The following is a 144,179-nucleotide window of genomic DNA, read 5'->3' as shown; positions in this document are numbered from 1 at the left end:
CAACTGTACGATCATGACATTTTGGCACATTGTATTGTGAACATTATTATTAGCACGGACGATGTTGAAGAATGAAAGGAAAGCGTGCCGCGAAATTTCCCGATCATATCGCGAGAAAGGACGGAGAGAGAGACTTACACTGTTTTACCTAAGCCACGTGGTTAGCAGTAAAACGTCATAGCGTGTACATGACGTGCAGTTATTATGTTCGCACACACCTATTTGCGGCTTTTAGGAATCCGCGTGGGCGAACGTCAATGGACACTTCCAAGTTCAAAGTAAATAATTGTACATTTTAATAGCTCGAGATTTATTACCAATCAAAACTATCAGCGTGGTCACGTTGCAATATACAAGATATTATTATTATCATATTGTTTTTGTATCTGTTTGTTATCGTTCGGTTTTCCAAATACTCGACTGTCTTTTTTACATAATTTAATTGTTGTACTGGTCTTCCGGACGTTTCACTGAAACACTTCACCTCCCAACCTTGCATTTAGCAAGCAAACCCCGTTTTTTATTTAATAATCGAGTTATTTTAAACTTTTAAAAATAATTAAAAATCATATTTTCAAATTCTTGAGATTACTGATTAGTAACCTTTTAAAATACAAACTTCTATTTTTAAAATAAAAACCTCCACCTGTTTCTACTATAAATTATTTATGGAATAATTATTTTTTTTTAAATACAATATACCAAAATAAAAAGTAGTTTTTGAGTTATTCAATTTTGTGTATTAATTATAACAAGTCAATAATAGATGATAAATCCATGATAACAGGTCTAAACTTTAAAGATAAGAGGGCTAAGTAATTTAAAAATTTTATCAATTAGGTAATATTAATCTATAAAATTGATATCAATATTATATGTATAAATATTTCATTTATAAATATAATTTGTACAAATTATTCAAATATAATAAATACTAAATCTAGTATTTTATTTTTTAATTTTTGAAAACAATTTTTAATGACTATTATCCTATTATTATTACATGAAAATATTGAAGTTTATTTCGCTACAGAAAATTCAAATGAGTATTACAGAATACATCATGAAAATGAAAATATGATCTTAATAATGTATTCAAAATTTAAAAGTTCAAAATTTGAATAAACATGTTATTTAAAAAAAAAAAAATAGGGATAGCATGCTTGACGAATCACTATGTAAATATGTGTATAATATTTGGATAATAAATCACAAAGGTGATCTCTTTGCGATGTTATATAGTTTCGTCGGTACAATGATTCGACAAAACAAATCCTTCGCATGTACCGTATAGATTTAGACGGTGGTGAAAAAAAAATTAAATTAAAAATGAGGTTTTCTTTACTTGACTTTCAAATGTGGCTTTGAATCTAAACAAAGATTATATATATAATATATATATATATAATGTATTATATTCGTGTGATATCTCGGGCGCTCGTAATTAACTGCTCGTAAACGTCAAAATTGAAAACGTTCAGATAATTATTGTGGTCTTGCGGCGGGTGGACTCCATAGGTTAAAATGAAGTTTCCGCCGTTGCTCGCGATGTTAGACTTTTGTATAGCGATTTGGCAACTGCACCCCTTTTCGCGAACCGTCACCACCGGACGGGAAAACAATGCTTTTGTCACGAACACTGATAAACGATATGGTCGAGCGGCGGGGTTCGGATTAAAAACACGGTATATCTGGGCAAAAAGAAACGGAGAAGAGAAAAAATTAAATTTTAAACGTTCGTTGGACTCTGGCCGGACAAGTACAGCCAACCACAAAATATGTATTGTCTTTTCGTCGTCCGTTGAAACGTATAATACGCGCGTTATTCTCTATTAGCCAATATGTATAATAGGTATATATTATAGTTCATGACAACCACACATCGAATACGTCTCAAAGTTTAAATTACATAGAGTCGAATTCGTCAACCACAAACTTATATTATTATGACGTGTTGTTCGAGTCGTATACAAATCGACAGAACGACGCAAATTCGATTTTATCTTAACTAACGTGATTCAACTGTACGTCAATTTTCAACACGGTTATAACAATTTTCACATTACGGACACTATTACTATTATACACCTTGTCGTCACCAACTTCTCATAGAAACACGTGTTTTAATATTCTCATCATATTCGCATGAAAAGTACATTATTGAATATTGATAAATGTGAATATATATTACATATTATACAGTCCATATACGGTGAATGTCGTTCTGCCAAATACATATTTAAATTCATGACATTTGTATAAACTACAAGTTATGTATCTTATGTTATATTTTGTATAATTTGTACTTTTAATTTATTTTATTTTAAAAATCTCCGTGAATTTCCTCATAGAAATTTTTCAAATTACACAAGACTATACAGTACTAACATATAATATGAACATCATATTGTATCTGATTCACGATTAGTTTTTAATTTTCTATTCGATATAAACATCATAAACACAATGGCCAGTGATCGGTTTAGACCAATAAATTGTTCTGCTATACACCTGTAACAAACATAATATATATATATATATAAGTAATTTATTGGCGTTTTTATAAATTATTACCATTTATATATACGTTTAAAAAGAAAAAACATTAAAAAATAAATCGCGGGTGAATAATGTTTGCGTGCGTGTATTAATATTATTATTATCATAAATAGTTTGTCAATTAAATTTAAATCTTTTTGTATAATATATATATACGTGGATATTGTTTATTACGTGGCTGATTCAGTATAATATTATAGATATATTGACGTTCAATGCGACTATCGAAACAAATAAACGTCCATATTATTTTGATATATTTCGCGATCAATAGTTGTAAAATATGCTTTACGGTTTTGAAAAAAATCAAAAAAAAAAAAAAAACGATAATTTATTATGCTCGTAAACGCTCGGACGATTGGATACAGCGTTTTACGACCAAGGCCCATATTTGTATATCACTGTTGGTGAAGTTTACAACGGTTGATTTCAAAATTTGACATGTATATTACACATGTTTCCTCCGATAACTTAACGTCACCCAACTCCTATAATATGATATTCATGCGATTTATGTGCTGGGTCGTGTCAAAAACTCTACATTTAATATTTTTTCGATCGATCTTCTAAAGCTACGTTGTTGAAATAACAAAACTGTTCTGTTGAATTTTCTATAGTACCTTTACCGTTCACTGGGCAGTGTAATCGGTTTGAAACGTTTAATCGTTTCTCTATTTAGAATTGAGTGAACCTCTCTTGCATATATTTTATATTATACACTAACATAAATATTTAAATAATAAATACTCGGCAAAAATCAATAATAATTTTAATTTTAAATATTTACATAGATAAGATGTATTACATTGGCTATTTTTTAACTAACGCGATAATATCCATTTAATCCTTTTTTCATTTCAATTTGAGGCACAAATCACAGAAATACTATAAGTTACAAAGAAGACTGTATAATACATTAATATATATATAATTTTATTATAATAAATTATATAAATCCCTTAAAAATACTCTATTTTCACAAATATATTAGTTTACCATATATGACTTTCAGAAGGCTTTTTTATAGAGTAGACCATATTTTATTATATTATAAATTGAAATCGTTTAGATGGATATTTTCTTGAATGGTTACAGGTACTTTACTAATAGAACTCAAGCCGTAAGAATCTCATTTCGCCCATCACATAATTCTAGTCTTCCTGGGGTTCCTCTAGGTTCTCATTTAGGTCCTTAATAGTTTTTGATTTTTATTGATAATTTACTACGTTTTGTTTTAGAAAATTCTATCATTGCTCATATTTGATTATTTTCTGATGATACAATTTTCAGCAAAATTTTACTATAACCAATCAAATTATTTTACAATCGATCCCATTTTATATACATTTGTTTTATATAGAATAAATTAATGTGTTGTTATAGTTTTCATGAATAGAAATACAAAGGAATTTAGAAATCCTCTATGCTTAAAAACACTTAATATTTTATTAGTTAAATCTAACCTTGAATTTAGCTCACTTATTTGTTCTCAACATTTATCTACTTATTACTCTGAACTTGATAATGTTTAAAATAAGTTGTTTAAAGTATATCAAATAAATTAAATATTCCCTTTTCTAGAGACTCCATTATTCAAATACAGGAAACTTTAGATCGGCATTGTCTCTTCTTAAGACGTAATTTGGCTGATATAATGTTTATTTTTGATATACTCAATGGGTATATGTTCTATGTCCAGAATTATTAGGGATAATAGGACTCCAGTTTATACACACTATATAGATTTATTTGTTATTCACAATAATATAGGACAAATAGTAGCCAATTAGCCAATAAAATCTCCTATTCACTCGATTTTTTTTAAATTCTACACATGATAATTTTAAAATTAATACTTTATTTTATCTAAAAAATCCTGATTAGTTGAATCATCATTTGTTCTTATTTTTAGTCTTATACATTTATATAATTAAAATATTATTGAAATGTTGTGTTATTATTATTATTATTATTATTTATTATTGGTGGTTGTCTTTTCTGTATTCTTATATTTTATAAAGGGCTATTGTTCGTCGATCACACAATAAATAAATAATTGCTGCCTAATGCAATAATATATATATATATATATATATTATATTATAGTTGCTTTAAGCCAAATATCACAGATATTAAGTATAATACGATCCTTGGTTCTGGTAAAATTTCTATCTATATCAGTATAGTATTATTATCATTTTATATAATATGTTAGAAATATTATAATGAATTTAATACACAATTCGCATACTCTTTTCTACCACCAGGATTTTATTAGAAATAAAAGCTACACATCAACTAACTAAAAATCAATAATCTTATTAAAATATGACGTTATATTGAAATTTACTAAGTTAATGGACGTGTGCAACTCATAATTTACATTTCGTAATTATTGGTATATTCACTCTTAAAGTCTTAACTTACGATTGAAAACTGGTTCTATTGAACGCAAATTCACTATGTTATACTACGTTTATTAGAAGAAGGAAACACATTCCGTTATGGCGACGCGAGGTCCTCTTAGAGATAATTTAATCAAAATGTATGATGAACAGTTTTTTGTGGCCTTTCAAAGTCTATAAGTGTCTATTATAGATTATAGTGAATGACTACAGAAGCGTGTGAATCAATATTCCATATAATATAACAATAAGTGTGTGTGTATGTTTTACACTGTGTGAGCTCATTAGGTAAATACTATTGAATCGTTAATGATTTTCGTATTTTATATTTTTAATTTTTTTGTATCGTTTGTTTGAGTTGCGAACATTCTATTTGCTGAAATGTATTTATTCTACGTTTTAGTTCTCAAAAGGTTTCTTCAGTTGCCTCTGTAGAAATGTATTTATTTTATTTGTGGTATATCGTTTGTCGTTAATGTAGTTGTGTGCTTATTATTTTTACTACTTAACAGTCTTAACTTATAAAAATTAAATACGTGATATGTATTATTACAAGTATTAATATAGTCACATTGAAACGTGAAACTAGTATAATTGATACTATTTTAATTAATCGTATTATGCAGTCTTAACGTGGTATTTTAATTTAAAAAAAAAGGTTTTGTGGTTATTATTGCAATTTCAAAAGTTAACCTGGAGTAGTCTACCCGAACCATATTTTGATTATAAATGATTAATTGTATACTGAAAATTAATTAGAATATATTATTTGAAAGTTGTAATAAATAATATTTTAAAGGTTTTTTGAAGTTCGATTGATTATGGCAAGTTGTTTTTACAATGAAATCGTTCATGTGTCATATTTGGGACTGGTAAGTTTAGTTTATTTTTTATAAAATACTAATTTTAAAATTTAAATTACAATTACAATTTAAAAAAAAATTAGTTAAATTTCAAACCATACAAAAGCGAGTAAACAAATATTACGTTTTTTAAAAATCCCAATAGATACAAAAAAAAATATTATACTTTTGAATGTAGTTTGACCAACTTATATGTGATAGGACATAGGTGGTATTGCCTATTATCCGGCAATATTATAATATAATATTATGTGTACATATTATAACAGCTATAATGGCGCAGCTGTACATATAATAACATTAGATATATACTACAAAGCTGCTATAGTCGAATTGCAAATCATGTCGAGTGATATATATGCCGACTAGTCGTAAAGTTTATAAACACGTTTTTTTGAAGTCGTCTCTGCTGTTTTAATCAAGTCTCGGCGGCGGCGGCGGAGGGGGGCTGTTGGTTGGCAATTGAATAACGCGTATTTTTCCACGCTACGTCGTAAGGAGTATACGTTTTCGCGCGCGCAACACAAAGTAAGAAATAAATAAAAGAACAAAAAAAAGAAAGAAAAAACGGATAGGAAAGGAAAAGTAACGTAAAACGTTGTGAACAGCGGCGGAGTGGAGAAAAACATTACGTATTTATGTATTTTAAAGGCATCATAAAAAATAATGAAACAAACTTCCTTGCCTGCAGAATTATCGGTTTCGTCGCGCTAATATTTCTCTTTTTCTCTTGTCGGTGTTTGTGTGCGTGTATGCGCGTGTGCGCGACTCAGCTCCAACACAACGCGCCCGCCGCGCCGCTCACTCTCCGCATTGATGTAATAGCCAAATCCAGCTTTCCCTTGTCGGGATTTTTCATCGTATTTATACATTTTTCCTCCCCCCATCCCGTTTTGCCGCCGCCCGGCCATCACCCGCCGGCCGTCGACCCGAGAGAACGCGCAGCTATTTCTTTTTATGCTCGACGCCCGGGATATCACTCCGGCATTATTGCCACTAATAAAATCGTCAAATTTAGACAGATTTATGCGGTACATTATTTTTTATTGTTATGTCCTTCGAGGCTTTAGGACCTGGGCCGCGTGCACCTCACCCTCATCCTTCAGACTTTCCATCGCGATACTCACACACACCCGCACGCACGCGCACGTGTTATACTTGGGTCTCTTTCGCTCTGAACGCGTGAATATAAATATATATATATATACACTTACCCTCGATACGGCCGTCCCCTCAACCACCGCCTACCCGCCACACCGGTGTTTTAGGAGGATGTTTCCCGCCCGAGTACCTTTTTTTCTCCTGCTCATTCTTATCTCGCGCTCCGGCCGCACAAAAATTGTGTAACCCGTATCGTAAATATACCGCGGATGTCACTTCCTCTATATGCAGCGCGATGCGTACAAGCTCGCAAAATGCGAAGCGTTCTGACGAGAGAATTCGTCAGCCGATTCACAGAAACGCCAAAAATATCTTATAGAAATGAACTGAGAAACAGACTGCAGAAACACCGGAAACTATATATGAGAAATTCCAAAAACCGTAGCTATTTTCGGGTCTACGTAATACGATTATCATTTTATATTGAACTCGACATATCGCATCTCACGTTTCATCCTTGTAAATGACGTTCAACTCAATTCCACGGTAGTTTGTTCCTTCCCGTACTCCGAATTTGAGTGTCAACGCATATAATTGTGAGATTGTGTATAGGGTACGTCCATCTTTCGTAGCAGTATCATCGTCAGTAGAAGAAACATCATAACCCCCTTGAATGTCGAACAAAAAAAAAAAAAAAACGAGAGATCTATCAAAAATCAAAACGAATCATTATTTTGTTTAGTCATATAATCAAATCCGTTGTTTCCTACGATTATGAGCGGAAAAATAGTAAGTAATCGTGAAAATCGTGAACATCGAAAAGTATAAAATATTAATTATAGGTTTGTACTATACTAAATATTATACTAGTTCTACTACAAGAGATAAATACAAGTATTCAATTCCGATATCGGTGAACTGTCCTAGATGATTATTATATGAAGAGATTCATCTGAATAGTTTCCAGTCGCAAAATACTGTTTTCGATTTTAAATATTAAGTTTATATTAATAAAGGAGTTGTATGGTTATATCAATTGGTAAGTAATGATGAAATGAGAGCAGATATCCATATTATATTTTAACGTTGAATCGGACGAATCAGTAGTCTCATTCTACGCTTTTTCTTATATTAAAGTTTGCCTTGTACCATAAACATTTATACTTATATAATCTTCTAAAACATTTCACTCGTTGTTGTTGCATTTTCAAAAGCCACGTAGGTACAGTTTTATTTTCAATAGATTTTTTAGAGGACTTTCAAAAAAACTTGATTTTCAACAATTCGTTAGACATATTTTTAATGTAAGTAAATATGCCGTTATTTTCCTTCAATCCTAATTAATTATAATTAATAGTCACGTAACGATGCTGGTATGTATTAATTAAACATGAGAATAAATTATGTTTTTTGTAGTCAATCATTAATAATAATAGATTAATAGATAATTGATCAATTTTTTTTTTATACAGTAAGGTCCTTTTAGTATAGCGACGTATGTATGTGCTTATACTCGTAATTGTTCTGGCGTAGTGGTTTGTCTTTATTTCGATTTGTTGTTAAATAAATGCCAACAACTATTTGCGAACATTTGTCAATATCATTATTTATTGTATTTTCGTAAAATTGTTATAATTTACAATTACAATTATAATTATTGATTGATTTAGACCATTGAATCATGATTATAACAATGTGCTATTTTAAGTTAATATTTTTTAATACATTTATGCTGCTTAAAAATATTTATAACTTTCAATGATAAAAAATATAGTCGCTCGTGGTTAGAGGTAGTAAAAAAAAAATCACCTATGGGGGCGGAAATCTTATAAATCCGTTTCTGCGTGTACTCGCTATGCATAATATATTATGTGTATGTCACATGGTAGAAATCGGCTTATATATTATTACATACGATGAAAACAAATATACACAAAAAAGGCATATGTGATTTTTTGTTGAAATTCGTTCAATTTGTTGTTGGTTCGGTACGACATTTTCTGAAGAATGGACAAGTTTTCCAGTAATTTAGTGACGGTTGCAAATGTAATATCGGGAGCGGAATAGTAGGCTATGGTTAAGAAGAGGGAAAAAAAGTTTTAACGAACGAAAGTTGACGAAATAAAGCCGACAATTTATGGCGACGTTTCAACTTTGAAACGACCAATACGTACGTCGTTTCTTGCTACGCGCGTCTCCGCCAACTTTTCGGACACGGAACAAGGAATTAATTATACGACCGAGGAAATAAAAACGTTACTCGCCCCACCCCTCGCGATTGTCACTTCCCTTCCAACCCACAGACTTCTAAAATCCACCTTTATTTTTAATTTTTTTTATACAAAAATGTCTCATTTCCTTCACAAAAAAAAAACAAATTAAACAAACAAAAAAATTATGGGATTTTAGTGTTTAACTGGGGTTTTGAGGGCGAAACAGCGAACACTCGGCCACAGAAACTCATTAGCTTCACAATCTTCAGTAACGCAAAAACAAGTATAATATTATAATATTAAAAGATCTTATGCCAGATAATTAAATTTATTAAAAAAAAACCTAGTATACGAGTATATAACGTGCATTTTGTTTAGTGTATGTTTTGCATAAAAATTATATTATATTATACAAGATTTTCAAGAGGGAAAAAATTAGGTTACTGATCGTTACTATTTTGTTTTGTGTTTTTTTTTTTTAATTTCAAATCACTAATATTCTACTTATAAATAAATATTGACGGACTGAATTGTATACATGATTTATCGTATCGTATAAATATTATATTTATTAAACAATAACTGTAGCAATCGTAAAACTGCATGTTATATTACAAACAAAATAAATGTTTGCTTAAAAAGATTGTAAATATAATGTTAAAAATCTTTATAAAAAATATAATCACTAGTATTACGTAGTGAATTCGCTTGCTTAAGTTACATTAATACATCATCGATAATATGATTTTCGTTCATCTATTTATCGAAAATAATGATAGCGGTAATACATAATAATATAGTCATGAAAACTCCTTGAATTAGGTTTGGGTTTCAGTGTGTGGTGTGTAAGTTAAGTGATATACATCATATTTTTTCAAATAAAATTTTAGATTTCCACAAATTTACTAACGTTCGATATTATATATATAACATATAATATATATATAATTATTATTTATTATTATATACCGTATTATAGGTAGACAAGTGTATAATCGATATCTTTGTAAAGTTATCTCAGCAATCATGACGATAGTTCTTTACTGGCCACTTAGTGGTTGACGTTGAGCCCCAAAATTACAGAAATCCAATAGATATATGTCAAAATATATATATAGAAACCATCAGGTTTATACATCAGTATTTATAACTTCTGGATTAACTTGCTTTTGTAGAGCAAATATAATAAAAATGTATTATACTCGTTTATCGCTCGAATAAATAATGTACTTTATAATAACGTATTATCATAATACTTGGTTTTATTGGTAAAATTCAAACAAGGTTTACACAGAATTTTTCAATGAAAAGCGCTTTACTATACTCAAAAAAAAAATCGTAAATATAAAACAGTGAAAATATTCGAAATATCATTGTATTATGACGATCAAACACAAATTTGGTTAAACATTAAAATATATAAATATAAAATAATTTCAATAATATTATACATATAACATATATGTTTTAAAGTTTGTTGATATGTAAAAAATGTACGGAAAAATATCTTATAGTAATGTGAACGTGTGATCTTATTTTTAAATCGATGAAAATAATATTTAGAGTAATTCATTTTGTGTCATATGTTCATTCATTGGAAACTGTTTGAAATGATTATATTATACGATAATAATGACACAAGACAAATTTTAATTAAAAACTTTTATCTTTGTACATTTTATTCGTTGATGTAATTTTACTTATTTTTTCTTTGTAAATAAAAAAACTATTTTATGTTTATAATTTAATAAAAACAATACAAACCGACTCATGTTCCAAGTAACGACTATTCGACGTTCTCAGTTTGTCCGAAAACTTTCAATTACGTAACCGTCGAACTTCGTTCCGGACAATCGTTTCGGACGTCATTCACATCACCCCCAATACATTCAGGAATGTTTAATTAAAATTCACCTAATTACAAAACGAATTCAGTCTTTGTTCAAGTTTTCCATCAGTGTTCCCATAATGTCCACCGTTATCGACAACTTAACGGAATTTTAAAACTTGACGCAAAATGTAATCACGTAAAAGACTTTTTCCTTGAATGACACCGATAATATTATATTTTTGAAACTTAAAATATTTTTGAAACTTTAAAACACCATCTACTAATTACCAAATAATTTTGTAGCTCCCTACGTATCTAATAAGAACAAGTCAGGTACTCAATTTGTATATCATTTTCTACACCAAACATAACGTGCAAAGGTTGTAAGAAATTTAAATGCATCATACAACTATACAAGATATAGCAAAAGTGTTTAGAATTTCAACAGAATACAATTGAATGTACACACGTATAACTAAAATGTGTTCACATTGAAATTTTTGCAGACTTCTAAATAGATAATATTTGTTTATTTTTTATTCGGTTTAATCCTCTACAAACTTTATAAATTGTTTATGAAAACAAGCTAAACGCTAGGCAAAAATATTAAAATATTAATTGTAGTTAGATTTTATAATTGTATATGAATTTATTGATAGATTCACTTTATATTGGTTTTTTATTTAAATTTAATATTAACATGTTTACTTTTTAATATTATCAAAATCAAAAAGTTTCAAGCAATATACAGGATGAGTGCAAAATATTGAAACTTTTGAATGTGATTTTGAGGAAGAGAAATGTGAAAATCATCTTCGTAAAGTACTATTCAAAACTTAAATGTTTCTTTAAGAGGACGCTCTACCCGCATATGTTGTCTCTGTCTTATACACGCGTAACATAGTTAAAAACTGTTTTGCGCGGGACAATTTTACTCCCTCAATATTTATATCAAAATTAACAACATTTTAAATCGCATTGGGAAGAACTTTACATGTTTTGTAGTGTTTAAATTTTTTTGATAGTGGGAACCAATAGTTTTTAATAATTAAATGAAAAAAACCTAAAGTTCTCAAACCGATAACTTTAATTGGATTCATGTTATCAAAAAAATTAAAACGCTACGACACAGGTAAAGTTCTTCTCAATGCAATTTAAAATTTTGGTAATTTTGATATAAATATCGAGGGGGTAAAATTGTCCAGCGCAAAACAGTTTTTAACTATGTTACGCGTGTATAAGACAGAGACAACACATGCGGGTATAGCGTCATCTTAATTTCCAATGTTGAAGCGTATATTGGTCAGCTTGAATAAATTTCAAAACATTTTCTTCTATCTTCAAAAGCCCCCATATTTTTGCGTCATCTTTTACTTGTTGATAACTAACAAACCTTTAGTTAAAAAAACTACACAGACTAATGCAAATTAAACTTGTTTATAAATATAAGAATATAATATTAAATCACTGTTAATACAAAATTATTAATGAGTTATGTATAGGCAGTACTATCGTTATTTAATGGCATTGATTGTGTTTTTATGTTTAGTAAATGATTACAGAAGTGTACTTAAATAATGTAAATAAATTTATGAATTTAAATTATTTTCTATATGACAGCAATTCGTCTTTCGGCGGTTTATTATTTTCATATATATATATTAGTATATTAGGGTATAAAGACGAAGTATATTACATCGTCGCACCTATGACATACGCAAGGACGGGTCTAGATACTTGGTTTGTGAGTAGGGGCTAAGTCATAATATTTACAGTAAAATCAAACCATAGAATATTTTATATTATTATAGTTTATTTATACTCCATAGTATCTATATATAATACACTACTCCTATGCACACACTTGTACATGTTTATAATATTCGACGATATAATATGTTTTTCTCGTCATTTTGTTTTTAACAATATACAATTTTTTATAAATACGGGCTTGGGGAAGGCCGCGACCTCGTAGACTCCTCCCACCGATTAAGCTACTACTGGACATACGTTACATGTTACAGTGTCGGTATATCTGTTGTACCCAAAGCTTGTTACGAGGTAACGCGCGTTTTCGGTACATTTCGGGGTCGTGAAACTTAAGCTACATATATAATCTTAGAGCGGTCTACTATTATATAGTCTGTGGGTATTGTAATAATAATAATAATAATAATAATAATAGTGTTTATTTTATCCTCCTCGATCGGATTAAAATCTTAATATGACGCATCGTGAACAATTTTAATCGAATCATAAATACGCTAAACGAACGATCGAGAACGTATAGGTGTTTATAGTTTACAGCTGTATGGTATAAACACATAATAATATTATATATACCTAATACTGTTTACTGCTGCGGAGTAAGGGATGGAAGTTTCTTTCGAGTGTTTACATCAACAACCCCTACCCTCCGTCCCACACGCAGGCCCCAACACGGCGCACCCGTCGCGGCCGCGTCATCGGACACGGTATTAAACACGGTAGTTAAGTAGACAACATTAACGTACTAGTGAACCATAAATAAACGCATTCGTTTTTATTATTTCTTTTTTTCGTTCGTTGTTTTTCGAGAATTTTCTGGCAAAGTACACCACCGCGGCATGGCCTAAAGAACAGTTATATGTATTTAATGCGCCATTTAACAACCGCTAGCGGTAATTAACGATTGTGGTCTTATACGTGTGTATATATATAAATACATAAAGACTAAGGAGTTAGCTTTCTGTTGTTCCTCTTCGGAGATTATCGGCGCATAATAATTATAACAATCATTTCACGGGTGATGGTCGGGAGTGGAGGAAATTGGCGATGGGAATTGTGGACAGCGAGACGGGGGTGTTGGATGACGGGGTATATGGTGGTGTAAACTTTTTGCCTCGGCTATTATCTTAATCAGCCCAGTGCCTGCGGTCGTTACAATTATTTTTGCTCGAAAAACGAGCCCAACCAAGCTCATCCGAAGCGCTAAACCCGCGAATTTTTATTATAGTCATATCTTTAAAAAGTGTTGCCTACGCCGGGGGACTCGTTTGCCAGTGATGCAATTAAACAATAGCATATACACTTATATATATATATTTCTTCTCTTTGTTAAACACAGATACAATGTATACGTGTACCCCTCGCAACGTATATTATTGTATTATATTATAGTCCTCTTCCCGTTCGGCTGTTGTGTAACGACGAGCTCGAGGAGCTGGCTTTTCTCTTCTTCCCGCCGTAGCTGCCGTCTAGTAATATTTTTTTTTCGTCTGTCTCTCGTATACGCGTGGTTGTGGTGCATACACTCGCCCGACGGCTCCGCTCCAATAACAGTAAACTAAACGCAAGCTCCCGAAACTGCAATATCAATAAATTGTCTACAATCTTCCAGAGGAATTAAAAAATACAACTAAACCCTTTCACTGCTACTCCTGAGAAAAACTGGAATCCCCCGCGCAAAGTCTTTTTACAAAGTTTATGTCTCCTATACACATACATATATATATATATATATATATAATAATTATATACTTTGAATCAGATAACATTACGGAATTGGTTAACTTAATCCATTGGCCGATGTATGGGTGTGTAAGTGCATCTGCAGTGTGTATATGTACGTACATATTATTAATCTCTAAGTATCAATGATAACGTCAGTCTGGACGACTGTCTGGCGGCGCACTTTATGAACGCGTCTAGTACGATAATAATTATTATATTGTGTTTCGGTTGAAACGACCGTCAAATCGCGGTTATTTGATATTTCTATTAGTGCAGTTATGCGACGATCGACAGAGCGATGACATCTAACACGACAAATTCGAGGAACGATTTATGTCGGCTTATTTCCGAAAACCATCATATTATTATTGTAACACGTCTGTGGCACCGCAATATAGCTCTGGTTATTAGGTTGTATAATATAGGTCAGGTTAGAAGGTATTATAGCAGGTCGTAACGGAGGAAATTCATTGGCTCGATTAAAACAGTCAAACAGCAAGTTTCGCTTATTATTTATATCACACACACACACACACACACACACACACACACACACACACACACACACATAGGTACATATACATTCATATGTACTATATATATATATTATATGCGTGTATATATGTTATATGTATACGGTTACGACAGAAGACGTCGGGTTCATACGAACGACAGTATTATACGCGAAGAGATGTAGTCGTAATAATACGCACACACTAGCGAGTATACGCCGGTGATAAGAATGTATAATATAAAAGGGAACGAGACGTGTTTGCGTATTATTATATATTATACATATCGCGTGCGTGTAGTTGCACATGTTGCGTGTATATATAATATAATATATAATAATAATAGCAGGTGTATATATGTGTGTGTGTGTGTGTGTGTGTGTGTGTATGTGTAATGTACACGTACATCAGTCGCCCGAACGAGAGCGGCAGTGGTGGCAGAGCATAGAGAATGAGAGAGAGAGAGAAAGCTCAATTAAAGTTTAATCCAAAATTATTACATCCTTTCGGCGTGCTAGCAACGCCGGAGTGGGTGAAGGGTTTATCCTCAACTCTCCCTCTCCCATTCGTCTGATGTGCCGTTTACGTTGGAAACGTGTATATATATATAAACATAAACTGTTCCGGGTGCTCGCGATAGTCGTCCCGAGTTGCATATATATATACATATTATATGCGTATACATAGTTATAGTCACCGGGTGTGTCGTATATATATATATATATATATATATTATACTGCAGGGAAGCAGGACCCGTATAGACGACAACGACAACGACGACGACGACGACGACGACGACGACGACGGTGACTTGCTTAGGAATCGTCTTGATTTGCCGCCGACTGCAACCGTTGTTGCCCGCGTCACGTCCCTAAAACACACCCTGCCGCTGCGCCGACCCTCGTCGCGATATAATAGCTACGACCGGCGACAACGCTTCTCTCTCTGTATATCTATATATCCCACGCTATCTCTCTCTCTTTCACAATCCTCAACCATAACTTTCAGATACGCCGCCAATAAATGTCACCCCCTCCACCGTCCGATCACCGGCCGCCTGAAATTCGTATTATTATACTCGTAAGTCCCTCTGCTACTCCTCCCCCAAGTGCCGAATTTATTAGTACATTACAACGGCCCAAGATCGGCGGCCGCCACCTCTGACGCACCGGTGGTAGGACGGTACGCAAGGAGAGGGTTTTGTATAATATAAAAACGGCCACGCGTGCAACCTAACGCGCTCACCAGATCACGTCGCGCCAGAAAAACTATGATAAAGTTAGAATATGAAAATACACGTTTTCGACGGTCGTGCAGACGATATTTACCATAGTCATACTATTAAACTAGATTCTGGTCGCAAAGCTGGATTGAATCGAGTGTACGGGTATTCGGGTATAATGATCAGTATTGGTTTGAAATGTTTGAATTCAAATAAGCTCTAAAAGCGAATTGGTGGTAAAATTTCGATCGCAACAATACAAGTGGCAACCAAAATAAAGGCCTGGAAAATAGGTCAAAAGTCTGTATAATATATATATCACAAGCAGTATTTGATCATCAAATTGTGGTAAAATAGTGCTTAGGGTACTATGTATAAAGAAATTGTTTTATAAATAATTTTGCCATAAAACATTTAAACGATGCAATAATAACTTCAATCTCAGTAACCTAAAACTTTATTAAGTCATTTTAAACGTACACGCTATACTTATATATACTTACTTACACTTAAACTTACTTATATCGTACTTTGATTTAGTGCGTAATAAATCATATACTTTTAAAAATACCATAAAAAAATGCACTCACCACAGCGTCGTAGCTAAAATGCCTATCCGATGCGCCGTGTCATCATTATTATTATGTATTTAACCAAATAATATTATTATTAAATATATTATAATACATCTTAATTAATAATATTATAAGGTCTGGAATCATTTGCACTCTATTGAATGTTAGTTAAATATCTACCGTTTGATAATAGTTATATTGATGAAATGTATAAATATTTATAAAGATAATATCACGGCGTCTATATTATATAATATTTTATACATGTGTGTATGTGGGTACCTATAATGGAAAAATGTTTAAAAAATCTTGAGGTTATCTAGTAAAACCGTTTGCGAATATTATGTTTGATGATACTTATTTAATTTAAGTTTTCCGTTTAATTAAAAAACCATATAATTAAATTTAATATTAATATGATAATTTTCCATACAAAATACAATTTTCAAAATATTTTGACTTGTTTGAACTATTTATAGAAATTTGAAGTTTTACATTTTTTAAATTTATTTATTAGAAAAAATGAAGATAAAAATTTATTTGCTGGTAAAAATGATTGAAAATTTAATAAAAATCACTTCATTAGCCGTCTACCATAGTTTAAATTAATTTTTAGAGCGTTTGAAGTTCAAATTTTTACAATATTGAATATTGAATATTCACTCGTAAAATAATTATTTTTCTTCTCAAACGATTTTTGATATTTTTATATAATTAAAATTAATCACTGTAAATAGCTGAAAAATTGTATTATATATTTATGTGATCATTTTTTATACATAGTAATTTTTTTAAATTATTTGGATTCTTTTTTAAACTATTTATAAACATTTGAAATTAGAACTATATTTTAAGTTTTATTTATTTCTATAAATGACAATAAAAATGTTTTCCCTCAGTCAAAAACACATAGGTTTTCCTTATACTACAATTTTTATTACTAAGGTTTGAAAATGTAATACAAAGTTTTACATTTAGTTCACACCAATACTAAAAAAACTAAAAAAAAATGTATGCATTTGTTTTTAGACATATTTTAATGTTCAAATTTTGATGAAATTACGTTTTTCAATTATTTATAATAATATTTATCATTTTTTTATAGTTAAAAAATATTACTCATGTGGACATACAACTTTTGCGTATTTTATTATATTTTATCTATACGATGATATTTTAAAACGCAATATTTTTGGTAAAAATGTTTTCAACCTACCGTATTATTTATAGTAAAATAAATTGTTTTATTAGTAATATCTAAAAACATATCATGAAATATACTTAGTGTTATTAGTATAATATAAGCTGCTAAATTGTATCTTAAAATCGTTTTTCGTATAGTTACAATTACGACAGATTATAATCTAAAGTGGTTATAATGATATAGGTATATCATTGAATTCAAATTTAACACGTGTATTACAGTGACTCACACGAAACCTACTTCACAGCAAACGGTACCCACTTGTCCGCCTTTTTTTGCCTAAATACATTTCATCAAACATTTGTCGTTTAAAAAAATTGATTAATATTAATGTCATAAGTAAATTATAAAATTAATCAAAAACTCTATAAAATAGCACAAAGAACGCATTAAATAATATCTAATAATAATATGAACATACTATATTGTAATAAGATATTTAAGAACACTCTTGTTTATCTCGTACAAGTGCACTACTTGTTTAATTTTAATTTTTGGTTTTAATGTCCTCGAACAATATTTTTTTTGAACAAATAAAAAAATAAATAATTACACGACATTTGAAACGTTATATTTGAGTTTTACTTAGTAAGCTATATTTACTTCAATCAACATAATTGATTATTTTTTTCGTTCGCTCAACTTAATAAACTTGAGTTGATTAAACTTTGATTCAAATAAAAAAACACACACACATACCTATTAAAATGTTTATATAAATAAAATTATGAACAATTAAAACTCTGTTACTATATTTTATTATTGCAAAACGTACATAATATTATATCAACCGCTTTTTGGTTTGGAAATATTAACGATAGTACGATTCTACGATACTATAATAACAGTTGGATCTAAAGTTTTGTTTTTCGTTTTCAGCTATAGCTCCTTCCTGACCAATAAACAACGCGTAATCTACTGTTGGAAACGTTTGGATAGCTTTTTGGCTGATCGCACGATGACTGAGGCAAACACCAACAGATGGCGACGCCTTAATGTGTCCACTGCTTTGGCCGAAAACCTATGATACCGCATCGTATGACTGAAGTCCGAGGTTACGCGATAACGCGACGGATCACCGCCGCCGCGAATCAAGTAATTCAATACGTCTGTTTGTTTTTTTAACATAAATCACAAAGTTTTTCAGGTGTTTGAACATGGATAGGAATTTGTAGATAAACGCAGTAGGTAGAAGATGAAATGTGCCATAATGAAGTGCATATATATGAAGTGTACGCGTAGACATTATAATAATATTTTTGTAATAAATATGACCAAAATATGTATATGAAAACGATAACGATAGACGAAAACAAATTACATAATGTAGATTGTACTTATACTATCGTCAGTTTTCACAGCAGCCAGGGAAAAATCATAAACCACTAACCAGTATGGCCCCGATAGCCAAATCCTGTGGAAAATTTGTAATATTTTGTTTGTGTCGAGCGATTCCACTCTGGTTCTAATGCTAAACAAATTGTTGTTAATTTTACACTTAAAACAAAAGAAAACTATTTAATGGCGCGTTATTTTTTATTTAAACGTATTAATATAATAAAAAAGTGATTTTTGAATGTGCAGTTCATTGTTTTAACTTATTTCAATTATGAATAGTGTTTTTTGTTTCATTACAGACATCAAAAAACAAAAATAATACTTTGTCAATTATTCTTTTTACAGTGAAAATTTAGCTCTTATTGTTTTAAACTGACAAGTGTATATTACTGACTTCTCTGGTCTATATATCCCACGTGAAACCGTCTCTATATAATTTTATAATTTTGCAACAACTAACAATAGTACTGACGTGAAACCACTGATCCATAACTTTGAAATAATATTTATATTTTTTTTTAATTTTATTTATTTAAAATCACTCATTATTAAGTATATCAAATTACTAAAAAATTAAGAGTATATTATCGTCAACTTCTTAATTGTAATTTTTAAGGTGAAACTCGCATATATAAAATATATCGGTATAAGTACATTTGGGTCCACCAAAGTTTTATTTAAGTTATATGAGGAGCGTGGAAAACGGAAGCTATACGATGCAGAGCCATACTATATAACACGCGGACTAATTTTTCCCTCCAAGTCGGTAGTGATCTAATTATACCCATCGGCCATCATAATATGATGTGCTTAACGTTTTTCGGCCGTTCTCCTGTACATACTACACACGATATACAATAAACATATATATTATTATTTATTAAGAGTTTATAACCTAATCATCAATCACCATATTATATAGTAAGCCAGGTTTACGCGTGACGATAGTACAATATATTTAAATTTAATGTACACTGGATGAGATAGCTACTACCAAGTACTATATATCGCGTTCGAGCCTTTTAGATTATATCCATGGTTCGCACGACGACACCCGTGGTATGTAATTTAGCCACGACTCTATTATATTATAACCGTCTATAACATTTTTAACTTTTTTTTTTTTGTTCGCTCTCTTATCGGTTCGCATTTGCCAACAGCGGCGTTTAGGGTCTGTGGCGGCGGTCACATTTCACAGGCTGAAACCGACGTTTTTATTATTCAATTCGACGTATAGCGGCTATTATACATTGGTACACCAAACACACCGACGCCACCAACGGCACCAACTGCACTTAAAAGGACCCTGACCGTGTACCCGCATTATACGGTTGTCGAGAATACACGTATTATTATTATTATATAGGTACTGTGTTATTTTGATGATTTCGAAAACATTTCTTAAAATAAAACAGTATAACACGTCGTGCTGTGACTCCCGTGCTACGTGGTGGCGAGAGATGCTCCTTGGAGCGCTTTATAATATTATAATATATTTAAAACGAGTCAACGCTATAATATTATGATGGTATATTGTATTATAATATTATTGTATATTTGATTTTAAACATGGAATTTTTCAGGCATGAATCGACAAAAACCGCGAACGTCGTAAGCGCACGGTACTTGGCGGTTTTGGATTGTTTGAAACGAACGAATTTAGTATTTAATTCCTATGTATTGTTTTGCGGCTCAGGTCAGGGTCATATAACATATCATTATTTTATAGGTGAAGCATCATAATAAGTGCACAAAGATGCCGCAATTTTGTTTTTCGTACGCATTTTTACAATTAAAAATGTCCATTTCACTAATAAAATACTCGTCACGCGTCCTTAGATGCCAATTAAAAAAACATTTCAATAATACGTATTAAAGGTATAAACTATTCAAACTGTTCTCGGAATCAAATACTATTATACTTATAATATTCATTATACATATGATACGTAACATGTGATTATTTGTTTTAATTTTATAACACAATTTCACACAAAAAAAATATATACGTACAACCATTTTTTATTAACATTTTAATTTAAACGTCTGTTTCTTTCAACAAAAATTATGATATAGAATTCCGACAGTATTAAGAGATTGATATACAGCATATATATATACCTACATATGAGAACAATGGAGTACCTATGTACATATAATAAGTTAATAACGTTTACATAAACAATAAATATAATAATTATAACATACATTTTATATTTTCTTTTTTTCCTTTTTTTTTTTTATGAAAGAACATTCCGAATAAAATTAATGACTAATGAGTAATCATGTTGCTATATAAACGTATTTACGTTAATTCATTACCAGATTCTATCAATGTTTTTAATTTAAAAAAAAAAGTGTCGTTAAATTTAAATCTGTAAATGTAGTTTATTTTAAAAATATCAACTATATATCACATTCCTTTATTATAGCAAATTGCGTAGGAATATCAAAATATAACTTATATACACAATTAAAATAATATTATAATAAAATATTGAAATCTTAAATTCTTTAAATTTTTTTTTCACATGTAAATATTAATTGATGCTTATAATATTTTACTTTAACAATTATACAGATAGTAATATTTTACTCATTATTATAAATTTATGCTGGCGTTACGGACTTGTTATTTTAATCGAGATAAACAAAATTCAGATTATTTATCGATTAATTATAAATCTATGTGTAATAGTATTTTATACTAAAACTAAATGCATAATTAATAAGTATGATATTAATTAACTATAATAATAATATTATTATATAATTATACATATACTGTGTTTTAACTAATAAAATAAATTGGAAATCAATCGTTCGCCTGTGTATGTTTCATTGGTTTTAAAACATACGGAATTTTTTTAAATATGTAGAAATAAAATGTATTAATAGCCAGGAATGTATGATTTCAGCATAAAATGAAATATAAATCTACTGTACGACATTTAATGAATATTAAATATTTGAATTAAGCAAAATATTTTTATTTTACAATTGATACGACAAAATCAATATACTCAATCCATCCATACATACCCATCATATATTATTATGTACGAAAAAATTGTATTAAAAAATGACTAACATTTAAAATATAGAGATCGTCTAAAATATGCTGAGATCGATAAACTCATGTACCTAAATAATTTATATTCAATAAACATATATAATATAAAGAATGATTCACCAAGCATGCTCAGCTATATTATTTTCTTTAACTATACATTCATTATGAAATTCTGATTTTAAAAAATAAATAAATTTCTGTTACCCCACAAGTTACTCCTTAATTTGTATAAAATATATAAATAGTTTTGAAAATATTTTTAACTAAAACTTTAATGATTAGACATTGAATAAATGCATTATTAAAGGATAAAAGTAGTGTACGACCTAATACATGAACCAACCGACTAACTTCTATCTATTACCTATATACTTCTCGTATTTGTCCGATAAAGTATGTAGGTATTTGTGGTACTTATTATTAATTGAAATGTTTAAGGAAATTCTTAAACTGATATATAACATTCTCTGTGAACTAATATATTAAATCTGATGTTATTTTTTAATATATTTTATTGTTATTTATTTATTTTATTTAAATATAGCAAAGATAACAATATAAATTTTGTAGTGAACAATGTAGTAGAAAATGTAACTATAGTTATCGCATTCATGTGTATTTAATATAAATTATATGAATTATAAATATAATAACAATCGTTTTAATGTTATAGCAGGTACGAATACGATTAAATAAACTATGACCTTTTAGTAAATTAGAAAGTATCAATATATAGAATAAAAAATAAAATAATACCCAACGAAATATAAAATTCTTTAATGTACCTATCTATTTATCGTTGTATTAATATATAATTTTTCAACGGAATTTTTTGTGAAGAAAATAATCTTCCATAACATTATATTTTGTCTCTTTAAGTCCCTGTTTGTAAATCTAAAATAAAAACTATGATATGTATACCAAAAATTACCTATTTTCGTATCTAATATACGAATAACATTCATCGAACTACAGTGCCGTATAGATTAATAGTGAATGTAATTTGCAAGACAATTTGCACTGCCATTTTTGAAATGTCCATTATAATATATTATACAATGCTATTATATGAAATAACGTCGAGTATATTAATAGATAAAAGAGGTACCTATGTTGAGTTATGAATATTTTATGACAAATTTGTTCTAATTAGGTTATTCACTCAGTTACTAATTAATTATTAATACCGCATTATGATATGGTATTATGGTTGTTACTACAATTAGTTATAATAACGTACAATACTGTAACAAGTTAAGTATTTTCATTATGATGAATAGGTATGCTGTTAGTTTACGTCAAATATTCAAATATTAATACATACATAGACAAAGTTGAAACACTTGGAACAGATTAAAATATCTAAACGAATATTTCAAACACACAAATAACCATCTGAGAAATTGAGTCATGATTTCCTTTTGCATATATAATTTTGTTATCCAAAATTAAATACTTACACTACTTACAGTCTCTACTCTCTATTCCTTTATGTTGTACCTATTTCATATTTGTAATTATATAATATTATGCTTGTACGATCAGATGAATCATTTTGCTGTTCATTATTTAATAATAATTAATTATTATACCTACAATAAAGTATGTTGGAAAAATTTTAACGAGTCGCGAAAATATTTTTATTTTATTGTTCAATTTTGTATTTAATTAAAAAAAATGATGAAAACAAATCTTTATTATTCCTAAATAATTTAGTTATCTACAGATTATGAACAATTGAAACTCACTGGATCCAGGCATAATATTTTATATTTTGAAAAAAGTAGATAAATATAAAGTTTACAACTGATATTGAAATCCCAATCACCCTAAGAAAAAATTGTAAATAATTATACAAGTACCCATTATAAACATATTATTCTACAGTTAAGGATTTTTTTTAACTTTGATTACAAAATATTGGTACCTGACTCAAATAACGTTGCCACCCCTATTATACATACTTTATATTGACATATTGTTTGTTTTATACATTTTAAACAATAAAAAAAAATATATTACCAATGACCCTATAATATATGAAATATTACAATTAGTTATGAACATATAATTTAAATTTTTGCTCTCTATAATATATTGTACATATATTAGATCATATATGTATTGAATATTCGAGTACTAATGCCAGCTGTATGCTTGTATCAGTTAAACAGGAAATCAAATTTATCGGTAAAAATATTTCTATAATATCATCAAGAATTCAAAAACTGAGTATTATTTTATTATTAAAATACATTTTTAGTAGAAAAACCTATAAAAAATACTATTGTGAAATTGTGATTATATTTTTTAGACATTCTTGTCAAATAACTAATAGAAATAATTGTGTATTATTTATTATAGTTGTAATTTTAAATCACTGAAAAAATGCATTAAATGCAATATAAGGATAATAAATAAGTATAAAAATAAAGTATAATAGTTACTGACGCTTACTGTAGGGTCGAATATAATATTTATAATAAATTTTATACTGTTATGCTCTAATATTTACCAAAATATACTCTAAAAATACGCTGCAAATGATTTAAACTATTGATAAAAAAGGGAGTAAATTTCGTTCTTTTGAATTTCGATAAACATACGATAACAACTTATGAGTGAAAAAAATTATTATTTTATTTAAAAACATGATGAGTATACCTAATATATTATCAGCTCCCTTTCTGCATTCTACAACATTGAAAAATTTATTATTTTGAAAAAATTCTCAATGCATTAAGTTAAAAATGTCTTAAAAATTTACAAAATCCTAAATATGCTCTTAAAATACACAAAATCATAAAATATGCCCTAAAAATGCAAAAACTCCGAAATATGCATAAATATGCAAAATAAAATTGTGTATACAAAATTGTTAGACCATGAAACAGATTTTGATGCGAACTATCTATTTTTGGACCAACTTGCACTAACAATGAGCAAACGCATACAAATGTCGGCCCTAATTATTAATAATAGGAATAAAGGACAATATTGTATATGCGTAGGTACCTAATATTTGTATACCGATACGTGTAAATGGACACAACTATTGTATATAAGAATATAACAGTAAATTTAAATATTAATTTAATCATAAATCGTAGTAGAACATATTTCAGTAATAGTTTAAGAATATAGTCATAAAATGTAAATAATTATTGCAAGGTTATTTAATACGTCAATAATACGTCCATAATATAAACATTGCTATTTATAGGACTATATGGAACAATAATTATATTTTTTAATGAACTATACCCAATACAATGTTGAAACAATTAAATTTAACTGCGTTATTGCCGTATAATTTGTCTTATATATTAACAAGAAAAATACCTACGAATTAATAATTATTAAAACATTTAAAACGTATCAATGTAGTTTTAGTTTTATAAATAAACATGCAATGATACATGATTGTATGACATAATTTAAATATCTATTAATTATATGTACCTGTGTGTTGTGTTTTATATTTGCATCTATTCAATTATTTTAGATTTTTAAATACTATTAATTCAAATTTTAAATTCATTACTTTAATGTAATATTATATCTAGATTTATGTTTACTCAAGTTGGTAAAATTAATATTGTATGATGTTCAAAATACAAATGTTCGACAAATCTCATATATATTTTTTATTATTTATGGTAGTTTAATAATATTTACTATTTAGGTATATATTGTGAACATAATATTATATGTTTACAAAGGTAAAATATATATTTGTTGGTTTAAAACAATACATTGCCAACATTGTCAAATATATAATAGATGTGTGATTTAACAATATTCATGTATATATATATTTTTATTTATGACAGCTTAATAATATTATAAAAATTGTGAACATATATGTTTAGTGTTTACAAAAGTAAAACTATCTGTTGGCTTAAAACAATGCATAGTAAATATTTTCCAATATATAATATTTTATCAAACCAAAATTATTTTAATCATCGTAAAAATATTAAATTTATTTCATAACTGTAAATTTGCGATTACCCATTACAACACTCACGAATCTCTGTGCGTCGTGCTCTTTTGAGTTCCGATTACTAGGTATATTATATCAACTTGTATTACCACATAGATATATACGTATATTATATAAACCTAAATATTAATTTATGAACTGAGTGCCGACTAATTACAGTAGATTTAAAACGACACGATACACATTATTACAAGAATAATATCTGAAAATAAACATTATAAAAATAATCAGTGCAAGCAGTATACCTAATAAAATATATGGTTTTCGTTGTAAAATGTATTATTCTTAAGCTTTTGTGATAGTAACTTGATGTTCAAACATAATATCAGCACTACTTAGTTTATCTTTTCTTAAGTGAATACTGATTAAATATAATAGTAGAGTAGGCCACTAGAGGCTGTCTTTAAATTTAATGCAATACCTGACGGTAAAGCCGTATAAAAGTATTCAATAAAATATATTAAACTATGTTTAAGTATAAAATATAAATATATTTACTTTTTAAACTTAATAATTTTTCCAAATTTCTGAGAAATTTCTGAGAAATTCTAAAAATGTGTGTCAAAATAATCAATTGGATGAGATTTTACTATTTTTAATTGGTATTGTGTATCATATAGTACATTATTATAGTGCCTACCACATCTTATTAGTACTTACTACATTATAGTATTTTATTTATTATAACATTTTATATTGCTAGACACCAGTGTTAATATAATAATAACTTAAGATTTGAGTAATCAATTTTATAAATATTTTATTTTTATAAAGTTCAAAAGACTAAATTAATTTAATTATAATCTGTAGAATTTCGCATTTTATAGCTTATAGATATCGATTACACAAATCCAATACTTTCGGACATCTGTTAATAATTAATTATAAATTATATCATAGTAATATTAACTTTATTATAAACATCATGATTCGTGATAAAAATAATATGATTTGTTAACATATTACACAAATTAAAAAAATAGATAAATAAATATAATTAATAAATTCAAAATAAACAAAACAATATATTTTGTTTAAATCACTTAACGAAGTTTTAAATGAATTGTTAAATTGGCTCCCAATAATAATAAACATAAAATATGAAGATACCCACATAGGCTCGTTCGTGGAAAACATTTACGAGCTAATGCATTTTAGATGTTATTGCATTATCTATTAAGATTTAAGATTAATTTAATACAATACTACGCAACATGTAAGAGAATAATTCATTTTATTTATTCCATACAATCTGGTGTAGTGGTGTAATGTATAAAAATGATAACATTTTAAACTGACGATGCATTTTTTTAACTAATGACTAAATTATAAAAACTATGCAACGAGTAGGTATACGTGTCACGTATCCACCGAATGAAATAAATATACTTTTATGATGTAAATTATGATATATTATATTAATTATATTAATAATATTTAATAAAATAATTTGAACATGTGCGTTATATTCAACAACTGAGTAAACAAAAACAAATAAGCCACAATTTTACTGACGAGATTTATCCGTAATACTAAAATAAATATTATATACTGTGTTAATAGTAATCATTAAATTAAATTTTATAATTCAGTGTATTATTTTGTCGCTAAAATAATGATCTTGATCGTCATCATTAATATTTTATGGATTTAGATTTAGGGATTAATTATAATGAATTATATATGGGGGGAGACAGAATTTCCAAATGTTTTAAGTAATAACTAATAATACATTTAAATTAATTGTGGTGATTCAAAGAGACAAATAAGAAGCTTTATGGCTTATAGGTCAATAATTTATAAACAATAACTTATTACGAAAATTATTATATTAACATTTATTTTATCGGACACAATTCACCAAACCCAATTTATGTATGTCATATAAGTGTGCCTTTAAACGGAAGCTTCTCCTCTAGTGAATTTACTATTGTCTGTCAATTAAATATACATAGTTGTGATACCAAAAATTCATATTGTAAGCATTTATAGTTATTTTTTTTTAAAAAAGGCTTGTGAGTACCACTTGTACTCTGTTGTACAGTAGATGTTAAATGGGTCATTGTAAGTAAAGGTACTTAAATGTGTTAAATTTAAGTTCAATGATATACAGTTGTTAACGAAAAAAAATTATGAGTTTGTCAGCATATAATATCACAAATACTTTTCAATAATTGAGCACCAGCAACTTTATTCTCCAGTTCTTTTTTCTCTGCAATAATCGTCGTTAGATAGGAAATTACAAGCGAATTTAATTTTTCTTTCTAATTTACTCTCAAGTAAAATTGACTCCCAAAATCTCCTCTCTTGCGTCTTTTTCAAAATTCTTACTTTGGCCATATTTATAAGTTATAACTATCGGTTTATATTCCTTCTTGTAGTATACAAACTATACTACTAATAATCCACTTGTAAGAATAATGAGAATTGTCAATACTGAACCGTCTCACTCTTCTAATTAACTTACTCAAACTAACCTGTGGTCCGGTACCACAATGATTTATGTTTTCGACTGTATATCAGTTACAGGCCTCCTCACTACGAAATTCGGCGTCAAAGACATATCTCTAGTAAATGGCCGGCCGTACATTACATATTATCTTGCCACGGTTTTCGTTTACTGCGTCTCGTTTTCAACCGTCGAGGTGGTCGGTACGTTCACCTCGAGTCCATACACCGTCTCCGTGTCGTCAAAAAATATAATGGTTTTTGTAGTGCAGCCATTGACGTCTGTGGTTATTGCCATCTTGTGTGAGTTCGATCTGTTTGGTTTCGTACAAATCAACCAGGCCGGTCCGTTGTCGTCGTCGTCGGCGGCTCTGAGCGCAATATCCACGATATTCGGCATCGGATTGTTGTCATTTTCCAGCGGACAAACTAAATCGTCGCATTACCCGTCGATTTCTTCCGCGACTATTCCAACTCAGCTAGAACAATCGTTGTGTCCGGCGTTTTGCTCCAAGATTCATACACCATAACCGAAATATTCGGCATTGGACCAGCCGAAACGTATTTTGCCAAGTTTGTCGTTTAGTACATTTGGCAGGCATTTGGAATCTTTTTTATCAACTAAGGAGTATGTTTACTTGAGCTTGACCACCGGAATTCCAGGCATACTCGTACATTTGATTACGTTCATGATATAATGCGTCTGATATAACATTAAAATAATAATAAATACGAATGTTCTGTAAAACAAATAACAATACAACAATGTTCGTTATAACAGTTTTGAAATAGGTATGTGCCAAAAACGTATTAATGTTTATAATAATACACAAAGTAAACACATTAGCTAACCATTTCCATGACCAGAGGTATTTTATTGTTTTTGATCAAAAATGAACATTGTACCAAAATACGAAAAATAGTATCATAATAATAAGTACAAGTTATTATTCCGTTGCTAATTTTTCTCCTCATTACAATAATTGTTTCATTTTATAATACATTTGATTAACTTATGGTTTTTGGCATTCTCTAATGTAAATATCTAAAGTGAGTATCTGAAAAAACAATAAATTGTATTAGCTATCAAAAAATGTATAAATAAATAAATAATCTTTTTGAAAGTCATAGGTCTTGAAATTGTTTGAAAAAACTTTTTTTATTATGAGAGTAAGAACTTCTATGGCTATAAACCTAGTTAAGAAGCCAAATTGTTACCATAAAAAAATAAACAATTAGTATTTTACAAATATAAAATCACTCTATAAAATACAGTTAAAATATATTTATGTTGAGCAAACCACTTAAAATATTTTATTTTATTTACGTGGCGCTTAAAAACAATGGTATATTTTTATTGGATGTCGTTTATTAAAATGTTTAAATGTATGGACGACATACGTTTCTCCAGCCGCCCTCCCCCACCACACTATTGTGGTTATTCATTTGAAAATTAATCCGTATAAATGCATACAAATTCTATACTAAATATTTATGTAAAAAAATTTGAAAAAAATGTTTTGGGTGGGGGGCTGGGGATGAAACGTACGTGTATCGACGCGCGTTGGTATATACTGGTACAAACGAATTAGTTCTTAGTTCGTACATTCAGAAAAATGTACATTTTTAAATTTTGTTATCACATTGACATAAATCTGATTTATGAAAGAAAAACTGATCGGTATTGTGTACCTACTTATGAGTAATAATATGTATATAATTATTTTCCATCTAAAATAATAACTACTGAATGACCAGCATAATTTTTTTTTTTATTGAGTCGATTTTTCGTGAATTATAGTGCTTTTTATTCGTAAACCTAAAATATTCAATACGACATTGGTTTTTCAATATTTTCAATATATTGTAGTTTATATTATTTATAGGGTCATTAGTCGTATTAGACTTGTATAAATTAGATTTAAAACAATTATTTAAAAATCAAAACTGTCATAACACAAGAAACATTCAATGTAGTAGCTACTAGTTATTATAGTTATACAATTAAATCTATATACTAATAATTAGTCCGTGAAATTCTAATGTCAAAATATTCAATCTCTTCAGTGATTTAAGCTATACGAGAAAAAAACCTAATTTTTTTTTACAATAGGTGCCTATTGTAAAAATACATATATTTATATTTATAAAATTAAAATAATTTTTACAATCTGCATATGTTTCAGCACAATAAGTAAACCATAATTAATAAGATCAATTTTAATATTTACAATAGATGAAAAATCATGTAGCATATTAGTATAATACTATGAGGAGGGAGATCATCCAGCGATATAATATGTGATAAAACCTCTAAAAAAATATAATATATAAATGGTGAAATTTTATCTAATTCAAAATGTCATAAAAAAAAGGACGATAGGTACTTGCCACATGCGCAAAATAATTCATCGTCAAGTTAAATTATTTTAAATTATACATATAGAATAGATACTAATACGTTCTCTTAGCCACGTACTCAGGCATTTAATTTAAGTATTTAACATTATTTTTTGATATTATCTATTTTTAATTAAAATAAATATTTACTTTCATTTAAATTGTAATTCATAATTGTATGCTTTTAGTTGAACATATTGTATGAGATATTAATGGGACATATATGATTAGTCGAACACATCACGAATCTATTATATTTGACTACTATTTCGTTATCATTTACTATATTATAATATCATCGCGTATATTATATTATTATTGTTATAATATAAAAGACAACATTATTAATATACATCATGTATATATATAAAATAACGACCACATTCTCGTGTCTTATCATTTAGCGTATTGAACATATATATATTATTATAATGCCGATGACAGTTGTTGACACCAATGAAACCGTTCAGTCAGCCGATCAGTTCTTCGTTCTCCGCCACTCCCACCATCACTAACACTGCTCGGGTCGTCGGTCATAAATAATATCGTTATTTATTAGCACTCCGCGGTGACAATCGCATAGTTAAATTATTGTTTTTTAACGACTTTCGTTTTTTTTTTTTTTATTATTTATTCATCTATAATGACATGACGAAAGTACTCGGAAAATAAACAACAATTAATACGCGAGCGTCCCGAATTCTAAATGTGATTTAAAAATGTGTGTCACAAAACCAAGAATAATTTTTAATGCCGATTATCCAATTTTCACGGTTGATTTGAAAACAATATAAATTTATTATTATTTATTATATAATTATCAATATATGGATTGGTACTTTAGTACTTAACGTCGTACTCGTATTCTTCTTCTTCTTATCACTGAATCCTATATGGCTATATTATATGGTCATCCTGTTGCATTATAACTTATAACTTATAAGTATATAATTAATATAAAATAGTAGGTATTATTATTATTATTATTTTTACTATAGGTTTAGAGAATTATATTTCTAAAAAACATGCATAAATGTACTATATTGAAAAATGACCAAATATGAATTTAAAATTAAATTAAATATATATATATATATAATAATAATGAAAAAAATGTTTAGTGAATAATTGACATTTTCATTTTATACTCGTGTATTTTTATAATAAATTGTTCTTTTTTGTATATTTATATCGCTTCCATATCAATGCCATCTGATTATTTTATAAAAACAAAATAATATTGCAATAGGTATGTATAAAAATCATCACAGTAAAAATGAGCGCGACGCCTATTCTATAGCTACCTAAAATATTTAATATTTATTCAACACTAATGATAATATAATATAGGATTTCATTTTCAATTCATCATATTTATATAAATATTATTTTCAGATTTCACCAGTTGAGACTATACGACTGACGACCAGGGGCGGACTGAGCACCTGAAGGCCCAGGTGGCAAAATATTTTATAAGATATTAAAACATCAATAGATAAATGTACTTAAATTTTTATTATTCCTTATTATTAGTCAAATTATTATAAATGTTGTATTATTTAAAAAAAAAAAAAAAATTACAAAATTAATAAGTATTTTTTAATACATAAATATGTTAAATTATTTAAGAAATGAGTAAATTACTTAATACAGTGGAACTTCTTCCTATTGTATCTATAATTTTATTTGTAGTTGGAATAACATCAGATTCTACACTAATTAACATTAAAGACTCTAATAATTCTTCCTTCATTGTACTTCTAAGTCTGGTTTTTATTATTTTTAATTTTGAAAATGCACGTTCGCAATTCACTTGTGTGCAGGATAGAGTGAGAATATATTTATATGCCAAATATAAGTTTGTAAATGATGATGTATGTAAATTATATTTATATAAAAATTCTAATAAATGTGAGGGGCAACTATAACAGTCAACTTTATTTTCAGTATATTGACAAGAATTTTCAATTATATCATCACTTGATTCTGCAGAATTTTCAGAAGTATTTTCAGTATTTATAGTATTATTTGTTATACTTTTAATACAATTTTGATTATAAAATGATATAAATTGTAGTAACTCTTCTTTCAATGTGTTTCCAGATTCAATATTTGATTTTTGAGCAATAAATGTCAAATTTTCATCATTAATTAATAAAGGATTTTTTGCAAAGTCTTTAAATCGTTTTGGGTTTAATATACTTAATACATCATAGAGTTTTTCATTTTTCTCAAATCTATTTTCAAACGTGGTAATAAGTACATCATAAATTCTTCGATGTGTATTTACTTTAAAATATTCTACATTCGAAATATTTCTGATATCGTCTGATGCCAGCTCACCAGGCATTTTTTTAATTTTTGATCTTCGTTTATCTGGAAACGTTTCTTCAATGACTATATTAAGCTTTTTAATATGTTCAGAATTATTTTTACTAGATATAAAATTCATGGTTTTTTCAACAATTAAATTATATTTAGAAGAACCTTTTTTGAGGTCGCTTAATAAAGACTTAATTAAATTAATGACAGTAATAAAATCTAATTCTTTTGATTGGAGATATTTTGATGCTGGAGTGGTATAATGGAAAATTTCGAGAAATATAAATGAAGTTAGTATATATTCAAAAGATGTCCATTTTTCTAACAAGAATCTGGCATCTGAAGATGTATTAGAATCTATAGATGAATCAGTGTCAAGAAAATGCAGAGATTCAACTAAAACATTATATCGATCACTCGTTTCACCAGACACAAACCAAGAACCAAATATGCATTTTAATGCGGCATCTTTACTATTCCATCTTGTAGTTCCTAACTTTTGAAGTTTTCTTAATTTATCATTTCCAGTTTGATCTTTTGAAAGATAATTTTTCCAAATTCCAGTTCTTTTGTATGAATCAGAAAAAAAAACTGCAGTTTTCTGTAGTAAGTTGAAAAGATCTTGAGCAGATTTACAACATGAAGTAGAGTCTGTTACTATTAGATTTAATACATGTGCATGGCAATGTGTATAAATTGATTCGGGTGCAACTGTTTTTAAATGAGCTTGAAGACCATTATAAGAACCACTCATATTGGCAGCACCATCAAATGATTCCCCAATTAGTTTTGTTAGAGGGATATTCAATGTATCTAATTCTTTTTTCACAATATTATATAATGCTTCACCAGTTCCAGAGGTTGACTCTACTAAAGCAATCATTCTCTCAATTATTTTACCATTCAAAACATATCTTAGACAAATACACAATTGATCCATTACCGACGTATCCTGAGAAGAATCAACTTCTAATGAATACTGCCCCGCCAATAAAACTTCTTCTGAGATATGTTTCTTTATTAAATTACCAGTTATAGAAAAAATTTTATTTAAAAATGTTTTTGATAGAAATGTTACACATGAACCACGTCCAAATTGTTTTTTTTCTTTTTTTAATAAACTTTTTTTAATTGAATTATTTAAATGTGTTTGCAATACCGGGTCATATTTTGCTACAAGTTTCACAATTTCTAAAAAGTTCCCTTGTTTTAAATTTAAACTTAAATTATAAGCGGCTTCATTTCTCTTACTTCTAAATGCCAAACCTTGTTTACCGATTAATAAAGAAATATCTATAATTCTAGTTACAATTTCTCTATTTAATTCTACACTTTTTTGGCGATGACTTAATAGCGCATTAGTAATTGTATGTCCAGATGTAATATTAAGGTATGCCTTACAGGCGTCGTCATGAGGTACAGAACTTTCGTGTTTTTCTAATTGACTATAAAGATGTTTCAAATTTATTTCGATTCCATCTATAAATGGAGTACTACCCGGACGAGTAAACCCCATACATAAAGAACAATGAATTTTTCTAGTTATTGAATTATAAGAAACCCATTTTCGATTCACGAAATTATCATTTGGCATTTTTCTATAATATACTTTATTAATATTAAAGGGTATATTTATCTGAGGTTGACATGGATGTGCGTCAACAAAAGCAACTTTAGCTTGATGGTGACTACTAAATATAGGAGGAATAAAAAGACTAATTTTCGAATCGGTTTCAATTAGTTTTTTTGTACTTTTTTTTTCAGACTCGGATTCAGATGATGAAAAAATGTCATTGTCATTAATTATTACGTTTGATTGATCTTGTTCACTTGATCTACTTAAAATAGGAAATATATATGATGATTTAATAGTATTTTCTGAGGTTACATTGGATCGAAGTTCATTATTATCATTGGCCGATTTTTCAATTGGATTTGGTTGATCAGTAATATCGGTGACATTTTCATTTTGATTTTTATTAGAAGAATATTTTGAAAAAAAGTCTAACTTACGTTGTTTACTATCTGACCCAGCTGCAGATAATAATGCTGCCCGCTTTTCAATTTTTTTTTGAAAACCACTTTTTTGTTTTATTTTATTATCCATTTTAAATTGTATCCCTGTAAATGTAAATACTATATTTTAGGGGAAAAAATAAATATTGTTTTAAATTATACTAATTAAATTTATATTATAATTTGTTAAAAAAATAATTAGTCATTATTGTAATAACTATTATTGTATAAATGTATACGAGTACGAAAATTGTCTTCATAGTTCATAGTCTTGTTTATACCTAACATTTAAGATATTATTTGATTTTAAAAACAAAAATTGATAAAAATTTATTGACACGGACAAATTTAGAGAGATATTCTATATAATTGGTTATAAAGTTATTAGTTCTGTCTTTTCTTGTTGACAATTTATAAGAATTTTAGAATAATTATTAAATTATTATTATTTATTATGAATATAAATAATAATGTATAAGAATTACTATAATTATTATTATATTATTTATAGTTACATAGAATATAGAATTATATTTTTCATTATTTACACTTTACAGTTGAAATAATAAATAGCGAAAGGTATAATCCATATAATAATATTGCTATAAAAAAAAAATATAATTAAATAGGTACATTAAATTGTTGAAAATGAAAGGCCCAAGTACAAAAATTTCTAGGGGGCCTGGGCGGGTAATGCCACCTTCCCCCCCAGCCAGTCCGCCCCTGCTGACGACCCTCACTTCGGCCCGTAGAATATTCACATTAATTTGCAGTTAATAACTCAGACCTCAGATCTTAAGCTGCAGCCAGTCGTTCAGCTGGTTTGTATTCTCAAATAAACAGATTATAGATATTTTATTTAAAAGGAGGTTAAAATAAAGAATTGGAAAATTAAAGAAAGCAATTTAGATTACAACTTATTGATTTTGTTTTATCACTCTATCAAACCTAAACCTATCCTAAAGCGACATAAAATGTTCTTAAAGATAAAGTAAACTATAATTTATATACATTCAAACTTATATTTAACACGGAACTAAGTGCGTACCTTTAGCGTATTATAATAATGAAAATTTAGTATAGTAATTACTTTTTTAGATATACTATATTGTGTTGAAAAATGTAGTCACAATAATAATATTACATGTTTTTAACATAACTGTCTTTACTAATTATAAACTTAGTTATTACAACGAAATTTCACGAATAAAAATATTTAAGCGATATAACTGATATAAGAATAATATAGTTCCAATGCGTCCATGTCTATTCTTATAATTACCAAAAATAACATATTTTCACGATTAGGTAACTCGACAGAGGTATAATTAATTCAAGTGCCACGCTCTTTAGCTTAATAAACTACTCTTATACTGTAAACTCATAATTTAAAGGTTCTCAAGCGGAAACGTTTTATAGTCTATATATATATATTCGATGCCCAAGTTACTCCTATATTTCCTTTAGGTGTTATATAAACTATACATGAAAATTATATTAAAATATTTACTTAATTTCGTTAATATTTGTGAAATAAATATTATCTCGGAAAATTGGAAGTACAAAAACAAAACAAATAAAAAATAATTGATAAAACAAACAGTTGTTTAAAAAATATTATGTCAATTTTATATTGGAGATAAAACAAATATTATTTGCCTGTAATCAGTTTATTAAAACTTAATGTCTGTCTGCATTATGAAATTATGAGTACGACGTACGTGTGTATAATGATTTATTGTGGTCTTTATACTTTTATGTAGTAAACCAACCGCATAAGTAACTTTACCGTAATTTATTTGCTAAACATATTATTAGCCAGACTGGCTTACGACATGTAGCATATTGCCTATACCTATGTACTTATTGCCTATATTGTTGTCTATGTAATGCATAATAATAAATAATAATAATATCATAGATGGCCAAATTTATAATATACTGTAACTGTACTATAGGTACTTAATCTGATTTAGTTAAATTTTCTTTTTAACACAATTCTTTATTAAGCAATCTGTTACATTATGAACAATAAGCAATAAGTAATAATTGATATAATAATATATACCGACAGCCGACAGGAATAATGGGTTGAAGAGACCTTCTAGTGGAGATACTTCGCCAAGAGATGAGTTATAAATTAATAATTAAAAATTATATAATATTTAATTCTAAAAGTTAATTAATGTTTTTTTTAATTACAGCCAGTGTCGCATCACATATAATGATCGTGCAGCTTATTTTTTTTTCAATAATAACTAACTTTTGTTAAAAATTAATTATAATATTTATTGTTATTGCTCACTAGCTATTGTATGGTTTAGGAATTTACAGTATTTTTGTTTCTTCTTTTTTTTTCGTTCAAAAAACAAGAAACGAGTGGAAAAAAAGTATTTTTGTCCTTCCTAAATTATTAAATATTAATTTGTTTATTATTTTTTAAATCATGTATAAGCGTCGACAAAAATAATTTAATTAATTTTCAATTTCAGACGTTGTCACTAAAATGTATAAGCAAGATTTAAACTTAACTTAAGTACTAGTGTCTATAGTACAGATTCTATTAAAATAAAATCTGTGATATTAGTTAAACATCTATTATTTTTAAAATTACCTGTGTAAACTAAAAAATTAGAGTGGAGGGAGTTGTCGGTGGCGGCAAAAACTCTTGAAGAGTTGTGATGCCGATGAAGAAGAAGAAGAAACTAAAAAATTACAATGAACAATTACATTTATTAAGCTATTAAGAAAATTAATTATAACTATAGTTAAATTTTTTTTTTATAGAACTAGTCTTTTAACTAGTTAATGCCCACTATTATGTAATATTATGATAATAGAATTTGGTACATTATACTTATCGATTTTTTAGTATTTGTTTAGGTGATATCAGGATATGTTTATCAAAACAGTTAAAAGCCATTTTTATGGTTGATGGTTGAGTAACAAAAGTTATTTACACCTAAATTATTATCATAAAGAAATTATATTATTGATAGATATTTTACAAAAAAAGGTATATTATGTTACAATGTTATAATAGTTTTTTATCTAAACTTGTGTGGAGCGCAGAAACAAATATTTATTACCTACAGCTAGTAGGTATATCAAATACATATACATCTCATCAGTCATTACATATTTAATCAAAACATATTTTTTTAAGTATTTGAGATTGTTTCTAAAATAATTTTTTATTTAAATCTTTATTTGTAAATAGATAATATTCAACCGTATATAGGTGTTATAATATTATATTTTTTTCAGTTACGTAAATATTATATGTACTATAAAAAGGTATAATATTTATAAATGGTTTTAAAATATGTATGGATAAAAAAATTATTTTCACGAACTTTCTCTTATTATCTTGTAGTAAAAATTTAAAACCCGTCGTACTTAGGGCGTGACTATAAAACACAACGGCGACCAATCCCAGCATTACAATTGGTTCATAACATAATAATACTTCGTACGGGCATTACGTATCTTTTTACGTTTTTTTTAAATTTATTTTAACCAATTTGTCTCACAACATTTTATCATTTTGATTAAAGCCTGAAATTTTAGGAACTTTGGAAGTTATCATTATTATTACAACATTCGGGTACAATATTGGAATTACGCGTATGAATAAGTATTATTGTCTGCTAATAAAACTTTGACGGTCGTGAAACTTATCGTTTGGTAGGTACACATAAGCTTTAAATTTTAGCATACTATGCAGTTATATTTTGGCAAGGGTGTTCGTCACCGGCAATACAACACATGTATTTTACAAATCATAATATAAAACTTGAAAGTGATTGCAAATTCGGCACAGTAATGTCAGGTATAGAAAATCAATTTTATAAACTCCACCAATCAACCCTGATTTTTCAAGAAATAAATACATAATTTTTAAACTGTGGACTCAGATTTTTTAAGCTTGGTACCTAAATATTATGTGATGATTAGGTTTTCAGTTTTTAAATTAAATTCATTCAATATAAAACTGATTTTTAGAGTGAGTTTCGCCGGGTTCGGTTTGTATTTTTTTGTAGTTTGTTGATATTCGGATTAATTGAATTTATTGTTCGTATACCATACAATAATAATAATAATAATAATTGTTCGTACCTATATAAAAATGTGTAAAAAATACATGGCGAAATAATTTGAGTCAAAATTATAATTGCAGACATTTTAACTATAGGATTACCTACCTACTATTTAGTGTAAGTTTACGATCAAACTTTTTTTATTATACGAGTACATGCTTTATTGACGGACAGTGTTTACAACAAAAACATAATAGGCCAAGTTAATATTTTCAAACATTTAAATTTCCCAAACCAAACAATAGTAAGATTAAAAACTTAAAATGTACATAAATATTTACAATATAGTTATATAGACTTTTTCACGTCATATTATTGTTTAATTGCCTCATTACTAAAATTATAATTATTTATTAATTTATATATTTACGCATAGATTAAACTATATTATATATTTTTATATACTGCTTTTAGTGTTATTGCTGTTCATTAATAATTATTATTTTACGATCTAGTCCAATTATTTGATTTATATTGGATTGTGTCGTACAAACTGTAAAGTATTATGTTTATCTTTATTGTAAATATTTTTGAATTTCTTGAAAAAAAAAATTGTCATATAATTATGTTCATTATAATATTAGACACAATAAGTTTATGTCGTTAATGAGACATAATCTTACTGCGAAATGCAAATCATCATCACCGTAAAATACTTAAAAATACGTTTTAAGGTCCAAAAATGCTAAAAACATTACAATAACTAATATTTGTAGCATATAGTTATATAAATACAATTATGTTGGTAGTTGGTATATAAATTAGGTACGTAACATCGATTATAAATAAAGCTAATAAAAAATAAAAATATATTTTAGTTATAATATAAACGTGATATTGTGATAAACAATAATACCCAATAGCCTGAATCTATATTTTTAAAAATATTTTACATAATTGTTTGTATTTTAAGTACCTCTATGGCTCTATTCATCTTTAAAATCAATAATTTATACGTAAATACTAATTTACTATGTAAATAATTTATTTTCAATTTATTGTTTTGCTTCGAAAGCGACTTGTTGACTGTTGTACATACGGACAAACAGGAATTTATAACGTTATTTTAAATTCTATGCAATAATTTTCTTATTTTAAGAACACTTTAGAATATAGTTTAACACTACTACACCTGAAATAAACATTTATTTTGGACTAAAATTTTGAATAATTTTAAGATTAATATGCATTGTTTAGTATTTATCTATACAATAATGTAGTATTATAATGACGCTATTATTTTAATTTTTTGAAAATATTATTTTGCTTAGGTTATAGTTAGGGACGTATATTAAAGTTAAACTAAGTATCATAAATTCATAACTATATTTTATTATCATAAAATTAAACTTTATCCTCGTACTATAGGTATATTTCCAATTCTTATGTACATAATATAGTTGATAGTTGATATTATTGCTACATTATAATATAATAAACCAGTCTCTATACGCATATAAATAAGTGTTTCTCTATTTTTTTTCCTATTGGACGTACTAATGTTGATTGGTATTTTGTATATTGCACTATTATATTATACAGCTGCTGTAATACATAATATATATTATATTATAGCAACAGTGCACTTTTTTTATCATTCACGCGTGATGACGTCAAATTGTGAACTTTCAATTGACTTTAAAATTAACGACCGTCGATCAGAAATTAATTTTGTAATTACAGAAAATTAGGTATGGTATTTTTTTTTTTGTTACATACGTGATTTCGATGATTAAACAGGCGGCGCAAAACGAAAATCGATGTAATTATTCTAAACTAGTGTCTGGATTAAATGTGATTATTTTTATGTCGAGCAAGCGAATTCCTGCAAAAACCGTCGCAATCGGTCGCATGTACCGTTTATTCTATGTCATTACACCTTTATAATAATGTATCGTATGCCATCACCAGAATCCGATTGAACTTTCGAGAGCATATAACACAATATCTCAAATACCAATTAATTTGTACTACATAAATACATAATATGCCTACAACTATAATAGTAGTTAAAGTTAATCGCCCGATAACAGTTTACAGGCCAGTCCGTCTTAATGATAACGACTAACAAATATATCCTATACCGATTATACCTATAGGTATATACTATACTATATACTTTACATTCACAATACCTACTACACCTATTTGGATATTTACCTATATTAATACACCAAAACAATGTTTATACTATTAAAAGCTATTATACAGTATCTAAATTTATTCAGCAAACTAGATATATAATATTGAAAAACATTGTACTACCTAAATGTTAATGAGACGATTTTTATATACAACTATATATTATAAAAAAAATTAAGCAATAACTCTGTTAATACAATAAACATAGTATAAAAATTAAAAAATGTGTATTAAGTAGGTAACTACTAACTAATACGAGTAATACGTAATTATAATATTTTGTTTTTATATTAATAAAAATATATCATTTTGAATATACGAGTACTACTGTACTAGTAACATAAACTATTATACGTCAATCCGTATTATAATATACATATAAATAAATATATTGATAAGTTCGTTGTACTATTGTAAGGTTCTGACAAATTCACGATTTTGGTTATTAATTATTATAATTGTTATAAATATTATACATTTAAACATTTTAGTATGATATTATATATACATTTATTTTTTAGTGGAAATGTAGTCAATATCTCATTCGGTGGAAAAAGGACAGGTATACACTTTTGGCGGAAACGAGTTAGACCCGTCGTCGCGTCCGTTTCAGGTGCAAGTGCGCTAAGTGCAGATGATCGGGCCGGTGGCCCCTCTGAAAAATCTCGCCGGAAAATTTCGCGACGAGACGTGCAATCCTGGACCGGACGGCAGATGGCGTCCCATCTTGTTTATTGCTGTTGCGCCGCCCCGTTATCAAGAACTGGATGCACTCGGCGGCGGCGGCGGCAACGATCGAGGCCACCGGTCTATTAATAGTAATCATATCACTCTCAGGAAGTGCGTGTGTGTTTGTGTGTTGCCGTGTGTACGTGCGCGAGTGTGTGCGCGTGTGTGTATAACAACAACTTGTTGCTCGCCGCCGCCGCCGCCGTCGTCGCTGTTGCTGCCGCCGCCACTGCCGCAACCGCAACCGCAATGTTTAGTACTAGTCTCCGTTCCGTGCACGTTACGCGCGCTCGTCGCACACGCGTAAACACGTCGTATAATAATTTATAACATAATAATAATAATAATATCCCAAACGGATAAAAGCCGTAAATTATTATCCACTGTATCAAGTTGTATTCCCATCGTTTTATTATTTTTTTTCCTTCGAGCTGCGGCACATTTATTATTTTTCGAAAATTTGACAAACGCGCGTATTTATACGTGTGCGTATTATTATTTTTTTTTAAACATTTTTTACGCGGTTCACTATGAAACATTAATAAAATAAATAACAACAATAATCGTATCATCTGCTGCGGTGATCAGTCGGTGTTTCAGCGGCCGCACGCTCGTTTACCGCCGCCGACTGCCATTTTCTAGGTTATGTTTAATGATAACCAGTTGTCCGAACAGTGATAATATATAAAATAAGCGATCGACGGACCTGTGGAACGACCGTCGTTGACGGGTACGAATCAAATGCGCTATCGTTTAGCTGACCAGTAAGTAAAAGCCATTGGTGGGGCAACGACCGTCATTCGAATTTTATTCTGTTTTATGTTTTTACTGTTTTTTAGGTATTATTCTTACCTAGTTTACGGTCGATATTTTATTATATTCTCGTACTTATCTGTCCAACCCTCCCCGCGAGATTTCGAAAAAAAATTTTCGCATATGCTGTCGCCGTTTTTTTACTTTTATTTTATTTCAGTTTTTATCGCGTTTACGTGTGTGCATATTTATAATATATAATTTGTGTAAACGTGTGTATAGAGTATATATCTCACGGCATTCGTGACGAGACGGATTTAAAAAAAATAATCGTTTTGTGTTTACACTGTTTACAGGTATTCGGGGCGTGTATGAATTCAGTGTTATCGGTCCGTCGATGATGTCAACCCGGACGTTGATTCTGACTGGTAAGCGTTGTACAGTTTAATAATAACAATAATATTACATTAATATACCGTTGCTATACATAGATAGTAGATACACTTACCACTTACGTCGGTATATAGATCTATAGGTAATACCTGCACTATATGCACCTAGCCACCTAGGTAATTATAATACAATTATGAAACTGGTTTGCGTCTCTATTTGAGTAGTTCCCTCACGTTTAAATTACATTTTTGAAATCGTTATGTGTATAGGCTAGACCCCACGCAAGAGTTTTTGCGTGTCTTGCGTTTCCCGCATGACAATTTCATTACAAAATAATAATAAATTGCCAATAATAATTGTACTTGTGTTTTTTAACGGCTATTTCATTAAATTGCATTACACCGCCGATGTCCCTTCAATTAGTACTGTATCATCGGGTGTACAACACATGCACACTTCTTGTTGACCGATGACTCGTCCATTAATATATTAATAATAACAATAATATTTGGTTTTCACGCAATTACGCGTTGGCAGTCTTTTCGATTTCGATTCGACGACGAACGATCATCATTAATTATTAATTATTACTATTACACGTCGTCCGTGTTAATAAAATAATATGATGGATGCGTTCGTCGTCGCCACCATGATGCGAGCGGTGCGAGGGAAAAAAATAGAAGCGTTTTCCGATGATAATAATATTAGCTAACACCGCAAAATAAATTACAAACATAAAGACTATATAATTTAATACCTGTATGGCTCTATATGTATCATATGGGTAAACATTTTGGCGGCATTTTATGTAAATATGTATAATATTGTATTGTATAGGCGATGGGCATATACTTCGGCGTCTTCTGGAAACGTATTACAGGTAGTTTGTAAGTATATCACGGTATCGTTAGCTCTACGTAACGATTACGACGCGGTCCGTATATATTATACACGCGCACAATGTCCGCATGCAAGCCTATAAAAACCCATTAGAAAAAAAAAAAACCAAACAAAAACCGAATCTATCCCCGAGCACACCACGACTATAACACACGGCTACTATACGTCTATACCACACCACGCACAATCTTGACCGTGACATTTTCGGCGGAGGCCACCCAAACAGCATTGAAAGTATTGAGACGAGAGCTCGAGGCGCCGCCCGCATATGTTTTTAACATTTCAAAAATAATATATTAGTATATTTATTATTATTTATTATAAATTATAATATCGTATTTAAGTATGAGATATTATTATGTTATAATATATATTACGTTATCGAGGATGTTATTCGACGATGACGGCATTTCGGTTTTTTTTTCACACATGCGCTCCGCCGAAATTACGTAATTACGATACAAAAGTCCACCTTCTTTCCCTCCACAGTTTGGGCGCGTGTGTATGTGTGTTCTTCCCGCCCAGGTCGTTTGGTAATTACACAGTAATTCGGGCACGTTTCCGAAGGTCAACGTGTGACACTCTGGCCAGCGGTGTTTTTACACATACCCACACATACACACACACACACCATACGTGTCATACGTACAATGTACATCAGTACTATATATTACTATTATTACTACTACTACTACTACTACTACTATAATACTACTACTACGCTGTCTTATTGTTTTCGGAGACGACGAGGTCGAATGGTTCGCAAAGTGGTCCGACTTAATCTATATATATATACATAGTATTATAACAATACGCATGGAGCGTAGGTGTTACCCCGTGGCGATACACGCGGTCCTACGATAATAATTCTAATACTATTAGGGCTTGTCTATCGTATGTTATTATATTATTATATTTGGTATGAAATCGTTTTGTCCGAGGTGTGTTGAACGTACCTGTATGACCGTTTCGGTGTAGAGGATTTGACAATATTTTTACGTTTAGAGTCCATGTCATGTTATTATCTATTCCAGAAACATTTTGAATGTATGACGTGTATATATATATATATATATACCTATAATTTTTAAACCCCGCGCACTTGTTGCGTTTAGAGTTTGTTTGAAAAAAGAGAAAAACACCATCGTAATCCACGTGCCGAGTACACACGCTATATGCCTTCTTATACTGTCGGGCTTGTCGCGAGAAATTATCGCGATCAAACAATGCGTCATAGTGCAATTATATTATTGTTTTCCGAGCTTTATAAGTTTATAATGAACAAATATTATTTATTATGCGTCCACGTGTTTGCTCAATTACGAAAACACAATACACATAATATAGCTATTATAGTAGGAAACAGCTTATTATAGTATTTTCGACATTTTTTACGACGCGTTATAAAAGAAAACGACGATTGTCTAGATAACCCGAGAAGACGCTTAGGTTTTGGTGGTCTTTTTACTTCTTTATTTTCAAATCGTTTTCGATAACGAACGAAAAAAATCAATTATTATACCTTGATGGGTTAACTAAAGGGCATCTCACGGGTTTTGGTACAGAGTTCGAATCCGAGGGACTCTACAATTACCGTGTTATTTTTAATTGATTTGATAATGTTTTACGCGTCAGAATTTTCAAATACACGCTATAGGTATATTGCTCTGCTATTATTACCATTATTATTAGTATTATTTTAATTATTCATAAGCTCTAACCATAATAACGCGACTAACTTTCAAAATAATAATTACCTATTGAAAACGAAAATTGTTACGAGCTGCATAAATTATCATTATGCGAAACGAAATATTATGTTGTATACAAAACGTGATCGTTTTGTTCAATACAGTGCTAAGATTTATATTGAAATTTATATTTTGAAAATTTTTTTACCTATCTATAGTTTGCATTTACTTTTAAAATGTAATATAAATCTATAACCTTTGTAACAATAATACTTACCATGGGTTCACTGCAGAATATTTTTGGTATTGTTGTATTAATTTTAATTCCAAACTATAATCGTTTAAAATAATTCCAAATGGAGGCGCTCTAACCTAATAAAGTGTGTTAGATATTTTACTAAAAAACGGATTTTTTTTAAATGTATTACCTTCGTATAATGTTGCATCTCTAATACACTTATTCGTTATCCTAAGTGATATTAATTATTTCAACTCATGTCTGGTTGCACGCACTCATATAGGTCTATGTATAGTCTATGTATATTATGTAGGTATTTGACATTTGTGTATGTAACGACTGTATGTGTGTATATATAATAATTACCTTACTGCTTAGTAATTGTATTAAGCAATATTTAAGTTATACCACTTGACGATAATAAAGCAATCATTTGTATTATTGATGAAGCATGAAGCATTATATAGCTTAAGTATATTATTTTTAATCTAAATCCTTGTCTTTATGTGCATAAAGGTATTTAATCAGCTGTTATTTAAGGTAAAATGATTTTTGAGATGATTAATTTGGTGTATCGCCTATAAAAGAGTAGGTGAATGCAATAAATAAAATAATAATAATAGATTTAATAATAACATTAAAGCTATTATATTATCTGTTCGTGCCTAAACATTTACCTACTGCTATAGTAGTAAAATAAATATATTTTATTACTTCTATATATAGATAATTTGAACAATGTTTATAACAACTAATTTAAATGGTTTTTTTCACGTAGGTACAAATATAATAGGACCATTATAATGATAATTATTTTTCTTGGTAAATGAAAAGATATTTTATATACAGGGTGTTCCAAATTTCATGTGAGAGCCAAATTCAGCATGATATACTTAAATTAGAGAAAAATGACCTATGTGAAAACCTTTTTGAATCATTAATCTAAAGTAATTTGATATTAATTATTTTTTTTATTAATTAAAAAGGGGACATTTTAGGGGTAACTTTTAAAATTCAAATGGGAAAATATATTTTTGAAATATGATTCATATATGATTTATTTTTAATTTTGACGTATCATTCATAATTATGCATAAATAATTAAAGAAGTTATTAACATTTGAATTTTGTATTTTAATTTATAAAATGCCATCAATGAATATTAATAATAGACATTTGGGCTTCTGTTATACACCGATGCATTCTTATACAACCTTAATAATCTTTATGCTAACTTACTATCAATTTATTATAGTCATAAAACGTATGTTTGGTATCTTAATTTAAGCTTAATATATTACATAGGTAAAATCGTATCATTGTATTGAAAATAAAAAAAAAACAACACATTAGATAACAATATAATATACCTACATGATATTACAATACGTAATATTATATTATATATTGTTCTATTTATAATCATAACATAATATTTATTATTTATAATATAAAATTATAAACAAAGATCATACAGTAAATAAATAGGCAATAGCTATTTATATCAAATTGTTGTATAAATTATATTATACAGCATACAATTATTTAAAATTTATACAAATAGGTACCTGTATTTTTCGACTAATTTAGGTACCTAAATATATTTTTTTATTTAAATAATAGGTAATAACTAGGGCCCGGTAGTTCATGCATTTACATGTTTTTACTGAGTGCATTAAAACGTTGCTTGATGAGATAAAAATTTGAATCACAATATAACGAGTTTAAAAATGAAATTTTAATATTCATATTTTTGCATATTTTGAGGTTTTTTAAAAATTTAAGCATACTTTAAAATAAAATTGCATTTTACTGCATTTTAGTGTTATTATTATTATTTTTTTTTATTAATATTTTATGATAATGTCGGACTTTGAGTATATTTCAAAATGCATTTGTTGAAAAATATGTCTTTTTAACGTTGCCAATATAAAATAAAAACCTGATTAAAATTAGCGTCATGGCTTGGTCGGGCTGATAATTGTCATTAATTTGTAATAGAAACCCTAACTAAATATTCAAAATCCCTAGTTGTAAATTTTAATTCTTGAAGTAAATATAACATATTAAATCATATTAAAATTGTGGATATTTTTTTCCCATCTTTTAATTATTATTTTTACCAAAAAAAACAAAAAAAAACTTAATGTAAAAAAAACAAAATACACATTTAGATCATATTTTAGTGATTTTAAGCGTATATTTTGATACTTTTTAATGCATGAACTTTCAGGCCCTATTATCATACTTTTATTTTGTTTGAATAAACTTAATATTAGATATACCATTTCTAAACACTGCAAAATGACATTGTATTGATTATATCCAATAATATTTTAAATTTAAATCAATGGGCTAAATACAAATTAAATAAACACAGAATACACATTTAATTGTGATGAAACAACTAATTTAAAATTTGAAGTCTTAGATAGGTACAAATGTACTATGAATTGTATATGAATATTAACTAATGATGGTGATGAACAAAAATATAATTTTTAATTTTTCAATGATCCATAAAAGATATACAAAGTACCTTCTTAGTGTAAATATATAAATGATACATATTATCAAAATTATGTCTTCTGATGTTAGTTTAAAAAAAATGCAAATATTTCCAGACAGTAACAACCAGTTGACGAAAATTCAAACGCACTAAAAAAAATGACTTAAAAATATGAATTTGATTGAAATAATGAAACAATTAGACACGTATTTAAATATAGTTTAACTTATTGTCTTAACTGTCATATAAAAATTATAAAGTGACAAGTGACAAGCGTTATCAATTATCAACAAACAACTACATGGTATCTCATCATTTATCACTATTATTTTTAGGTTATAAATCATAATCACAGACTTAAAGAAATCTGTGATTATAATATCTTATATCATTGATACAATAATTTGATAGTGTAAACACTATTATCCCGGTCTATTATCGTTGGAGTTTGGACTATTCACCATTTTCAGATTAAGAAATGCAATTAGGACATCATAAATTAAAATAATTCGTAATTGGTCATTATGTCAAACGATAATACGGATATATGTTTTGTATTGACTACTGTTTACTGTAATAAATCGATAATTCGATATCCAGATATTAAGGTCGTAGTGGTCGTACAACGGAAGCACTTTTAGTATTATTCACAGTAGCATTTTATAAATTAACACAAATATTCAGATGCCAATAACACCTTCAATTATTAACTCATTAATGTTAAAGACCCGTCAAAATTCATTAAAAATTAAGCTGTTCTCGAATTATATTTCAAAAATATAGGTTCCCATTTGACATTTTAAAGTTACCTCTCGAACCTTCCCATTTTAATTAATAAAAAAAATATTTAATATCAAATTAATTTAGATTATATGATTCAAAAAGGTTTTCACATAGGTCATTTTTCTCTAATTTAAGTATATCATGCTGAATTTTACTGTCACATGAAATTTGGAACACCCTGTATATCATATATACATGCGAGTATATATATAACGGATTTTTATCTCTTAAAGAATCATGGTACGTTAGATATAGTGGAAATTGTGAGTGAACTGTCTAAAAGGTCTATTCTACTTTTATGATATGAGTTTTGTAATAAATTATTATATTATTACGAAATTGTATATCAATATCATCATAATTCCGTATTATGTTTTTCAATTTTTCTACTTAAAGAATTTATCTCAACAAGGCGACCAATCTAATTTTATTGCAGTGTAATAAAAATATTGTTACACTTACATGTAATAGGGATTAAATAGACAATTTTATTGTTTATGACTTTAAATGCAATAATTGATTCATTGTCTTATAAATCCGGATGTAATTGATTTTTACTATCAATACGTGTTTATTGAAATCATTATTGCAATTAATACGTATTTATTCTTGCCTAGTTGTCAGCTATATTAATAACCGCTTGTGTGAGTTTTAGTTTAAGTACTTGACTTAATTCCGTTCGATTGCCCATAATACTTAAGGATGTTCACGAATTTCTCAAAACGTCAACTCGATTTATAGGTATTTATATATAGCGTTTAAATATAGAATATAGCTGTAGATCATTCCAAGTCAAAACATCAAATCAACTTCTTACAACTTCACATAGAAAATGGCGAACCATAAGTATCCGCACTGTTGGTTACACTATTTCTAGTAGCATTTAATGCAATTGATAAACATTAAAAATTTCTGATAAAAGAAAACATATTTATTGATGATGCCATTTTCTTCTGTAGAAGTAAAAATATCTAAACAGTACAAAATATCCTACAAAAAACAATTACAAATTTAGAAAAATGATCAGAAAAATTAACTTTAGTTTCTCAACAGAAGAATCAAACAGCATAATATTTACTAGAAAATCAAATTTAATCGGAATAAATATTAAAACAGACAACAAAAAATAAAAATAAATTATCGGGCATTTCATTTGATTCCAGGCTCACTTGGTGGCCCTCACATAAAATCTCTGAATATATCTTTTAACATATTTCTAATAATTCTAATCTGGAGTCCTTAACACAGGAATCTCGGCGATGTAATGTTAATAACCTTAGTAGTCAAATTAGAAATTTTATAATTTCAAGACCAATAAAAAACAAAAAATATAACTATGTGATTCTTGTCTGAACGTTTTTTCAAAACATAATTTACTATCGGTTCGCGATGCGCCGTATTCGTAGTTGCCGAGATTGACAAGGTGCTTTGCGGGATAACTGGAAGTCGGACAATTTCTTCCGTCCGAAAAAAAAAACCGCCCAAAAACCTAATAATATGTACTATAACTATTAGCTATTATAGGTATAATAACTGTATAATATTATCGTCAAGAATTATTTGCACACTTGTTTCTGCGCTTCCGGCTGTCCGACGACCATATATGCGTATAATAATAATACAATATATATTATACTGACGGTTTTGGTCGTCGCTGGTGTTCGCGCGTGCAAATTTCGAACGCGCCACACACGCAAATTTAAGCACTCTGCGCGTGTGGCCTCAGATATATATTTTTGAAAGGACGGCGATCGACGGTCAACGGATGAGAACCAGTTGTGCTGCTGTTGTCGTCGTTGGTGTTGCTGTTGTTGTTGTTGTTGTTGTTGTTGAGCTATGATATTATAAGGTGCCCGGTTGTCTGGTCCGCACACGTTACATATATTATACCTATAATACTCGTCATCGGGTCGCACCCATCAAGTCGACTCTCAGCCCGACGAGAGAGAAAACACATCACCATGCGCAACGTGTTCTCCATTCGAAATCGCACATTTTTTTTATTACTATTACTATTATAAGCAAACGAGTTCATCCGTCTTGTGAATATAACAGCGTATTTTTATTTTTTTATTGTAAACAAAATATATACATCCAAATGTCGGATTTCCCGTTGTGAATTCCTTTTTACGGCTATAATATGTAATGTTGTGCAATTGTAAGTTTTTTTGTATTTATGCCACCGCATATAATATGTAAGTATATGGTTACATATTATGGTTTCATAAAATCACGATCACTGATCATATTAAAAATATTACAGTAGTAATACCAGTAATAATATATTACTATAAGTAAAGCGTAAAGGATGAGTAAATAAACAAGCTGAAACTTATATAAAATGTATTTGCAATATTGCCGTAATATAATAAATGTTGAGGTAAATCACACGTACTATAACCGCGTAACATTTACATGGATAATTCTCGCATTTGTGTGGCTATATGTATAATAATAGGATGCATTTCTTTCGACGTTAAACTTAGTACCTTCCTATCTTACTATATAGTCTATAATACGTAAATCCGCCTATCAAAAGAGTGGTCTGTGTAAAAATTATTTTTTGAAAATCTTCCACAAAAAATTGTGGTTTGGTTTTTGAATTATATATTTCTCTACTATTACTATACATATACTATGTCAACTTGAACCATTTACTAGGTAGGCGTCATAAAATTGAATAAACATTTTGTAGGTATATGGTATATCGAATGAATTGTTTAGAATTACTGTATATTTTGTTTGCTGTAATATATATCTATGACATATTTGGAGTATGCTCTGCACTGTACACTTGTATTTTCATTTTTTTGTTATAATTATTGTATAATTAATATTATCATTTTTAAATTGTTTTAAAATCATTTTACATCTAATTTTTGTATATTTGCATTGGTGCGATGTTCAGTAGGTATCTTTATTATTATGCCCCATAAGTTATTATGTTATACAAATACCTTCGTGAATAGTCAACTCGGGTTCATTATACAATTATATTTTCATGAAAATAATGGTTGAAATATTTTATCTCATTTTATATCTTATATGTAATGCAATATAACTCACTCTATGTGGCATATAGATTATACACTTAAATCAATTTATCTATATGGTAAAATAACTTATGAAAATTAATTCACCACTTATATTAGAAAGTTGATCGCATTTTTGTTTCAATTTGGTACACCCACATTGAAAAATTATTTTCTCTAACCTAATATTAATGTGACTATATAAAATATAATATAATATTATACTTAGTAATATTTTATGGATAATGAAAAGTGCAAACATGTTTTTAACAAATTCCTTGAATAATAAACGATTGTTTCAATTTTATTATTTTTATGTGGTTATATAATAGGATTAATATTTTGATTATTATTTTATCAGGCGCGTTTATTTAACCATAATTTTATTATATACATTGTTTGTTTTGCGTAACATGTGACTGAAACTGAAATCTGCCCTAAATTGTTATAAATTATAATTGACGCACACCGCATATTCTATAAACAAGTGGCAGCGTGATATTTTGATCTTGTGATGTTAAACAACAACGTATACGGCAAATATCTAGCAATCAAATAATATTTTGGCAACCAGACACAATTATACGCATAAGTGTAGCATATGGTCCTGTATAAAAGAATTGTTCAATTTTGGTTAACGTATCGTTTTATTTCTAGTATCCATATGAATGTGTTTTATGTTCTAAAAAAAAAAAAAAATGTTTATTTATTTTTAAAGAAATCGCAGTCAATAAGTAGGTAGTACGTAAACATGTGTCCGAAACCATAATGATCGGATTGAAAAATTCTTTTGTACCGAGGTAACCCGAAAAAATATTATTCATGAATGCGTATAATGAAGCATTATTCATGATGACCAGTTAACATCATGATATATAACGATAGGTAGTTTAATATTTTGAGAAATCATAGTATATCAGTATTACCTAACTAAATATGTGTTTAATATTTACTAACAACAATGCTTTGCCCCGGAGAGATGAAGTGAAGCGATATGACAGTTTGCCCATTAATAACGATTTAAAAACATCTGAAACCCATTACGATTAAAAAAAAAAAAAACGCGAACTCGTATTAATATATGTCATAATAATAATAATAATTTACCAATCGTTTATAAAAACAAAAGTGATATATTACAGGTTCTAAAATAAAAATAATTATAATACCGTTCTACTATATATATCGATCATTAACATAGACAAAGACAATACTGTATGATAATGCTTGTATAGTAATACCTATATACACGTATATACAATCGCTATGCATATAATGAAGTATCTTTAATATATGTATATAATAACAATTTTATATCTTAATTTAAATGTATTGAAATATAGTACAAGTAGTTATATTATATAGCGAGAATAACGCCATTGCAATTATCATTATTATTCACGTTAATTGATTGTTATAATAGAATAATATAACTTTGTCAACTACTGTCTGAAGTAGCACGATGATGGTAACCGATTGATTCGTCTATAGAAATACGAGTAGTAAAGATACCTCGCCAATAATTATAAAAAATATAATATATTTTTTTTATCGACGCTTATTTCTAAGTTTTCTTATTTGTTTCGTCTGAGAACCACTGCGTCGGTGTACTAATTTTAAACGGATCTAGCTTTTTAAAATGACGAAACCTTCAACTCAATTTACTTACGTGCGTGTATACGTCCCTTCCCCGTTCGTTTTTCTTAAAAAAAACTATATATAACACAATATGTTACTTCTGTTTAAATGTTGATAGCGATGTTTCCCTGAATAATTGTCTCTTATAATATATTTATTTAACAAAGAACTGTATAGCTACTAGCTATATTATTAAACTATTATAATCTTATTATTATTGACTTCGTATTGTCGTCACAGTACTATATTTTCTTCTATACCTACGTAATTATATTATTATGTATTTCAACCAATCGCCTTGTTGTCGCGTCGTACACATTCGTATTGAGCAATGTTTTAATGAACTGTTCAATTATTATATAAATCTATCGTTATGAGTTTATGACAAATGTAAAATAAATATTATCGTGTAGTTGTAAGTCGCAGGGATAGCGGCTTGCACACTAAGTACCTATAATAGTTGCTCTCCATAAATCTTTTAGGTATTTTCGTCGAGTTATTATATAATCAACCTATATGTTATTGCGCGCCACGCTGGGGATTTCAGGTACCTATATAAAAAAAATTATCATATTATTCTATAAAGTTGACAGTGATTGTGTGTGTGTGTGTGTGTGTGTGTGCACGCGCGCTGTGTGTATTGTTGTAAAGTGTGTTTGCGTGCAAAATTGAAGGAGTGTCTTGTGTGTAGTGTATATAGTGTTCAGTGTGTGTATATACGTATACTTGTATAATATACAAACCGGCCGCTATCATATATACATATATGTGCGTGTGCGTGTGTGTGTGTGTGTAATATATACAGGCAGGGCCACCACACCCGGCAATTTATCAACGGGCCAAATGCACAATATACAACACTTGCTATATAATATTATTATATATATACTTGAGGTGTCTATTTATAGTTTGAGCGCGATTCCTCGTACAGCGTAGTAATATTCCGCAAGTATATAAAAATAATAATACAATTAAATAATATATTGCAGCCGTGGTGTTCTTTTAAGGAAAATATAAATTTATTGTTCGTGTTTCCAAACGATCTCGTCTTTTTCCAATCCCACGCTTCTACACATTATATACATCCTTCCCGGTATATATCGTGATACAGCCTGTGGGGATGTTTCGCGTCGAGTCTGCCTATGTTAAAATGTATGATATATCATATATAATATATGTCGTGTATCTTTTTTTTTTTTGTACGCGATCGCGCTCTGTCGCTCGCCGGCCGTGAAATTTGGCACCACGCGAGGTAAAAATCCGCTAAACGATAACCTCGCTTAAAAATAATAATAACACGTACCCTACCTATATACTTATGCGCATAATATGCTTAATATGTAGAGTCACCGTATACGCGTAAATTGTATACGTTATATTTATTATATTTTTTAGCGATTGTATAGCTTACGTAACAAAACCATATACGAGTCCAAATGTGTTTACGGTTTGAATGCTATATACATCAAATACAATACAAGAATGTAATAGCTAAGAACATAAGTAGTATAATACTATTATTCCCCGTATATTTGCGATGTTAATATTATTATGATATTTGTACGCGATTATCGATTTTTATTTTCTTCGGTTATTTTTATTTTGAAACCGTAGCAATTAAAAACAATCCTTATGTTCGTTTTATTATCAATAAAAAATTTCGCTGAATATTTTTTTTATCATCAAATATGATCTGCTATTCTGTGTTTATTAAAATTAAAAAAAAATTTAAAGCGAAATTTCATGATCAAACAAAGGTTATCGCATCTTATCGGCTTTTAAAAGTTGCGTGTTAAGTTATACTTATTTAAAAGACAATTTCACGTCATAATAATAATATGTATTCGACAAACTGCATGTCTGCATTATGAATTATTTATCTCTATTCCCAAAACGTTTTTGTTGTTTTTAAATACGAGAATTTTAAATTAATATTTCTTGTTTGTACGGCACGGTCGGCATGTACCTATCCGATCAAATACACGGGTTAAAAATACAAAGAAGAACTTTTAATGCAAGTCCCATTCGCATGGATCACTCTGTATATTATATTATATATTATACGCGCATTTTAGCATTTATATCTAAATAAAGTGATTAAAAAGAAAACATTAACAAAACTGTTTAATTTATGGTTTTTATATTTTACACTTTGTCCTACAAACATATGTATGTCTTTATTAATTTTATATTTATTATACGACGATAAAGTGTGATATATGCGTGTGCACACGAGTACTTATATATTTTTCTCGGACTCTTAAAATTTAACAAATTACACTTATCTATATTATTGCATATTTATTTTTTTATTTTCTTGATTCCCTAGAATTTTAACTATTAACCCATTAACTTGACATATAAATTATTGTTCAAAAATATTCATTATCAATAGTTTAATTTAAACTATATATTTAACTCTATTATTGAAATTCAATAAAAAATATTTACAATATATTACATAAGTGATTTTTTCCATAAAACATAGTTTTTTGAAAAATAAACCTTTACATGTGGCTTTACCTAGATCTTTTGCATATATTGCATAAATATATATCACGGCCACACAAATTAATGTCTAATTATGTAATAATACTTCCATTTAATATATTCCATTTTACTTAACTTCAAATATATTTGTACCTATTTATTGAATAACCGCAACTTTATATTGTCAGTATTTAGAATAAAATATTATTGTTTGGCTAACTATAGGTCGAATAATTTATCCTTTCGTTGTTCCAAAATATACAATAATATTATTAGCACTTGGTCTTAATAAAATTTGTCTGGTAAAAAATTCGGTTTCTGATATTTCGTTTTCTAAAACAAGAAATATACAATTAACAAATAATAATTGTTCTCAAATTTTACATTAGATTATTAGAATGTGGCTTATTTTATTATATTTTTACATGTAGATAGATATAGAAAGATATTATATAGGTTACATGCATTTTAATATAATATATTTTACAAATATAATTCTCTGAAATAATATTCTCATAATACTTAATTAATCCAACTATCTATGTTATGATTATATTGTTTTAAAGGATAATACTATGATGTTATTATACGAGTGTGATCTACCGACAAACGATAATCTATACGATAGCTTATGAATAATAATATATATGACCTATTGTAATACGATGATAAATATATAATCTTGTTAATTTAATTATCTGAGGAAGTAAAAAAAAAAAATTCTAGCGATTACGGAAAATATTCAACAAAATTTTAAATGGTTACTGAAATCGCGGCACGTGGTTCTTCTGTAGTTTTATAATGACTGATTTTTTTCTTTCTCGTATGTCGTTCTATATATTAACCGGGAGTATGCTTAATCTGGCCTAAAATTCGGTCGCCCTAAGAGATACCATACTGTCCATACTTATTTCTGTCATATCAAGAAGGATGATGATCTCTTTTTCTCTATTGGTAAGTGCCTCCAAGTCCATAAAGAGAAATCACTCGTGACTGGGTTTGGATTGATGATTATGTAACGCAACGGCTCTGCCACCTTATACTCCACTCGGCCACTCCGTTTCTGGTAATGGTGAATCTTATTATTAACGTATATACGTCAACTTTATTTCATACATACAGAAATTTAGTTCTTAAAACAAGACACGGAAGAAACCAACGAAGATTTTATCTGTCATAAAATAGGAGTTAGTATACTTATATGGGTGATAGGTACACCGATGTGATGTGCGATTTTACGCTAGCCGTATAATATATAACTTTAATTTATTCAGAAAACTTTATAGATCTTTTAACACTTAGAATCAGCTTGCGATCACTCTTGGGATTCTATGTATTAAAATGTATCTAGTTGAACATATTTTATAAATATTTAATTGCACTAGAGAAATCACTTTTATAGCTTCCCGTCTAGTGGCGAACTTTTGATTAAAATGAAAAGTTTTATTGGGTTTTACCACAATCTTCACTTTTATTTTCTTTCCTCAACTAAGTAATATAGCGTAGTACATATGTTATATATTTATACGGGTTCGGGTTGTAATTACTATCAATATCATAACCAAATTTATTATACATATATTGCTGTTTAGATTGATTGCTTTCGTGGCGCTTAGTCGTGGGTCTTTGAACAGAATGTTCGTAAGTCCCTTCCTCTCTTTCGCTCTCTCTCACTCTCTCTCTCTCATTTTTACTCCGGTTCTGTGTTTGCTATGCAAATAACACTAATTATTAACTCTTGTCAGACATATTGAAATAATCGATTCGAAGTTGACCAAAGTCAATTTTTTTTGGTAAACACAGAAATGCTAACACGCCATGTATATATTGGTAAATTAACTTTAACTAAAAAGGGTTTTTATAGTCGAGCTGTGTCAACAAAATGTCTTAATAATTTAGCTAGCAACAAAACAAACTATAAATTTCCTTCGGCTTGATCAAAAAATAAAACTGGGCGTTGTCTAAGTAGAATTTTGATGACTATTACCTACTTAAATTAATATATGTTTGAAGTTCCAACCATAATAATAAAGACTATATTATTATAGAGTATTCGGTGTCGCTTTTATGGTATCATGAACAATCTATCAACATTTTACTTCAAATCATGTAATTTCGAAGTATTTAATAGTAAAATATGATAAGCATATAATAGCGTTTATTATGTACGTTTTATCAATTATAATAGTACATAACTACTGCATAAATTTTATTTACATAAACAGGATTAAGCATAAAACCCGTTAAGGTAGCTAGGGAAATAGTTTTTATGTTTAAATAAGTATTATACCTAGAAAATAATGAGTAATTACGAATCTTTGCTTTGAAACGCCGTTTCAATAAAGATCATGATATTTTTGTAATTCAATAAAAAAAATTAATAATTTTTGATGAATCTTACACCTGGACACTGTTATAGAGACATAGACTTATGCAAAAATTATAATCAGAACTCCTGTTTTTAGGAAATCGCCTATATCTGCCATCTTGAATCATACCATATACCTATTTTTAAATATTTAAAAGTACATGTCTAATTATAACGATAGAATGTTTTATTAACTATTTATTATATTGTACAATATTATGTACTTAGTTTATACTATTTATAATAGTACCACAGAATAAAGGAAATTGCTTGTACTTACTGTGTAAGTAAATGTTAATCTAATTAAGAAAATAATTCACTGATAAAAAAAAATTGTTCTTTTTATACATAATAAATTATATATTATGTTATAGCATGTTTCTTGTGCACTAATTTACTTTTTCGTATTCAAGACTAACGCACTACCATAATTATACAACGTCCAATAAACCATTGGGTATAAAATACCAAAATACTTGCCAATATAATATAATATGTAATCTTGATGTTTATATTGAAATTTGAAATTCTATTTAAATGATGATAGGCAAATTAAACGCTTCAGTATTGTATTTTACATAATATTATTTAGCTGGGTATTAAATATAATACACATATAGGTATACGTGTGTTGTATTTATAAATTTTATTATATTGTTTCATTCGACTTATATTTACTATTATCGCGTCAATTATAACTTATTAAAGTCATTTAATTATTATGCAAATAATAATTGAACGTATTATAATTATTAGAAAATGTCGGCTCTACAAAGGCGGGCGTAAAATACGTAAATTAAAAATTTTTTCACTCTTGTATAATATAGTATAAAATTTTTTTATATATATATTTATATATTAAATTTTATACAAGTATACATAATATTATCATAATTACATCGGCTATTTAAACGGTATGTATGTATGAGTGTGTATAGCTATCTCTAACATACTACGTGGGCAACATAAAGGATACCTACTTTAGTACTTTGTTTTCTGTTGTGGTGTACCTATTAACGTATAATATGTTACGACACGATATGTTTATATTATTATTATTATTATAATGCCGGTTTAACTGGAAGAGGTCGTAATAACATGTTCCGCGGGCCTAATGCGACGTACGTTTTATGCGAATTATGTGCTTAGTGTACACAAATTAATAAAATATATTAGTAGGTATATAGTAACCCCGGTACTATAAAGAGTACAAAAAACTATCGTGCATTATAAAAACACACGTCCCACGAATGCGTTTTGACCGTCGCGCGTCGATAAACGGTGACATTTTCAAACACATAATTTTACTACGATAAATGTGTTTTTAATTTCCCTCGATATTCTCCCCTATAGAAATTGTGTGCCCATATATAGGTAATTATACATAGGTTTATTTTCGTAAACTATTTTTCACATTTCATTTCCATTAGTCATAATTACAAAAAAAAAAAATATGATGGTTTACAGTTTTTAAATAAAGTTAACAGTATTTAATACTATATTACTCGGGAGTATGTTCTAGAATATTTATGATTGGTTTTAGTGCCTACTGCAGCGGCAATATAATGAATCATCGCACTCGAAAATGCCGATTAAAAATTATATTATACTATCGAATTATTACAATAACACGCTATCTAAAAACATGTTGTAATACGATTTAGAAATAAATGTTTTAGTATCATTTTTAACTTGAGTAATCGTTATCATATATATTTTCATAAAAGCATATAATTTATAACTTATTGATCAAATCAAAGTTAATTTATTTCAAGTGTTATTTTAAAAATTGTCATACTTGTCTTAAAATCTAATCTTAAAATTCCTACTTAAAACTACATGGTTGTAAACGTATTACTCATGCTATACAGTTTATCAGTTTATCACTTTTACCATTTTTTAGAAAAATGTTGATGCGTCCAAAAGTTCAATTCATGAATTTGTTTAAGCATGCTCCAAATCGTGAAATATTTGAATTACTACAAACTTGCTAATGAATTGTAATGTAAAACTACTATAATAGCTACTTCGCACGGTTTGAGGAACTAATCGAGTAAGTAAAACTTCATTATGTTTGTATTAATAGCATTAAATCGATGGTATTTATAACTAATGGACATTTTCAAAGTTCATCAAACTTCGTAAACTTATAAAAATAGACATTCCATTTTTAAATCAAATTTACATATGATTTGTTTACAAACCATAACTATTGTCACTATACATACCTATAAACCAACAACTGGTCTTTAAAATAAACTTTTTTTTATGTTCAAATCGGGTACGATTAAAAAATTATTTTGTTGTAAATAAATACATCTAATATACATAATATATAATTAAATTATACTTAAATTTATACAAATTATGCATGTCTCAACTTTAAAGATAAAATTACTCCAATGTCAAATCCCTAAGCTTCCGATGATACTGAATATTAATACTATATATTGATAAGTATTTTCGAGAAATAATTGTAATTTATAAATAAGATAAATTAAATTGCTACTAATTTCCAAGATTATATAAATATGGTAACTAAATAATTTTAACGGAATATTTTGTAATATGTATTTAATTTACTTGGCGATAAACTTTCATTGCACAAAACATTTACGAATAAATTCTAAACGATATACTCCAATAAACACGTTAATCTTAGTGGTATTTATTGAAAAAATTGTACTAAATTTATCAAATCAATAAATGATAAATAAGTCGATTGTATAAAATGAAATTATAACATATTTGCTCATTGGCTATTGTTGATATATATTTATTTAGCTCGTAATTCGAATACATTTTGTTTTAGCTGGTTATAATAATTGGTCAAATGTAAATTTGTTAATGGAATACGAACAAATGTTTACTGTTTAGGCATTTATATGTATTTATATGTATACATTTATGGAATTATTTTTAATTGACCTTAAAGGATTTTCTGTGTTAATTGGGAAGTTATAATTTTACCTATTATAATTTGTTTGTAATTACTGTTTAGTTCATAGTGACATTGTAGCAACTTATTAAACCAAATGTGTTTTTTCAAGTCATAAATAATTTTAAAATTGGGCGATTTTCGAACGTTCAATACGACAATACAAAGCCTATACCTATGTACATTATTTTCATGGATAGAAACTATTATTACTTATATTATTACGTTTCTGGTCCAACCAAAGACCAAAATATATATGCACGGAGGTACCAAAACAGCTGTTTGTATAATTTATGTATTTTCTCATAATATTTTTTTATTTAATTGTTTTTTTTCTTGTCCGTTAACTCGTAGATTATACATTGTTAAATCAGTACATTAACATTATTTTTATTGCAGTTGTAATGTTACATTTTAAAGGACTAAAGAACTTTCTTCTGTGTACGTACTCGACAGAGTATAATATTATATAATATAGTGAGTATCACGTAAAGTAGTACCTATTTAACATCTTCGTTGGTAAAATCTATTGTTATGTACGCCTGAAATTTCACAATTTCTATAAAAAAAAAAATTCAAGATCCTCGCCAATAATAATATTATTCAGAACTATATTATACGTAATTATTTAAAACAAGGAAAATTACGTAGATCAGAGAAATCTTATGTACATACCTAATTTATCCTATCTCGGTGGAAAATAAAAATGTAAGTATAAATATTATTATGTTTTAATACAAGCACACTAATTTATATAGAAATCGAATAACGCGTATCCTTTTAAAAGCAACTTACTGCATTTTATTACGTTATAATAAATAGTGCCGCGCGAGAAAAATAACACATTGAACTCGATTGCGATCAAATTTTGCTATGCGCGTGGTGTGTGTATACATTCTTTAGTTTGGGACAAAGTAATTCTGACTAATCAATATATATATATATATTATTATACCGAGCGTTTTGTTCAATTGTCTCGAATGAATAACAGCGGAGGCATCCAATTGACTGTAGCACTACAAATGCTGTCGACGGTGGGTGATGACGGAGATACGTCGTCGTCGCAGTCGTATAATTACAATAATATGTGTATAGTTTCTAAAATACAAAAAACAAATTGAAAATCGTGTCGTATGAATGTAATATATTATGTATATCAAAATTTACGGACCTCGCCCAATCATTATATGACCGATACTAACGCTCTCGCCACACATGAAAAAAAAGTGCTGTGTACATTCTATAATATACCATTATAATAACACTATAATATTATAGGCGGCGTTCTTGTGTCTACTCGTTTATCTAAATTTCGTTGATAACCAGGAAGAGAGTGAGGCAACAGCAACGGCAGCGGCAGCATTAGTAGTAGTAGTAGTAGTAGTCGTAGTAGTAGTAGTAGTAGTAGTATTAGTAGTAGTATTAGTAGTAGTAGTAGTTGTTGTTGTTGTTGTAGTAGCAATAAGTATAGTAGTAGAGCTGATAGGTCACGACCTTTGTTAACTGGTTAGCAGAATAGTATTATACATATTACTATATACCATGTCAGTGTGCATTGTTTTTTGTGGGCAACAGCCTGCCGAGCGTATCTTTTATTTATAATAATAAAGATATATAATAATATACACTATAAATGTGTATCACCCGTGTATATTAAATTTTAAATAATTACGTAGGTACATGTAAATCTTTTATGTTCTACGAAACACTGTTAGTCATCAGTCATCACTGAAATTTCTGAAACATTATAGTATTATATTCATAGACATCACGGACATTTTTGGAAGGTATGTATGAAAAATAATGCTATATAATGCCTCATGACTGATTTTCCACGGTGGGGGGGGATGTTTATAGTTTCATACGCTCTTTATAGGCGACTGAATATTATATATTTACAAAGTAAAAATTAATAAATGAAAAATAAATCGTTCGTGAGGTAATGAATAATAAATTGTACAAATCCTTTGTTTAACTTTGAGCCATTTATGATTTTTATTATATTTTAGAAATAGGTAGGTATAGCCATTTTAATCAAATCATATTTTACTTAATCAACAACAAAAATGTAACTATATTATTTAAAACAAATTATCGAGTTTACTTATCAGTAACGTACAGAAAATATAACATCGATTAGCACTGATTAATAATCCCAAACAATGTTAATAGTGTGCTTGAAATTAAGAATTTTTCTACAAAATTGTATTTTAAAATTGATGGATATTTATATCTATATATAACACTTCTATAGCAATATTATTATTATTTTACTGACCTTTTGAAGATCAATAAACCAATTAATAAATTACGTAGGTATATAAATCAAGTTGATTTGAACTATATAATAATAAGATTATTTTATGGGTAATATTTTCATACGCATTTCGCTGTTTCGGCTTTAATGGTACTTACTATTTGGTATATACTGTATGTATGTATACTAGATACTTCAAAATCAGTTTTATCTTTATTTTGTCAAACCTTTGAAAATATTGAGTACCTACATAAACATTAATGCGTAATTAAGTATAATCAAAATGTATACTTTTATAATAGAACAATCTAAAATTTAAAAAAAATTTTAACTGTTGTAGTTTAAAATTAAAAATATTTGGCAGAAAACGCTGACTTATAATATACTAATATTATTACTCATATAATTCAACATTTGTCTGAATACTGTAACAGTGTAATACCTATCTTTTCTTTTTAATTATTTTCGTTTTGGACTCAGTAAAAGATTATTTTAAAACGCATAATATGTTGTATTTTAAAATACATAAAAACAAAATTCTGCAGAGCTTAAAACTTTACATTCGAAGCTCACGTGGTGTTGTAGTGATCATGATTCATGTTTCATGAATATATATAATATTATTTATTATTGATAAGTGAGGGTTACTGATCAATAACTGTAATTGTTAAGCCCGCGTGGGGATGACCGCTAAATTTGTAAATATATCCTTGGCAATAACCTCGCATTTTGAGGGTTAAGCGCGATTTTAAAAAGTTGTACATTCTAATTGTATTTATATTTCTGCAGACAATTGACTGATAATTTTCGCTCTGTTTTCAATCGTCAGTGAACATGTGCTTATTTATAGTATATTATAGTAATAAATAAACTAATTAAATAATGATAATAATAATATGATTTTTTTATTATTAATATATTTTATTATGTGTTATGGTTTAAAACAAATTGCGCGAATACCTACAGCTATTACTCGTTAGATAAATGTGATTATTGCATATTTTTAACAGAATATACTTACTTATTCTTTGTCATCACGCGAATAATACATTTTAATTATATAATATATCTACTTAGATAATCATCGCGTATCGCACGATATACCTTATCTACCTACATTTATATATTTATACAATAGAGAGATACCAGATGTAATTCGATCGGGTTGACGGGTTCAATCAACCATTTCGTTTTGTTACTCTGATTGAATGGAGAAAATCCATTTGGAGTTTGTGCAAAAAACCGTAAAAACCAGTTTATTGGATTTGTATTTTATTCCATACGTTATTTTTCTTGTACGTCACCGTCATTCTGTGTAACAAAACCAAAAACCTGTTATTACTGTATACTTACCTTTTTTTACTTTTTTTTTTTATATAATCGGTCGGTTGGTTTATTCAAATCGAACCGGTCGCGGTCGTCGCTTTTTTCGTATATGCACACACAAAACTATATCGTGACTATTATGCCCTTAAATTACTGCAGGCACGGGGTTTAATTGTGGCCCGTTTACAAATTAAAATAATATATAATATTATGTATATATAAACTAATAAAATATAAACACCGAAATGTTTTCCGAAACGTATATATAATAAATAAATCAAATGTGTACCGGTGGCATGTACAGCAGACCACCGCAGAGAGTTTTAACGACTAAATTAGGTATATACATGTAATATGCATTTAACTAAATGTGTTTGGTTTTCTCTGCTATGTGTATATATATATATATACATCCGAGTGTTTATTCTGTATGCAGCCACGTCGAAGGTTCGGTTTAGATTGTATGTACTTACAACTGAACAATAAATGTACCGAATACATGACGTAAATTAATTTTTAACCCCTCGTTTGGGGTCCAATGATTTTGAAAAGAAATAAAAACGGCCCATGATGCACACGTAAATATCTAAGTACTATACGTATCATATCTTTATTGTATCAGTCGGCGTTATAATATGTGCTGGGTAAAAGATTTTCAACGTTTGAATTATCAAACCTATATATATATAATATATAGTAATCGTTTTATTCTTTTTTATAATATCAAATTATTTAATCGTAGTGGAGAGACGTAAATTTTTCACTAAATGTTTTAATTTAAGTTTTTAATATAATATGTTTTATATTGGCGTATAGTTGTCACTTTTGTCAGACCGATGTATCTTTAAAATTATTGTTTTTTCATAAAAACCAATGTATAGCTATAAAAGTTACCTGTGTTTGTGACATAATAAAAAATACTTGTTTATATTGATTGATTTATTCGGTCTAACTATTAATTTAAAACTCGTTAATAAAATATCTTATAAAAAATAAAAACAGTCGTTTCTACTGATATAGGCATAGATATTTTCTCATTCGTTGAATAATTGTTGTACATTTGTACTTAACATTTTTTAATAAGTTTAATAATTTATATCTTACTATAATTAGCAGGTAGTGGATATAATAAATAATTACTAGAATTACATTTGGAAATGCAATTTATATTGTATTATATACCTACTGACTATTTTAAAGTATAAATTATTATTAGTTTTCTTTTATAAGATAACTCGATTGTTAGTTGTTACTAACGGGATAAAAAACTATCAAAAATTCAGTTTGGAAATAAGGTAAACAGTTGCCTTAAGCAATAAGTATATGCAATTTTATACACCTGTATAATACATAAAATCATAAATTTATTCAAAGATTTTAAATTCTATCAAATCGAGATTGTCTTTTTTTACGCAAAATTCCAAAACGATTTATTAATACCTTAAAACTGCAATAATGCAAAGCGAATAAATACTTTGTAACTAAAATAATAATAGTTTGTGAAATGCACATATGGTATGATGTATATGATGTATTTTATAGGTAGATTGGTGTATTATCTATACTTATTTTCGTTTGAAAACACGCCGCTTTTAAATAGATTGTTTATATAGTGATTTGGTCAAACGTCAGCAAATTTTGGCATAATCGTGTTATATTAAGGTTATTTAAAGTTGATTACTCAATCAAAAGAAAATGTTAGTTTAAACACTAATACATGTATTTATTAACATAAATAATACAACTCTAATATTTGTATTTACCTACACAAAAACGAATCGTTACCTACTCGTTTTACGTGCACATAATAATATTATGACAAATTTTAAACGTGCAACGCCTCAACGCGTGTATTTGGATAACTAAGACTTATATACTTTATGTATTTGTATTTTATATCTATATATTAGTTCAACACCGATTAAACGTACCTATTTATATATATATATATTTATAAATAATATAGGGTTTTAATATTATTCTTGTTATCCCTCTTATATGTTTTATTGGAACGATATTTAGTATATATAGACCCGACACCTCTCGATAATAATATCATAAGTCATAACATAATCACTCGCACCCGCATTTACATAATATATCATCATTTATATCGTTAATAAGGTTGTCCTCGCTTGTATAGTCATGACCAAGAATAATAGAGATGACAGCCACGTTTTAATTTTTTTTTTTTCGACGAGCGTATGAATAAATATGTATACAAAGGTGTTTTTTCCATATTATAATGTTTTCGTTTGTTTTTTTATGATAGATATAATAATATACATAGGTACTCGTGTAGTTTTTTATTATTACCATCATCGTGTGGTAACTGTAATTCTATAAGCCTATAACTACCTACCAGAAACAGCGTATTTACTACTTCTAGTGCATGCAGTGAGCAGGTGAAACATACAAATTTCCCTGCTCTCTCCACTGCCGTCACGAGCACTCGCGTAGCTATTTAACCATTGTGCAGTGTCTAGGAAAACTTCATATGTGTTTGCACACTGTGTACACGAACCATTGTCCTTTTTAAGCTGGACAAGAACTTATAAAAAGACATTATTAATTATTAAGTTGGTTAGATTTTAAATATAAAAGTATTAGTATTTACAATTGCAGAGAGACAACTCGTGGCAATATATAATATACAATAATTAAAAGAAAGAGATGAAAAACAAATGATAAAAAATCGATTTAGACATTTTATGATATTATTATTTTGTAGTACGAAGTGTCCTTGTTTATATATCTATATAGTGAGTAGTTAGGGCTAGCCAACGTCCACAACATTACACACAAACACACACACACACACACATACAAGTATAAGTAGTTGTAGGTTGTATAATGATAATAATAATATACATAAAATGCGTGAGTGTGTGTGAGTGCGTAGGATTCGTTTGACCTCTGATACGCTTGTGGCAATAAGATCTAAAAATAGACTAATTTATCTCAACCAGTGCTTCTCAATTTTATTGTGAAATTTTTTTTCGCAAAAACCGAAACCTTATCTTTTGATGTGGTAGCATAGTGAATACGGTACCCGACTAATGATTCTACCTATATTTTTTTCACGCCAGTTTTTTTAAATCTATTTTTTATATTTGTATTTACAGATTCGAAATGGTGACGCGTCGAATTAAGTTGCTTTCAAAAATGGAGCTGTTGGTTTGCAGGTATGCCTAATTTTATTTTATGCAACGGACTTTCATTGCTTCCGGCAATTATTTGATTATTTCAACGACAAAATCAATAAATATTAATAACATGTTGTCACGGAAGAATGTGCATATTATTACAATAGTTTAAAAATTGCACAACTTTTTTTATAGCTTCGTGTGCTTGGTTATTATTTGTTATGAAATTATAACATTTAAATTTTAATCGTCCATCTACTTTTAATTGTATCTAGATCTATTCATAATTGTTATAAATTATTTTATAAATACAACTATCAAAGTTTATTATAAAATTATGCAATGAGGCAATATGGGTCTCTGTTCTACGTAGATTTTATTCCTAAGTTAAATACGTGTTAGCTGTGTTAATTATAAAACATATTTTATTTTCAACAAATAAATACTAGGTATCTATTTATTATCTCCCCTATCATCAAATGATCCATTTATTGCATTTTTTTTGTAAACGGCTATAAAAAGTTAAGTACTTATCTATATATTTTTTTTCTTTATTTAAAATAGTCGATTTAATTTTATATTATAATTTTAAATTGCGTTGTTGGGCAATTCGGTTCTTGTTATAACACATATATCATATCATTCATATTACTTAAACGCCCTCGGTCTTCAGGTTTTAAATGAAATGATTCGCAGATACTATCGTATTCGTTTATGTGTTTATATATTTTTCCGGTTTCATACATAGGTACATTTTATAACTCAACGCGTGATAATTGTTCGTGACGTCAGTAACTTAGGGGAGTTGCAGGAACCCGCACGCAGGCCGCTGGACCGTTCAGATCTATTAAAATGGGATGCAGTGGTGTCCCAAAATATGATCATAGAGTATAATTTCGTTTATACACACACGATATTTTGCCGCGGTTTATAAGATGTCTCGCCATACATATTATAGTTATTATTATACTATTTTTTTTTTTATTATTTTTGGGATACTCAAATTGACGCTTTCATTGCACTGTTTTGTACTTTTACCCCCCTGCTTTAAATAAATCAAAACGTCATGGACATATTCCGTGTAAAATTATAATTTATAAATAATCGTATTTAAAAACGATATTCTTGTAACCATGATAGGTATACCTATATTATAATATTGTTCATAAATATTAAGTAACAAGTTCATGTGCAAACTAGGTATAATATAAAACTATATTAAGTTTAAATATATCATTGACCTTTCTTCCTGTGAATTATCTATTTTATATAAACCTAAAAACGGTGTAACTTTCCATCGTTATTAATATTTATTATAATTTATATATGTATGCGCACGTGTGTATGTGTGTGCATTAACTGTATTTGTATATATTATGGTTTATTGTTTATGTACATAATACAAATACGAATAATAATATTAGTGTGATATGCACATACCTGACATTCCTATATACATTCGTTAATTGTATTGTTTCTTTTTGAACGTACCTACAAACAATTTGTTTGTTTTCAAGATTAAAATATTTCCAATTCAAATCACTCTCGCTTAAAATCGCTGTGTTTATTGTTATAAAGTTTGCTCATAAAATATGCTGATCAACTAGTATGCAGTGCAGAATTACTTTGTATATATAACACGACTAACGTTATACCTAATCAGTGAATGTTAATTTAAATTATTTTCATGATCACGTGTTTAATATAGTTTTATACAGTCATAATTTGTATAATAGTTAATAATATAACTTAACCTTATACGCCCCTTTTAAAGTGTGCACACAACTCTTAACCCGTCAATATTGTGCAGTGCGTTGCCAAGAATTTCATATGGGGAGGGGGCTAACATCCCATATTGCCAGTGCTGTAGTCATAAAAAGCAGAGGGTATACTATATAACATATAACCAATCATCATTAGGTGTTTTAATATATATAATTTAGAGTATTATAGTGTTTATTCGTAATGATCAGAAGGTATACGGCGTATATCGCAGCCGTATACCCTCTACTACAGTACTGCATTATATCGCGTTTGGTGTTGATGGTGTTGATGATGTAGATGAATTTATTTAAAGTGTCAAAATGTATATATGTATTGATTTAAAATTAGATATCATATAATGTAAATTTAATAATAATTAGGAATAAATTTAAAAAAAAAATATATATATATATATATACACTATATAATTATTATGATCCTCGATCTACTAATTGTATTCTTCTAGAAATATTTTAAGCAACCATTTTTATAACCAAAGAATATAACAAGTCTACAAGAATCACAGAATATACTGAAATTAAAAAAGGCTTAAATAGCCAGAAAAAAAACAAACACGGCAAATGTAAGAAAATATAGCCCCCTAGTCCCTCTTGGCCACGCCCTTGATATTTGTGTATTATATTACGAATATATTGATAAATTATTATACATATGCTATTATGAATTATACGAATTTACGGAGTATAACCCTTTATTCATAATAGGTATCGCATTAAAAGTTTTTTACGAGTCGACGAAATAGATATTTACTAAATAAATATTATTTAGTAAATAAAGTCATATCAGTAAATTTGTTATTAATACCTATTATACAAAATAAAAATGCAATATTTTTATGATATCTATGATATAATATTTTTTAACAATATGATTTTGAATGCTTCATATATACCAAGTAATTTATAATATTATGTATAATATATATTATATGTGTGTATATACAATTATTTAAATTTTCCATAACTACGATAATTCTCTCTAAACTTATAACAAAGATAAATATTTTAACAAGCGTACGTATTTGTGGTATATATTATTCAATTAGTATAAAAATTAGAAAAGTTACAGTATTCTGGACAAAATTCATTTCCGTGTATGCCTTTAAAAAATGGCTAAATTACATAAATAATAAATATATTATATAAAATAAGTGTATTTGATAATTTTTGAAAATGTACCATGAAAAAATTTATATCACTACTTTTATTCTCCATGTATTTCCATTTACTAAACCTAATCAATAGCGATATACTTAAATACAAGTAAATCTTGTAATTACTAAAATAAATTGCGTTGTTCGCGTACAGTGAACTTATATTATTTATTGTTCATTATTATCGATTCTCAGAATAGAATCGATATTTGATATAATATAATATGAATTATACAATTGTTAGTTATTTATTACGATTTCTGAGGAATTGTCAGTTGTTTTGTTTTTTTAGTTCCCCTCGATGTAGGTACATAACATGTTTATAATATAATTTATTATTAAAAACATCGGACGCATTATAGTTGTATCTCATGTACCCCAAATTACACTTAATTCGTACCGAAAAAATAATACTTAATCGAGTCCAAAATAATATTTCTCTCCCTTGTTATAGAATTAGGACTATCGACTTACATTAACCTAACCTAAGTCAAAAAATTAAAGTAAGAGTACCAAATTCAAAAATATTAATTTAATTATTATTATTGTCAAGTATTACAGTTATCGGTATTGAGTACCGACAATATTGACAACCTACCACTGATTTATAATTATATGAAAATAGTCATCTCATCATAACATGCTGTACCTACATATTTCATATCTTTATAATACGTAATAAATGACGTAAATAAGGTAACAATAGAAAATCCAATATCAACTAGCTGTTTTATCGGACTCAATCGGGCGTATTATCGGACCGAATTCAGCCATAAATATAATTCCAAATTTGGGACTGAACAGTACAACTACCAAAACGTTGTTGATTCATTTACACGCGTGACGCATATAAAAAAAACTGCTGTTGTTCGGTCACTTTAAGTTTTAAATTTATTGTGCAGAAAGCAGTTGAAATGCATTTAAAATTTTAAGTATTTTTTTGTAAACTTGGAGCAATATACTACCTACCTATATATCTTGTGTATAGGTATTTCACACGTATAGTTATTAATTCGACATACTCTTTGTCACCCTTAAAATGTTAACGCTTGAAGCATTCTTCCTAAGCATGAAGAGACACCTGCATAAATATACTTATAGTACATATTACCGTGGCTTACATCTATATACATTGCTAACACGTATCTGTTTCGGGCAGGTGAAATGCGGAACGGTCGACCGAAGGCGGCGGTCTTAATCTTGTTGCTCGCGTTGTTCGTTCTGACCGGACCTCCTGGGACGCTGGCGGATAACACCGGCAGCTCCTCGCCCGCAGCCGCCGTCGCCAACACCGCAGTCGCCTACACCTCATCTACCAACACCACCACCGCCCTGCAGACAGCCGACAACGTCACGACCACCGCCCTGACAGCCGGCAACGTCACGACTACCGCCTTAGCTGCCTCTAGCACAATATTGCGGAACCTGACGATCGGCTATCTGACCGCGGCCAGGGGGAAATTGGACAACCGACAAGGCCTGTCCATTTCAGGAGCCCCTAACTTTGGCGCTCGAGGAAGTAAGTGTACCTATACTATAAAAGTAAAAAACCATTCGTCCCTATTACCAGTCTATAGCAACAGCAGCAGATGTTTCGCCCCAAAATAATACATTACAATATTTAGTCGTTTACGATGAAACATACGATTTACGCGTCTGTTGTATTATGAAACATATTGATATATAGTCTAATCAGAATTTCTCAAAGTCGATTATAAAAAAATGTGTGTTTGCATTTGGATAATTAAAACCTAATCCTGGTGGCTATTAACCGTATATAAGCCTTTTTTCGAAACTTTTAAATTCACCTAAATAGTTTTTACTATTACATGCTCTTGGACCCCGCGTGTGCGTTAACCGAGGGCTGTACTTCATAATTTGGAGATGAAGGATGGTAAATGCATCTAGAACGGATTTTTGATTGTCGATTTGATTTTATTCGCAGATCGAGGATGATCCACATCTGTTGCCCAATGTTTCGTTGGTGTTGAAATGGGAGGACACGCATGGCGAGACAGTGCACGCGACCAAAACGATCACGCAGATGATATGCGACAAGGTGGCCGTGTTTTTCGGACCCGAGGGCAATACGTGTTATACAGAGGCGATAGTCGCGCAGGCGTGGAACATTCCAATGATCAGCTATGTGAGTATCTTATATTATAATAATATTATTATTGTTATTAAGTGTGTGTAATAATTATGCGACGAAGGCACAATGCGGTATTATGTTATTCTTTACAACCAGATCCATACACATGGATATAGGATAGCAACTAGCAAGGTGATTCTGTCGGCGGCAATAGCTCCGATTATTATCTTTTTTTTTGTGAATTACGGTGTTATCGAAATATTATATTAAAATTTAAACTATAAAGTACAATGATTCATTTTTAATAAAAAATCCAATTTTTTAGGTTACATCTTCCACCAACTACATTTAGTTCCGTATTCTAAAACAGAATGTGTTAACTGTTATAAACTAAAAAATTAGTTAGATTTGTAGTTTCTACAGTACTATTTTCTATGTAAAAACCTTTCTTTAAGTTATACAAAAGTTTACCGAAATAACAAGACGTCTATGCAGTGATAAATTGTCTACATTACTTAGTATAGGTACATCGTAATATTATGATGTACAGCACGTGTATTTTAATTAATGTTAATAATAATAATAATGATGATGATGAACACGCTGCGTGCGCCCACTTTTCTCCTCGGCCCGTTTTTCTTGTCTGACCACATTATCATTGTTGTATGTGTTGTCGACGTTTTCGCGCATTGTTATTATATTTTAATTAAGGGTGGGCGATTGTTGATATATTTATAACCGATTGTCGGCTGCTACAGTCGACTCACACGTGTACATTATATATATATACATAGAGAGAGAGAGAGAGAGAATATTGATAAGAACAATTAATTGACATTCTAGATTGATCCGTTCAAATAATTGAAACTAATTATGTATCTGATATTCTGATTAATTTATAGACTAAGGCTAACAATTAATTTAAATCGAAGACTAGCTATATATGATATTTATAAACAATTTTATTATTGAAATAGTTAAGATAAAATACAAGGACAATGCAAGGATTTTGTAGGTTTTATTGTTTATTTTTTATAAAATACATTTTAAAGCATTAATAATAAATATATTACTCTTCTGTAGGATCTCACGTGTTACATTATTCGATTAAAAATTATACACAAACTACTTTTAAGGGTTTCTTAAAGATTAAAGTGTCCTTGGAGACTATATATACATTTTCAAGAAAATCGTGGCAAGTTTAGTGTTTTTTGATTTCTTAATTATTACTCGAACCTACATTTTTCGCTGGCAGCATGTCGGTAGTCCTCTGTTATGGATGTAGTAATGTATATAGTTAATAACATTGAATTCGCTATTTCGATCGTGTGCATACTACACGTTCGTGTTCTTAATTGTTATATTATACGTTTTGATAAACAATTTATTTTAATTATTTTTTATGTCTACCATATTAATCATACTTATAATATAAAAATAATAATGCCAGGAAGAAATTCAATATAGTTTTACACAAACTATTCAATCCCATAAAATGTTCTCAAAACATATTCTAAGACCAACAAGTCAACAGTTGTCGAAAAGATTGATTGCTGATGTGAAGTGATATATTATATTCAGTAATTTGATCGCCTTCATGAATATTGTTTCTTATCCATTAATCTAATTTTGTTTGCATACTTGTAGAGGATAACCCTGTGATAGTTAGTATTGCTACAGTACGAGTAAATTAATAGCCTCGTAGGTGCTCATATAATAATAGTATATTAACTTAAAAAATATATAAAAATTAAAACATACATGGTATGAAGCAATTATATTTTGAACATGATGGTTGTAATATTTTTCTTCTGGATCATTCGAATTATAAATTCGTTATATTTTTCTTTGACACGCCTATTCAAATATAACTTTTGAATTTCAGTGTATATAATTTTTTTTTTTTAATTACAAAACATAATTTAAATTTTATATCTTATATATTTGAATACCCCCAAGGTCTGATGAAGCTTTATTCTTAATATTTCTGTATTGATTGTTAGGGTTTATATTAAAACGAGATACAATGTTTGCGTATACTATTTATACTTATAATATTAATAACTTACTATATAGTATTAAAAACAGTACTTCACAAGGCAATAAAATCTAAATTAAATGTTTTTTTTCCGTTTCTAAAGATTTAAAAATGTTCTTAAAAGAATGATTTATATAACATTGCTATATATTTATATAATTGTATTATAATTATAAGCCATAACTGAAATACAATATTATTTTCAACAAATTTCAATAAAATGAATATACTATATCAAAAATAATGCTATTTTGTGTTATACAATATTTTTTTAAGGGACGTTGCATTATTATAATTGTATAATTTGATTTGTTATCAGTTTCTAATTATATTTATCATATTTTTCATTATAACTAGAAATATCTGTAAACGAACTTTTTTGATAAACAATTAAGCTTATATATTATCAATAACACATTTGATGGACAATACTGTTTATGAAAATATAATACATTTCTATAAGTATTGGAAATTTATAGATTGCCGTAGACGTAGTAAAATATTTAGAATACCTTAATTTATTTACAAATATAATATCATCGTCTTACAATTACAGTGATTATAGGCTTATAGGATTTCATATAGTTACGTATTGCTTTTAATATAAAAAAAATCCATCTCAGTCCCACACACCAAACTATACCTACCTATATAATATTATTATTATTAAGAATTTTATCAATAATTTTGTACTTTATTTTTTTTATGTATACTCTTGGCAGTGTTATACGACTTGTGTAATAAAATAATAAAATAAACGAAAACATAAACGCTCTGTAAGTATTTCATAAGTTGATAAATCCACTTTTATTTTTCAATAATGTTTGTTAGTACACACAAAGTGTGTTTTACGACATTGAATATACAACTCACAACGTTGTTTAAAATATTAAACCTCCGCCAAAGTCATTAATATGAGAAGAACAACATAGCGTGCGTTTTATGAACGGTTGGGTTCAGGTTATTATTAGTGTTGTTTGCAAACTTTGTCTATGCATTTTGTTTATCTGACGTGTAATTAAAATATATACTTTGTGCACAATTTTCTTACGGAAAAAAAACTTATGTTTACATGTGATCGCGACATTTCTTTGGTTTTCACTGTATCAGTTTCATTTTATACACTGTTATATATAAGTACAACTATATTACTTGTTATAAATTATGCAACTTGTCAAATGTCACATATGGCTTTAAATAAATAAATAATATTTTTTTCGCATCATGTAAACGGGTGATTAATAGTGTACTAGTGTACAAATTATTTGAAAAATAGAATAATAAGTAACTGAAAACATCGCTACATTTTAGAGTTCTAAATAAGAAGTTTTCACTTCTCTATTTTGTTTTCTAATGAAGTAAAAATCTAAAAACCATGTCACAATTTTTTCTCCTATTGTTATTATACGAGTATTATATTTTATCGCAATAGTATTTATTAATATTTTAACGTTTTCGTTTACCTGCAATATGTATATATTATGGGATTGCATGTCGATATCGAGAATACAATACTTTAACAGAATTTATATTATGTATTTAATGTACTATAATGATAACAAAATATTATAATATAATTATTATATTTTTATAGAATTTTTTTTTTACGAAATTATCACAAATTTTTAACATATGTGATTAAATTGAGCTTAATATTGTCGTCTCCCAAAACACTGGCATGTTTAGTATTATAGGCTATAATAGTACATATGTCCATTGGGGTATACATACCATACATTTGGGGTATAGCATTACCTATAGCTGGTTGGAAAAAAGGGTAGTCATTGTCTAAACCCAAGGTTATATTATATAACGTAGTCAACGATTGCGAAAATGGACGAACGGAAAATCTATACATAGCGTTTTGGTTAATGTGTGCTGAAGCATTTTTCAAGGTCGTGTGATGCTATAAATAACTGATGACGGATCTTTGTACTTTTTACCGTTTTGTTAGGTTTATGTTTTCGATGAGAAATAGTGCATGGTCGTGTATACAATCGGAACACGGCTCCCTGACAGTCAGACAGGGCCTGACTTTCTATTCGTATTGATTTAAGGTAAATCCTGATCGTATAGCTCTTCATTTGTAACAATTATTACATTTTTGTTCATAAATCCATATCGTAATCATTTATGACCAGTAAAAATAAATTATTTAAAATTAAGCATTTGAGCTGTTCTAAAAAATGTTTAACAGTCTGAGCATTTACTTGCCCTAACAGACAAGCGGGCCCGTTGGGTAGTAATGTCCGTGAGGTAGAAGACGGCTAGATTAACGAAATTTGCGTTTTTAATTGTGAAATTACAATAAAGAATTTACTGATTACAGAGGAGTTAAACTCATCTACTTAGTTCTTAAGTTTTAAATACCACAATTGTATTTTATTTCTAGTAAAAATTTGGTATGTTTTTCGACACTTGTTTGATATATCTAACCTGTATATATACAATCATATAAGGAACATATAAGGAATATATAAGGAACCACATACTTTTAATGTAAATATCAGTAAAAGTCTATGATGAGATGCCACAGATAATATCCATACCTTTAAATTGAATAATGTAGATAATTTATTAACTTTTACATATTAGATCTGACAATATAAAATGGATTTTTCCTAATGGAAATTGTTGTGTTATGCGTTTGTTGACGAAGACAACAAGGGCGTTTAACTCCTTGTATAAAAGACAGCAGTGCAATAATAATGAGTAATGACTAATGATTAATCACTTAAATCGATCATTCCTCCCTTGTTGTATAGAGGTAATATAAAAATAAAAAGGACTGAATTTCCACAAGTATTTTTATATTGTATGTATATTATATATATGGTAAAAGACTTCAACTACAGACGTTTTAGCTTACATTAAATTAATATTAAAAATTGCATGTATTGCATGTATTATATGTACATTCTATATTATAAATATTTATAATTCGCTTAAAAATTAAATTATCATAAAAACCTACCCAGAATACAAACCACATGAGTGGGTGTTCTCTCAATATTTGTTGGTTTATATAACACAAAAACTGTTTGTAGTTGCGAGCCAATTTCGTTCAGATTTTCTTGTTCACAATAATAGCATTGGTTTTTTAATATACTGTTATATAATATTATATAGGTAAATAAATTATAAAACTGTGTCGTCAAACAATTATTATTATTTATATTCCAACTATTACCTATAAATAACTTTTAATTATGTAAAACAGCTTTGTTATGAATTATTATTGAGTATTTAATACTGAGAAACTATCTTAGGCCAATTAGGCCACCCCTTAGAGTCTTTCAGGACTCTGGTGTTGCATGTAGTCTAGTTCATACATTTTTTTCTGTTTAAATTGTTTGGGTAACAAAGCTTTTTATAAACCTTTTATTAATATTATTTACACCATGCCAAAAGTTATGTAATAGTAAAATAATATATTATAATAATGGTTGCAAATATTAATTATTGTCTTTACCTTGAACGCCGTAAATGTTTTTTTTAAACTTAAATTTTTGTTATTTATCTATTATTCATTCGCGGAAAATCTAATTATACAAAAATATAAATTAATTTCAATAGACTATACTATTGCAATAAATTTGTTTTTATATTATATTCTAATCCTAAACACACATCATACGACTTTGTGTATAATATATATATATGGTGGAGCACTGGAGTGTTTTATAAATCTTATTTTATTAAAAATTACTAATCATTTTGATAAAATTATGCGCCGACCATAACCTATACTCAATATGTTTCAGAAATGTGCCGATTACAAAGCATCGCAAGTACCTACGTTTGCTCGAACTGAACCTCCTGACACTCAAGTAATGAAATAAAAATATGTATATTTATATAATTTATGTACAACTATATCTATATAATTATCATATAAAATAACTAGCATGGCAATTGCGCCGAATATCACAGGTAAAAATAGTTAAGCGAGGTGACTAAAACGGATCTATGTGTACAAAATACATCGTTTCATATTTGCACCGATGATTTCAAAATGTATTTAATTTAAACAGAAAATTTTCCAATTTTTTTTTTATCATGCTCTTTGATGCTAAAGAAAAATATAATTATTAAACGATTTAATTTATGTTTTTATATTTTTTGTAGATCACCAAATCGATTATTTCCTTGTTGAGGTATTACAATTGGAAGAAGTTCAGCATAATCACCGAAGAACCATGGAAGAACGTAGCCGAGTCTTTGAAAATCCAAGCGTTATACGCCAACATGACCATCAACCATTTCTTAACGATTGTCGATCCGCACCAGTGCTGCGAACAAGATCAGTCGTGTTGCAACGTTGGACATTGGTACTCTGTAGTACAAGAAACCATGGTCAATACCAGAAGTAAGATTTTTTATGCATCTGCGCAAGTTGAACATAATCATATAAATACGGGTTCTCCGTATCGCATACAGTTGGACATCGCGACCATCGCAAATGCCATATATAACTTTATAACAACAATATAAAGAAACTTGTTATTTTAAGCTTATTTTGTACCCTCAAACAAAATTTAAAATGTCTTTAATCAGTACAAAAATAGTCAAAATATTTCCGAACTATTTAAACTAGTTAATGATAATTTGAATATTTGTTGAAAAATCCAATCTCTATTTAAACATTTTAAACTATCCATTTTTTAATTATAAGTAAAAAAACATTATTGATTTTATCAAATATTAATTTGGGTAAAATTACGATTTTTCTTAAAATCGTACTCAGGGCCATATTTACTATTAGGCAGGATAGGCAACTGCTATAGCCTCTGTTGTTGAAGGGCCTCGGATTTTTATGAACCTTATTTTTTTTTTTTTTAGAGTACTTCTTTCATCGTATAAAATAAATATAAGAAACATATAATATTTCAAAAAAATAAAATAATTAATCCTTATTATCGCAAAATGTAAATGAAAATAATAGGTACAAGAAATCTGTAGCCTATAGAGGTAAAAAAATGTATAACATTGTAATTATGTTTGTGAAAATGTATAAGTAGGTAAGTAAATACTAAATTGTAATAAATTATTATTTTGCTTTATACAACTCATTTGTGGAGGGGGGCTATGGATATATGCCTATATACACTACTGTTGACAATAAGGGGCCACATTTTTTATTTTGCCTAAGGCCACAAAATGCCTATATCAGGCCCTGATCGTACTTATATTTGCAGGTTATTTACCCCAAAGTACCAATTTGTTATTATTTACTACCAGAAATCACTATCAAAGTTAGAAGATTGAATCATTTTTCTACTATAATATTATAAGTCTTCAAAAAAAAAAAAAAACATCACTGTAAAACTAACACTGTATTTATCAATTCAAACATAATCTAAAATATTTCTGAGAGATAAGAAACTATATAATTAATTTGATAAACGACAATTCAATTTTCTTTCTTCGGATTTTAAAAAAGAGATTTATATGGTTTGAGAATAGTATAATTATTAATTTATACTTCAAATATGTATAAAATTATATAATACTAGCTATCTTCGAGCATTTCATTGACTATTAAAATGACTTCTCTTATGTAATTCAAGCGTTGTTCAATTCGTTATTTAATTATACTCGTCATTCGCAGACGAAACTATGTTCCTTTTATATCTTGATTCTTTATAGTTATCCCTATGAACTTCGTTGTCCGTAAAAAAATATCACCTCTTATATATTATAGAACTTTTTAAAATATATTTCATCATAAATTTACATTGTGGACATAGTTGGTCCTCGTTTACCGCATCTAATACTTCATTTTCGTTTAGCGTTCTTTCTGATTTTTTCTTTTTGATCGGCTCTTAAGGGTTGTGGCATGATATTAAATTGCCTACAACCTTTCCTAAATATAATTTTTCAAATTCGACTGGTATAGTTCTAGAGATACCGAGCGAAGAGTCAAAAGGAATGTAACTTAGAAAGGACCAAAAGTTTTTAAATAACAACAAATTGAATTGAATTGAATTGTCTACTACTATAATTATAATAATTTATTAAAATTATATCTATTTATGTCTAAAAATAACTAATATTCTACTTTTTTATTTGTATAGTGTTCACACTATTTTTAATTTTTAATAATATTTTATAAAAGTATTATTATTATGTACTACTTAATCAAATAAAACAAAGGCTGTTTATTTTAATAACTAACTTTTGATTATATAGGTATATTATTAATTTTTATTTGGTCATAAACCACTTATATTATGATTTAGTGTCATAATATTGTTTTGTACAACGCACAGTTTAATATAAATTTATTAATACTATAGTAATTACACTCATTTACAGAGCGTTTGTATTTGTTGAACAACGAGTATCTCGATAAAGTAAACTCGCGTCATCATAATTTTTCTGTTATAGGTACCTGTTGGGAAGTAGGTTCTTACAAGTATCATAAAATAAATCCAATTGTGTATATTGTGTAAATAAAAACTCCATAACTTTCAAATTATGTTAAACTCTTTCTAATATCCTAGGAAAAAACTCGGATAATTGTGTATCGGAATCAAATTAATTGGTTTTTTTAGTTTACAGCGACAATCGCGACTCGTGATATTATGTATTCAATGTACAACGTGTTGTTTGCGTTCCGAATGTATCAAATAAAATATATAAAATATTTTTGTATAGTATAAAAGTATAATATTGTAATATGGCGAGCAGGCGAGATGCAAAAACTTCTGATCGCAACTTAATTGTATTATAGTTCACCATAATATTATTAAATAATTAGTTAATAACTGGCATCCTACGACAATTGTACACTATTTGAAATATTTTGATAATTAAACATTTTTTTTTGACACTTATTTTATTTTTTAGTTTACGTATTTTTGGGAGTTGCTAAATCGTTAGTGGATATGATGAACACAATGCACGCTTTACAGTTATTCGACAACGGAGATTACATGGTGATTTTTGCGGATACTAAGATCAACACTTGGAAAGACTCCCAGCAATATTTGTGGAGTAATTATAATATTTTAACTTTATATTATTATATTGTTACTGTTGCCGCCAGTGAAACTATATACTATTTTAACGTATTATTTATATTCGTGTTTTGATTTTTCTTCGTGTAGGACAACGTGATTCATTAGACATGTCGAATTGTATGGAAGAGAAAAATTTTCTCAAGCGTGCCCGTTCGTTGTTGGTTATTGTTGCCTCGCCACCGTCACCAGAAAAATATGGAGTTTTCACAAATAAAGTATCAGAATACACCAGCAAAGAACCGTTTAAATTTCCAACACCAAACGTGTTTAAAAACGCGTCATATGTCAAGGCAAGTACTGCTCACTTTGTTTTTTCAAGTAATATGTATCGACCGTAACACTAAATTATTTTTGTTGATTTACAGTTTGTGTCCATTTATGCTGCCTATTTGTACGATTCGGTTATGTTATATGCACGAACATTAGATCTCTTGCTTAGAGATAAAGCAAACGGTCGGGAATTAACTGGTGAAATGATTGATGAAATAGCTTACAATGGAACACTAATCATTGAAACACTTGTCAATAATATAACTTACCAGAGTAAGTAAAAATTAATAATACATTTTTAAAATGGGCACAGTGCAAATTGTATAAAATATCATTATAAATAATATATTAACAGTGCAATTTATGTATAGGCATCACTGGTGCAACAATCAAATTAGACGATAATGGTGATTCGGAAGGAAACTATTCAGTGGTAGCATTGAAGTCGCATGATTTTCAATACCATTTGAATGAAGGAAATTTTTCTTGCCCATATTACATGATTCCTGTGGCTCAATTTTACCACGGTGAATTACTGGTAAGAATATGCAATCTAGTAATAAATTGTATTTTATTCTTTAAATGTTTAATATTATTTTGTTACTTGTAAGTGTAGGAGTACAAATTGAACTCTCCTAATTTGAAAATTGAATGGCCTGGTAAGAGTCGACCAGATGATGAACCTAGTTGTGGCTTCAACAATGAGTTATGTAAAAAAAACGACATGGAAAAGACCTCCATAGTTGCTACAGTTTTGGGAGTAATTTTATTCTGTACATTTGTCATCACTCTGTCGATATATAGAAAATGGAAAATAGAATTAGAAATTGAAGGACTGCTGTGGAAAATAGACCCATCAGATCTGCTTGGATACTACAATAAAGATATTGTTTCATCTCCCAGCAAAGTAATTGCGTTCATTTAAGTTGAGTTTTTTAATTTTATCAAATTGATATTGTTGTTTAGTTGAGTTTGGTTTCGGCTACCTCGTATGAATCCCGTTGTGGACTTCAAGTTTTTGCAACAACTGGTCATTATCGTAACATAACAGTAAGAATTAAAGAATTAAAGTTTTCAAAGCGCAAAGACATCTCTAGAGAACAAATGAAAGAAATGAGACTATTGAGAGATTTAAAACACAGCAACGTGAACTCTTTTATCGGTGCTACTATTGAACCATTACGAATACTTATAGTTACCGATTATTGTGCCAAAGGAAGTCTCTATGTGAGTTTTTTTTTTAAATTTCATTATATGTTTATATTATGTATTATATAATATACTCAATATATTCTGTCCAATGAGAGAACATGTCTGGGTTCAACAAATTGATTCTTCTATCTATTCTCTTGTTATTCCTACCATTGAGATCTGCTCCACTACGGCAATGTATCATGTGGAGATGAGCCAAAGAACCAAATTTCATTAAACCTTGGCTTGTTCTCTCATCAGAAAACATATATTAATGTAAATAATTTGTAATTTTATATTTTTGTAGGATATAGTAGAAAATGAAGACATTAAACTAGACAAAATGTTTATCACATCTTTAGTTCACGATCTCATCAGAGTAAGTTGTAACCGGCTTTACATTGGTCTAATAACTCTGTTATTAATGCTAATTACATTCTAATTTAATTGAACGTGTCAATCGTTAGTGTACCCCATTGTTGTGCAGGGTATGATATTTATACACAACTCGCCTTTAGGTTGTCATGGGAACTTAAAATCATCTAATTGTATTGTAACTAGTCGTTGGGTATTGCAAGTCACTGATTTTGGTCTACATGATTTGAGGCAAGGCGCAGAAAACGATTCTATTGGTGAACATCAGTATTTTAGAAGTAAGCTTTTTCACAAATTATAATTAATTTTTGAAATTATCATAGAAAAACCTTTATACAATATATTTATTTTTATTTTTATTTTTAGATTTGTTATGGAAAGCTCCAGAGCTATTAAGAGATCCTAGTGCATCCGTAAAAGCTACGCAAAAAGCGGATGTATACGCGTTTTCTATTATCTTGCATGAAATAATGTGTCGACGAGGTCCTTTTGGTGCTTGCGGCGTCGAAGAACCTAAAGGTTAGATACATGAAAGGTAACAATTTTTTAGGTAAAAACCTGTGAGCCCCAGATAAAATATTTAAGTTACATTTGTGTTTAATACCAGAAATTATAAGACTGGTTAAGTTAGGTTATGATGAAATAAATGGTGTGCCACTGAGGCCTAGTATACACCATTTGAGAGACTGCGAAATGGCAGAAGACTATGTCATCCAATGCATTACCGATTGTTGGGATGAATTCCCAGAAAATAGACCAGACTTTGGCATGATACGTGCCAGACTCAAAAAAATGAAAGATGGAAAGTATGTTGCTCCTAATATCATAATTATTTATAATATATTTTTAATGTGTCCTATCTTATTAATTTAGACATACAAATATAATGGATCAAATGATGGACATGATGGAAAAATATGCAAACAATCTTGAAGATCTAGTCAACCAACGCACACACGAAGTCTATGAAGAAAAACAAAAAACTGAAGATTTATTGCATCGAATGCTGCCAGCGTAATTATTAATTTGATAGTTAAGATTTATTAAATTTTAACTTGAATTTTATATAATTTAACAGACCAGTAGCAAAACAATTAACTCTAGGACACGGTATTGAACCAGAATCATACAATTCAGTTACCATTTACTTTAGTGATATTGTTGGTTTTACTGCAATGTCTGCTGAGAGTACCCCTTTACAGGTTAGTATATAAATATGAAATAGTAAAGTTTTTTTCCAATATAATATAAGATATTAATATATTAAAACCAGACTACACACACAATCACTTATAGTCAATGGCACAACTAGAGGAGGTGCAAAAATGTCTTTAGCACCCCCCTAAGTTAAAATGTAGCACCCCTTGTTTTTTATACCTAACAATTATTATTTAAGTGAAATACCATCAATTGGTAAACTGTCAACAGTTTTAGCACCCCACGTTTTAGAGGTCTAGTTGTGCTTATGCTTATAGTGTAATGAATTCTAGGTGAGCAAATCCTTAAACAATATTTAGTGACCCATGATTGGTCCATTCAGTCTTAGAGAATCAATAAATATTTTAATTAGTTAATTTTATATGTAACCCCCCAGCATACAAATATTAAATAGTAAAATTATACAAATTATATAGTAATTACTAATTTTTGTATTTAAGGTTGTTAATTTTTTAAACGATCTTTACACATTATTTGACAAAATCATTAAAGGCTACGACGTTTATAAAGTTGAAACAATAGGAGACGCATACATGGTGGTATGTATTATTATTATTGTTCTTACCTTATTTAATTATTCATTTTATTTACATAATATAAAATATTATTTACTTTTGTTATTTTATACAAATTACAATTGTCAAATGGAAACTGTATTATTTGGTTTAGGTGTCTGGGTTGCCTATTAGAAATGGTAACAGAAATTCTGGTGAAATAGCTTCGATGTCATTAAATTTACTTGAAGCCGTAAAACATCACAAAATAGCACATCATCCAGAAGCTACTTTAAAATTACGAATAGGAATTCACACAGGTATTACATGGTGTCATAATTTATTAAAAGATTTTGATAGCAATTAATTATTGTTGTTACTTATCTAAATTGCTTATTTTTGACGATTAATAGGACCTGTAGTAGCTGGTGTAGTTGGTCTTACAATGCCTAGGTATTGTCTGTTTGGCGATACTGTAAATACAGCCTCACGAATGGAATCTAATGGTGAACCATTGAAAATTCACATAAGTCAACAATGTAAAAATGCTCTTGATGAATTGGGAGGATATATAATCAAAGAACGTGGATATGTAAACATGAAAGGAAAAGGAGATGTACTCACTTATTGGCTTGAAGGGACAACTGATAAAGCTATTAAAAGAAGAGATGTATGTAAAATAAACCATAAAATAGATATTATAGTTATATTTTTGAAATAATAACTTTTTTTATAAAATAGAGATTTTATTTTATTTTTATGTTTAGGTGGATTTGACTGAATCACCTCCTCTGTTTTGTGGATCAAAACGTCACAGTCCAAAATTATACAATTTTGGAGAGTACGGCAGTAGGCGCCCATCATTTGCTCCACGAGGAAATTCATTTGATCAAAGTGCCAAAGACAGTCAGACTATACTCCACGAACAGCGGCCCACTCCTTTACCACATCCTTTGCTTGAATCACGATGTAAACAAATGATACATTCAACATCTATGGATCCATTTCCAAACAAACACATCAGCAGAGTGAGCTCAATGATCAAAAGAAGTTGTCGTTCGTTAGAGGTTAGAACAGTTATATTAATCTGCAATTAATATATCAAAACATATATATATTTTTACTATCAAAAAATTATTTTTTTCCATAGGATTCAAAACTTCTTAATGATCAATGCACAAAAGAAGAGAATTGTGAAGAAAATGTTGAGGAAACTGCAGTTAATGGTAGCCTTCAATATACCCCTTTATTGTCAATAGAAGACAATAAACGATGGCATTCATTTGAAGACATTTCTATGGAACCGCATAGAAAGAAATTGGTTTCAAGAAATTCAATTAGGAGTTGGTTGGTTGGATTATTCAATGGTACTGCTACGTCTTGTCGAACTAGTGAAGTATCATTACGTAAAACATATTCAGACAGGCAACAGATTGTTGACAAGGAGAGTGTGGTTTAAATCAATAAGTATCAAACTAGGTTTGAAAATAATTTCAGGTAAAATTATCACTAAAAACTTAACAATAGGGAAATTTATAATATTGTAATCAAACACAATTGAAGTGCTGTACAAAAACTTCACAACTTTTTGACAATTTTGATTATAGCCTTTATTCTGCTTAAAAAAAAGTGCACAATTATATCATTGGCTTCATTTATGCCGTATATACATATAATAAATGTGTTTTAGACAATACTATTTATTTTGTTACATTAAACATGAGTTAAATGAACAATATTTAGAATTTGTTGGTATTTCTTACTTTTGATTAAGCAGAAAATCACATCACTAAGTTGTTTGATAGGTACCATTGATTATTTATTAATTTTATCATTATTATTATTATCGATATATTATATTGTTATTATTATTACCTAATTATTGTGTCATTCAATAAATTAATAGGTATCTATAATAAAATAATGTGTCTCTTAAATATATTTTGTTGTAGTTATTTATTTTATTTTTACTCATTTGATAATATTAATAGTTTAATTATTTTTTAATGGTCAAAGTTACTACATTATTACAATAGATAATAATATTATAAAATATATAGATTTATATTTATGAAATATATTTTGTTTTTGTTTTTTTTTTTTTAAGTTATATAATTGTTCAAAGTTTTTAGATATTATAAATTAAACTAAATAGAGCAATTTGGATTTCTTTAATTTTTTTTTTTTATATTTATATATTTAAACGATTATTTTATTTTTGGCCTAAGTATTATTGGTTAGTAGTCACAATAATTATGTGTATTTGTTATAAGTTTTTGAATGTGACTTAGCATTATAGTGAACATTTTTATTTTCATTATTTACCATCATATTGTAGCTTTATCGTTTTGAAATTTGCATCTTAAAACTATGGGAGATAATATTTATCAGACTACCTATTTTATTTTCTCCTTACAATGTACACTCATTGATAATGATTTATAATTCATCCAGTCTTGTTAAATGTTTGAATTTTACCTTTAATATTTATATTAATTATGTTTATGCCAATCACAAGTTATTTACAACTAAACTGTTTTGTTACATATTAAGCTTTGTATTTGTTTTCCAGTAACTTATTCAGTATTCTATAATTTTGATTTTGGTTATTAAACAACTTTTGAGTGTTTTAGAAAATGAAACATAATTTTTGTCTTCCGTAGGCTTAGTCATACACTTTTCTATCCTCCAAAATTTAATTACCACCTTAATAAATAATGTACTTCATCTTTTGAGAGGCTGAGATGCTGGGTTGACATCTTTCTGACCATTTACAGTTTTTATGAGATTTGAGTTATCAGGAATCTTAATTTTTATAAATTAATTAGTTACAATATTTTATGGAAATTTCAAGAAAAATATCACTGAAGGATATGAAGTTCTGAGGTGATGTATAATAAGCTGGAATTCTGAACTTTCTCGTAGATTATAAAATAAGTTATTGTGGTTAAATTCTGTATTCTTGATTACATTGTGTACAAAAATTCTTATCTTAAGGTACTGGTATGGTGTAAATATCTGTAATATATAATGAACTCTATTATTTCAAATTGTTTGGACAAATTTTACTTCAGTTTATGGAGAGTAAAACAAAACAAATAGAAATAATTTAAGAAACAACAATTTATATTACATATAATAAAAACATTTATTTACATAATTTAATACATTGAAAAGTCAATGATGTATAAAAATATGTTATGAACAGTGTAAATAATTTGTTTTTGAGAAACGTTTAAACAATTAATGTGTCCACCTGAAACAAATAATTAAAAAAAGTTGTGAATAAGCAATATCAAATAACAAAACATTCAGATTCATTTTTACATTTGATTAGAATAGAATGTTGTTTAAGTAAAGGTCAGTATATTTTTAATTTTATAGTTGTATAAAATCTAAATTATAATTTAATTATCTGTCAATAAAATAAAATAAATATGAATATGAAATGAAAAAATGAAGAATAAAACATAAATATCCGTCCATCATATTCATCTGATGAAACATAATTTCAAACATTATTAATATATATAATTAAATTTCTAAAATGTAGTACAGTGCCGGATAGAGAAAGTATAGCAGTCCACAGTGTTTTAAAACTTTTACTACTAGATATAATATCTATACAGAAAATATTAAAATATGTTTATACACATAAACAATATAAATAATAAATAAAACAAAAAAATATAATAATTATAATTATTATTAAATAATAAGACTTACAGTCTAAGTACTTTGTCTTTTCCGCCAGAAGCAACTTTATGCCCATCTGGAGACCAATCAACAGCAAAAACTTCATCAGCATGACCGGGAAGATCACCTTGTAATTTTTTAGCTTTCACGTCCCATACTAAAAAAATCATAATTATTGTTATTTAAATAATGTGTTAGAATTAATTAATATAAAATAAAGACCTTTTAAAGTCGAGTCTGCACTTCCACTAACTAGTAGTCTAGAATCGGCTGACCAACATATCATGTAAACTGCTTGTACGTGCCCTCGCATTGTTCCAAGAAATCTAAGGAAAACCAAATGTTTAATCAACACATGAATTATTTTAAAGATATGACTAAACCTACTGTCCAGTTTTTCCATCCCATAATTTTATAGACTTGTCAAATGAAGCAGACGCTGCTATCCGTGTATCAGGTGAAAACTGTACACAATTGATCAGCTGTTGATGTCCAGTCATCCTTGCTATACAATAAGAAAAACTTTTCAATTATTGTTGATATATTATTATGTAAGCAGATGATCATTTTGAGCAGGATTAACAGAAATTATTACCAATAGAGTTTTTACTACTTTCAGGGGCCCACAAAAAAAGCGTAAAATCGTCTGATCCAGAAATCAATCGTTCACCACCATTTGCAACAGCTGCATCATATCGTTTTTTAGCCTCAGCTAATATATTATCAGCTAAAACAATCACATTAACATTAAAAAAATTAACATTTTAATAAAAATAAATAAGTATACTTTTTTCAGTGGAACAAGGTAGGGGTACCATTGCTGTTTTTATCACATAGTCAGTACTGAGTGCAAGAGTGTTCACCCAATGAGCATGGCCTTCCAACGTCCTACATAAAATACCCTAAATATAACATGAAAACAAAAGCTATAAGACATTGATTAATTTTGTTGTGTTAATAATTTATTCATTATCAAATTGATAAGTTTAATTTAATTTGAAATCAAATTTGGTTCTATTAGTACAGTGCAATCTTATTAATTAATCCACTGCATATAGGGATAGAGTAATGTCAAAATTTAGACAAATCTAGAATACTCTAAATACTTATTAATATATTATGTGTATTATTTTTAATTAAATTAAATCATAAGTATTATAAATTAAGAAACTATTAGTAGAATTATTCTACCTATTTAATTAATTTTGGTATTGATACTTGTTTTTTTTCTTTTGCATGGAATGCTCCATTTTTGGCTTTATTTCATAATTTTCTTTAACTCACATTATTAATAATACATATTCATTATAAGTAGGATAAGGATGTTTATGATTAATTAGTATCATAAATTTAAATTTAATACAATTAATTGTTCATTGTAAAAATAATAATAACACTAATATTTTTTGTATTTTTGAGTGGTCACACGAGATTTTACTGTATTTCATTATAAAATTATAATACTAATATGATTATTTTAAATTATTACTTACATCATCAGCTCTCCAAACCTTAATTGTACGATCTTGTGAACTACTATACAATAACCCTGTTCCGCCCCATTTTAAGCAAGTAATACTTCGTGTGTGACTAGTAAGAGACCTTTGGCACTGACCAAGTATTACATCCCAAATACGAATATCTCCATCTTTACTACTGCTCGCAAATCTAGAATATAATAAATTTGTAGAGTTGAATATGAATTTTGGTATAAAATAAATGAAATATCTTATTTACGTTCTACACTCTGGAGATAAATGATATGGAGCCCAACATAAAGCAGTAATCCATTGCTTATGTCCGGTCATTGGTGGACCAACTCGTTTGCCAGTTTCAACATTCCAGGACATGATCATTCCATTTTTGCAACCTGATACTAAATATTTACTATTTGGAGACCATGCAATACACAACACCCAATTTTTATGACCTATAATATACATAAAATTATATACATGGCTAAATCAATATTAATAATAATTAAATTTTAAGTCAATAAAAAGTGGTAAACCTTCACAGGTATGCAACGGTGTTTGCATGTCAAGATCCCAAAACCTAACTGTGGTGTCACCAGACCCACTGGCCAATTTCCGACTGTCTGGACTGAATTGAACTGATATCACGGCTTCTGCATGACCAGGTAAAGAACTAAAAACATTTTACAGGAACTTACAAAAATACAATAATAATTATCTATGTAGAGACATAATATTACATTGCATTCAAATATTTCAAGTACTAACCTGGTACATCGGGTGATAGGTCGGACTTTAAATACGGCTTGTTCTTGATAGACTATATCTACAACGAGTTCAGTGCTGAATTTTTTTTTGGCATCAAGACATTCATCCAGATTGTTGGTGATTTCTTTGTCATCGACAAAAAATGCATAGGGTACAGTCTCTTCCTAAATTGTATCGTTTTTGTTATTAATTTATTTGCTACTTGAAATACACTATAGAGACGCGATAGATTCGGAAACCAGTTTATCATTACTTGTTTGAGTAAAGAATTGCAAATCAGTTGTAAATGATTGACGGTGACATCTCGAGGCAGGTCCATCATATTGCTGACCGTCTCGCCCGTTTCCGACTTGAAACGGGCCAGCACCGTGCTCACTGCGTCCTCGGTCATTTTGTTTTGAGTAGCTATTAACAACGTCAGTCCATGAACTACACACTACACAGGATTCGACAAAACTAGATACTATAGACAGTTACAGATTTTAAATTTGTATACAACGCACGAATCCCTCGAATATCGAGATGGGACCAGATATGCCCGGCAGATCTTTCAAAAACATATTGCGTGAATTGTGATAGTGAAATTAACCTCAAAACAATTTCTTATCAAAATGTAAATACAGTTTAGCATTACCGCGAAATATTTATTCTGTGGCATCGCGATTTAATGGCATATCTCAAATCATAAGAACATTATAATTTATTGTTCTGTGATTATAATTACACATTTCTAAGATTTCTTAATATTTAGTTTTTTAAATTGAAAAGTATAATATACAATTAGTAACATAAACGTATCTAGTATTATTTTTATGATAAATATTAAGTGTATATCTGTTAGTTGTCGATCTGGTCATACTAGATTTTCGTTATCTTATCAATACGATATTACGATCGTATGCCATAGATTTCAAACAATGTATTTATTTTAACGGACAACGGCCGTTACACCTACGAATCTGCAACCTATTTGGATCTCGGATTTCAACCATTTGCGTTTGTCATTTATCATCCAAAAATAAATCCATTTCGGCCGAGTACCGACTATTGTAGTGTAATGCTAAAACTCATAAGTATTTAACAATACTATATTATTATAATAGTTGTCATAAGCGTAACAGACAACAGTCAATATTCTTCAAACGACTGAAAAAACCCGTTTTTATTGTATTATTTTGTTTTTTCTTAGTTTACACACCATTTGTAATTGATCTCCAAAAAAGGATCCTTTTTTTAAGTATTTGAATCCTTTATTAGTTATGTACAATATTTTTTTATCGAGGTTAATACAAATACATAACAATTAGTTCCAGCTTCTAGCTATCCACAGGTGAGTAAAGAAAAACAATTTTATCATGACCTCAAAAACCAAATAATAATTCTAATGTATTGCACAATTTTCTTACATTTTTCATTAGTTTGTTAATAATTTCTGGCGAGCAAAGTACTTAGTTAATAATTTTTTTTACTCCACAGCAAAAGGTATCAGTTCATCATCCACATATATTAATATACCTATCTATTGATCCATTCAGTTTAGAATGTCTCAATTTACCTTTGTCAACGATCTCAAAAGTGCTGTAAGAATGGACGAGCCAATTACCAGCGGTCCAGCTCCGCGTTGGATGAAGAAAAGCGTAGAATCATCCTCAAGGTATATCTTAATGTATTGCCTTATTTGCATTTGTGTACACTTTAAGAAATGTATTTATGTTTTATTTTAATAAAAATAAATAAATTAATTATTTTGTGTTGTTTTGGCTATGTTTACACTGTAGTTCTGCAAATACTTCGAGAAAAAATAATGAATTAATGTCTATCAAGAAGACTCCATCAAAAACACCTAATAAATCAAAGTCACCAGGTTAGTAAAGTTATTAAAATATGTATACTTGCATCTATGTCACTGTGGTTATCAAAATTAATTTGATATAAAAACTATTATCAACTACTATAATTTGTTAATTTGTTCAATAGTATTAATTTATAATCATCTTTCGTAACAATTGCTATAAAATTAATCTGACTATCAAAAATAATTCACAAAGTTGCCAAAATTAACCATTAAAAATGAATAAAAATCATCTTAATAGATTTTTTAAAAGAAATAAATTAAAACCTCGAAAATTGAATGTTAATTCTCCAGAATTATTGATTACTAATAATTTTAAAAATTCATCTACTTCAATACAAGGTAAAAAAAATGATAATATTATATTGCTCATGTTTCATATTGAATTTAAGTAGGTATGTATAATTTGAACGTAATAGATTGATAAATTACACAATTTTAAAAGTGTGCCTTTAATCTTGAAGCACATACTAATGAAATAATGCTCTATCATTTATTTCAATAAAACAAATATACCCAAGACAATTTGAGCTCTTATATTACATAAATAATTGTTGATTTTTTTTTAACAATATTTTAAATCATAAATATACTTTGCATATTGTTTCCTACCCTATATGAAAAAAACAGGTAAATACAATCACATTAATAAATATTAATTTTTAAATATTTTAACTTCATATTCTGTAATTAATTACACCCAGTAAAACTATTTATTTTAATAGCTTCAAGATCAGCATCAAATACACCAGCTAAACCTAAAACACCTGGTGGTGACAGATTCATTCCTTCAAGGATGTCTACAAATTTTGACATAAGTCATTTTAAAGTAAATCACAAATGTGTATTAAATATTTAGATGTTTTTAAGATTTTTATCTTAACAAATTAGTTGATTTTGTTTTATAGATGAACCAAGAGAATGAAAACCTTGACATAAGTCCAACTCAATCAGATTACCGAAAAGCCATGTCTGAGAATCTCCATGGTTGTGATATCAATAATGTCCGTGTTCTATCCTATCAAAACAAAGCACCAGCTCCTCCTGATGTATAGTAATTAATAGATTCTTATAAGCACAAGTTATAATTAATAATTATTTTAGGGTTATCAAAATGCTTTAAAAGTAGTTTATAGTCAATCTAAAACTCCCATGAATATACGTGGAGCTACTCGTTATATACCACATGCACCAGACCGTATTTTGGACGCTCCTGAAATTGTTGATGACTATTGTACAGTATTCTATTAACTACATTCATGTAACTATAAATAACGGTTTTCATTTTTAACAGATCTAAATTTAATTGACTGGAGCTTTTCCAACATATTGGCCGTAGCTTTAGGCACAAGTGTATATCTTTGGAATGCTGACACTGGTGCCATTGACCAATTGTTAGATTTAGAAGGCGCAGACTATGTCACTTCTCTAAGCTGGGTCCCTAACGGAAATCTATTAGGTGTTGGAACTGCTTTAGGACCTGTACAAGTATGTAAAAAATATTTCTAATTTTTAACATAGAATAACACTGAACTAATATTATTTATCGAATTAGTTATGGGATGCATCACAGACAAAGCGACTGCGTGTAATGAACAGCCACAGTTCAAGAGTGGGTGCCATGTCATGGAACAATCATATACTAACTACAGGTTGCAGAAATGGACAACTTGTTCACAATGATGTCAGACAGAGAGAACACATTGTTGGTACAATTCAATCCCACACTCAAGAAGTATGTACTAAGGTTTTAGAATATTTGATTTAATTACTTTCTTGATTTTTAATCAAGTAAGTATGGTAATTGAAATAAAAAAGTCTGAATTTTTAAAACTTCAAGAATTTCTGTTAAATAGGAAAATGATAAAAATGTAACTCAGTTGTAATGAGTAGGTGGATAATTAAGCTAGCTTTAACATAAAATATTAATGAAAGAGATCCGATATCACACCCAAGAGGTATAACAATTTGAATCTACAAAAACGTCGGCGTGAACAGTCCCAAAACTTTAACTTTTCTCCAAAACTATTATAGCTAAAAAGTTGGTTTATAGCTCATTAAAAAGGGAGATTATCAAGTAGATAAAAGATGTGATTAAAAATTTTCAAAAAAAATTATTTTTTGCTAGATTTTCATTTAGCGTGGTAGATTACCGAAACTCGAGAACGGATTTTGTTATTGGGGTCTTGTTAGATTCACCTTGGCTAGGAGAAGTGCTGTGAAGATTTTCAGGACTTTAACTTCAGTTGTTAACTCACTACAAAGCTATAAAGCTGAAAAACATAAAAAAAAAAAACAACCAATAAATGTGTATTAATTTTTTTGAAGCTCTGTAGTGAATTAAATATAAAAGATAAAATTCTGAAAATCTTTACTGTACTTCTCCTAGCCAATGTGAATCTAACAAGACCCCAAACAATAAAATCCGTTCTCCGGTTTCAGAAATCTATCTCACTAAATGAAAATGAAAATAAAATACATTTTATGTACATATTGCATACGATTAATAAATTTCTAAAAATTTAAAACCAAGATAGTTTACATGCTGATCTTTGAATTGACAAGCGTTTTTATGTCTCAAAATATTAACCCTAACCTTATTTAATTTTGTATAGGTATGTGGTCTTAAATGGTCAACTGATGGTCGTTATCTAGCCAGTGGAGGCAACGATAACCTATTGAATGTGTATAGTGGCTTACCTGGCCAAGCAACTTACCAATCTGAACCAATATACAGTTTCAGGTAATATTGGAGTATCTAGAAATTTTAATGTATATCAGAGTGTAATTTTCCATATTTTTACTTTAGCCAACATCAAGCTGCCGTAAAAGCATTAGACTGGTGTCCATGGCAAACTAATGTTCTAGCCAGTGGCGGTGGTACAGCTGACCGAACTATCAGGTTTTGGAATTGCAACAATGGTCAGTGTATCAATTCAGTCAATGCTAATTCACAGGTGTGTGCTATTTTGTGGTCAAAAACTTACAGAGAATTGGTATCGGCACATGGTTTTGCAAACAACCAGCTCACTATTTGGAAGTATCCTTCGTTGACAAAGGTGAGTTAATTAATAATATACAAATGTGTGCATGAAGTACCATTGATTGATAAATATTTTTATTTTATCCATTAGGTTGCTGAGCTCACTGGACATACAAATCGTATTCTGAATCTAGCCATGTCACCAGATGGTTCAACAGTACTTTCAGCTGGTGCAGATGAGACCCTGCGAATGTGGAAGTGCTTTTTGCCAGATCCAAATAAGAAGAAAGAACATGAGAAACGCTCTTCTAGACCCACTATGCTGGGTCCAGGCCTAAGATAAATATTTTGTTTTACTTTTTGTCAATTAAACTTTTATATAATATTTGTCAACTTTTTATTTACTCAATTTAAACATTTAATTTTATTTATAAAAGACTTAATTTTACTTTTACTTGCATAGTGTACATAAATAGACTTTTGTAATTTTTTTTCTCCATTGTATTTTATATTTTTATGTTATTATTCCATGTCTATGTAATTTTTTGATCAAGTAATTTTATGTTATGGTTAGACCAATTAATGTATTCAGAATTATTAGTGTATATATTGACTACAAAAATAAAGATACTAATGCATTTTATAAACTTTTCAAATTGTTTATACTAATTAGGTGTTGTTGGTTACTTTATCTTTAAATATGAAAAAATTAATAACATAGACCATGGGCAGCGCTGCAAAAGATCCAGAGTTGGCAAGTATTCCCCCTCCCATCAATTGATTTTGTCCCTCCATTGCCCCCCCCCCTATAATTTAATGTTAAAAATATGTAAGTAAATAAAGAAATTGTAAATCATTATTAATACATAAAATAGCATTAGTTACATTAAAGAATTTAAGTTTAGACTTTATTATTTTAAGTTTGGCTGTTATATTGAAATTAATTATGCTTTTTTGCATACTTAGAAATAAATTTGCTTAATAGAGTTAATACTAACACTTTCTAAAATTTCATACATTATAGAATAAAAAGTTATGTATTGTTACATACAAATAAAAGAAAGCTGAGGAAATTTGAAGTTTTATTGTAGTACATTTGTAATAATAATAAACTAAGTATATTTTTTGCTTATTTATTTAGAAATATAACATGTTATACCCAAATTATTTTTAGCAATACTTTCCTGAAAATATGGTGTAAACAAATTAATTGATGATCGAGCATACATAAATGCCTCCCCCCTCCACAACCAGGTTACGTTAGGAAAAATATCTGGCGCCGCCACTGACATTAATTTCTTAATAATAATATGTCTATAATGCTTGCAATAATATTCTAGTGAGTCACATTCGGAGTAACTGATATTCGTAATTTGTAGTAATTTATTCGGTGAAATCACTTTTCGTGGCTATGGTGTTATTCCTCTATGATTTAACCACAACCATAGTACAATATTCGACAACCGATTTCGGGTGTTGCGTTATCAATTTTTTATCGAGCAGCTGTTAACGATCGAAATTTTTTCTCCACTATCTGCTGCGCAAAGGTCGTGTCTCGTGTGTCTGTAGTTCGATACTATTTTCGACTTGCCGTGACTTGCGATAGACAAACGTCGCACACTTGACATATTTATCGAAAGAAAGAAATCAAAATCACCACAATGTCACGAGTAATATTATCGCAATTGAAAAAATCCAACTGTAAGTATTAACGGTCGTGTTGACAAGCACACATTGAGTGACAGGACTATGTGGTCTACAGAATTTCGAAATTATGTTTACCACATTACTACGGTGAACGTTAATCGTTACTCTAATTTAGTTATTAATATGATTTTATAGCGGTTTTGAGGACAGCCGTGAGGTCCAAGGCCGATGGTCACCACGCCACTTACAAACCCCTGACGATGGATGACATGCCAGTCCCAAAGGTGCCATGGCAAGAATACCACGGCAAAACCAATACTAAATACAACTTAGTACTAGTAAGCGGAATTGCTTTACTTGCAACATCCATTTACGTAGTAAGTATTGCTATTGATATTATATTTTTATAATTTACACAATACCAATATATAGTGTAAAGTAGATACTATATTCAATCATTGACATGGTAATCAGTGTTTATATGCAATTGTGTCATTCCTATATTATATTTGTATATGATTTTCTTATAATTGCACCAGGGTCTTTTTTCACCTTATCACTGTTAAATGAAAATCTAAAAAGTCATTGATCTTGTATTCAAACTTACTCTACATCTGTACAAAAATCTAATACAAATAGTTATATATACATTTCATTATGTTTTTCTTAAATAAAAATAATTAAAATCAATATCTCAGTATAAGTTAAAGATTATATTGGCATAAGTAATACAAGAAAACGTAATGAATAATACCGTTGAAAACTTTTTTTATATTTTTAAGAAGAATCATCTTTTTGTATTAATAATAATATAATCTTATAATATATACTCATACCAAATTTATTGTTAGAACTTAATTAAAAATAAGTTAAAATACTTTTTGTTTTTTGTTTTGGTCATTTTCATCAGGAAAGCATATTATAACAATTAAACCTAAAATAATTATAACTGATATTTTAACTCTTAATTAGCTATTGTAACCACACAGTATAGCAAAAATATATAAGTAAGTTAAGTAATTGCAATGTTAATTTCAAGAGAGGGTGGGTTATCTGAGTTATCCCCCAGAAAAAAATGAACACAATATTTTTACTTCTTTTTATTATTTACTCTTATGGTATACCTCCCTCTTTAAAATGTATGATATCCACCAGAATAGAAGGTTTGAAATAAACACTGAGTAGTCATTTATAGTTATTGACATAAATTTTGATTCAATAGGAAGTATGAATTTCAGTCATTGCTTGTTATTCAATGTTGGAAAATATGGATGTCAACACAAATGACCACGGTTTTTAAATATTTTTTTTATTAACATTTTTATTTTTTATTTTAGTTACAAGATAACTGTTTCTTCAATGCTTTTGTACCACCATACCCTTTCGAAGAAACTGAAGAAAAGTAAATATGATTATATATTTATAAAAAACTGTATTTTTTGTTTCCATGTAGTAATTAATAATATTATATAAAATATAATTGTATTTAATTATGAATTTGATTATCCACAATAAAATGATTTAATTAGGTAATATATATGTTTTATTTATTTTTCAGTATTATTTCTGTAGCTATTGCCTATTTTGTATTTGATTGTCTGTCATAATTATTAATTAACTAGAAAATTTATTTCCAGCAAGATATTTATGTGATAAGACTATTCTCATCACATAACAGATGTATACAAAAAAGTTAATATACTTTGAAAAAGAAATAAATAATAATGCAATTTAAAATTTAATTAATGGTGATAATACGTCTGCTACCAAAATATAAATAGTTTTCAGTCATTTAATATAATATAAACATTTTTTAATAATAAGATAAATAACTTATCATGTATGAATTCATACTTCTTTAGGTTTGTATTTACTAAATTATTTATTTTTTTACTTTTGCTTAGAATTATTGCCTAGACTCTATTGCTTGATTATAATTTATAATATAAATAGTAAGTTAATTTTTCATTTTAATCATAAATAAAAATTTGTACATACACGTTTTTTATTAAGCGTGTAACGGGTACCTATTATTTTTCAAATTAACTGAAATACCTAATTAATTATAATGGATATTTAATTTAATTAAGCTATAAGGTCAAAGAATTAATTAGATATTAAATTATGTTCAAAAGCTACTTTTAACTAGTTAATGCTCACCTATGAACAATGATACACTTAAAATTGTACAAATTACAATTCAGATAGTACTAATTACCAAGATTAATTTGATATATTTTCACTAATTTTACAATTTTTTAATCCTCAAAGACTTATTTTCACATTAATAGATTTATTATTGGTAAATTATTTGAGGGGTAGAAGAAGCCGCTTCCCCCCCATTAAACTTATGGCACAATTGGTGAAATTCTTCATATTTTACTCCTCGATTTACCCTTTTACCACATACAGAAAAAATCTATATTTCATGTCACCAACTTGGTTATATAAGTAATAACAAATAAACAAATACATACCTTGTATTTTATTTGAAAAAAAAACATTTTAATAGTTTTTATAGGTGATATAATATGTAAAATGTAAATATTGTTACTCAATAATTGAATAATAATTTAGGATATTAGAATAACAATTTTGTAATATTTAAATATGGTAAATTATATTGTCACACGTCTTAAACATAGTTAAGTTATTGTATATAAGTCATATTTAAACTTAAGGTATGAAATAGTTATAGGTATCATCTAATATACTTAGCACAAATAACATAATGTTTAACAATAATTTTTAATAACAGGACAAAAAAACAAGTCTAATCATATAAAACAAAACTTATTGCGTCCTTTTATATATATAATCAATATTAATCATAATAATATTTTTGTGTAACATTTTTTTTATAATCTTATGAAAATTTATTAAATATTAATTATTATGGTAAATAGGTACTTAAAAACTACATGAATAAAATGTATGGGCTTATGTAGTATGTATATCTCAAATAGCAAGTATGGTTCTAACACAATAGGTAAGTAACATACTTAATTCATTTCTGGAAGATAGATGATTATTTGGTATATTTTATAGAATTAAGGTAACTTAATACAATAAATCTTAAAAAAAATAATACAAAAAATAATGATGTATGTTTTTTTCAATAACACAATGCACATTGGCATGAAAACATAAAAAATAATTCCTATTATAGAATAAAAATAGGTACTTACCTACAAAAGAGAATAGTGATATAAAATAACAAACAAAATATTTTACAAAAAAAAAAAACAAAAATTAGATTTAAAAATTATACAAAATTATAAAAAGTAACCATAGATAATATAATATATTTCATATATATTAAGACTTATTTTTTTTTGATCATCTAATGATTGTATGAAAAAAAACATGACAATATGTTGATGTTTTATAAAAATAAATATTTATATATAAATGTTATTTATTAATGCTTATAATCAAATGCTGGAAGTACAATAGTTTTCATATTCTTTCGTGTTGATTATTGAAAATATCAATGCTTTAGTTTTAAAACATAATTTACATTTAAAAAAAAATTTTTTATACCAGGTATATTATACCTACATTATTGCTAACAGGCACTAAACATAAATATTTTAAATGATTAAAATGAACATTTATAACAACAATCTAAAAAATAATACTTATACCTAGGTATTAATTAATTATAAATTATAGAACAAATAGGCACTTTTAAATTTAATAATAGGTTCACATAACAATTTTAATAATCACTAAAAAGTACCTACAATAAATTTTAAAATGTAATAATTTGAAGTTGTGAATATTGCTAGACCTAATATAGTTAATTAATTATTATTATTATTTTTTTTTATTTTTTAATAATATTGATTTTTTATGATTTTAGCTAATAATTAGGTGGGTAGTAAATAAGTTAAATACGTTATGATGAAATGTATAGTATATTATATATTATATAGGATATTTAATTATTTCTTTGATTAAGTTATTCAAATTATATTAATTAGAGCTAAATTAGTAATTTATTTGGTTAAAAAAGTTTTACTTTTCCACAAAAATGTTTTAATTTTTTCATAGTCATTTATAAAATTAATGTTAATATCCATAGAAATAACTTCAATCTTCTGTAAACAGTTAAACTGAATATCCAAATAACAAATAATAATTGTTTTATATTTAAAACTACATAATAATGGTAAAAAATAATGGTTTTATAGCAAATTTATTTAAATAATTAAAAAGACAAATAACAATAATACAAAAGAATTTTTTTATTATTTTAGGTATTTTTTATTTAAATATTTAACAATTGAAATATACTTTTAAATTTTTACCTAGATTTTTATGCATTGTTCAAATGCATATTAATCTATTACAAATTTACAACCATTTGAGTTTAATTCAACCAAAAAAAAAAAACCTTACAAATCATAAAAAAATATAAATTGTAATTATTAGCTTTTTATTTTAACAGTCAATTTTAATTATTATAAATAAGTAGTTAATTATTGTCATTTATGAATACTGATTTGGTATTTGGTATAAAAACAATATGATGTATCAATTGACTAAACAATTGTATTATGTAAAAAGTATAATCACTATATATAGGTAGCCTACTTATAGGTATAGTCGTATAGGTGATAATCATGTAGGTAATATCTTCGTTAATATTATTAACATTTTTATAAATATACTTATGTTGGGCAACATCAGTATATACAATTAATCCTATGTAAAACAGAAAAATATTTTTAAATAGCACTTAATATAATATTATATAATGTATGTACCTAATATAAAATCCGTTGTCTTTTATATTATTGTTTAGTTTTAGGTCGATATACTTATAAAATACATATTATAGCACACATAACATATTATAATATTATTATTATGATTATTATTTATTGGAATTATTATTGTTGGTTAACGGTTGTAATATAGAACTATAGACGTTTTGTTGTGATGATTATGATAGAGTGTTTGCGTTTTAAACTTTGGCCGGCGTTTTTGATGTGGTCACCATCAGTAGTATTTGGAGGTAACGTGTTAAACACCCTGCAATTATCGAATTTAAACAACCCCCAGATACATTAGTCCATTTCAAATTATCAATGTAAAACACAATATAGTAGGTACTATCTACCGACCTATACGACCAATAATATTGTATTATTAGTATTACTGTGATACTGATAGCTCTAAACTAGTCAGGTAAGTATACATTTGTTTATCATTATGACATTACGATTAGAAGTTAGAATTTATATTTACATGTTAAAAATCTAAGAAATATGCTCGAAAATATTCTCTAAAAAACTCTGTGTTATGCATACAGAAAACTGTTTAAATAATAAATAATATGCATTTATGATACGAATATGTAGGTTATAGACATAAAAAATACGATCGCGATGGTCGACAGAAAATAAACAAAAATCCAAATAAAACCATGAAAATGTTCATTGACAAAAAATAAAGCTGAACGAATAATATAAAACAAGAAATAAATTGATAGATTAGAAAATGTGTGTGTATTAACTCAATAATACACGACTTCAACGATTTTGAAATTATAAAATATTAAGTAGCTACCTACTAAATAAAAATACGCAAAGTTTTTATTATAAAAATAGCATATTTTTAATCTTCAGTAGTTAAGTGAAACGGATTTTTATTTCAATTAGCTACATTTTGGATTTACCAACAATTATGCAAAATTCTACATATTACCTAACTCTAATTATATATATATTGTGTATATGTGTTTCTTACCGACGATTTTGTGGAATATCATAGGCTTGTTTTTCCAAAAAATGAACACACCATACACCGGTATACTAGTTAATATCATTAAACATCCATACCCTAGAATCACACATTAAAATTCAACAATAATAATTTATTAATATTATAGAATGGAATATTAGGAATACAATGTGTGAAGGGTGCTTACAAGCGATAAGAACTCTGCCATATTTTCAGGTCATTAATTTTGCAAATCGCTTGTGAATTTGGATTTAGATGTTTATTTAAAAATTGCGTTGATATTTATATTTAAATAGGTGCCCGTATTTTTGTGTCCAAGTGGATTTAATATTTTATAAATATAATTAAATATATTTTTATATCTATAAATTATAATAAATGTATAGGTATATATTTACACAGGATGTTGCCATCATATATGCAATAGCCAAATGGCCAATAATGCTCTTGTGCTCATACATTCAGCTTATCCTTTAATAATGTATTTATTAAAATTCTGATTTTTGGAAATCTTATAATGCATAATATCTAAACCATAATTTAAATTCTTTGATTTTTTACACCATTTAAGATGCACTATCCTGTGTCATCGTGTTGATACAAACTTTGTATAAGTAGGTACATGTTATCTATATATCGACTTTTTTGAAAATGTTGATACATCTAAACCAAAATTCGAACTATATAAGTAATAAGTGGTTTCTAAGTTACGTTTTCTGTTCTAAGTTCTATGGATAATAAATAATAATAATAAGTAGATCCATAATTTCATGGAAAATATAGATTTAGATGATATGAGCGCTAAGATGATTTGAAATAATTATAAAATATTATATAATATGTATTTTATGTAAAACAATTTTTTTAAATTATTATCATCAGACTTTTGAACACAAAGTGTAAACAACTCAGAATAATTTGGTACTTATTTATACTTCGATACATTAAACAGATATATTATATTATACATATAAATACATTTTTATTGCCATTTGCCACAAGATACTACTCAAATAGTTTAAAAAATCGTTGCATTTAAAAATATCAATACCTATTTGAATTTAAAATACAATACTATACTATATACTAATATAGTCATACACAGTTATATGAGAGGAATGAGAATGCTCGGGGAATCATCGTATATAGTATTATGATATTTTCACCCACCTGTTTCGACCGGACTAGCGATTATCGGTATTATAGTCACGAAAAGTGTGGCGGCGATGTAAATGACCGGGAAGAACATATTGACTTTGATCGGCCTTTTCAAATCGGGTTGAGTGTAACGAAGCCACGGTATGCACAAAACCGACACGCCCGATGCTCAACTAAAACGATACATAAATACTCTACATATAATACATGCACTTGACCAGAAGTTAGCTATGTTTGGTTTAAACTTGATTTTATTTTATTGTTCAAACTTACCCATGTCGCAAATCCCACGTAATTAATGAGAGCGTAAATGTTAGATATCTGCAAATATATCAGAGACAGCAAGCACTGTGGAAACGAGATGAAAATATTATTATAATAAAACTGCATAATAACTTACGTATATATTATGATCGATTTTTTTTTTATCAAATATAAAATTTAAATGATGTAATTATATTATGTTTATCATTATATTTACAATGCATATGACTGCCGGCGTGGGTGTCAGTCGATTGATTTGGATCATTGTCAGGATCTGTGGCATTTGTCCCTCCAAAGCTCCAGCGTAGAACAATCTACATACACATTGTATAGGTATAATAAATAATAATATACGATTTATATTTAAAAACTTAAAAATGATAAGTCACAGTTTTACTTTAAATAGGTGGGCTCTTATACTAAGTTATCGCTATTATAAAAGTTAATCTAATCATAAATTGTAGTTAGGTACATTTAAAAATTATAAATCAGAATTAAAATGAACAGATAATAATAATAATATAAAATATTTAAATATATGATACGAGCATAATATTTAATATTATAGTTTTATGACATTGAACATTATTGCTATAAGTATCGAATTAGTATTATGATTTTTTTTTTTGCGAAATTCGAACAGTCATAAATAATATTATAGCCATGTGTGCAGAAGACTTATTTTCATAACAATAAAATTAACTATTTAATCAAATACGTCAATCAGTATAATTGTATTCACACATATAAAAGTATTTAGATGTTCTAACATTTTTGACTTTCACCATTAAGTTTCTACAAACATGTAAAGTATTCATACAAAAAATTTTACACAATACCTAGACATTTTAATTGTGGTCAAGAATATAAAAATGCAGTTATTTTTTTATACCTTTAATCGTCAGAGGCGGCTTTTAAGGGGGCTATAAGGACCATGTCCCCCGACATCTTACTCTTTATTTCGTCAAATATTTTCATTTATTTGATTATGTATAATTTGTATAATATTAATGTAAAAAAAATATTGCCCCCCCCCAGAGAAAAAACTAAAGCCACCCCCGTTAATCGTCCACTTGATTTACTATAAAATAAATTAATATAAACTCTACGAAATATCAGGTTACTTAATACATAAGCATTTATTGGTTTTTGTTTTAGTGATTATTCACAAAACAATATTTGTAGCTAAGCAAGTTGAGGATATTTCTGAAAATTCACTAACTTAAAGGAGATAACTGTCTTTAGTTAAAAAAACTAAAAACTAAAAATAAATCATCTTGCTGTTATCCACTAGGTAGTAGGTAACATAAAATACATCATCAATGCATCACCAATATTCAATCAGAAGATCATGTACATATATTTAGTGCCCTTATTAGATTTTGGGTGATATAAAATTATAATTTGTCTAATAATTTAAAAAAAAGTGTTTTGACTCAATGTATGATAGAAAAACATTCGAATTAGAAAATCGAAGGTGGTTAGTTATAGCAAATTGATCCATGGTTGGTATTTGAGGGGTCAAAATTAAAAATTTTCCTTTACTTTTAAATAAAATCAAGGAAAAATAATAAAAAAAATTAGGAAAAACTAGAATTTTTTTAAGCAAAACCAGAATTTGACAAAATTAATTTTATTGTACCTAACTCAAGAATGTATTGAGTTGAAATTTTCACTACATATTCATATAAATATTTAATAATATAATATCATAATGTAGATAAATATAAATAAATAATAATTATTATTTTAATTATAACTATATATTTAAATATATAAATATATATTATTATTATATTTCATAATATTATCAATATTTATTATAATTTAATTTAATTTATATTTTATATAAATTTATTTTTAATGTTTTCATATAAGCAGTTATAATATTTATTTATTTGTATAAAGTTGTTATTGCTCATTAGGAACAGCCAACATGAAATAAAATAGTTGTTAAAATGTTTATATAATTTTTGATATATATTTAAAATTCAGTTAAAATCACTGAAATGAATGTAGGTATGTTAAAAAATATGTGAAGCTTACATTTAATAGAGTTTAATAAGGTGCAAATCTGTGAGCATTTAATTTGTCACAACCAATAACGTGCAAGTTAACGTATCAATTTATTATAAAATTACTCACAATACTTCACTAGTCTTCACATTTAAAAAAAAATTATTTTATAGTTTTTCACTATAATGAGTTATTTTCATTTACCGAAGTATATAATAATTGTTGCTAAAGCAACACGTGGACCATAGAATAGTCGCTACTATTTGTTAATATTTAAAATTATTAGGCATCTATATACCTATTGTCGCATAATAAAACTATACTACATATAATATTATATCAATAATCTATTTCGTAATACCTATACGGTCTATCATTTAAACTCGATTTGTAAAGGAACGAGAATACAACATCCGAATGTTTTCGCTTTTATGAAGTCTTATAATTTACGTAAAAAAAACATATTTTTTAACCTTGAACTTGTCAGCAGAATGCCGTTGACAGCGCCAAATGTAGATAAAGCAACAAACACAGGAATCGTCCATGCCATTGGACCGTACAGTCTTTCCGCGAACGTCTAAAACACGTACATGCAATCAATTCAAATCAATAATGTTAATAAATCATAATACGTTGACGAGTGGTAGTAGACCACAATAACGCTTAGATGTGTCTATGTCTATTGTATAGTAAAATGTAAATCCGGTATTTACGGTGAACGTTATATTTTACGAGTTCATATGGTAATAATAATATATAATAATAATTTATAAGCCCACGAGGTACAGACGCTTTACCAACCTACTGATTTTTTTTCTATAATAGCCATTATTTATGTATTAAAAATTAAAATTATATGAGTAAACTTAGATTTATGTATTTTATTAATTTACTATTAAAATTGTCAGAACTCTTTTTAACCGCATTAAACAAATTGGCACCTATCAATTTTCACGAGGACAAATATGTGTATAGGTACATGAACTATAATGCATCACATAATCTGTTTTTGTGCGTATATTTATTTTGAAATATTTATCATTTTAAAATTTACTTGAGATGTAGTTTTTTCACGTTCATTAACTTTGTACTTTGAAAATGTAAATATAATCAAAATGGCTTTAAGCTCTCAGGCTAGTTTTGGTTTCATATATATCATCTACCTATTTAAATCAAGCCTCACTATAACTCCAAAATGCATTACATAAAATACATAATATAGTTAATATACTGAAGTATAGGGATTTAAGAATATAATAATTTAGTATAATCGTAGTATCAATGAATAATGTAAATATTATTTTGATTTCAAGTTAAATGTTAATATGGTTTTTGTTATGCAATACTTTGTAAAATACATTTTTTATGTGTATTATGTTCAACCATTTATACTAAACCGAAAACGACAGACATCGATATAACAGCGTATTATGTAATATGCGCTTACAATTATTCAATGTATGTTTTTGATCGGGATTGTTTGATATCATGTATTATGTATCAAGTATCCGCTAAACGTGTTTAAAATACTTACAACGGCGACAGCTTCCGAAGTCAGGACTTCTTGTGGCGACAAAGTTGTATAAAAAGCTATATTAGTGAAGACGTACACGACGGTGACGAGTATGCATGATATTGCTATTGCTCTTGGCAGGTTTCTAAGGAATAATAAAAACACAATTACTTTGCGAAAACGACGTTATGGCTAACTAAACGTAAAATTATGAAAATTACAAACCGTATAGGATCTTTTAATTCTTCAATCACGAAGTTTAAATAATTCCTAGAAAACAATAAAACACATAATCGTATATATATTTATAACATAATAACGAAATTCTGTATTGCGCATATAATTAATATGTAATCAAATAATTATATTGTTTAAGACTATACATGTTTTTATATAATATACGATATTGGTTGTATATATAATTATTGTTATTGTTAATTAGGGCGGCAACAGTAACGAATAAATTATAGTTTTAAGGAATTGATTAAGTATAATATATGTAAGGGAAATTATTTGAAAACTACGGTTGAAACAAATTAAAATCGTGAAAAATTATTGGCGCTGTTCCGGTGTATAATAAAATTAATTTAATGTGTCTCGAAAAATTTGCAAGTGGACAAATTATTAACTATATTGTTTGATAGTCGAATCACAAAACTAGAACTGTTTTAAAACTTTCTTGGTCGAAATAAATTTGGGAACTTTAATTACGAAAATAAACTTTAAAAGCCATTCGTCTGCAAGCCGATTGATAAATAAGAAGCCATTGAGAAAAGCCCACGCTAAAATGTCGCGACGTTTTCGAGTCTAAATAATAACATATTATTATATGATTTTATACGCACATTTTGGAGGAAAAATATAATATACGTTGTACAAATCAAACGTGCGTTTTTTTCGGTAAAATTATGCGTTACAGTTGCGCCCTTTAATCGTAACACCATGCAATGTCTTATACAAATATTACATTACATACTATGTAAAGCCTGCGCACTCGATCATAATACATATTATATACCTAAATAGAAAATATGTCATCGACATATGCAATTTTAAAAACGTGGAAACATGCACCACTGCAGCTGTGGGGAATACCCACTAAGTATGTAAAAAATAATAATAGGTATAATTATTTACCCATCCGCGATGTATATAGGTACAATAAGGTACCTGTAAGGTTATACGTTTTATGGGGACGATCGTAAAATAAAACTGCGTCAGTTGCTAAGTTATTATGATAACGCGCAGTATCTTTCAATGCGATTTGGGTTGTCGGTTATGTATTTGTTTATTTTACAACATAAAACTAATTTATAATTACGTAAAAACTGGTTGAGAACAGAAATATAGTTAACAGGGTAATGGTACAGGGTAGTTTTTACTGGCAGCAATAATGTATAACGTGTAATTTATTTTGCTAAAATTTACGTTTAATAATTTTTATTTTAATATTAATTACTATATATTATATAATAAAGATATCTACTACAATCAATTTAATAACAACACGCGTATTGATATTTTAAGCTTGGCAGACAGTTATTATTGTAATTGTTTAAAAATTAATTATTATATATCTTATTGAAAATACAAAAAAAATTGAACAATCTAGACACGTTATAGCATTGAAAAAAACAAATCACCTATTTCATGCACGCATTACGTTTAAGGACTTTCTATATAGTAAAGGTACTATTATGTTGTTAATATTTTGGATAGATCATGAACAAGCAATTTTTTCCTTCGTTATATTATCACAATTCATCGAATAGGCAGGTTTCCTTAAGTACTTATAGGTATAGCCTATGACCCATATATATTATATTTTCGAATCTGCATTTGCACAAAACGTATCCGAGCGATACTCAAATTATACTTTTCGTCCATTCCCATGCGGAATTCTTATCAAATGGCATTCAATTTTTACTGTTATTAATTTATAGCATGCATGTTACACATATAATATCATTATATATAAATAATTGATGTCCATGTACATTTAAAGAAACTGTAAATGTATATAATATTATAAGCAACGGTATATAAAATGTTATTGTTTACCAGTATTGAGTAGGTATATTATATAGGTACTAACCATCCGTTATACGCAAAAAGGCCAGAATAAAACGAGAGAGCAATCGAGGTAACTTCAGTTTTTGTATTAACAAACGTAAAATGTTCGGTATGCCCTTTAAAATAATTCATATAAAAATAATAGATAATTATATCATTTGTTGGTATTATAGCTGAAAATATTATTACATATTACATAAATCATAAATATTTACTATTATAAATATTACGATTAAGAAAAAAAAAATTGTAAACAATATTAATATACGTATTTCAAGTGGTATAAATAGTATAATATACAGACATATAGAAACGATAAACCTTTACGTATAGGAATGTAATAGGTAATGGCTAGGTTTAATGTAAAATATATATATATATTATAATTATTATAATATTATGTAGTATGTACATATTATACAGTATGACGTATAATATTTTAATGAATTTGTACGTTTTATTACCTATGTTGTTCGTGATATTGTGTAATTAAAATTTACCAATACTTTAAGACCTCCGTGAAATATTTTTAACTAATCAATAATTTTAGTATATTTATTATTATTATTATTTATTAACAATTTCTAAAATAGGTATGCGTTTTACATTCGCATGAAAGCGAACGTCTGAAGATCTGTTATACAACTGTCGAAACTTTTTAATTTTTACATACCCACATAACAATACGCATAGTTAATATACGTTTGACGTCGTTTTTATCGTTTTAATATAAAAATTCCAATTTAAATTATTATATATTATATCGTTCCTCAGTAACCGCGTCACGTCATAACGGAATACTCGTAAAAGCGTTTATACCGTATAATAATAATAATTGTTCGCAATCATAATACGGCATTTATATAAATACGTCTTACGCACAGATGTATATAATATAGTGTCATTTTTATTTTATTCTAGATATGACATAAAAAGAAAAAAAATAAGAAACAGTCAAAACACGTGAAATCGAATTTCGTGCATCAATATAATAATATGTGTCTGCCGTTTTTGTAACGAGATTCCAATTACATTTAAAACGAATAAAACGGTTGAAGAAAAAAGAACAATCGAAAATTAAAAGGGAAATCGAGCAAGATTATTCCCCGCGGAATGACACACGACGTTTTAAGTGTGTAATGCAAAAACCCGATAGATACATATATTACAGCATTGATCAGCCACTATACAGTAGCGGTGTCTAATACAGTTGTCGTACAGTGATACACCATGACGTGATCACCCACGTTTGTTGCTACTTATTACTTTAATAATGAGTTCTGATTTTTGCAATTTTCAAGTGTATAAACATTTTTTTTTAGAGGCTATAATATATTTTCAAATAATTACTTTAATTATGTTGTTTAAGGAGAGTCCTGTGGAATTACAAACTTATTATTTTTTTTTTTTCAATTGGGAATCACATTTTTTTTTTTTTTACTGTAATTCGTTGAGCAGATAACTTATTTTAAAGAAATTTTGATTTTTGGTGTAAGTATATTAAATTAATTTTTACGAGTAGATTCTAAATTAATCGAATTTATGAAAACCAATAACAAAAGTCATAGTAATTTTAAAATTATAAGAATTAATTTTAGTCTTATATATATATATATATATATATATATTTAAAAAATACAAAAATGTATTAACTCGTAATGACAAGTTATAGATATGTTAAAACATAAAAAATCATTAAGGGGATGAGCATATTTGGCGAAACACTGCATGTTTATATTTTATAATAAATTACGAATCTACGATACTTATTATATTGTACAATGCATGTATGTTTATGATTATCATTTATTAGATTATAATATTATAACAATTTAGAATGTGTAACTTGGAAAGTTGAAAGTGATTTATTGTCTTCGTATTTAACCTAACCTATGCGGCTATGCAAAACAACGTTTGGCGTCTGTATCCACGTGTACACAATAATAATATTACGACTTACATATTATATATTTTATTTGTATAGATAGTTGTTATATATTATTATATAGGTATTTACTATTTACTCGCACTCGAGTAAAAAATAGACAAATAAACATCGACGAGTAAAACGAAAACTGTGATGTAAAATTGACTAAACAGTAAACGTAAATAATGCGATTTGATACCAAAAGCAATATTCTATTATTGATACGTATATTATGTGATCCGAAGTTATACGCATTAATATTATATAACAAAATATAAATCCATAAATGTTTTTTTATGCTAATTCTGTGTAGTAAAATAAATATTGAAATATTTTAATGTAGTGTATCTCATATTGTTTATAACTACCCACTACCCAGCTACCTGTAATGAATATTATACTTTATTTTAGTGATTATTAATTATAAATTATAATGAGTCTACGAGTGTCAGTGCTTAAAATTTCTCAAATAATGTACTATACTAAAATATATTGTACAAAACGTATATTGTAGAAGTATATAAACTGATTTAAAATACGTATCCTTTGTTTTTAAATAAATTGTGGGGAAATATAATAATATTTTAAAAATGATAAAAATTGTCGTTTAAATAGATTTAAAAATAAACGATAAATGATATAACGAAATTATCTATGTAAATGGCTAAAAAGTACAAAAAATATAAAGCTCTCAAACTTTATGAATAAAAAGTGTTTGCAACTTAAAAATTTTCCATATATTTTACAAACAATTGTTTCATATACTCGTATTATTTTTTTGATTTAAGCATGTTATTTATAGTTAGGACAATTAAGTAAATATATTAACCTGATAAGTAGGATAACTATATACCATGTATAATGGTCTATTAATGAGAAAAATTAATTATTGTAAGTATAAAAATATTTTAATAATCTCAGAGTAGATAATATAGTACATAAACAAAAACTGATTATATGGTCTATATTATGATCAAAATGTATTCATTTTCGTTTAAAATAGTAAAATCAAAATTTAAAAAAAACCCATCGTAAGTACGATGTGTTTGATCTTGAACTGGCTGATTCTAGCTAAGACAACTACTAATCAAAACCCAGAAACCATTTATCTAGTATTTTATTAGACTATACGCTTGCCTGTAGCCTGTAGGATCTCTTCCTTCTTCTCTAGTCCCGAAATTCTTTTGTAAACATACCGAGATCGCTACTTATTAGTTATTGCTATTTATCGTGGACAAGTGTATTTTACAGTTATAATTAAAATTTCAAATAAGTCGGTCGTCGAGAAAAATACCAAACCATGTGGAAAATATTTTTCTTTATTTTTCGCCATTATTCGAGGAACGGGTAAGAGCTTAAAATTATAAATTATAATATATATATATCTATTATCTAATATTGAAATATTTGTGTTCGATTAGATAGGATAGAATCCGTAATAGGAGTTTCTTAAAATCAACTTAAAAAGAATAAGTATCTAATACATATTTATAGTTATTTAACTGTCAAACAACTCCATAATTAATTAAAAACACAACTGCATTTTATTTACGATTAATTAATATAATATTATAATTGTTTTTCGTAAACAGAATTTTAATGAAACACTATTTGGTCAGATAAGTAAATTCGAAATTTTTAAATATTGGACAGTCTAATTAGACTAGTGTTTTAGGCGATATATAATAAGTAGGTGCAATGTCGGCATTGGTACTAATTGTTTTGATCATTATCGCGTTTTCATAAGTAACAATCACAGGTCTGCAATTTTTTCCTATTTCCCAACAACAAAAAACACTTCAACCTTTATATCGTAGAATATATATAAAAAAAAATAATACCCTAATATCCTATTGTTCTTACTCTCGTTGAGAATTCGTATTCTTTGACATAATTGATCGTTTTATCGAATAAATTTAATCAAAATCAGTTTACGGTTCAGTTCGTTTATTGGTCGAGTATAATTAGTTTTTTCTCTCCATTAAACTATATTGTATTAATAATATTATTGTATCTAAATAATATTTTCAAAAGATGAAAAATTTCAAAAAAAAAATTTATAAAAATCATTGTATATTATGTTTTTGGATATTGTAACCGTTTCGGGTATAATCAATTATTTACACGACCAGTGTTTTACAAAAACCTAGACCTAACCTAAATGTAAAAACTCATAGAACGATCATTGCATAACATGCTGCAGTACGACTGAAAAGTAAATAAATCCGATAGAGTTTAGAAAATCACTGGTTTTAGTTATGCACGGATAACATATAATGTTACAATGTATGCGGAGTATTATATACGTTTATGTTGTATACGGCATGACTGTATATAGGAGACTTTTATTATATTATTATAAAGGAAGCATGCGCGTGAATGGTTTGCGGGTTTACGGTAGTCGAATGAAAACGACACTAAAAAAAACTGTTATTAATAATTTCGCATTATTATAACACATATTTCAAGAAAAACGAAAACAATAATAATTATATTATAATATTCTCACGAGACACGCGATGATACAGCACTATTTTATTTTCTGTTGTCTAACAAAATACCTACCTACGCCGTTCGAAGAGGAAAAGCGATTTATTGTTATTATTATTTTTTAATCTTATAATGTTCTCTTAATCCGCTGCATCGAGACAACTACGCCGATCGCGAGCAAATCATTAACGGAAGTGCTCGGACGGAAAAATGATCTGTTTATAATGTACAGCCACCGGTATATAAGGTTATACAGTGATTATTTTGAAATCAGGTACTTTGGTACATTTAGGTACATAAGTCTTGTACAAAAGAATTGATTGAAAAAATGTAATGGTTTTATAATTAAAAAATATAATATTATGTATAAGGTATTTCACCCCACCTCGTCCCATTATCCTTTAAAAATGATTTTATTAAAATTCTAATTTTTAAAATTTTTCAAAATACTCAAGTATATAATCCAGAAAGACTAAACATACTTTCAAATAGATACTAAGCTTTCTACAAAACGCGTTATATGCTCAAAATAATGTAAATTTATCATCACCAGATATAATACACAAAAATATAAAATTAACATAATATTTAGTCTTATTTATTGCACTTTTTTTACGAAGCCTACAATGCTAATAAATTACAATTAATTCCTATAGTATTTTAATGATCATAGACCACATATAATTAAATTTAATGTTCTCAGCTTTTTGGTATATTTATTTTAATAATTTAGGAGCTGACCGTTAAAATTTTGATTTATATGTATACCTACCTACATGAACATTTATAAAAAAAATCTTAAAAATGCTAAACGATTTACAAAAATAAAAGTAGATATTTCTCATTTCTCATTGAAAATCTCATCAAATCAGATTCAATAAATTAATTTATTAAGAGAAAAACGCGGTAGAGCTTATCGGGGTAATCAGTAATCACCGTGTAAATACATATCAGTCGTAGAAAAAATCTTGAAGTATACCTTGAACGTTTATTATATTATATCATATTAGGTAGATTATTATAATAGGCGCGCTATTTATTTTATTCTGCGCAAATCATTGAGCGCGCAGATATTTACCCATAACGAGCCTATTACCACCGGCCACTTCACAATATCTCATAATATAATAATATAATCATACACATCTTATATTGCGACCCATTGTCAGCAGATCGCTACGGACGACCGATTCTCGTTGGTCGCGCGAAAACTGTTCGCGGAGAGACTATATTGTACACGCGATATTATTATATTGTACAGCTAGTTTTTAATTGTCATTTATGTATCATTGTATAGAGCGCTTAGTACATATATATACACCCCACTCGCAATAAGCCGTGTCGCGACATCGTTTCGGTAATTCGTAGGTATATAAATTATATAAACTCGTTTTTTCTCATATTTTATCAAGCGTTTAATTTTTGATTTTTTTCAATCATTGTTTCGATTAATAATTCGTCGCTATGGCCAGCAAAAATCGATACATTTCTATTATACATGTATAGGAATATTACGGTTAACTTAAAAGAGTTGTTTAATATGATTATATATAGTATTGCATAGGTTTGTTTTTTAGCAATATACCCTTTACGTAGTAACTAATAATATGTTATGTTTGAAATCTTTAATATTTTATTATTTCTGTTTCGATTTGGTTAAATTCTTAGAAATAAAAACTTTTTTTTGTCACCATAAATTTTAATTGATTCCAATAAAATTTAAATATTTACCTAATATTAAAAATTAATACTAACACGATAAAAGTCTATTGGTACTTTTAATGTTTTGGGCCCTAAAATATTTAAAAAAAGAGTTTCAGCGAGGATCCAATATTTTGATTTTTATAATTTCTTGGTTGTAGAACGGGTTTTTTTCAGTAGTGTTTTAACCCTTGCATTAAGTCTTTGTGAGGATTGTTCGGGGTCTATGAATATTCTCCTATCGCATTATCTCTCTAATCTTTCTCATAATTTATGAATAGGTTTCTTCCATTTCATTCTCATAATTCGTAGTCATTTACACTACCTATTCATGTAATATTATATAGGTTTTTATTCGAATACAAGTGTAGTTGTTGTCGTACTCAAACATTATTTAATCGTAGTGCGTATTCGATTTTGTTCCGGTCATGCGCGTCTCTACATTTTGACGTACCTACATTATATTGAAGGCACTATTCCATCATTTCCATCAACACACAATTGAGAGTTCGTGGCCTGCGTTTCGCGCGCATTTTGACATGCGGCAAACTTATTGTCGTCATTATATTTTACATTTTTTATTCATCAATCGGATATAGGTATATGTAACAATCGGTTCGACGGCTTTCCAATGTATCTACCCGTACACAACAGTAACAATTATATTATAAACGCCACGACAGGTTTTCGTTTTCATTTGATGCGGCACTGTGGCAATAGAACACTATATTGTGTTATTTTATCAAACGATGAAAATATGCGTCAAATCTTATCGGGGGGTCTCGTTGGCCAAAAAAATAAAAATCAAAGTTCTTTGTTATCGATTGATCATTTCATAGATAAGGGAAGAGAGAAAAGAAATTCACCTATCATGTTGTTATTTGTATCAATGCGTCCCAGATGAATGAAATAAAACCAGAAATATAGAGTACACTTATGAGTTATGATGGATGCTCTCCGCGAATAGTTCATCAACGGCGATGTGACAGTTACACACGACCAATAGTTTGGAATGGACGCATATGTGTATAGGTACCTATACTACAAGGTTAAACTTCTATGGTTTGACAGACATTTTCTAGTTGCATTTAGTTACGAGTTTTTTTTTTTTATATAAGAGTCATAAGGACATTTAATTTAAAATAATATATTTATAAAGCTATTAATTTATTGATAAATAATAGGTAAACTAATGTTTAATTAATAAGCATTTAATTTTTTTTTAACAATTTTCACAAAATTGTTGGTGATAAGCTGATTTAGCCCTAATTGATGCACTCTTCCACCTATGTATAATAATTATTATGTAATATAATGTATAAGGAAGTTCTCGAACAAATATTTTGTTTATAGAAATATGAAATAAAAATATATTTTCTGATCGATTAAAGTTTAACACTTTTAAAAGGTATAATTTTATTTTCCAAAACACACAAGTTCGTCTATATAAAGCGACTGTTTCGTGATAAAAGAATAATCATGTCCATATCCAACATAGCGTTATCCAATGACCGCATCATCCTTCCAATTCGGTATTCCGATCACTATACATGCAGTATATACAGGTAAATGTATATCAAAATAGTGTACACGCGTGGCTTATTGTATATTGTTATCTTATCGTCATCGTCATTATACAATTATAATTATACGCATGTAAAGTATTGTGACTAACATCCGTTTCGACCGTTGCAGTGCGTGTATATGCGATGAAAACATCGGAATAGAAATCTGAGACGTCGAACGCGTTTTCCTACGAACCTACAAAGAATGTCGCTCAATGTGTGATTAATAGCCCGGGAAAAATACCGATGCACTATAAGCGCGTATGATCTCGCGTGTCGTCGCACACGATATATGTGACGATAGGTATAATAATAATAATAATAATAATAATAATAATAATAATTGACGTTTTGATTGTACATATTGTATTATAAACGACGTTGTGAAAGGTCCGCCGCAGCATCCTCATCGTCTATATTGCTGCTAATACAGCCGCTCCGGGGACCCCCGATTATTATTACATATATATATATCACAACCGCGTGTAACGCCGAACGGATTATTATTGTATGTATACGTGTGGAATTTCGGTTGAAATGATATATATATATATTATTTTATTGGGTATATTATATTATATTATATTGTTGTCTTATTGTATTATAGCCGTGCGTACGGATCGGATGGTTTTTATATGGAAAGTTTTCAAACATACCTCATATAAATCGAAATTTTCGTCAGATGTTTTGACGTGTTACATTATAATATGATTATATTTTAAGAGACTCGCCGCAGATATTATTATAATCATATAGTCATCATCGTTGACGACTGACCACCGAAAATTATGACTCGAATAAACGTTCACGGCGAGTAATTTGTTTTGAAACTGTCGAACTGCCATCACAAAGCTGTAGATTATATTGGAATGAAATAAAAATCAACGCTCAATAAATTGCACAATAGCTAAAATGATTTAGAAAACCAAAGCGTGTAGCCTTAATTCTGTACGGGAGTATATTAGGTACCTACATTTTTTGAGTTTATTAAAATTCGAATAACCATTACGTATATACTTTGTATTTATATTATAACCATTGAAATATCATAGCACTGTAATTCTGATATTCGTTAAAATTGAAGTAAATATATCAGATAATTTATCTTTATCCGGGATTAGAAAGTCAGTACAAATATAATTCGATATTTTTCTGGTCCAAGGTCATACACTATTTTTCTCCAAAACAATAATTTTACAATAAGTTCAATGATTCAGTTGTAGTGAAATCTATAACAAGAAACACACTAGTCTATTAATTGATGTAAGTACTACAATACAAAATGATTATAGTTATCGATTTCCTCCGGTTTTGTCACATTGATAACTTATTACAAGTATAAATAGGCATTCTTAAAAACCGATTTCTGTAACACCAAAATTTTAAAATTTCTCTCTTAATCCGTACAACTACTGATATAGATTCCAGCATAGCAAAAATAAAACATTAATATTATTTCCGTTGTACATATTTCAATAGTCCAAAATACAGTTTTAATTTGCTAGATGCTTATACTTAATTTATAAGCAATAATAATAATGTTTTAGTAACATTTATTATAATAGAAGTTTATTGAGAGAAGCAAAATCCTATCGATAAATAATCACTTTTAGAATAGTTAATAGTAACATTGATATAGGTTTATATTTTTAAATACCTATCTTGAAAAATAATTATACTCTTTAAAACTAATATAACATTTTATTTTTTATTTCATATTTATTATTATTCTGATATCGTTTTAAAAAAAATAATTTTCCTTTGTACTTTTAATTTAGACATCAGCTTTTCAAAAATTAACTTTATCTATTTATTTATGTGTTCAAACTTTTTTTTTTCGTTATTTATAGTGTATGAAGCTATATAGAGAATAACATTCGTGATACAAAGGATGAGGTGAAAGGATACTATATCATTCGGCATTCCATTAATTTTTGTATTAATTTTTTATCCTCACTTATTTTGTATAAAATTGTGTATCCCTTTTAGATTTTTTAGATTAATTGTTTTGATAATTTATAGCTCATGTGTATAGAAGACATAAAAAATGATGTTGATTTATATTTTGCTTACAAAAATATATTTAAATGGTTTTTTTTTTATAAAACATATTTTGTTTTTTTAAATGTTAATGTTTAACACCGAAAATCAGTGGACCAAAACGTTACTTATTTGCTAAATATATAAATTTAAATTATAAATATCTATAATAATATAATGGTAATATTCAGTAATCACATATGAGTCATATACTATATGACTATATGAATATATGATATGACTAATAACTGAGATAGATAACAGCACATAACAATATAATAGCTGGTAACTTATGAAAAATAAAAGTAGGAATTAGCTGGATACCTGGATTATAAGCCCCCCCCCCCGTCAACGATTATTTTGATCCACTTCACTATTGTTTATTTTAAATACTTTTTTAATTCATGCATAAAATATTGTTTTATTGAACCTATTTATCTATACAATTTTTATCCCCAGTGTAAATAATGTATTTCTGGTGAGAATGACAGTGCAATATTTTCAAAACATTATGAAATAATGTGCATATAATATAATATTATGTTTTAAACGTAATTGATATAGTTATAGTTTCACTTTTTTTTTCTCTTAGCTAAATACCGATATTTAGTATGTCAACACGACGCCTGTATATATAATATAATATATAGTTACGATGAATGATAGACGCATGAATAATATTATAATATTATTATGACCGAATAACATTATTAGGTAATATATACGAACTCTTCGATTATCATTTTTACGCGCATGGATTTTTTTTCAACATATCGTACTGTATGGAGGTACATTATATGTTTATATCCGTGTAAAGAGGTGAAAAAACAACAAACATCATACTATACAAACACGGGCAATACAATAATCGCGTATATGATATTATGATGTGTACCTATATCATCGATTTTTAGCGAAAAAACTCGTCTAAAAATTAAAAACTTTTATTATAGCTATCTACTTAACATATTAAAAATAGATATTCATAAAATAACGAATATGAAATGATATTAACTCAGGTTTTCGACACACACTATGATAATGTGCACAGGACCCACTAATGATACATTTTTGTAAATTCTTCAGGCCCTCAATTTTTTTATGAACAATATTTAGATTTTTATTAAAGAGATTTTTTGAAATGGTAAAATCGTTCGATAAAATCGAATCATGTTTTAGTTAACACATATACATGTCTAATGAAATTTTTTTACTTTTAACTAAGCTCGTAATTATAATAATCGGAATAATCATGTTTAGACATTTTTTGACATCATAATATTATAATATACTAGGAGTTACAACTTTGATAGTTATATTTTGTAAAAGGCAATCGGCAAAACTTTTAGCCGTCAGCTCTCAAATACTAAATATATGTCACTACCTCTATATAGCTGCAACGGAATACTTTGTATTATTATTATTAAGGTCTTCGCCGCGGGTAATCATCATAATCGACGGGACGCGTGTCGTGATATCGGTTCCGTCATACGACGGAAGTAATTATTATTTTATCCTCAGACGAATCCGTTTTCATCTCGTTCGAAAACACATGCGTTGAGTTTTTTTTACCTTCTGTCTACGCGCTCGCACACACGCACGTCTGGCGGGAGATTTTCACTCTCGACAAGAAAAGCGTCCCCTCTCTGACCGTTACCGGTGGCGGTCGATCTCCGCAGAGCGCGGGAAATCTTTGGCCGCCGCTACTCGTGACGGGTTGGGTTCGACGTGGATCTGTAAGCACAGTCGCACTGCCACCGCCGTTAACATGTCGCAGTCTCCGAGTGCCGTCCGTTAGAATAGGGACGTTGTTTAATAATAAAAATAATTATTTTCACTATCGTCGCGTCGACTGCTGTGATTCTCGTCTCGAAGGAGTGTTTTTCTGTACATTCGGTTATCCAGTTTTCCGTTTTTCGTCTATGAAATCTCGTTTTTTGCGTCCAAATGAATAATGGCCAACACCGCTGCGCCGACCATGTGTTGTAGTCGCGGGTCCGCGGCGGCGGTCGGTCTGTTTTTTTTGTTGTCGTTGACTTTAAGTCACCCGGCCGCCGCGGAAGTCCGGCATGCCAGACACAAAAGGACAGTATCGGATCTCATGGAAGGACTCATGAATGCTATGTATTTTCACGTGGATCCGATGCCCTTGCCCTCCACCGTAATCGCCCGAATCACTCATTTATCGGCACCCAACAAAGTTTACAAGTATAATTAAACTGATATTATTACTACTATTTAATTATTGTTATTATTCCATTCACAAACAATTATTTTTATACAATACAGATAATATGATCTTACGATGCTTACTTAGTTACTCATATTCGGTTTAAAAGACGATTTAAAAAAATAAAATTCGTAAGATATTAAACAACCTATTTTTACTCGATTATTATTATTAATGAATATATAAACAAAAAATAATAAACCACAAATTATGATTTTATTTTTAATATTTTATTATCACCAATATTGTGATTTTAAAATGGTTATTTCCATATATTTTAATTAATTATTTAGTTTCTTTTTAACTGAGAATTTAATTAAAATTGGACATTTGATTACCTAAGTGCCCTTCCTAATAACATTTAGAATAACATTTTTTTATTTAATAAGTTTTTGTAGATTGATTATTAAAATTATAACTGTTATTCAAGCTTATTAAGAAATTTGAATTTAAAAATATTCCATACCTATCTTAATATACGTACGGATTTTTATTTTTATAGTTTCACTTTTATTCCTATATTTGAATTATATTATAACACATGTCAAAATATATACAGTATTTATAATAATTTTCGATTTTACGTTCCGGCTAGATTAAACCATGGTACATAGAATAATAATAACAAATAATAGGATCGCCGTCATTATATATATTTAATATATATTATATATATGTATGTAACTATATAAGTATAAGTATAACATATATGAATTGAGTATAGTCCGCGTGTTGATATTATATTTATTTTATTATTAATTCGTTGGAAAAATAGACTGCTATTACTGATATTAAAAAGAAAAAATTGAAGGAGAAAAAAAATCCCTCGAAAAAAGATACTATACATATGTATACAGATCATCTTTAAAGTTTTGAAATATTTCCCAGAAATTAATCAATTGTATTGAAGAGCTTTAAAGTTGGTAAATTTTTTTTTATTATTTTTGATCCACTGGTTCTAATTTAATTTTTGAAAATACCCAATGATATAGAATTCAATTTATGATGGATGCTATCCTATCTCGAAAGTAAAAATCGCATAACGTAATATATCAACACTCAAACCTATAAGGTGGAATTTGCAAGAATGGTTGGTCACAAATATTTAATTATTTGGATTTTGGGTACCAATTTCCAAAATGAGATTACAAAATGTCTAAAGTACCTTAGACATTAAATTTTCGGTAAATTTTGAATTGTGTAAAATTTCGCAAACATATTATGTTTATTACGTGTATAACTTGTACTTGGGCAATGTAAATTGTTAGCAGTCCACAAATTTACTATAAAAATATTATTTATAAGTCTACCTATATATAATTATACATAATACTTTCCCTTCCACCAACTGCCAATTGTAATCATATTTTTTTATGACATGCATACATATATATTTTTAAATAACATTCATTATTGCCTATTTAATTTCTATTTTATTTTATTGGCACATTATTGATTCATTACAACGCTTTATAATGTATTTTATTCAATTCATATCTATTATTATTTATTATTCATATATTTTGTATATAATATTATGTTATTATATATGTATTGCTTGGTGGCTATTTCAATTTCAGATTAAACATTTTTAAATAATTGTATATGTATACCTCACTTTAATTTAAAATTATAATAAAAATAAAAATTGCAAATGATAAAATCGGTCACATTTGTTAACATATTAATGACCAATATAATATATTTTAACATCGATATTTGGTATTTCGAAATAACTAATTTTCCTTACATAACGTATTAGATGTAGGAAGTGTTTTATGTATACTAACTGGAAATTGTAGGTATACATTATATATTGAATTATGACATTTTTTATGAAATTATGCATTAAAAATGATCGATGTCAAATTGCTATTACTTGCGTATCATTTATTTAAGATTTGAAATTATATTATTTTCTTTTAGCTATCTAAAACATTATAAATGGAATTCAGTAGAATAATAATAACATCCATACTACAATAATATTTGATTATTATTCATATTATTGTGTTCCAAAATATTTTTTTTCTTAATACGAAAGTAATACAATTTATATTTAGATCAATTACATAATAAAATACGGAGTATAAGTGTTATAGAATGAAAAAATTGCTGTAGGCATTTAAGATATTCATATTTATTTAGCAATATATTGATGTGATTATCGAAGAAAAAAATTACGCCAATGCAGTCAAAACATTTTTTTTTTTTATCAATTATTGTAAAAGCGCTAATAACTATAAAATAATAGAAGAGAAGACGGATGACGGACGCGTGTATTGAGTATTTTTCATTCGTCATAGATAATTTTTTATTACACTTACTTTATTTATTTATTATTTTTTTATTAAGGAGGAAAGTATAATATTGTTGTATAAATAATTGATCAATTTCGTTGGGCAACTAAATAATTTTACCTTAGAGTTATGAAGCCACTATTAGGTACTATGATAGGTTAGTTTTAATATTTATGAGGTATTATATAGTAAATATAAAATATTCATAATTATAATTATGATTATTATTCACAACAATATTATTATTAAAGATTATAACTTAATTATATCACATTTAGCCAAATATTTAAATTCCTGTGGTGTACGTTTTTTTTTTAAATTTTCTTAGTGCTTTTAAACTAATATATATTTTATGTTTCTTAAAAAAATACGTTTATTACTATTACAACTAATGGTTCAAGAATATGAATTTTATTCATGAATTAAAATTATTATATTATATGAATATTATATTTATATGCAATAGGCTGTTTACATAAATTATGTTGGTGGTGTTGTAGTGGTGCACTAGTCCATTGCTTTTAAGTAAATAGTTAATGATAAAAATGTGTGAGGTGATTTTTTTTATTAAAACTTATATTAATATATTCAATCATAAATTCGACTCATTATCGTTAATTTAATGTGTCTAGAAAATTATGCTACAATGTTTAAGCGATCTGCGTGAATTTCTATTTAAACTTATGTTATTTGATGTCACGTACAAGACTATTGTTTATAATCATAGTTTAAAATCGCCGCCCAAGAGAAAATACCTTTGTCCAATTTAAATTGCAGAACAATCGTTTATGAAACTAAATTCATTTTATTTTTTTTATTTTTTTTTAGACTTTTTCGTGACATTTTTATTTTTATTTAGATACGGTAGATTGACGCGTTTGATTTTTTTCTACAGGTACGTTCCAGTGCAAACATTAAAGTTATCAAAATTGCGTGCTCGTCAAATAGCTGAACCAAAACTAAGACTAAAATATCCGAAAAAAATTTCAATAGCTACAGATGATTCGTCGTTAACCTTGTTGAAAAACGATCTGCCGTGGACGCTACACCCGCTTCCGCCTCCTTTGCCAACGTCCAAAACGATTAAGCTTGAAGTGGACAAATCAATGCCGTGGGCCTTGCACCCGCTGCCACCGCCCGTTAAAACGAAAAATTATTCCGATTATTATTGGCCAGACTCTAAGACACGGCCAAAGCATTATTACAGATCAAAACCGTTGAAGACGTACCGTTATATCAATAATAACTATAAATACAAAAATCCAAAAATTCAAGCCAACTTCAAACCCACCTTGGAGTACAGTAAGCCCGCGGTCGGTTATAAGTCTGTTGTCAATCATGATACGAAGCCCAACGATTACAATAGTCACCCTGTCGACCATAAACCCGTTGATTACAATAGTAATAATAAGCACAATGACAATATTAATAACGTCGACTACTCGTCGCCTGATTCTTTCAAGTACATCGATTACAAACACACCGATTACAAGCACATTGATTACAAGTCTCCGGACTATAAGTCCGAATATCCGAAACATACGATGGACGAAGAGACGCATGAAAATAATAACGATGATGACCCCTTCAATCACAACGACCACAATGACATTTATCATTATTCGCACGACGATCACTCGGCTCAAAACAACGATTTGCCGTCGCCATCGTCACAGCAGCCTCCTTCCACCGAGTATGTTTCACATATAACCATTGAACCGTCCATTCAGATCGCGTCGTTTTCGGAATCGGAACTGCAGGGCGACGGTACAAACAGGGACAGCAGCAGCGTATCCCAGGACGATGCGAAACATCATAGGACGTGTCAGTGCACGATAAACGGACACCGTCACAAACGTGATGCCGGCGACGAAAATGACAGTGACGACGACCATCGTAATTTGCCGTGGACGATGAACGGTACGACTGTAGATATCAACAACAATTATGATAACAACAATCGTACTGCAATCCGGTTGCCAACAGATTCTGACGCGGCGCCGTCTTCGCGGAATGCGTACGTTGCTCCGCGAGTTGGACACGCCACCGACGTGCAAATAATCAAGTCACACGACATTACCGAACAGTCGATGATCAACGGTCCTAGTCCTCCGAACGGTCCTAGTCTATCGATCGGTCCTGGTCCTGCGAATGGTCCCGGTCTTGCGAACGGTATAGGTTACGTGCAACAAGTGCGCAACATGAATAATGACCACCCAGTCATAAAGCTGCCGCCCGCCGAAACGGAACGCGGACAGGCGAAAAAGAACGACGCAACTACGTTCAGGGACGAGAGCGATAAGTTCAAAGTGGAATTTAATCGTGACGTTAACGATTGGGATGAGTCGAAATCAGATGGCAACAAACAAGGACGGTACTCGTTGATACAATCTGACGTAAACAATGGTGATGGCGGAGTTAACTCGGGAATGGCGGACGACTACGGAAGCCGGCCGACCAGGGGACAAACCGGACATGCGAGGGAAAGGTTATCACGTCGTCAGAAGCAAGGTGGAGAATTCGGATAGAGGGCGTATCGTTTAGCGTGCAGACTCCCTTTCCGTTTCCAGTTTCTCTTCGAATGTCCGACATCCGGAAGAACGCCAGTCCCGGTTTCGTTACACCGGACACAAATCCGAGCCGTCGTCATCACTATCGTCAGTACCATTGTTGTCGTCGTACCGGAACGAATACTCAGAACCGCCATTGGACTTTGAGCAGTTCGGTTTGAAATCGGCTCTAGGCGACGACCATCCGCTCAGTCCAGATCATTTTTCACGAGACTTATTTGATGACAAACCACCTGAAACCGTAACAATTGGTCGGCTCTCGTCGCGATTTCCGGAAAGTTTTGGAAACATTGCATCGAATAGACGTCCCAGTTCCGGGATTTCGGATCGGCCGGCCTCGTACTTTTCGAGGGATTTCGGCCAGGATGACCGGAGTCGTTTGAAAACGTCGTTGAAACCGTTTCGGTATAACGCGAAACACGGGCCATCTCAGTCTGTTGACGATCTGTTCAACACCCGACCGAAAGGTGGACGTCCGTCAACTGAAGAATCGTTCTTGGAATATTTCCAACCGGTCGTTATTGACTTTGACAGCAAGTCAAAGCAGGATGACAGCAGTTTATTAAAATCGTTTGGCGGCAGCAACAATAACAACTTCGGAAGTAACGATAAATCGCGATACTTCGGTAAAACGGAAAATTCGGTTTTTGCGAAATTCAAAAAAAATCATAACTCTGATCAGCTTCGTTTGCCCGGTCGTTTACACGAATCCAACGAGAACTTGTCAAGAAAAATGCTTTTACATCCTTCCACATTCGACATAGATTAGCGCGAGTGTCTAGTTATTTATATACATACAGCAGGTGACATCGTTGTTTAGTTTACGCGTAAATTACTTTAAATCTATTTTTGTTATAAACTATGATTTACCTACTTACAATCATCAAATGCAATATAAAAAAAACATACTATGCCATTATGCACTTTATGTTTGTAAAAAATCATTATCATTATACATGTATCATTATTTTAAAAACCACGTATGTATATGTAACTAAAATTGAAACATTTTTCATAAATTTTGTAATTCTATGATACGAGATATTAGTCAGTTGTTCATCTTAAGAACAAATTCCCGTCTTTATAATTCAATATAAATCGATATGTTTAAAAATTAAATAGTTAACTATATATTTTTTAATATGATATTTAAATCTTTTATCGCTAATAAATTTAGGGTGCCATGTAAAATAAAATATTTTTAATATTGGATGAAAATAAAACGGTTTTATACACTGTGATGACATTTAAATAATATGTTCCGTGAAACGACTATTACTTTAATATTATATAGAACATGGTTTGCGATAAATTTGTACAATTAGAGCATATTATATAATGTACAAAAAATAATGAATGTATTAATTTTAATTATTATATTCATAATACATAGATTATGGACGTAGTATTATGCTATACTTATATAATATAATCGTTTGTATGTTATGTAATGATTTTCTTGATGAATTTATAAAATATGTAATTTAATTTTAATAAATAAATAATTTAATTTATTTATATGATGTACTTATACATATCAAAACCTTATAGGCTTAATTTGTCACTTAAAATTGTTTCAGAAATATGTTATGATATTTATACTGAAAGCGTAGTATGTTAACACTCCGACAACCAAAATTCAATAAATTATTATAGGGAAATAAAATTATAATATGCAATATTAATGTTAAAATTGCCGACATTTTACTCTTTATAGGTTGTAGTTGTTATATTGTCTTTAAACATACTGGAAAAAAATTTAAAACGTCTTAAAAATTTAAATAATTACTTAAATTACTGTAAATTATCAACATACAATAATTAAGGTGACCTAACCTAAACTTGGTGTCGAAAATAATGATTGAAAAATTCGTATAAATATTGGTATAGGTACGCCCACGTATAAGTGACCGTAAATTGTTTAATTTGTGTAGATAGGTACAATATCAAATATCTAATACCTTAAAGTGAATTCCTAGTTAAAAAGTGTAAATCTATATTATGTATCTATTTATTAGTAAGTTAAACATTATTGATTCTACTTTGAAGTTGCTTATACGTATACATATAATAGCCCATACGCGTATTTATAGAAATTCCGTAAACTCTTTTCATTAGGTCTTAATATGTAAGTATATGGAGTAAGACGTAAGTATATACATAGGTAAATAGGGAAATTACGGTATACTAAAAAGCACAGAAGACTACAGAAGATTAACGTGATCAACCCTACTTGTAATGTAGAATACAGATTAAAGGCCTAAAGAATGAATACTATATGAGATCAGTTAAAAACGTTTTTATTTCTGACGATGTTCTAATCGTGATCCGGAAAATATCAATAGTAGATACCATTAAATCGTGTGGTAATAAAAAGCTTATCTTCGTGCGGTTTCACAAAAGAAAAAATCTATGAATAATATTTACATAGTTTTTTGTGGGTGCTTAAGTCTTATAGAATAGTTTCTATAACAATTTGTCAGGCGTCTCTGCGTCAGCTATAGAAAAATAAAAATGAGTGTAGTTCTTTTCAGCGCTTCTCAATGACCTTTGTGTATGATATGAATATTATATAACTTTCCGTTGAATTTTTATCAAAATGTGTTTAAAAAATGTCTATTTTTTAAATTGTTTAAATTGATTAGTAATATTTGTTTATATTCAACAATGAAAAATGATTTATAATTATGTTGGCGGCCCAAAACCTGAGAAACGCTGATTTGCCCAAAATAATTATATTTATTCATAATCATTAGTAATTTGCTATAGTCCGACGACGATAAATAATTTTTTGATATTTGTTTTCGATACAACTCATAAACGTAGCGCGTAAAACATTTTAAATACACAAGTAATCACGAGGAAACATGGTTTATGAAAGAAATTAAAGCGTTTACCTGCGTATAATTGGTAAACCCCCGTGGTAATAATGACCATGAGAGCTAACAACTTGGCATAGGTGAAAATGTCTTGTACGCGTGTTGCCCACTTAACGTCCCAGCAGTTGATAAACGTCAATAACACTAGAAAAAAAAATGGAAAAAACAAGAATTTAGACACGGGTGAATATTTTTGACAGGTATCATTGTATCGTATTGTTGGATCAGATATATTTTTATTTTTTTAGCCATAGAAATTGTGTTTCAATAATTACATAGCTTAACCTATCCAACGATAGTAATATTGAATACGTCATGCAGATGATTATTTATACTGTATAGGTAAGTACATAATATACACCGTATATTTATTTACTAATAATATTAATGTACTATGTATTAAATTAAATTTTTAAAGTGTTTTTCGTATACAATATGTACCTATAATATGCATTAATTAAATGCTATATTAATGTTAAAAATGAATTAACCATTAGTTTACTGGAAATTACAATTTTAAAGTCTGCTACCTGAACGTCATGTTGCCATATTGGTACGTAAATACGTAACAGAGGACAATAATACAATAATATTGATATTACAGCAGGAAAGGTTTATGTTCAATTAAATTAAATTGTGAATAATATTATGTCATCATAATATTACAATATATTTAACTTGCATGTCGTATGGAAAAAAAATTATTTCAATCAACATAAAATGTATTAACAACTATATTTGTATTATAAAATCAATATTTTTTTTAATTTCCGTTATAAGCTTTAATTAGCAACATTTGCGATTTCGTTTTATTTTCAGATTCTACTAAAATTTTTCAAAAGCTATAAAAAAATAAACGGTACACAATACACAATAGGTACAAATAACGGACTTATTGATTTAAAAAGAAAATTGTGTTTGGTTTTCAAGATAAGTATTCTACACGTTACTCCGTTTAATGAAATAACGAAATACAATTTGCTTTTAAAAACTACTTTAATTTAAAATATTTTCCTTACATTCTTAAATCATTTTGTCACTTCGTGATAAATAGCTAGATAATCTAGATAATACTAAGATACTTAGAATTTAGATTAAATTACCAAATTAATAAATCCAATTTACCATAAATATCATAAGGATAAAATAAAAAGCTAAATTAAATCGTAATCAATAATACAATAAACAATACTAATAATAGTTACACCGTACACGTAAAATAAAAATATTTTATATGAAACTCAACTAAAATCAAAACCAGGCATTTAAAACTAGACGAGATTGTTGGTAGTATACTATGAAATTATTATCACATTATTTATTCATTTTTATAATACCTTAAAAAATACAACATCAGTTTCATAGGCTTAGTTTTTTTAAATTTTTATGATGATATTTTTATTTACTTTTATTATATCTTACAATTTAGCTTTTTTTAATAATGTTAAAATATTCTGTTCCGGGGCGCATTTTCCTATTTCTCCGTTTACTGTTGTAACATTCTTTCAATATGTTTTTTGATAATAAGGGTTACTCTACAGCCCACAGGTTTTACACAATAGTAGATCTTCTTACACAATTATTTATTTATTATGTATGTTAACATTTTTCAAACACAAGAGTGCTCCAAAACGTTCATATTACATACATCGTATTATGTATAATATTATGGAAGTAGACTATAGGTACTTCAGATGTATTTAAAAATTACACAATACAGCTAGTATAGTAGTATGTGACTATTGACTACATTAAGTACATTTTAATTTTATGAATCTAAATTATTTCAATTACTTTGTTGATAATTTAAAAAGTAAATAATTATTATTTATAAAATATTAACATATTTCATTCATTTTGGAGATAATTTAATACTTTTAGAAACTGAAAATGGGTAATCCTTATTTACGCATTTTTATAGATAGTATCTTGAATACCAAATTATAATTATAAACATATACCTACCTAATGGTTATGCTAATATCTCTAGTTATTTATTTTTTATCTTTATAAAGTTTTAATTGAATTTAATTAAACCCAAATCAAAATTCTCGTATAACCATAAAAGTTAGATTAGTATCAAGGTAAAACCAATTAAGAAACTGATTTTTTTTTTGTTTAGTTATTGATTATGTGAACAAAATATTACGTTATTTTATAAAACTTTTACTATAAAAAAAACCATTAAATTATTATGTACCATTAAGGTAGTATTGTTTATCCATCTTAATATATGCCTTGAACAATAATGTAAATAATCATTTCAGCTTGAGTTGTGCATGAATATCATTAAAGATTCCTCAACGTATGAGCTCCTCCAAAATAGATACGTACAAATTTAAATCTATTTCACGTACAGAAATATAATGTGATTTCGATCTCACCATAAAATAATTTGTTTTATTGTTATCGTGACGTTTAAAATTGTATTCACAATATTGTTATATATATATATAGTATATAGTGTACATGCATTATATTGCTTAGGTTATATTTTCTTCGCCACGAATTATTCACGAATATTGCAGTTAACAAGGTGTTTCCTTTTAGGACTATTTAAAAAGATCATAAATATGAATTTGTAAAGAGTGTATAGTGTTATATACTGCTTATTGCTTGGCCTATATATTCTGTTGTTATTAATAAAAAATATTTTGTTTAATCTTTTTTTTTAAATTTGTTAAGTAACTTCACTATATAATATTATGTATAACGTACGTACTTACTAAAATTATTAACGCCAATATATATTATAATTTATAAGCATTATATATTAGCTATCTTATATCTCGTAAGTTGTATTAATATATATTTATTAGGTATTTAGGTATGTTGTATGTATCATACTCAAGTACTCAACGTATACGTATAGTCATAACTACAAATATGTATTATTCTACATATATAATATTATGAAAAATCAATAATATTCGATGCGAAAACATTTTTAAATTAAATTTTAAAATTCGTCATTGTTAATAAAGAGGTTGTAGTGATTGTGTAACGTTAGATGCGCGCTTAACATCATCTGGTGGGAGGATTGTGGGCGAAAGTTTCATTGATTTTTCCCGAGCTCTAGTGGAACGGTAGCTACTACCACGTGGATTTTCCCATTGGAGAAAACTGTGCACGCGGTTTTCACGTACTTGGACCGAAATGAAATATTCTTAGAATAAATCACGTACGATTCAGGTTTAAGTACAGATTTAAATATTAACTTGTACATTTTCAAAAAATGAAAACATTACGGTTGTACGAGTTCATTTATCGGTGTGTTTCACCATCATCAGCTAATATGTAAACGATTGTATATTATTATTGTTATTATTGTGAAGCCTTTTAATACTATTGCTTACTATTTAGGTTGCAAGTTTGTAATAAAAGAAAAATTAAACAGCATATAATTTTTTTTTGTCAATTTAAAAAAATTCCTATAATGTCTTATCTGTAAAAGCCTTAAAAATGTAAACTTTTTTATTCAATATTCTCACTGATAAGTCCATTGGCTAAACTCGTAAATAAATCATTTTAAATTTTAAAATAATCATTTTTATTGGAATATATATATATCTAATTAATAATAAATATATAAAAAATAACGTTTTATACATTATCTAAAAGTTTACTGGACCGATTTTTATTCTCTAGTTTTATTGTATTTTGAAATTTATATAAAAATTGGTAAAATTAAACAACATCCACACTAAAATAAAAATTTATTTATTTATGAATTCGTGATGTTAAAACTTATTTCTGACAAACATCGTACGCAAATCGAATTCCCACTATTATCCCTAAGTATAGTAAGTACCTAAACATTACATTATTATGCGTCTGAATAGAATCAGTGAATTTATAAATTGAAATCAAAAAACCTTTGCGCTCTGTATACAAGTAACAATGATATACATCTATTTTATAACTGTAACAAAACGTTAGTCTTTTAATATTATAATGTAAGGTTTTATTTGTACTCGGTGGCCGGTGCACTCAGTTTGCATGATACTGTTTGCAAATTATGAATAATATTATGAAAATCATTAAAACATGAATATTTTTTGACTCTTGTCTAATCAAAATAAAACCAACCCAATATGATACAGCAGAGCAATGTTTAAACAATCGAAGAAATTAACGGCTACAGTACCATGTAATCGCTATAATAACTAGTTAAAAAATATATTTCCATAATTTTCCGAAAACGAAATTTAATTGAAATTTCGCGAAAACAAATACAATAAAAATAATAATTTGCGTCAGGTTTTGCTCATATAGGTACAATATTTTTACCAATATAAAAATTTAACATCGTAATAAAATAACGAATTTACACATTTTGTATTACGTGTATACTAGCGATATATAATAATATAAAATTAACCTATTTAACAATTAGATTCCACCCAGCAGTTGCAAATTTCTAACGTGACTATACAGTTATTCATTATCTGCAGATTTAGTAAGTTCTTGTTCAATGACGTTTAAAGTTTGAAAAAAGATTTGTTTTTATTTTTTTTTTCCATGTACGGTAGATTTCGAATACGGTCAGTGTTAATTCTGCTACAATGTTTAGCTATTTCCACAAAACCATTAAAAAAAAAAAAAACGTGAAAGTAAAACATAATATAGCTATAAAATCGTTTTATTTTTGAGGTTTAAAAACAGTTAAAAATGAACATCCGGCAAAAGAAATAAGAGTCCGGTTTTTAAAAGAGCATAAAAAGAAGAAAAAATACAATGTATAATGTAGACAATAGGCTCAGTAACAACGAGTATTTACATTTTTTTTTTTTTTTATAGTATATACCTATTATTAGTTATTAGTTATTACAATCTAATTTCAATTATCATTGCATTTTTACAGATTTTATGGCTGATAAATATTAACGTGTGCCTAACTGATCCTATCATGTACATTATCTCTTTTGATTTTTAACCTTGACGCGTTATATTCCGCATAATCGTCAATAGGTTTTTATGTTTTCCATATTATTTTATAATGTCGGGCAATTTAGCCAATTCAGCGAATAGATATGTTAGAAATAAGAGGGCAAATTATAAAATTTAAAATCCATGATAAATAATTGCATTAAAAAAACCTATTATACAATTCACTAATAAAATTAAATTATACAATATAACAGATAAAAAAAATTACATATTATTATCTTTTCGTTCCCGTCATATGTTTTGTATTTTTCATACTTATAATATGCAACATAAATTATGCAAAAAAAACAATCATTATCAGGATGATGAGTAAAGTCAATAAGGTCCATCAACTCAATAAATATAAATTTATTTTACCTATTATTATATGTTTATAATATTTTATTAATTTGAACATTTTTTATATTTTAAATAAATAAAATATTAAAAAATTTATCAGTATAGAAAAATATAATTTTATTCGTAAAATGATTGAAAACGGTACTGAAATAGTATACAACAATAATACTCATCAGCTTATAAAAAATAAAGTATGATTTCATTTTTAATAGACTGCAACTGACATCCGTTAAATTGAAGCTTAAAAACTCATAAGTCGATTCACGATAAAAAGGCGAAAAAACAAAAAATATTAACTTTATTTATAGATTATAATTTTTTTCTTCAATAGTGTTTAACTTCAATTTTATTTTTTTCCTCGGAATCATATATTTATACATTATACACTGACCAATATTTTCTTAGAAACTCGTCAACATATTTTACAATTTTACACAGTCAACGAGGGGCCTTTCATAACGTATAACTTAGGTAATTAAAGTTAAAGCCGATGTTGTCTAGCTTGGAGAGTCGTAACCGTTTTTCCTAACTTTTACCAGTTGCTTAATATATTTTATTATTAAATATACCTATACTCGTATTACGTATAACTTCAATCTACAATAGTCGATACCCTATAAGGCTATAACCCTATAATTACAATACAATTAGTCCGCATACGTTTATCATTACGCGAGTCGTCATATTTACCTATGCAACAGGCGGCTAGCAGTCGTGTGGACTCTTCGGGTGGATCGCAGTCGGTATACATGGGTTTCAGCACGTAAAGGCTAAACGTGAGGGCGACGATGGCTTGCGAACACGGTCGGACGATCATGCACTCCACCCACAGTCGCATGAAAGCTATAAACGGGCCAAACGTCTCCATGATGTACGCGTAGTCTGCTCCGGACTTGGATATCATACATCCCAGTTCCGCGTAACAGTAAGCGCCGACCTGAATAAGATAACTTGTAAATGTCAACCGCAGCGACGTCCCGAAATAATAAGGCGTGTGACGTGTTTAATTACGTGTTATAGTTCCTGGTCGCATAACCAACCGACAATATATTATCTAAACGTTTAATCACATTCTATCTGAAATAGTAAGCTAAAGGTCCCCTTAAACGCGATTTAGTAATCCGTAATTGGTCCATTAAGTTTTAGTGAACCGTTAAATCAATCAATTTTTAACGCGACTTGACATAAGACTGCCGAGAGTACTATACATAATACCCGTAAGTACCTACTGTCTCTGTGTTATGTCTCGTCCATGCCGTGCCGATGTCTATCTAACGGGCGATGTAGTGAAATAATTCCAATAAGCGAAATATAAATTGTGTAGGCGTCTATGGTCGATATCAGAGTTCAAACACATGTTGATTTTCAATGGAGAACGTTTTCGAGATAACGTCAATCGCCAGTCGATATACATCACGTTTCCATTTAAGCACATTTACTGTATTAATGTAACTTTTTCGTCGTTAAATTACGATACCTATTTTATAAAAAAAAAAGAGGAGGCATTACCTATCGAAAATATTCTCCACTTCTCGAGTTTGGCAACAGATGTTTCAACCCTGATATCGACCTCAAACGTTACAATTGCGTAGTGGACTTTTGCCGTATAGTTCGTCGTTAGATATTGAAGGATACTGCGGTGTGTTTGGGCTAAACGACGTCCTCTTAACACATCATTACGTCAAGAGTACGCTTTAAAAATTACTGACTATGGCGGCTTCTTGTAGTGGCTGCAAGTTTATACATAATTTGGGCAAGTGTAAATTATATATAATATTTGCATGTAAAAAAAAATTACGCGCACTCTCGGATAATTCGATTTTCGACTCATTATATTTTAATCATAAATTCATAAACAATAAAGATAGAAATTATAATTATGATAATAATAAAGAAATATATTTGACCGATGTGCTTATGAAGGATATATTGTAGCATTTTATTAATATTACGTTTTCGGCATGAGTACGAATGCATAACCATATAACGACTAAATTATATAGGTCTGAATTAATAATTGGTTTATATGTAACGACAAAATATTATTACAACACATTGAACTATATTAATTTAATATGCCAAACACAATGTAGAGAGAGTTATTGTTGGACATTTTTTATTTTAAAATTAATAATAATACTTATACTTATCCACGGTTAAGTGTTAATGTAATATTTAATTCGTCTCATTTGAGATTGTATTATTCCAAACGTGTGTTGGACGTCATTATTCACTAAATGAAAATTGCTGGGCACGAGGCGAAACTAACATAAATAATGAACCTAATATTATTGTAATATATTTTAGGGTGAAACGTGGTGAAAATTTTAAGAGGAGTAGCGAATTTGTTAAAATATCGAGTACTTTAGTAAAAATATATGGTTTATTTAATTTTAGGTTCTGAGTAGAGCAACGAACGTATTCATTTTATAATGATTGAATGATGTATGCTTTTTAAGGAATTTTTACGTCAATAATAATAATAACAGTGATAATAGTATGCAAGTATAGGTACCATCGAAAATACGCCAGACAAGACCCAGACGATCAACGAAGCGTTCACCGACCCGGTGTTTTCCAACACGCCCGTCGGCGATATGAATATTCCGGAGCCGATGATGCTACCCACGATGACGGTGACGCCGTTCAAAAGGCTCATTTTGGGCTTCAGTTCAATTCCATTGTCTTCGGCTGGAGCCACATCCTCCGCTACCGCTGCTCCATCTTCCTTCCGCTTCACACCCATTTTCTCTCTTTATTATTCTATCTAATTACAGTTTTTGTAGTCGACGACTGTAGGTAGCTCTATATACGCAGGATTTTGGATCTGCAAACGTTTTAATAAAAACGATGAGTGCGTATGAAGTACTTTAATACGTTGATAATTATTTCAATAGGAAAATTACATGTCTTCAGAGGACGTGGATTTGGATAAAATTCAGAATAGATGATTAAATGTCGTAAGATATGCACTATATATACGTAGGTATAGCTGATAATAATCGTTAAAAACTACAACTAGTATGTAGTATACCCTAATTATATTTGTGAATAACAGCTCGCGGTCTACCGCTGTCAATATTATATCGCTAAATGCTAGTTCTTTTTTTACACGAAGTGTTAGTATTACACTTTAACAAAAAAAATTTTTTTTCTTTTTTACGTCGATGTTATAAGATTTTACCCGGACTTTAAAAAAACAATCCAGCTCCATCAAAACCATCACTCAAATTTGTTTGAAAAATATATTAATATTTCGATTAAAATGTCAATCTTTATTGAAATTTAATTGATTCTGTGTTTGCTCATGACGTTCGCACTTTTATAAATGGCCTATATTATACCAAAACTATATAAATAAAGTAAGTTAAATTTTCAAAAAAAAAAAAAAATACAATAACTTAATTTTTAATTAACTTTCTCAGAAGTGTTAAACAAATATGTAATTCGATTTTGTCTCCAAAACTATTATAGTATTTTATACCTACTAATTTAAGCTTATATAGTATTAAATGATCGGAGATTTAAGATAAATTACACATAAATCAAAGGCTACGTATAAAGTGTCTAATAATTAATATAATATGCATTTGTTGCAAGTATAATTATTGTTGTAGTAGAAAAGATAATATGGTTTTCATAAGAATATATTAATGATAATGACGTACTAATCAATAATCGTCTATAAATTATATAATAAAATTTACGAATCATTTGTATAGTTATTATCTCCTTTTTAACTCTCAGTTCTAGATTGATCGTTATTTTTTTTATATTTAAATCACTACTTTTTATTTTTTAATGACTAATCGTATGGAAAACATTCAAGAAAAACATATATTATTGAGTATAGACCAACTTGATTGAAAATATAAAAAAAATCAACAAGCTACGAACAAATTATATAAGTATGTTATACTTGCAACTTTAATTTATAAAATTTGGGTAAATATTTTAATATATTATTTTTAAATTGAAAGTAACATTATATACTGCGTTAAAAAATAAAAATGCATGTTATAGAACAAAATTTTTTGTCACCTACATTTTAAACAGCTGTAATTTCACATTTGTATTATAACGTAAATAATACACTTTAAAAAAATATTTATTATTTTATATAAAAGTAATAATAAGACTTTAATTTTTATTTTTTAATAATTAGATCTTTTTAAAGTTGACAGTTGTATTGGATATTAAATAATTATGTATGACTATACTATAGTAATTTTTAGAAAAGGAAAAATGAGACTTTCATTCTTCAGTAATAACTAATAAGGTTGCAAATTACCTATACCCTTTAAATATTGATATAAATATATATCTAAAACCAAAAAGACAATTTTAAGTTAATCGTTGTCCATTCGATGGTATTAAAATCATGATTCGGATAATACATGATTCTGATATGACCTTTTTTGTCAAATATTTTTACGGCCCCCCCCCCCAAAAAAAAAAAAAGTACTTAAGTCGTACTCGTGGACTATGTATACTAGAGTATAATAATGGTGTCGATAGATCGTTTATTATTAATTTCAAAAAAAAAAAATCTAGTAAATCTGTACTAACTCGCCAAATAAGCAAATAACGACAACTAATATAGTTTAAATAGCGTGGTAAATAGTAATAGTACAACAATACAGATTATAGATATACACTACAATACAGGTATATTTAACGTATAACGTATACATTCTGCAGGCTAGCTGCTCTCGGTGGCGTGCTCGTTGGGATTGCATCCTTTGCATATATTATATACGTGTAATTTTACGTGTGACATTTAATATCTTTTTCGATCGACGTCGCATATAGTTCAAATAAAATCGTATTAAAACACGTATAATAAATTTATTGGCAAAGTCTAAAATACCATTACACTAATATACTATACATAATAATAATAATAATAATAAAAATAATGCGTGTGTTGCAACTACTTACTATGTCATCGTGAGTTAATAAAAAACTAACTAAATAAAAAATAACGGCGTGCAAAAAATTTTAAGGCGTCGACTCGTCTGCCGCTCAACGATTCGGTTACTGAGCAACGCTACTCCCGGTCTCCGGCATCTATCCTGTGACGCCCGACCGCGGTTTATGCATATGACGTCTGTGTGTGCGCAAGCGCGCGCACGCCCGAGCGTTTTTCTTTTCATGTGTGCAGTGTATGTGTGTGTATCAGGATATTGCCAATTCGCAGGCGCGATCCCTTCGAACATAATGGCGCGCGATCGGCCGCGACGACGAGGAGCGTTATTTAATTTCACACTGAACAGCAGCAGGAAGAGAATATGAGTGGACTACAGACATACCTACATGTTCGACGGTATATATGTAATATAAAATAAATAATACCCGCGCGTTGTTGACAAACACACCCTATTTAATGTGAATTTTTTTAGGGGGAAGGAGTGAATCAATAATAAAAATCTCTTATAATATTTGTGCTAATTAATATTTATTGTAGATTTTCAAATTTATGTTTTCAATATTTGATAATTAATAAACACAACAATAGTTTTTATACGAGTATTATAAGATTTTATTGAAAAGTTTCGAGGGTAGAGGATTAAACCCAAAATTGTCCGCCACCCCCCCCCCCCCCCCGTTCGATTACGACCATAAATTATACACTCACAGATACACATGATGCAGACTGCGGATGTATATAGACTCACTTGATCGTAGTATATCCCAAAAGTGTTTATGATACGTATGTGATGTCATCGATGATCTGGGCAACCGGATTCACCAAAAATCTGGAGGTCTAAACAACTTCGTGTAGAAATCACAGTAAAAGATGTCTTTTGCTTACACACTGTATTACAGTAGATAATATATCAATTAATTTGAAAGTTAGTAACACTATAATTCAAGACAATAATCTGAAGTATGAATATTTTTGCGCAATTTTTTTTTTATGTAATTTATGACATTGCTAATATATATTTTCCAATGGCAAATATAACGGGCAGTCAATGGCATTAAATAGTCGCCGGGTTATAGGTACAATCATAAATTACCATAAACGATTTTTAATTAATAACAATAATATAATAGTGACAGCATAATAGCGTAGCTGTGTTTTACATATTATTATCGCTTTTGTAAAATATGTGTAGCCATTGACTATTATATAATATTGTAAGAAGTTTCAAAACAAATTATTTATTTATAGATACTGTTGGTAGGTACATTCAATTTTTATTTTTAATCTATTTCGTGGGTACCTAGATAGTTCTCCAATAGTAATTAAGAAATACTTAATATTTTAATTATAACCTATATAGGTATAAATATTTAATAGGTACCTATTATAAATAATCTATACATTATATTTAAATATTTTATTTAAGTAAAAAAGTATTTTATGTTCATAAAATTATGCATAATAAGTATACTTTATTGTTACCTAGTCAGGGGTGAGCACTGAAATATAAGATATCTACTAATTATCTAACGAGTTACTCCGAAGAGGGTCGTGAGGTCTGTAGCTCATTAGCGTAAAATATAACCCAAACACAACCCAAAAACCCAAAAAAACAATATCTTTTTAACAAACCATAAGCGCAAATACATTTTACAAAAATAAAGTGCACTTTATCAAAATCATATATAGTTGTTAATCAAGCTTTTACAGTAATAATATTAAAATGGGTTAAAAAAAGTTTAAATTTAAATTACATATTAGTAATTACTACTTATTAGTATAAATGTATAATTATAATATAGTATCTTAAAATTAAGTTTGAACTCTGAAACATAAAGTTTTTAAATAGTCCAACCGAGAAATTTTTTTTCTATGTACAAATTTCATGTTTTTTTTTATAAAAGTTGACTTTAGAGCTGTGATATCTGTAGTTTGTCGTCAATTTGATTGAATTTTTTAATAAACTTCTGCCTGGTGTTCTTTAAGCACTTCGATAAAATTATTAATTGATGGATGTGAAACTTGAAGTGAAACGAGTACAATATCGTATCAGATAATACAATTTATTTTTTCGCTTTGATCTCACTACTAATAAGGTACAAAAGCGCAAAACGAATTTGTGCTTTTATCGATCGAAAAAAATAGACGATTTACGCTTTTGGGTTTCGCCGGTCGTGAGGTCAGTGGAGGTTTTTGGGGTTCAACCCCCCCTTCTCAAATAATTTCGATTAAACGAGGAAAAAATTGTTTTATTATGTTGCGGCACAATTTGTATTGCTATATTTTGTACCCCCCCCCCTGAATTTTTTTTGTATAAGTGCCGGACCAACCAATATAGCTGTCTCAAAAGTTTACATAAAGTAGGTATACTAATATGACTGATTTTTATATATTTTTTTACTAACCA

The 144,179-nt window shown here is 28.3% G+C and overlaps 7 protein-coding genes across 7 annotated transcripts; 4 read left to right on the top strand and 3 right to left on the bottom strand.

The window, feature by feature from the left end:
* Positions 1-29,856: 29,856 nt before the first annotated feature.
* On the bottom strand, positions 29,857-37,425 carry LOC132918940 (uncharacterized). Its single transcript, XM_060980297.1, has 4 exons — positions 37,414-37,425; positions 34,725-35,621; positions 33,534-34,580; positions 29,857-29,901 (listed from the first exon to the last, which is right to left on the bottom strand). The coding sequence occupies exons 1-4, from the start codon at positions 37,423-37,425 to the stop codon at positions 29,857-29,859; spliced, it is 2,001 nt and encodes a 666-aa protein (XP_060836280.1).
* A 5,974-nt stretch (positions 37,426-43,399) lies between these two features.
* Positions 43,400-88,736, top strand: LOC132922015 (receptor-type guanylate cyclase Gyc76C-like). The gene is given in 26 exon segments (XM_060985314.1): positions 43,400-43,577; positions 43,662-43,733; positions 61,251-61,400; positions 68,994-69,053; positions 73,112-73,449; positions 73,451-73,471; positions 73,898-74,098; positions 79,847-79,912; positions 80,211-80,451; positions 82,935-83,081; positions 83,195-83,397; positions 83,473-83,650; positions 83,749-83,915; positions 83,994-84,284; positions 84,344-84,604; positions 84,876-84,947; positions 85,056-85,221; positions 85,310-85,462; positions 85,551-85,749; positions 85,817-85,957; positions 86,022-86,145; positions 86,602-86,700; positions 86,831-86,975; positions 87,069-87,325; positions 87,423-87,722; positions 87,806-88,736. Coding segments are annotated over 22 exon segments (4,074 nt in total). The 5' UTR covers positions 43,400-43,577; positions 43,662-43,733; positions 61,251-61,400; positions 68,994-69,053; positions 73,112-73,116; the 3' UTR covers positions 88,115-88,736.
* A 1,024-nt stretch (positions 88,737-89,760) lies between these two features.
* On the bottom strand, positions 89,761-93,163 carry LOC132922017 (notchless protein homolog 1). The gene is made up of 11 exons (XM_060985316.1): positions 92,848-93,163; positions 92,595-92,758; positions 92,363-92,499; positions 92,089-92,281; positions 91,845-92,019; positions 91,139-91,253; positions 90,947-91,078; positions 90,739-90,856; positions 90,574-90,677; positions 90,382-90,508; positions 89,761-89,911 (listed from the first exon to the last, which is right to left on the bottom strand). The coding sequence occupies exons 1-11, from the start codon at positions 92,983-92,985 to the stop codon at positions 89,899-89,901; spliced, it is 1,416 nt and encodes a 471-aa protein (XP_060841299.1). The 5' UTR covers positions 92,986-93,163; the 3' UTR covers positions 89,761-89,898.
* Positions 93,164-93,517: 354 nt separating this feature from the next.
* LOC132922016 (cell division cycle protein 20 homolog) lies at positions 93,518-98,076 on the top strand. Its single transcript, XM_060985315.1, has 11 exons — positions 93,518-93,924; positions 94,071-94,248; positions 94,373-94,458; positions 95,172-95,275; positions 95,355-95,495; positions 95,551-95,680; positions 95,741-95,934; positions 96,002-96,181; positions 97,062-97,189; positions 97,256-97,505; positions 97,581-98,076. Exons 2-11 carry the CDS (start codon positions 94,136-94,138, stop codon positions 97,770-97,772), a joined length of 1,518 nt encoding a protein of 505 aa, XP_060841298.1. The 5' UTR covers positions 93,518-93,924; positions 94,071-94,135; the 3' UTR covers positions 97,773-98,076.
* An 869-nt stretch (positions 98,077-98,945) lies between these two features.
* Positions 98,946-100,609, top strand: LOC132922018 (uncharacterized). Its single transcript, XM_060985317.1, has 3 exons — positions 98,946-99,130; positions 99,272-99,453; positions 100,414-100,609. The coding sequence occupies exons 1-3, from the start codon at positions 99,091-99,093 to the stop codon at positions 100,480-100,482; spliced, it is 291 nt and encodes a 96-aa protein (XP_060841300.1). The 5' UTR covers positions 98,946-99,090; the 3' UTR covers positions 100,483-100,609.
* Positions 100,610-103,431: 2,822 nt separating this feature from the next.
* On the bottom strand, positions 103,432-141,929 carry LOC132920339 (Y+L amino acid transporter 2). Its single transcript, XM_060982638.1, has 13 exons — positions 141,784-141,929; positions 139,358-139,669; positions 137,533-137,779; positions 131,572-131,697; positions 111,874-111,967; positions 110,004-110,048; positions 109,800-109,923; positions 108,739-108,842; positions 106,467-106,563; positions 106,255-106,333; positions 105,998-106,153; positions 104,834-104,926; positions 103,432-104,116 (listed from the first exon to the last, which is right to left on the bottom strand). The coding sequence occupies exons 2-13, from the start codon at positions 139,586-139,588 to the stop codon at positions 104,049-104,051; spliced, it is 1,464 nt and encodes a 487-aa protein (XP_060838621.1). The 5' UTR covers positions 139,589-139,669; positions 141,784-141,929; the 3' UTR covers positions 103,432-104,048.
* Positions 123,149-130,192, top strand: LOC132920338 (uncharacterized). The gene is given in 3 exon segments (XM_060982637.1): positions 123,149-123,782; positions 127,000-128,566; positions 128,568-130,192. Coding segments are annotated over 3 exon segments (2,697 nt in total). The 5' UTR covers positions 123,149-123,528; the 3' UTR covers positions 129,444-130,192.
* Positions 141,930-144,179: the final 2,250 nt, after the last annotated feature.

Source organism: Rhopalosiphum padi, chromosome 2 (assembly GCF_020882245.1).
Source record: "Rhopalosiphum padi isolate XX-2018 chromosome 2, ASM2088224v1, whole genome shotgun sequence".
NCBI lineage: Eukaryota > Metazoa > Arthropoda > Insecta > Hemiptera > Aphididae > Rhopalosiphum > Rhopalosiphum padi.
Note: the sequence above shows the minus strand (reverse complement) of the source record. Positions and strands in the feature narration are given on the sequence as shown.

Bases quoted from the DNA above. Each gene is read 5' to 3' on its own strand.
- LOC132922018 (XM_060985317.1), top strand. From the start codon at position 99,091: ATGTCACGAGTAATATTATCGCAATTGAAAAAATCCAACT. The intron at 99,131-99,271 runs GTAAGTATTAAC...ATGATTTTATAG, and splicing joins GCAATTGAAAAAATCCAACT to CGGTTTTGAGGACAGCCGTG. The intron at 99,454-100,413 runs GTAAGTATTGCT...TTTTTATTTTAG, and splicing joins TTGCAACATCCATTTACGTA to TTACAAGATAACTGTTTCTT.
- LOC132922017 (XM_060985316.1), bottom strand. From the start codon at position 92,985: ATGACCGAGGACGCAGTGAGCACGGTGCTGGCCCGTTTCAAGTCGGAA. The intron at 92,282-92,362 runs GTTTACCACTTT...TGTATATTATAG, and splicing joins ACCGTTGCATACCTGTGAAG to GTCATAAAAATTGGGTGTTG. The intron at 91,079-91,138 runs GTATACTTATTT...TGATTGTTTTAG, and splicing joins ACCTTGTTCCACTGAAAAAA to CTGATAATATATTAGCTGAG.
- LOC132922016 (XM_060985315.1), top strand. From the start codon at position 94,136: ATGTCTCAATTTACCTTTGTCAACGATCTCAAAAGTGCTGTAAGAATG. The intron at 95,276-95,354 runs GTAAATCACAAA...TTTGTTTTATAG, and splicing joins TTGACATAAGTCATTTTAAA to ATGAACCAAGAGAATGAAAA. The intron at 95,681-95,740 runs GTACAGTATTCT...CATTTTTAACAG, and splicing joins TGAAATTGTTGATGACTATT to ATCTAAATTTAATTGACTGG.
- LOC132918940 (XM_060980297.1), bottom strand. The intron at 34,581-34,724 runs GTATTGCAAACA...AATTTAATAAAG, and splicing joins TTGTAGCAAAATATGACCCG to AAACATATCTCAGAAGAAGT. The intron at 29,902-33,533 runs GTAAATACACAT...TTGTTTTTTCAG, and splicing joins CGAATGTAGAATATTTTAAA to ATACTCACTTTAGATATTTA.
- LOC132920339 (XM_060982638.1), bottom strand. From the start codon at position 139,588: ATGGGTGTGAAGCGGAAGGAAGATGGAGCAGCGGTAGCGGAGGATGTG. The intron at 109,924-110,003 runs GTTTGTAATTTT...ATTATTCCTTAG, and splicing joins GAATTAAAAGATCCTATACG to AAACCTGCCAAGAGCAATAG. The intron at 106,564-108,738 runs GTTAAAAAATAT...ATGTGTATGTAG, and splicing joins ATTCTGCTGACAAGTTCAAG to ATTGTTCTACGCTGGAGCTT.